The sequence below is a fragment of the Aphis gossypii genome, unplaced genomic scaffold, assembly GCF_020184175.1.
Source record: "Aphis gossypii isolate Hap1 unplaced genomic scaffold, ASM2018417v2 Contig00215, whole genome shotgun sequence".
In the NCBI taxonomy this organism is placed as follows: Eukaryota; Metazoa; Arthropoda; class Insecta; order Hemiptera; family Aphididae; genus Aphis; species Aphis gossypii.
Window position 1 is genome coordinate 45,072 of NW_026083030.1, and position 134,720 is coordinate 179,791.

At 31.8% G+C, this 134,720-nt stretch overlaps 10 protein-coding genes, 1 long non-coding RNA gene and 1 pseudogene across 11 annotated transcripts; 7 read left to right on the plus strand and 5 right to left on the minus strand.

The window, feature by feature from the left end:
* Positions 1 to 18,617: 18,617 nt before the first annotated feature.
* LOC126553350 (uncharacterized) lies at positions 18,618 to 19,702 on the minus strand (annotated as a pseudogene).
* A 14,963-nt stretch (positions 19,703 to 34,665) lies between these two features.
* LOC126553351 (uncharacterized) lies at positions 34,666 to 37,172 on the plus strand. Its single transcript, XM_050208532.1, has 4 exons — positions 34,666 to 35,252; positions 35,334 to 35,806; positions 35,878 to 36,889; positions 36,931 to 37,172. Exons 1-4 carry the CDS (start codon positions 34,784 to 34,786, stop codon positions 37,170 to 37,172), a joined length of 2,196 nt encoding a protein of 731 aa, XP_050064489.1. The 5' UTR covers positions 34,666 to 34,783.
* Positions 37,173 to 44,728: 7,556 nt separating this feature from the next.
* Positions 44,729 to 45,979, plus strand: LOC126553352 (uncharacterized). Its single transcript, XM_050208533.1, has one exon. It carries the CDS (start codon positions 44,729 to 44,731, stop codon positions 45,977 to 45,979), a length of 1,251 nt encoding a protein of 416 aa, XP_050064490.1.
* A 540-nt stretch (positions 45,980 to 46,519) lies between these two features.
* On the plus strand, positions 46,520 to 48,443 carry LOC126553359 (uncharacterized). The gene is made up of 2 exons (XM_050208540.1): positions 46,520 to 46,952; positions 47,202 to 48,443. The coding sequence occupies exons 1-2, from the start codon at positions 46,520 to 46,522 to the stop codon at positions 48,218 to 48,220; spliced, it is 1,452 nt and encodes a 483-aa protein (XP_050064497.1). The 3' UTR covers positions 48,221 to 48,443.
* A 13,933-nt stretch (positions 48,444 to 62,376) lies between these two features.
* LOC126553353 (uncharacterized) lies at positions 62,377 to 63,587 on the plus strand. The gene is made up of 3 exons (XM_050208534.1): positions 62,377 to 62,514; positions 62,836 to 63,404; positions 63,530 to 63,587. Exons 1-3 carry the CDS (start codon positions 62,377 to 62,379, stop codon positions 63,585 to 63,587), a joined length of 765 nt encoding a protein of 254 aa, XP_050064491.1.
* Positions 63,588 to 71,852: 8,265 nt separating this feature from the next.
* Positions 71,853 to 75,508, minus strand: LOC126553354 (uncharacterized). The gene is made up of 5 exons (XM_050208535.1): positions 75,502 to 75,508; positions 73,904 to 73,987; positions 72,632 to 72,904; positions 72,279 to 72,554; positions 71,853 to 72,199 (listed from the first exon to the last, which is right to left on the minus strand). Exons 1-5 carry the CDS (start codon positions 75,506 to 75,508, stop codon positions 71,853 to 71,855), a joined length of 987 nt encoding a protein of 328 aa, XP_050064492.1.
* On the minus strand, positions 75,120 to 78,499 carry LOC126553361 (uncharacterized). Its single transcript, XM_050208541.1, has 7 exons — positions 78,335 to 78,499; positions 77,861 to 78,028; positions 76,943 to 77,083; positions 76,741 to 76,869; positions 76,440 to 76,681; positions 76,187 to 76,345; positions 75,120 to 75,234 (listed from the first exon to the last, which is right to left on the minus strand). Exons 2-6 carry the CDS (start codon positions 77,922 to 77,924, stop codon positions 76,208 to 76,210), a joined length of 714 nt encoding a protein of 237 aa, XP_050064498.1. The 5' UTR covers positions 77,925 to 78,028; positions 78,335 to 78,499; the 3' UTR covers positions 75,120 to 75,234; positions 76,187 to 76,207.
* A 1,420-nt stretch (positions 78,500 to 79,919) lies between these two features.
* LOC126553355 (integumentary mucin C.1-like) lies at positions 79,920 to 80,732 on the minus strand. The gene has a single exon (XM_050208536.1). It carries the CDS (start codon positions 80,730 to 80,732, stop codon positions 79,920 to 79,922), a length of 813 nt encoding a protein of 270 aa, XP_050064493.1.
* A 13,635-nt stretch (positions 80,733 to 94,367) lies between these two features.
* Positions 94,368 to 97,795, plus strand: LOC126553356 (KRAB-A domain-containing protein 2-like). Its single transcript, XM_050208537.1, has 3 exons — positions 94,368 to 95,439; positions 97,446 to 97,664; positions 97,782 to 97,795. The coding sequence occupies exons 1-3, from the start codon at positions 94,368 to 94,370 to the stop codon at positions 97,793 to 97,795; spliced, it is 1,305 nt and encodes a 434-aa protein (XP_050064494.1).
* A 2,853-nt stretch (positions 97,796 to 100,648) lies between these two features.
* Positions 100,649 to 101,750, minus strand: LOC126553357 (uncharacterized). The gene is made up of 2 exons (XM_050208538.1): positions 101,100 to 101,750; positions 100,649 to 101,050 (listed from the first exon to the last, which is right to left on the minus strand). The coding sequence occupies exons 1-2, from the start codon at positions 101,748 to 101,750 to the stop codon at positions 100,649 to 100,651; spliced, it is 1,053 nt and encodes a 350-aa protein (XP_050064495.1).
* Positions 101,751 to 113,592: 11,842 nt separating this feature from the next.
* On the plus strand, positions 113,593 to 114,051 carry LOC126553358 (uncharacterized). Its single transcript, XM_050208539.1, has one exon. It carries the CDS (start codon positions 113,593 to 113,595, stop codon positions 114,049 to 114,051), a length of 459 nt encoding a protein of 152 aa, XP_050064496.1.
* Positions 114,052 to 132,278: 18,227 nt separating this feature from the next.
* LOC126553360 (uncharacterized) lies at positions 132,279 to 133,998 on the plus strand. Its single transcript, XR_007606544.1, has 3 exons — positions 132,279 to 132,454; positions 133,405 to 133,578; positions 133,770 to 133,998. It is a non-coding gene; the product is annotated as an uncharacterized LOC126553360 (long non-coding RNA).
* Positions 133,999 to 134,720: the final 722 nt, after the last annotated feature.

A 134,720-nucleotide genomic window follows, 5' to 3' on the forward strand; every position in this document is an offset into this window, starting at 1 on the left:
TACTAGTATCAATATTATTATTATTATTTACTATTGTTATTATTCTGTGTGGCGCTGCTCCCGTGGAGACGTCCGCGTAAGCGTCATTGTTAGAAGCACTAATATATATTATTATTTTTATTCTATACACTATGTCGTAATTATTATGAACGCATCCCAATTCCGTGAACATCACATTTTATTATTATAGTTGTCCGGCCAAATGCTCGATAATAGCCGGTAACGCACATTGTTATTTGCAGAATTAAATGAAAAGAATAAAATAGATTTTTTATTAACAAGAAGACTAACACAAGACTGTGTAGAAAATGTGTTCTCAGTAGTAAGGTCAAACAAAATAATGTCACACCTGACGCTACAAAATTTCATTCAGCAATCCGTATGTGTATGTGCAATACTTTATTGGAACCGTCACAAAGTGGAAATTGTGAATCTGAATGTGATGCAGTTCAGTTCTTGACCAAATGCAGTGAGCTAAACAAAATTAAAATACAGTTAAAAGTAATAGGTGATCCAAATGATGATGAATATTCTGATAAAGAAGATTGTCTTAATTTACATTTATCTTCATTCTTCAATGAATATTGAAAGTATACTAATGGAAATCGTGAAGCTTGTGCGATAGGCTATGTAGCTGGATGGGTGTGTAGCAAACTGATTCATCAAGAATGTGTAGATAAGTTAGTTGCCAAAAAACAGAATAATCCTCAAGTCAACCTGGAAAATACACACATAGAAATGAAATCGTATCAAAATGCCAATTATTATATCGATTTAAAAACACACTGGAATTTGCAAAAATGTTACGTGTTATTTAATTTAAATATAGAGTCACTTTTGTTTAAAAATAAAAACCGGTGTTCGAACAGAAATTATAAAAATTGTTGATCTTGTTTGTAAACCATTGAATATATGTGATGCATGTAAAACCGAATTCTTAAAAAAATGTTTAAATGTATTAATAAATAGTTTCATAAAAAATAGCAATAACAACATTGATGTCTTCAAAATGCATTCAAAAAATTAAAAATTAAAAAAAATATTCCATTTGTAAATCGATATGTATATTTATGTATATAAATCAAAATGTATAATTTATATTCTTTGATTTTACCTATATTGTATTATATTATACACCCAAATATTCATTTAACATATATCATAATCAAAAGTTATAATAAACTATGTGTATATTTATATATTATAACTAGGGAACGGACTTTATTGTAATAAAAAAATCAAAATATGTAATTAATTTTATTAAAATATTTAAAATAAATAAAAAAAATATATACATCGAAAAAATGTATTAGTAGGTACTAAAAATTACAAAAAAAAATATTTTATAAATAAAAGTATTACAAACGATGTAGGTATATCGAAAAAATGTATTAGTAAGTACTGAAAATTACAAAAAAAAAAAATTTTATAAATAAAAGTATTACAAACGATGTAGGTATATAAAACTATTACTCCGGAACAAAGCAATGAGAAACAACACATTGTTGAAGGTTTGCAAATGAAAAATTTCTACGGTTTGGTCGGAGAATACTCTTGTATTGACTAAAAGACCGTAATTCATGTTCACTATATCAGAAGGAGTGAATTCAATGTCCAGAGATCCTTGTTGATTTTCACCAATTAAAATATCTTTGATGATTTTAATAGTTTGAAATCCAGAATTTTTTTTAATGATATTTGCAAATTTGTTTTTGACTATTTCTCCCATGTGCCCTTGACTTTTTTCTAATTTATCTGCAGATTTTTCTACAATGCTAATGCTTTCTATCAAAGACATGTTTTTAGTTTCCAATTGTTTAATTGTCTGAATCGAAAAACAAAGAATTGCAGAAATGTATGTCAAGTTGTTTTTTAAATTGATATCTTGCATCAGTGAATTGGCTTTTTCAATAGCTGCGGCCGATTCAGTATCGAAATTTGAAATGACATTTTTTATTTTATCAAAATGATCGCAATAGTATTGGATGGCTTCAAGCCACGTACCCCATCTTGCTATAATAGGTTCAGGAGGTAAATTAAGATCGGGATACATTTCTTTAAATTTTGAAACACGACTTGGCGCTTTTAAGAATATTTTTTTAATGGTCGCTATTAATTGATCAACCTCGGAATAATTACATCTTATTGTTTCTGAGACACGATGAAAGCCATGTACTAAACATGTCAAATGAACCAGTTTAGGGAAAAATGTTGTCAAAATACTACCGGCTTTAACCATATAAGGTGCAGCATCGGTCAAAAATAAAAATACGTTTTTATATTTTACACCATTTGGCCATAATAAGTTCATAGAATCATTAAATAATTTAGCAATAGTTTTATTATTGCATTTTTCTAATTGCACACAATTTAAAAAAAATGATTTAGTAGGCTCAGAACATAGTTTACCGATGATTACATTTTCAATATACCTGCCCTCTGCATCTGTTGATTCATCAATTGAAACCATATTGGTCCATCTTGTATACACTGTCTAATTGATTGTAATGTTTCCTCGTAAATTATATTAATATAATTCGTTCGGATGGTGCTTTCATCTGGAATTTGTTGTCCGGTATATTTCTTTAAAAAATCTGTAAATTCTCGATTTTTTAGTTTGAAAATAGGAATATCCGCGCGAATCAACTTACGACACAAATCGGTATTAAAAGCTGACAAATTATTGGAAGACGTAGATGGCTCTGAATTCAAGAAATTTTGTTGAAATTTTTTTTTTACGATCTCTATTTTGTTGGTGCTTAGATGTAGATATATGTTGAGTAACTGAAAAACGCTGATTTATTGATACTGCCTTTTCACAGCATGAACAGAATAAGATTTCTCCATCACTTTTAAATGTCTCGTTAGGAAACTCTTTTAAATAAAAATTCGCTTTTGATTTCGATTTCACAACTTTTGGCATTTTAAAATTATAAACTAGACGTCGACTAGTACACGAAATTACGTTTTAAATGCGTAGAAACTACGAATGCTACTAAAGACGATTGTCGACTTCCTACATACTCGACAGTGTAGGTACCATTTCCTTATTTTATATTTATATCGTCAGGCATTAACAAGAGGTACTGAACAGTTCTAATCTATATAGTGGCATGCCACGTGCCGGAAATAAGTACGTAAATGCCATTTAGATAACGATAATATTTGGTGGTCGTCAAAAATTACTAATCTTGTTAATTTAGACGAAACAGATAATGTTTAAAGTCGTCAAAAACTGAAAATCACTTAAATAAGTACTAAAATATGTACATTCGATGTCCCGCACTCATAATTTGTGCATCTAAATTATTCTATAATTACTATTTTACTAATATTCAAAATAAATACTTAACCGTTTTTATTGTGAAAAGTGTCAAAAAAACAAGAAATTCAAGTGCTTTTTTTTAACAAAAAAATCACGGCCCGTCTGGGGCCCTAAACCCCAAGGCAAGACTTTCTGTAAGTATCTTAATTAATTCAAACCCATATAACGTATAACAGACCGTCTTCTCAGCCACGTTTCACTTACGTAACAACACCTAATTAAAAATGAACTCTAAATCTAAGACTATCTCCCCAATTAAAATTATCAACCAAAACACCGTACAAAAGATAAAGAATAACAGCCAATTAAGCGAGTCCGACGCGAACGATGTTTTCAATTACGAATGGACTGAAGTCGTCTCTCCCAAATCTCACAAACGATTAAATTCTGATAAACAAAGTCATTTATCAAAAGCAATTAAAACCATGACTAACACGCAATTTTCCTCTCATAATAAATTCAGTGTCCTATCTCAAAGTGATTACACGGATATGGAAACTAATGAAACAAACGAAATCATCTCTAAATTACCTCCTCCAATATTTATTAAAACAAAAATCCAAAATTATCAACAATTTTGCGTGAATATAAAAAATATTATAGAACCCACCGACGATTTTACTTGCAAAAGCTCTACTGAATCAATTAAAATAAACACTACATCATCAAATGCATACAGAACCATAATTAAATATCTAAAAGATGCAAAAGCTGAATTTTTTACATATCAATAAAAGAAAACAACCTTACCGTATCGTCATTAGAAATCTACATCCTACTACTCCACCAGATTACATAAAAGAAGAACTTGAAAATGAAGGATATCAAGTGAGAAACGTCACAAACGCTCTGCATAGAGTCTCAAAAATAAAACTGCCCCTATTTTTTGTAGACCTAGAACCAGCGCTTCATAATAAAAATATATTCGAGCTTCAAACTATATGCTACACCAAAGTCAAAATCGAAGCACCTCGTATCAATAAACTAACACCACAATGCTTAAATTGCCAAAACTACGGCCACACCAGAACTTACTGCAACAACCATCCGAGATGTGTCCGTTGTGGTGAAAACCACAGAACTGACACATGTACCAAAAGTCGAGACCTCCCTGCCAAATGTGCGTTATGTAACGGAGATCACCCAGCAAATTATCGCGGATGACTTGTATTCAAAAACCTGCAGCAACTTCGAAAAAAACAATCACCAAGCAAAAGCAACACTGACAAAACTGAAGAAAACACAAATCACAAAAACCCCACCTTGTACAACCAGTCTCTCAACAGTACCCCACACCCAAATAATTCAAATAACAGCCAAACCTACTCCAAGGCCACCCTACAAAATAAAAATCCTATACACACAAATAATGAACGCCAAAACCAACAAAACGTAAACATGACTACCCATTTGACCTCCTTTTTAAACGAATTCAAATCCCTCATTAACCCACTTATCTCACTTTTAACAACAGTCATCGACAAATTAATGAAAAATGTCAACTGATAATAATCAAACTCCTCCTTTATCAATATTACTCTGGAACGCAAATGGATTAATCCACAACAAAAATGAACTACAACACTTGCTCTACGACAAAAAAATAAATATCGCCCTAATTACAGAAACACACCTAACACCAACGAAACATTTCAACATACCAGGCTATATAACACACCGAACAGATCACCCCGATGATACTGCACACGCTGGTACCGCGATCTTAATATCCACTACGCTATTACACTACGCATTACCGATATATCAAAAGACCTATATACAAGCTACAAGTATCCAAATAGTACTTAACCATATTCCCATCTCAATATCATCAGTCTACTGCCCTCCTAGTCAAAAAAAACACCACCTCGACTCCAAACATTCCTAAGAACACTTAAAAATTCATTCATTATTGGCGGCGACTTTAATGCAAAGCATACCGCATTTGGATGTAGATCAACTAACCCTAGAGGCCAAATTTTTTACAATGCAATTTTAAAAATCACTTATCCTTCATCTCACCTAGTGCCCCAACCTACTGGCCATCTCATACAAATCGTCACCCAGACATATTAGATTTTTTCCTAACCTCGCTACCAAACCACTTAAATAATAATATAAAAAACCTTGAAGAACTATCCAGTGACCACTCCCCAGTTCTACTCCTCCTAGGTGGTAAACCAGAAAACGTAAACAACACTCTACACTCTAGTCAAATTAATTTCAATATATTCCAAAAAAAATTAGACGAATACATCTCATTAAATATCCGACTAAAAACTAACGATGACATAGACAGTGCCACACAATCCTTCATTACAACTATCCAAAAAGCAATAACAGATTCAACCTCTTCACCATCAAATACGAATATACCAATAAAACCACACCAATATACTTATTTACCACAGAATTTAAAAGAATTAATTAAAAAAAAACGCGAAGCTAGAAAAATTTGGCATCAAACCCATTACCCGGAGCACAAACATGAATTAAACAAATTAACAAATAAATTTAAAAAAGACCTGCAAACCTTCAAAGCCAATCAATTCCACTCATTTTTATCATCACTTACACCAGTCAATGGTTCCTTATGGAAATCAATAAGAAATAAAACCAAAAGAAAAGACGTTGTCCCCCCCTTAAAAAATCCTAACAACACTCTAGCCATAACCGACAGTGAAAAAGCGAATTTATTCGGCAATCACCTATCAGAAATTTTCCAACCTCACTCGGATACAAATTACAATATAAAAACACACATAGATAATGTCCAAACTTTTCTTAACAGTCCACTACCTATGTCCTTACCAGCCAAACCAATCACACCACAAGAAATAAAATATTATATAACTAAACTACACAACAACAAATCCCCAGGATATGATCTAATTAACAACAAAATACTCAAAAACTAACAAATAAAACCATCCTTCTTTTGACTCACATATACAACACAATGCTCAGGTTATCATACATTCCCCCAATATGGAAATTCTCAACAATCATATTAATTGCTAAGCCAGAGAAACCAAAGCATTTGGTAACCTCATACCGCCCGATAAGTTTACTACCAACGTTAGGGAAACTTTTCGAAAAATTACTTCTTAAAAGAATAACCCCTATTATCAAAGAAAAAAACATCATCCCAAATACTCAATTTGGATTCCGATCATATCACTCGACAATTCACCAAATACATAGAATTACTGACAAAATATCATCATCATTCGAAAAAAAAGAACACTGCCCAGGTATATTCCTAGATATTGCACAAGCATTTGATCGCGTCTGGCATGCCGGGTTACTGTTCAAATTAAAATCGTTTCTACCTGCTCCGTATTTCCTCATTCTAAAATCTTATCTTGAAGACCGATACTTCACTGTCAAATTTAACAATTCCTACTCTGCCTACCACAAATCAAAGCGGGAGTACCCCAGGGAAGCGACCTATCACCAATACTCTATAATATCTACACATCAGATATACCAAAAACAAACCATACTACCCTAGCGACATATGCAGATGATACCGCTATACTAGCATCAAACAACGACCCAAACATAGCCACCCACAATATACAATACCACTTAAATCTAATCTCCAATTGGACTCAAAAATGGAAAATTAAAATAATGAAAACAAATCAGTCCAAATAAATTTTTCTCTGAAAAAAAAACGAATGTCCACAACTTTTTCTCAATAATTCACCAATTACTATCCAAAATGTAACTAAATACCTCGGAGTTCATCTTGATAAAAGACTTACCTGGGCCCAACATACAAACAGAAAAGAAAACAATCAAACACACGTTTACATCTCCTACGTCCATTATTGTCTCCTTCAATGAATTTAAAAAAACAAAATATTAATATAAGACGATTATTACCCCCCTCTGGTCATATGGTATCCAAATCTGGGGCCAAGCCAAACAATCCAATATAAGACCCATTCAAGCTTTCCAATCTATATGTCTCAGACAAATAACTGGAGCCCCATGGTATATGACCAACGACGCATTACATAAAGATCTCCAAATCCCAACAGTCAACGATATAGCAACTCATCATTACAAAAAATTTCACTCCAAACTGCACTCGAACCAAAACTCTCTGATTTCCCGCATGTCCTCTATAACTATCCCTAACAATCCTCCGAGGAGGTTAAAAAGAAAATGGCCAAGAGACGCTCTTGCCTAACGGTCTTATTATGATATAAACCCATCAAATTAAATAGGAGGTACTGTTGATGGACGGTTTTCCCCCCTCAAGATATTCAAGACATTCAATCATACTATTCACTGTTATCAAATTTACTTATTGTACAAAATGTATAGATTGTAAATATGCTTAAATAAATAAAAAAAAAAAAAAAAAAAAAAAAAAAATATGTACTTATTTGCCAAATATGTAAAAATATGTATTTATACCAAAATATGTAAAAATATGTAAAATAAAATTGGGCTTATTCTAATAAGAATGATCTGAATCGTGCATATTTTTATCAGATTAAAAATATCTCATTTCAATAAAAATATGTATTTACAATAAAATCCGTTCACTAATTATAACTAATAACACTATACTATTAAGTACCTATAGGCTAAAAATTTAAATTTAAAAATTAGAAAATAACTTAAGTAGTTGAACTTTTGTTGAAGTAATTAACATACCTGTAATATACAATAAATTACGAAAGAAAAACAAATTGAATTAACTTAAGTTCACTATCTATAGTATTTGTTATCAGTGTCTAGAAAAGAAAAATTAATGGACATATAAGGCAACCTACTATAATTTTTAGCGCTACAGTGTCCCCTAGAAAATCTATAAGTTTCCCGTATTCTAATCTATAGTATTTGCTATAGGTATAGGCTATAGAAATAATTAAGTAATTTATATATAATACCAATGGTATGCTTAAAATATTGTATATTATTATAAATTGAATATTTTAATTTTAAATCAAATTATTAAATTATTTTCCTTATTTTATTATATAACTTATAAAATTGTAGGTTATTTTAACTCAATGAGTTTTTAATTTATAATATATTAATATACTTAGATACCTATAGTTACCTATATTAATGTACGTCTTTATCAGGGCTGGCCCAAAGTATTTTGGGCGCCCGGGAATTGGGCCACAATTCACCTTTTTTCCAAAGGTATACGGTAATTGGGCCACTATTACATTTTAAATTGTAATAAAATAATATTTAATATAATATATCTTTTTATATAAATTGATACGATTCCTAAAACTGAGCGAATACGAAACTTTACTCGAAGCGACTGCGTATGCCTTATCAAAAGGTAAAAAATTATCCAATATCTTATGATACAGAATTATCAATTGCCTTCAAATGAAATGGATAAAAATAGTTATACGCGTAGTGTGCAAAGATTATGAAACCTAACTCGAACTACAAATGCCGTCGAGTCTTTTCATTCACATTTCAAAAATAATTTCTATATGTCACATCCAATAGACGTAATTTTTTAAATGTTTTATTGCAACTTCAATCAGAAGTTTATATTAAGATTAGAAGTATAGGAACAATAAAAACAAGAAAAGGAACTTTAGTTCGACAAAATTTTATTCTTAATGAAATTAAAAAATATGAAAAATGAGAGAAAACATTTTGAATATGTACAATCTGTATCATGTTATTTAAAAAAAATATATATTTTTTAGGTTCTGAACGGAGTGATGAATGTATTGATTTTACAATGATGTATATTTTTTTTTTGTGTGTCTGTATACAGCATAACTAGTCGACATAATGCTTCAATTTCAAACTTCGGGGGTGGTTTCAATGGAAAGTGAATATCCTTGGTGCATTATAGAGGTAAAAAGTAAAACTTTTCCAACAGTTTTCAAAAAAAAAAAATCGAGAAAAACAAAAAAAAAATGACCGAAAACGGGAATTTTTACGCAAAACCAGCGTTTTTTTACTCAACAACTAATCGATGTAAATACTTGAAATTTTTACCAAATGTTTTTATTAGCGTTTTCCATACACAGTTAAATTTTCAAAGAATTTTGACTTTTTTTGAACTATTTATAGACAATTGAAATTTTCAATTTTTCTATGTATTTTTTTTTTAAATAATGATAAAATTTTTTTGGCTGACCAGAAAATCTTGAAAATTTAGTACAAGGTTTCTTATAAGTTGTTCTTAAAGTGATAAAAAAAAAATCCGAAATCGTTAGTCACAATTCTTTTTTATGAGTGCTTAAAGTTCAAATTTATACGAATTTATGTCAAAATTGCGAAAATTTGCAAGTATTTTTTGTGGTTGGAAAATCATAAAAAATTTTCCTTTCATAACTAAGTTTTGAAAATTTGGTACAAGATTCTCCATAAATTTTTCTTCAAATATCTGTAAAAAAAACTACCGGATTCAGACAAAAAATTTTTATGAGTGTTTGAAATTTAAATTTTTACAAAACCGCGTTAAATAATGGTTTAGCCTCAAACGATTTTTAATATTTGTTGTTATTCAAATAGTATAAGTCGTAAATACTTAAAAATTTTACCAGTTATTTAGATTGTCATTTTCTTTACGTGATTTGATTTTCAAAATATTTTGACTTTTTTTGAGCTATTTATAGACAAATGAAATTTTCAATTTTTCTGAAAATTTTTTTTTGAAGTGTCGATAAAATTTTTTTGGCCCTAATACTTGAAAATACTTGAACATTTTAGACAAAGTTCCTCATATGTTATTCTTATAATGATTAAAAAATTATAAGAATACATAAGCACAATTTTTTTTTATTAACATTTGAAGTTTAAATTTTGACGAAAATTCGTCAAAATTATGGTTATTTGCAAATTATTTTGTAGGTATAATTCATAAAAATGTTTGTATAGGTAGCTAAGAGTTGAAAATTTAATACAAGATTTTTCATAAGTTTAGCTTACAATAATTATAAAAGAACTTAAATTTTGGTGTATTCAGGCCATAAACATAAACCACCTTTTTCACTAACAACTGGAAATTATATCCTAGACTGACAAATCATCTTCGTTCAGAATCGTTTTTCGTATAGAATATTAGAATGATACCTATCATTGCATTCAAATTTAACCTACCCTAGTCCGAGGTCCACCCCACCCCCTAATGTACAGCAGAACGGTACCAACTTGTCCGCTTTTTTAATTTTCAATATCTATAAGATTTTCATTATTATTATTAAGTATATTATATACATTTTGATAACGTTAAATTTTATTATTTTGAAAATATTTTTACTCAAAATAAATTTAAATAAGTATTGGTTTATTCATTTTAGTTAATTTTGTGTGAAAAAAATGATTTATTTCAGACGTATTAGTTTTAATTATGGATTTTTTTTTTTTTTTAACAATTATCTTTATTCTCACAGTCAAATTTAGTTATTACTAACCTATCATTAAATATTTAGGTAACTAACACATTTTAAACTAACATATTTTTATTGAATACTCTAAAATTCTAATAATTACTTTTTCGTAATTGTAATTTGTAATAAATATTAAAAAAATTGTCTGCATTAATTATAAATTAAATACATGTTAAATCAATTTGTCATGTGTTAAAAATAACTTGAGTTATAACTTAACCATAAACATACCGTATTATGTTTTTCTCCATCAGATATATGTATTACTTGTTAGTTACCTATAAGATATATTTTAAAGTAATTAATTATCTATTATTCATTGTGTCATCAGATCTTTGATGAGACTGCTTTATAAGATGACGTATACATTTTAGCGAACACTGCTGGTTAAACGCACTACAAGTCAGTGGCTTATTTTATTTAAATGCTCTAAAAATGGAATTATAATATAAAAGGTACAGAAATTAACTCTAATATTATATTACAGTATAGTTTATTTTATTTAAAATTTTAAACTAGAAAAATATTCTAAATATATGGTTAGATTAGGTTAGGACTTTAACAATTACATTGTCATTAAGTCAAACTTTAAGGCTTTAATTTTATTTTCTGATTTACAATTTTTTTGTGAATATTTTCTATACAGTACTGTACAGTATCCAGTGTTTATGTAAATGTAAAATATTTATAAATTAGAAACTTTTAAAGTTGAAAATAAAATGATAATAAATTTGCTTAATTCAAATGTCCAATATTTGTGAATGTAACGTAGGCATTTAAATATATGAAATTAAATACTTAATATTAAACAATGTTGTAAATTAAAAAAATAAATAAATTGAAAATCTTATATTATAATAAATAATATGTATATATTAATATTATGTGTATTAAAGAAGTATGTTAAAATATTCCATCTATTTACCTAAGAACCATCAAAGATTTAGATGAACAACATTAAATTTCTCTTTTAATGTGTTGTGAAATGATTCCACATTGTTGTTGGTTCCGACTGGTAACCCATGTACTGAAAATACTTCAGGACGACAGGACCTTTCAATCTTAACCAAAATCTGTATAATATATTATAAATTGTTTAACAATTTTAACTATTAAGAGGGTGCAACACCAGTCGTTTTGTATTGAAAATAGTGCGTTCGTATTTCAAATGCTACGAAGTCAATAATAGTTGTAGACTCATAAGTAATACATTGTTTGAGAGGTGGTAGTTTTTTCTATGTTTTGTTGGAATCAGATATTTGATATTGTAATTAATTATTTAAAATATAAGCAAATCAGTATTTACAAAATTGTCTTTTTCTATGCCGTAATGCTCGCTTGTTAATACTATTTTCAGAAATCGGTTTCCAACAAAACATAGAAAAAATTATCACCTTTCTAACAGTGTATTACTTATGGGTGTACGACCATTATTGACTTCGTAACATTTGAAATCCGAAAAAGGGTTTTACAAAAAAGTGTATAGTTTGTTCACACCGTCTGCTGGCGCACCTAGCGGCTAGCTGCATTGTTGTGAATTTTATCTACTTTACGTCACAATCGGTCCGTTCTGCGGGCAGCGATAATTATAAAAATAGCACTGCTGACTGCCGCGAATCGCGATAACGTCGAATTCTCGTAATCCTGTATAATTATAATTTATATCTTACTCGCTGTACACAATATTATATTATAACAAAAATGATATTGTTTCTACTAGTTTTGACAAATTTATTATGCGTCTATGCAATTGAAAATGTTCAGTTGACTACTGGGCTTCTAGACTGTAGTGTATTTTTTCCGGGTTTACACATTTGTTTTGTTAAATTTTTTTAAATGGATAACCATAAAGTTAGTAATTCTAATAAAAGGCGGATAGCACCGTCGAGACGTAAAAGTATAAAAAAACTAAACTTTGAAAGAATTAATAATTTTACTAAAATAACACCAAAATGGTAAGTAATATTTGTATTAAATTATTATATAGACAAAAAGTATATAGTTAGACTAAGAGTCATTCCTATTATTTTTATACACAGGGAACCTACCACATCGATCAGTGAATTATTAGCATCTGAAGAAACTGCAGAACCTTCACCATTTTTGTAAATTTAAATGCTTTATAAATTAAATATTAAGATTGTGTGTAGTGTGTAATATTGAAATATTATATTATAATATTATAATATTGAAATATGATAAAACCATGAAAATTTGAAGATATGTTGTAGTTAAAATTTCATAAAATTTTAAATATTTATACCTAAGATTTGAAAATTTAGTACAAGGTTTCTCAAAAGTTATTCTTCAAATTTCTATAAAAAAAAACTCTACCGGAATAATACCAAACATTTTTATGAGCATTGGAAATTTAAATTTTTACGAAATCACGTAAAATAGCGATTTAGTCTCAAACGATTTTTGATATTTGTTTTTATTCAAAAAGTATAAATTGTAGAGACTTGAAATTTCCACCAGTTGTTTAAAGTGACATTTTATCCCATATTTTTGTTTTCATTATATTTCGATAATTTCCAGCCATTTTTAGGCATTTGAAATATTCAATTTTTTTTTTTTATAAATATCAATTCAAAATACTTGTAAATTGAATAGAAGGTTTTACATAAGTTTATCTATGAGTGATTCAATTATTACCAAAATACATAGGCAAAAAATGTTTTTATAATAGTTTGAAGTTCAAATATCGACAAAATCACGAATATTTGAAAATTATTTTGTAGTTTAAAATGTATAAATTTTTTTGTATTTAAAACTAAGAATTGAAAATTTAACACAAAATGAAAGTTTCAAGTTTCCACGACTTATACTTTTTTAATAATAATTAATATCCAAAATCGTTTGAGGATAAATCGTTATTTTACGAGATTGTGTAAATATTTAAATTTCAGACGCTCATAAAAAGTTTTCTTGTAATGATGACGTTTGAGTTTTTTTTATAATTATTATAAGCAAAACATATGGACAATTTTCTATTAAATTTATAAATGTATTGTGTACAGCTTACGTATTTTAATTAAATAACTATCTAAAATATATATTATTATTAGAGAATCCATTGTGACTAGTACACCAAAAAATATTCAGATCAGTTATTCAAATACCAATTTAGTGGATACAGAAAATGAATCTAATTTATTGTTTGGCAACGTTTCCGATGTTGAACACCATAAGCTATGTGCAGAAACATATGTATCATCCTCTTCATCATCATATACTGATACAGTAATCTCTAAGTACGTAATTCGAATGCTATATGTATATATGTATTTAAACATTAAATTAATATTTAAAAATAATCGTAATATAGTTGACATTCTAAGATTCTTATATATTCTCAACATACCTATATGGTATAAAATATGCAATTTAAACCTACTAATAAAATATTATATATTTAAATGTACAAATAACATCGGGAAAACTATAAAACGTATTATTTATATTTTTATATTGTTTACTTTTTTGTATTATTATTATTTAGGAATTGCACTGGTCGTCGAATTGTCGATATAATGTATGTTTTTGAACAAATACAAAAAAGTAAACACGCAGGAAGTTTTGGTTGCTCATTCTTAGACATGCAATTTTTATCCGAAAAACGTTACGGATTCAGATCTTCATATATTTTTCAATGTAAAATGTGTAATTTAAAATCTTCGTTTGAATCTGAGAAAAGTGAACCAGAAGATTTTATTCCTATAAATCAAGCTATAGTTAGTGGGACAATTGCAGCTGGTATAGGCTATACACAACTTGCTGAAGTACTTGTTTCCGCTGATATGCCATGTATATCAAATACAACTTATAATGCAGTTTTATTGGTTATGAGTAAGAATATACATAATGCGGCATTGAAAGAAATGCAAATAGCAGGCGAAGAGGAAAAAAAATTGGCAATAGCGGCAGGCGAAATTGACCATGATGGTACACCAATGTGTACCGTTGTAGCAGATGGCCAATGGTCAAAGCGTAGTTACAAAACGAAGTATGATGCTTTGTCTGGTGTTGTAAGTTGTTTTAATAAGTCTTATAAACATAATTAATAAAAAACATATTTTATTGAATTTTTATAATTTTAGGCTACTATAATTGGGTATAAGACTAAAAAAATATTATTTATTGGTATTCGAAATCGATATTGCGTAATTTGTCAGAGATTTAAAAATAAGAAAACCGAAGGTCTACTAACCATACATGCTTTATGAACTGGTCAAAAGGAGCAACTAGCATAGAAGCAGATGCGGTCGCTGAAGGTTTCAAAAAAAGTGTAGAAATGCATGGGTTAAAATATAATAAATTAATTGGTAAGATAATTATTTATATTATTAATTAATATAATTATAGTATAAGTTATGCAGTAGTTAAGTTGTGAATCCTTTTTTTTAAAAAAAAAATAAGTATCTATAATTTTGTGGGTAATGTAATTTCGTGATATATGTATAATTTCGCTATCGTAGGTACTGTCGTAATAGGCTAAACTGCAATTTTTTTACGTAAAATCCACATCACTAGTTTTTATTTTAAAGGAGATGGAGATTCTAGTGTTACTAAAAGGCTACAAGAGGTAATGCCATACGGTCCAAATTTTTTTATTCAAAAAATTGAGTGCCGTAACCATTTATTACGGAATTATGGCACAAAATTGACAGGAATAGTAAAAAATACGAAATATCCAATTTCAATTAGGAACCATATAAAAAAAAATCCCGTACGATTTCGAAGTGCCATAACTAAGGCCATGGATTACCGCAGCAAATTGCAATATGAGACAAAAGAAGAGAAAATATTTGGTAAGCGAAATACAAAATAATGTAAAATAAAAATGTATAATTAGTACAATAATACCCAGGTTTACGAAAAGATATCACAAATAGTTTTCGACATATTCTTGGTGACCATAGATTATGTGAACCATATTTTTGCAATGGTCCTAAGCTAAACGAAATGAATTATGTTGACGAAGCTCAGACTACTGGTTTGTTAGAAGAATTTATTCAAATAGTAAACCGCTTAGCAAATAATGCTGGAAGTTTATTGATGAACGTTGACAATAATATTTGTGAACAATTTAATAGCATCATAAATAAACACCTTTCCGGCAAACGAATAAATTTTTCACAAAGACATAATTACAATGTCCGTGTAGAAGCAGCTTTACTATCTCACAACACATCTGGAAAATACATACGTACTATTCATAAAGCATTAGTTCAAGATAAAAGTCCTGGTAAGCAAAAAAAATAATTATAATATACACTATAATATGTATTATGTATATCTTGAGAGAATTTTAATTGAATGCCTTGATTTCAATTTTCAATTCTACAGCAAATAGATAATTATAATGCAACTTATAAATTATTTTATATGATAATTTTGACGTTTTATTTCTTTAGGAGATGTTGGTAAAAAGTTCTTAGTTTCAAAAGAAAAGAAAAATGATCAGAGAAGAAGACGTATGTTATTTAATGAAAATGTACCTAGAAACACTAAACATTACGGCCCGGACGCTGATTATGGGTTAGCTGAACCTCTAGAAAACGACGAACCCTTTGACTATGACGAAATTAAACTTAAATTTTTAAACACAATATGTATGGATATATATATCAGCGAAATACTTTAGAAGAAGAAACTCGAAGTCAATCAAATTCTAAGAAGTGGCACATAGAAAGACGAAAGAGATTAACTGCCTCAAATTTTGGTCGCGTATGCAAAAAAAGAGCCACTACATCATGTAAAAATCTGGTATATGATTTAGTATACAGAACTTTTAATTCAAAGGCTACGGAATATGGGAAAGCAATGGAATCTTCGGCAATTGCGGATTTCGAAAAAACTATGTTTTTAAAAGTTAAGCCATGTGGTTTATACTGCGATTTAGAATACCCATTTTTGGGAGCCAGTCCAGGTAATATTAAAAATAGACTTATTTATAATAGTGCATTATTACCAATGTTTTTTATTAAAAAATAATAAATAATAAGAATCATTAGTATAAAAAAAAAGCCGGGAAAGTCGCTCTGCTGTATAGTAGGTATCGAGTGGATAGGTACAAATTTTGTAAATACATAGGCACAGTTTTTTTTTATTAGCGTTTAAAGTTGAAATATTTCCGAAATTCGTCAAAAACGCCAAAATTTGCAAGTCATTTTGAAGAAAAAAATTCATAAAATATTTAATATTCACCTAAGGTTTGAAATTTCAATACAAAGTTTTACATAAGTTTAAATTTAATTAATCTTAAATAAAAGTCGATTGATATTTCGTTAATATTTTTTATGAGCGTTTGTATTTTAAAATCATATAAAACTCATCAAAATTATTATATTAATAATAGAAAATTAATTAATATCAATATAAATGTAAAAATAGAAAATATTGACAAATCATCTCCGTTCAGAATCGTTTTTCGTATACAATGATATCTATCATTGCATTCAAATTTAACCCACTCGACCCCTACTATACAGCAGAGCGCGATTTTCCCGGTTTTTTTTATATTAGTTTGTCTTCAAAATATTGTTATTAGTTTTAAAAATTCAGGTAATTATTTAATATAATTTGAATTCAATATATATTTTGTAAACATTGTACAGATGGAGTGATTGATGATGACACTATTATTGAAGTTAAATGTCCAATATCAGCTAAGGATTATGATAATTTTATTGATGCTTTAAATGACAAAAAGGTATTATGAATAATTTTTAGCTCATACAATAGTTATTTTCTTTGTGGTAATAATTATGATTTATGATTATTTTATTTCTGTATATAGTTGCCACAATGTGAACTTTTTGATAAAAAATTAAAATTAAAAAAAAATAGCAACTATTACTACCAGATCCAAGGGCAAATGCATATTTGTAAAAAAACAAAATGTTATTTTGTAATTTTTACTAGCTATTGGACAAGTATTGAAAGAGTAGATTATGATGATGATTTTTGGCAGACTAAAATGGCACCAAAATTAGAAAAGTCAGTATTTAAATAAATGTAATGACTGTACAAAACTTAGCACATAAACTAATGTACATTTATAATTATATATTTAATTAATATAATATTAAGGTTTTATATCATTATTATAGTTTTTATATGAACTGTCTACTGCCGGAATTGATCAACCCACAATTTGGAAAGAGGTTACTTGTTTCCGATATAAAAGACCCGCGGTGACGACTGTAAAAAATGTTGTTACTACATTTTTTTTTTATTTCATTATATTAAATAATCAATAAATTATTATTAAAAATAAAAATTTCTAGAAGTGTTTAAGAAGTGTTTTTACACATACATAATAAGCATTATATTAAGCAATATTTATTGTAAACTAATTATTTAAATAAAATGTTGTATGTAAATGTAATATTGTAATTTGTTATAACCTAATATTGTATTTTCAAGTACTTTTTATGTAGCAGTGCCGAGGTATTAATTTCGAAATTTATTGCTGAAATAAATGAGCTTTTGAATTTACATACATTTTGTTTTTTAGTAGAAAGTAATATTTTTTTATCCCAAAAGAATGATTAGCAATAACCTATACTAGTTATAGCTTGTTATTAAATTATATTTTACGATAGGTATTATATTTCTCTAAGTAATAATGCAATAAATACAAATCAAGCTATGTTATAATACAGTTTATATGATCTACATATTGGTACATGTATTTGTGTAAGTTGTGACTTAAATTATAATCGTTAGTTTATGGATAGGTACGCGTGGAGATATAAAATATTACGGCAGCATTTACGTGTATGAATTATATAATGACGCGAAAGATCTTAGACGAACGTTCATACAATAATAAACGGAGCTCCCGAACGAAACTCGTCGGCCGGCCAGCGACTGCGAGTAGTGGGCGTGATTTAAACGCCGCGCGCTTGCGGATCGTGAAAACACCTAGCAGCGCGTTCTCTCGGCCGTTGTATACGTTTCGCTTTACGTGTGGCGTCCTCTTAAGATCAATATTTAAATCTTAAAATAATATATACACATAAAATAATTTTTTGATTTATTTTTAAATACTTACCTTGAGAAATAATTGAAAAAGAATCCAAGCGCACATTATTGTCTCTAGCATGTTGTTTAATAGATTGAAATCCTTCATCAATTTTATCAGGCGGTAACAGAGCCAGTGATGCACACATTTTTAGACACAATTTGACCTGAGTGTTGTTTTAATGTAAGAGGTTAATCACATTTTTTTGACATTTTTTACCAAGCTCTATAAGTTAATATATCATATTGTATTATTGTGTATATGATCTATGTTATAAGGATCTAGTATAAATAATAATTAATAGTAAACCATAGCAAAAACCAAATTAAAATTTTAGTTTATACCTAAATAAAAATGTACATACTTGAACATAGTGAAACCAGCATGCATTTTTTTCAGCATCTCCGTAAACTGCCTGAATTTCATTATGCAGTGCCATTTCATAATCGGTCATTATTTTCCTTGGGACCAAATAAGGAAATATTGTCTTACAGCGATTCAATAATGCAGTGTAAGATGCTTCAGTTTTTGATTCCATAATAGCGTACATAATGGGAATAGACTAAAAAAGTAATAAATAATATATATATTACTAAGAACATATTATGTACTGTTACTTACATGATTTTGTACCATCACATGCATAATAAATAATTGTCTACATTCCGGTCTGGATGGTACCACTTTAAAGGTAGCGTCAGCGTGTCCTTGCCCCTTGCTCCTTGCCGAACAATTTGGCGAATGAGGTCCAAACAACCAAACATAACGGAGTATTTTCCTTGCTCATCAATCACACGATCCAGAAAAAATTATAGCTCACAGTATACATATCTTTCTGGGTTCATTTCCAAAAAGTCGGCTAATTCGTAAAGAGTTGATGGTAATGGGGGTACGACCTTATGGCGTGCTTGTCTCATGGAAGCTTCAGCATCAAGCCAAGAATATAATACTGCAGCTTCTTCATTCCTTAAAATTTAACAATTTATTGATCTCTAGTATTTAAGTAATATGTAATAATTATTAAGCAACGGGAACATGACAACACCTACATCTCATTATTATTAACGTATTACTTAAATAAGCTATTATTATGGCTTCGGGTTATAGGAAAACAATTTACATTCTTATTATTTTTTTTAATTATTTGGTACTTATTAGAAGTTAATTTACCTCATACTTTCTTCGTCGTCGTATATTAAACGAAGTTTTTTGGTCTCTTTTTGAGAGCGTTTAACTAAAATAGCTCTAAAACTTTTTTTTAAATCTTCATCCTTATGCGACTGTTAAAATGGTTCATGTGTATGCCTTTCAATTGTTTCTACAGTTTCATTTTGTAAAATTTTTGCTGAACCTTTGCAGTAGCGTGTTTTACAGACTAAATATCTATAAATGTAAAAAATGTACTCAAAAACTGCAATTAACTATTATGGTTTACCAGACAAATAAAATGTATTAGAAATATTTCAAATGCTTATTCCGAATACAAAAAAAGTATTTAAAACGATGTATTAAATATTTTTCTAAATATTTGGAATACTACCCAAGTCTGTTATTTACTTTTATTATAACTCAACTAATTCCTTTCCGCATTCTTCCATTGAATTTATATACAAATCCTTCGTGATTCATTTTGATTTTATAAAAGTCAGTAAATTAATTAATTAATTTAATTATGTCTCAAAAAGACAAAATTTGAATCAGAATAGGACCGAAAAAAAATCAGCTTTACACAAGCTTGACCAGAAGAATAATCGTTCTTTACTTTAGCTTAAATTTGAATTCCAGGTAGCTATTTAAGTATTAAGAATGTTCAACACTACCATCCAATAAATATAATATTTACCAAAATATGGGTGGTAATAGATTTTATAAGCATTTTCAATCATGGCGTGCTTTACGAAATTACGTATTTTAACTTAAATAAATAATATTTTATGGTGAAATTCGGTAATAGCGAATTAATGACAAGTTTCAACTATATTTTATTCATCAAATACATCAAATATAATGATAGAAATCGCGGATCGACCAACGTAATTTGAACTTATTTTACCTTTTTTTTTTTTATTATAATTACAAAAAATAGATTGAATTTATCTAAGAAACAGCATACCTAAAGTACCTTTGCCTAATTAATAGGTAGATACATAATATGGTATACTAAATAATATTTTTAACATGCCACTTCTAACCAATTTAAATATCATACATTTTCCATTTTTATCCCTATTAACTTCTTTAGGGACTAAATGATGATCATACATTTATTATTATTTGCATAGTTACATAACCTAGTAAATATACTAAATTTTAAAAATAAATCGACCTAAAAGGTTTGGTTAAAGGCATAGGCGCCGCCAGCTATTTTATCAGGGGGTGCATTTGTGCATAGTATATGGTAATTTCTAATTCTAATATATATTATATAATATTATAGTAATTATTATACATATGATAAAATAATAATAATTTATATAAATATTATATTATATAATACCATTCAATTTTTTTATTTTTTTGAAAAGCCAGGTGGGTGCAAGTGCACACCCTCACGGCGCCCATGGTTAAGGGTGTACCAAAAAAATATTCCCCATAAAAAAAAAAAAAATGCCACAAGACCCCCGCATTGAATCTAGTTTTTTTTTACTTGCATGAAGATAGGATGTGGTCAAAAGAATTAATTTTTTACAGAAGTTTTAATACATTTTAATTTTTAATCGAACTATTATTATTTTTAAATTGTCATTAAATATTGATAATTAACTTAAAAATTAAAATCATGTAAAAAAACCGAAATACAAGTATAGCAAAATGTTCTTGTTTTTAATTTTGATAATAAGTCCATTCATTAAGAACTTTTAACTATGACTGATGCAATAATAAACAGGTAGGAGAGATTGGTTTAAAATGACATACCTACCACTTTTTAATTTTGATAAATTGAAGGAATTAATGTTAGTTAACACTTGAAACTTGAGCAGGATATATTTGTATTTATATTATCGACACATCTCTGAATTCTAATTGTACATTTAATACAAACAAATAATTTTAGTTAATTTTTTTTAAAAATGTTACGTGTAAAGGTTATGCATTATAAATTTTAATTCAAGGCACAGAAAAAAATAGGAGAGCCAAAGTATACCATGCTTCCCCCCCCCCCAAATGGCGCCCCTGGTGTAATTTCCAGAGGTCAGGTATTTTTTTTTTTTGATTTTTTAAGTCGAAACGCCGCTCTAATTTTATCAAAATACTGGCCGGCCGGTGTAATAAATTAAGTGGCGTTTCGTTATTTAATTTAAAAATCTGGTTCGCCGTAATCTAGAAGATTTTCTCATGATTAATTTGGTGAAAAAATCATGTTTCTACGACTAACGAGAGCTGAGGAAATGGGAAATACGAAAACATGTTTTTACGGTCGAATTTCGAATACCTGAACGGCTTCTTAAGAGGCCGTTCTGGTAAAACTGAAACGTATACAACGGCCGAGAGAACGCGCTGTTAGATGTTTTCGGGATCCACAAGCAAGCGACGTTTTAATCACGCCCACTACTAGTAGTCGGCGGCCGGCCGACGATTTTGTTTGTTCAGGAGCGACGATTATTATTATCTAAACCTTTGTCTATGACGGATCGCGCGGTTTAGAAGGAATTGGTCAACCCCAGTCATTATTAAAAGAAACTCAAGTCGTGAGTGTTGATCCAGGTCAAATAGATGCGGTTCCACCCTGATCCAGCCCTTACCTTCACTGGTTGGGGCTGGCAGATCTGGACCATCTGCAAGCACATGCAAACGGTTTCAGAAGGCAACTGTAAATCCCCCTGCCAGTAGGGAAAAAATGGCAGAAAGTAAACTGTAAAACCTAATATGGAGAGCATAAGCCAAAATATTATTACTTCTCCAAGGGGCTCGGATTCCCCCAAGGAGACTACTCCGCAGGGTGAGCAAGGGAGTCACGCGGGGTCGAGGAACGATCCCAAGACCGCCAACGTTCCTGCACAGGCGTTGGTGGGCACCCACGTGGGTGTCCAGAGATGTGCCCAAACGGAACAGGAACAGGCCCCAGATGGAGATTTGGTAACAGAAAACAGACAGAAGTCAACACTGGTGGAAAAACAAGTGGCTAGCCAGAAGTATCCCAAAAAAGGCACCGCGGACCCATCGGAAAATGCGGCCGAATTACTCAAGAATATGGAGACCTTAGAAAAAACGGAGAGCGGTCACTTCGACCGAGTGGGTAGGAGGCTACAAGCCATGTTATACGCGGTGAAATTGGTAAAAAAACGTGGCCAAACCTGCGCAGCTGGCGCTGGCAGAAGCTATCGATGCCTACAGGCATGCTAGAGCGGCACGTGAAGAACAGCAGGAAGTAAGGACTATGTGGTTGACCAAGATTGATGACGAGCGGCACAAGACAGTCGCATCAGGGACTTCAGCTTGGCAGGCCCAAGGAGCGGTAGTTGAAAACAGTAGCGACACCAACTTTACGCTTAGGGACATCGCCCAAGGGCTAAATGAACTGAGGAAAGAAGTCAAGGAAATAAGGGATGCGCAAGGGCTGAGTAACAGTAAGGAGGACGGTGGCACCTGGACTGAGGTAGTCAGGAGGAAACCACCTACTACGAAATCCATAAACAAGAATGTCGCTGACGTGTTATCAGCAGCAGGACCTAACCTTGAACCAATCCGGGAAGGTACAAGTGCTAAACAAGCAATTAAACAGCGGAGAATCAGGTCTCGCCCGTCGGCATTACTCGTTAATGTAAGTACGGATGAATTCCCTGAACTGGCCGGGAAGATACGTGGTGGAGTCAATGCTGAAATAATTGGCAACAGCGTGGTGGGAATGACGCAAGCCAAATCCGGTGGCCTCCTCATTGAGGTCCGGGGCGACCAAACTCAGGTTGAAGCGGTTCGTGTGGAAGTCGCTAGGTCCGCCGGTCCAGATGTGGAGGTGCGTGCGCTCCAGCAGAGGGCCCTTGTCGAGATATGTGACCTTGATCAGTGGACAAGTCCCGATGAAATCGTGGCCGCGATGTCCACAGTCGCTGTGGTTGATCAGGATGTTATTAAAGTGGTAAGCCTCCGCAAAAGGTACAGTGGCTCTCAGACTGCACTGGTGTCCATCCCACTAGGGGCCTCACTCGGGTTGATCAACTCTGGCCGACTGCTGGTTGGTATGGTGTATTGTAGGGTCAGGATGGCTGACCCAAAGGTCAGATTTTTCCGCTGCTATTCACACGGGCACATGGCCAAAGAGTGCGACGGTCCTGACAGGACTAATTGTTGCAGACGCTGCGGCGGAACTGGGCACAAAGTAATCGGCTGCAGTGCGCCGGCATCTGCTGTTAGTGAATTTGCGAAGTTGCTCAAAGTGGGTACTTGCGGAGATAAGGAGGCTAGGTTAAGCACAAAATGACAGGCTTCTTACAGGTCAACCTCAACAGAGCAAAAGCAGCTCAAGCTCTGTTGTTGCAAACGATGTATGAGCAAAAGGCTGATGTGGTCATTATAAATGAAAACAACAAAATCCCGAACAGCGACGGTTGGTATGGCAGCACTGACCACTCCTGCTGTCTTCTATTGTCAAAGGACGTGGAGGTCACTAATAACGGACGAGGTAAGGGTTACGTGTGGGCTGCCATTCAGTCTTACCGGGTGTACAGTTGCTACTTTTCACCTAGTAAAAAACACTGGAGGAATACAGGGCGTACCTTGGTAGACTAAGCGACAGTATTCGGGAGGGGCCTATCGAAATCATTGTGGCGGGGGACTTCAACGCCCACTCACCGAGCTGGGGCTCCCCTTCGACTTGTGCCAAAGGTGAAGCCCTATCAGATTTTGCTAGTGCTATTGACTTAATAGTCATCAACCAGGGTAAGACACCAACATTCGAGCGGGGCGCCGTTCTTCCCACATCGACGTCACCTTCGCAACAACGGGAGTATCAAGGCTGATATACTTGTGGCAAGTTCTCCAGGTTGATATGACAAGTGACCACCATCCAATCGTTTTTAAGTTGGGTTGTGCAGCAAAGCTGGCCCTTCCAAATACCAAGGGATGGTCATGGAGACGCCTAGATAAGGAGAAGCTAATAGCGTTCCTCAGAGCTGCTTATCCAGTAGGACAGATGACGTTTGGGGACACGGAACTGGCAAATTTTTTGGAAACAGCATGTGATAGTTGTATGCCCAGGAGAACATTCCACGGTCACAGGAAACCGGTGCATTGGTGGACAGAGGAGATCGCTGCCCTCCGCAAAGCGAGTTTTCAAGCTAGGAGAAAATATCAAAAGGCTCGGAAACAAAAAGGTCCGGATGAATGTATAGAGGAACACCGACACGCGAGGGAGTCATCAAAAGCGCTCAGAATAGAAATCAAGAGAAGCCAGGAGAGATGTTGGGCTGAGCTGCGCAAACAGGTCGACACCGACCCTTGGGGTTTGCCTTATAGGCTGGTGGTTAAAAAGCTAGTTGGCAGGCGCCCGATTCCAGGTCTTAAGCTCCCTGATCGATTTGATGCTATAGTCAACCATTTATTTCCAGTCAGTAAACCACCGGAATATCCCGAAGTATCGTTTAGTATGCAGGAATCAAACTTGTTCACAATGGGAGAACTTGCTGAAGCAGGGCGTAGCTTGCCCAGAGGCAAGGCGCCGGGACCAGACGGCGTGCCGGACGAAGTGTTACATGTCATCGTGCAGATAAGTCCAGACTTTCTGTTGAATACTGTAGTAAATCAAAAATGGTTTACCACCCTCTTATGTATATATCTGCACACATATGCAGATACATATATAAGGATTTATATTATGAAGTAAATTGACTTACCCTTGTCTGACTGTAGACTTAACAGCAATTGAATGCACCCAGTGTAGAAAAAGTGGATAGGTGTGATGTTAACTCACTCAAATATAATATCAATTAAAATAAAACACAAATGACATAACACTTACATTGAATTAAGTAATAGGTTTATTGTTTTTAAATTAAGACACGAATAAGCATTTATTTTACATGAATTGGCTCTAAACGTATGTCCATCACCAAAGGCGCACGCAGGGAGAGTGATGTCGCGCCCCAGAGCCCGATGGTTGATGGGTGTCTCCTTTGGCCGATGGTGTAATAAAACTATACAATGGTCAAAGGACATAACAGTGTCTGACCACATATGTTCACTATCGAGTGAACGATTTACTGGACACATGTGCGACTATGTACATGCAAGGGACTATAATGATGCCACCACCATAGCGTTATATGTGGCTATCATTACATCCCCCATACCTGTTTGTGTTATGTCCTCATAACATTGTAAAGTTATTAAAGATTTATTTTAAAACAATCAAAAATAGAATCTTATTACATAATTTTGCAATAAACATTTAAATTTATGAGTATACATTTTTATATGTACTTAAGTAAGTTTATACATTTAATTGATTGTTTTATTTGACAGATTTTAAACTAGACTAATTTAACCTAGATTTGTTTATGTGTATAAGAATAATTATTGGTATATATTGTAATATGTATTATGACTATAGTAACTATATAATAAACTATAGCTAAAATAATAAAAAAAAATAAAAAATAAAAACTACTTACTAAAAACTAAGTTATAACTCTAAATTATTAATCATATTAATTATGATACTATTAATATTATGATAATATTGATAGCGTTTGTTATTATTTTAAGATAAGAATATTATCACTAGATAATGTATGATAATGATAATATTTATTGTTACATAAATTTTAAAATGTATGTTGATTAAATATAATATATAAGTTATTATGTAAAATGATATTGTAACACCTATGAAATATTCTACTTTATAGCTAGGTATTAAATTATTAGGTTACTAAGTACTAATAGTCTAAGTTATGAACAGAATATAATATTCAGTGTTAATTTATTCATTTGTAACCAGCATTGGTGGTTTATGGATGTATTTTTTTTTTTTTTTTTTTTTTTATTTAGACAGACATTTTTCTTCTTGGTGTTGTTTTTGTTTTTTCTGTGTGTTTTCTTGTTTGGAAATAAGGTAATGTTGATTCTTTATGTATATTTTTGATTGTATTATATTTTTTTTTATGTAAATTGTGCATGATGTAGTGTGTTGTACTGGAAAATATTCCTGCTATGAGCTTTATACTCCAGCCAAACGTTTGGTAGAGTATAGTCACATTAATGCTGGTTTTTATTAATATGGATATAGCTCTCCAGATAAAAAATATGCCTAAAAGTCCTGAAATGCAGGATCCAAATGTAGTGAACCATCCCCACATTTTATATAATTTATCTTCAATTATATTTGATATAGTGACGTCATCGATTAGGCTTTTTAAACGTAAGCCTTGGTCTACGTATGAATATCCCATGGATTGCCTGGCTATATTTTTTTGTGCTGTTTGGATTTCTTGTGGTAGTAGTAAATGTCTTTGGAGTGCTGTCATGGTGTCTTGGGAATAAATTCCTGCTGTCATTAAATGTTCTGGACTTTTATAGTTCCAAGTCCATGAAGTAGATGGTTTTAATGTTTGTGGTTTTTTTATTTCCCTGAGAGTTGGTGCAACACCATACCATTCTGAGTCAAGCCGGAATGCAACAGGAAGGTATTCATTGCAATCAACTTGGGTTCCATAATTTTGTAAAATATTTGTTTTTGGTGCCATAAAGTATGTTTTATTGTTAAGTGTAACTGGTAATTCATTATAACACGCATCTTGTTGTGCATATTGTACATCAACTGGTTTACATTTTATTAAGTAAATTATTTCCCCTGATTTTATTGCTATGTTTCCTGGACCTTGTCCCATAGCATATGCAAATTCATCTAGACTGTATGTGGCTAATGATAATTTGAATAATAATTGTGTTCTTTCTATTTCACATTGTTTCCTTATTAATTCATTATATAGGGAGGTTATTGTGTTTTTTAAGAAATTTTCTATATAGACAAATTTTGTGTTTACATATGCCATGAGATCTGTGTTTTGAGGTGAAATATTGTTGATAGAGAAATGATGCATAAATGCATTGTCTTTTAGAATGAATAGTTGTGGGTGTTCTGTTTGTATAACTGGTACTTCGCATGCAAATGTTCTTCTTTTTTGTTTTAAAGCGAAGACTATGTTTTCAGTCTCAACTAGAAAAGTATGTGTTTGTAATACATCTTCTGGTGTTGATTCTGAGGTCATTAGCGTTGCAGGAGCATCATATAATATATCAAAATTATGCGTATCACAATTTTGATGTATAATATTGTTATTCCAGACTGTTTCACCTTTGTATGAATCTATCCCATACATTTCTGATAGTTTCATTCTAGTTCCAGTTGGTAAAATTAGTAGGTCATCTTTACTTATTATATTAGCGATACCTTCACTTAATTTTATTTTTTAATTGCCCTGTACTACAACATTTCTCCACGATCCTTTATCAGATGCATAAGATGTTCCTAGACAGTCTCCGTTTTTGTCAATGTTGCCAGCTACCGTGTGAGTGGCAAATGTGGTATGATTCATCATTAGCCCTGTTATGATGCCACCTGATGGAAAGTGAAATATTGCTGTTCTGTGGAGTTCTGTGCAACCTGAGTTACCCAAGAATAGTATTTCTGAAAAAAAGCCATCTTCAACGACTTGTGCGTCATCAAAGGTTGCACATTTAGTGACCAAATAGTCTACAGAAATTAAACAAGACTTAAATGGTATCGTACGAGTATCAGCTTTTTGTATTAGTTTAATTCTTGGAATTTCCATGCTGCTTGCGGGTGGTGGGGTCTTGCAGTGGTCAACTTCCAAGCTGTTGAAGGATGTTACGTTGATTCTTTTTTCATTGCAATCATATGCTATGAATCCATAAACTGGCACCAATGCTAGTACAATACATATGATAGTTGATTTTGGATTCATCGTAATTGGGTTATCTGTAATGTTTTACAATTTAATATAACTTATTTCTAATATGGTTTTTGTACATTAAAACATATTGTAGTGTAGTATTACACTATTACATTATTACATTATATATATATTGATATTCATGTTTTAAGAAGTATTTACATTATTGACATTTTTGTAATTGGATTTTACATTCATAGTAATATTATATATTTTGTGTTAATGGTGTAACGCCATAATTCTATATTCTCCTTTATTGGGAAAATATAAATATATATTAATTATATATATATAATTTCTTGATAAAATTGTTATTTGGGCATTTCTTTGTGATTTAATTATTATTATTTGTTAATTAATTTATTTATTGTTATTATTATTGAAATGCTTTTTTTTACTTTTATTTTTATATCATTAATAGTGACATGTTTATATAAATTCATTGTGATTTTCAAGTTCATTTAAACTAATGTATTTTGTCATTATTTTTACAATTTATTATCTTTCATTTTTCTATGTTTTATTTATTTATTTTTTTTTTTTGTTATTTCTTTTTACATGTTTATATATTAGAGAACCAGCGATTTTGTTTTTATTTATGTTTGTAATTCTGTAATTTGAATATAAGTATAATATGCTTTTATTAGACCTTATGTATGGATATTTTATATTTGTTTACAATCACCTGTATTGTTTTTTTTTTTTTTTTTTTTTTAGTACCTACCTATTTTATTATTTTTTTTTTTTTTTTTTTTTTGGTTTATTCATTCTGTTTTTTATTCTACGAATATATTATTCACTTTTTTATAATTATTATATCTTTGTTTGTTTTTGTTAATTATTTTGCATCAACATAGACTCTTTTTTTATATTATTATTATATATATATATATTTTTTTTATTTTAGTAACATGCGTTTGTTGAATTTATTTATTTTATAACAAAATTTTTTATTTTATTTTCTCATGTTTTAGATTTTGTTTATTTATCTATTTTATTTATTTATTTATTTCTTCTTTATATTTTTCTTTGTTATATATATATATATTTACTTTTTACCTGTGAATGTATGGTTTCATTCTTCTGACATGAATTATGTCTTCAGTTATTTTATTGTTTAATGATAATTGGACTTTATAATTTAGATCATTTAATTTTTTTATTATTTTAAATGGCCCTTTGTATTTAGAGGAAAGTTTTGGACATTTTCCTACTGTATTTAATGGGAATTTGATTAATACAGAGTCTCCGGGTTTAAATGTTATTAAACGATGCTTTTGATCGTGATATTTCTTTTGTGATTCTTGTGCAGTTTTTATCAAATTTGGAATTTTATCTCTTAGCTTGTTTACTTCTGCTAGAGATTTTTTTATGTCATAAGGAATATTAGTTGGAATTAGTTTGTTATCAATTGGGAAATAAGGTTCAAAGCCATGCATTAAATAAAAAGGACTGTATTTAGTGCTAGTTTGTGGAGTAGCGTTGTAACTCAAGGTAACATATGGTAAATAGTAAGACCATCTTGATTGATTGTTGTCGTCAATATAATTTTTAATGGAGTTGCAAAGTACATCATTTATTTTTTCAACAAATCCTTGTGTTTGTGGGGAATAGCTAGTTGATAATATTTGTTTTATTCCTAAGTTTTCACACACTTCATTTACCATTTGGTTTTTAAAATGTGTACCTCTATCGGATGAGAATTGGCGAAAACATCCCCATTGTGATATTATTTGTATAATGAAATTAATAGTTGATTAGGCAGTTGCTGATTCCACAGCTTTGGTAAATATGAACTTTGTGTTATTACAGGCTGCTACCAAAACATATTTTTTATTATTACTGGGTGTTAATGGCCCTAAATAGTCAAAAGTTAATCTATCTAATGGTCTGTTTGAAAGAGGTATTGGTTGTAATTGACCTATAGGTTTTCCATTTATTTTTTTATTTATTTGGCAACTATGACATGATTTTATATAATGAGTTGTGTCTTTAGTTAAAGTGGGCCAGTAATATTTGTTTTGTATTTTATTAAGGGTTCGTGATATCCCTGTATGGCCGCCAATAGGTGATTCATGATATGATTTTAAAATTTTTTCTGTTAAGGATTGTGGAATTACTAGTGGGTAATTTATAATGTTTGGTGATTTGTATTGTTTATAATGCAATATATCGTTTAAGATTATGAACTGTCTAGATTTTCTTTGAATATTACTTGGTATTTGGTCGATTTGATTATTATTAATTGCTTGTGTGATTTGTGAGCAAAATTGATCATTATTTTGTTGTTTTTTTATATCCGTTAAATCAATGGTTAGGTTGTCATTGTCATTTTTAACGTCAATTTTATTAATAGGATTTCTAGAAAGAGCGTCAGCCACTTTATTTTCTTTTCCTTTTTTATATATGATATTAAAATTAAAATCTAATAATTTTAGAGTTAATCGAGCTATTCTAGCCGATGGTATTTTCAAATTTTCATAGTATTGTAAACTGATATTATCACAGAATACAATAAAGTGCCTTCCCCATAAATACTCCCGGAAGTAAGTAATGCCAAAACATAGTCCTAATAATTCTAGAGTTGTGGACGAATATGTTTTCTCGCTGTTTAATAATTTTCTTGATGCGTAACCGATTGGGTGTAAAATATTGTTGTCATCTGGTTGTTCAAGATATGCTCCTAATCCTGTCAGTGACGCATCGGTTGTTAAGAATACTTTTTTAGTGTCATCAAAATGTTTAAGTAAAGGTTGTGAAGTTAAGCGTTCTTTAAGTGTATTGTAAGAGTTTTGATGAGTTTCTAGCCAATTAATTTTATTTTCACCTTTTGTTAGTTCTGTGAGGGGGTGAGCAATTTTTGCGAAGTCTTTGATATGTTTCCTATAATATGAACACATGCCTAAAAATGATCTGATCTCTTTTGTGTTTTTGGTTGTTTAAATTCAGTTATGGCTTTATATTGTTGTTTAATGGTTTAATACCTCTTGTGAAATTACATGACCTAGTAATTCTATTTTTTTGTTAAAAAAATGACATTTTGATGTTTTTAGAGAAAAATTCATTAAATCAATTATTTTTAAAGCTTTGTTTAAGTTTGTTAATGCTTCATCAAAATTTTTGCCATATGATGCTAGATCATCTATATAAATGATTATGGATTTGTATAGTAATGCAGAAAATGCTTCATTTAATACTCTTTGAAATATAGCGCTACTATTTTTAAACCCTTGGGGTAACCTGGTGAATGTCATTAAACCATGAACTGATGTAAATGCTAATTTATGTTGGTCTGTTTCCTTTATTGGTAATTGAAAAAATCCACTGTTGAGGTCGAGTGAACTGAAGTATTTTGCGCCTTCTAAGGCTCTTAATAAGTCATTTGTCCTAGGTAAGGGATATTGGTCTGTTTCAACTCTTTCATTTAATTCTTTATATGATACAACTAGTCTGTATGAACCTTTTTCCTTTTTTTTTACTAAGAAAGCGGGTGCTGCGAATTTGGATATTATTGGACGAATAATGTTTGCTTTTTTAATTTATCTAATTGTGTTTTGAGTTCATCTCTTTGTTGTGGAGATACTCTGTGCGGGGCATGAAATTTTGGGTCTTTATAATTTTCTTTCATTTTTATTTCACACGGTTTTATATTAGCCGGTTTTATGTTGGACGCATCTGAAGTAAATAAATGTATGTATTCTTTTAACAGTGTTAAAACTTGGCTGTATTGTAACGGGTCTAATTCATGAGATATGTTAATTGGTGTCCCTTCACTGTCGTATATGATTTCTTTATTAGGGTCATTTGTAATCGATTTGGTAGTATGATCTACGGTTTTTATGTGTATTTTGTCGACCTTGTCAGTTTCTTTGAGTTTATCATTGGTAATTGGTTTCTTTGTATTTTTATATTTATTACTTATCTCTGTGATTATTTGTTGTAAGGGTGTAAAATCGTTTATTTCAACATAATTGTGTGGTATCTTTAGTGAAGGGTTTATTGCTTTAGTGCCTGGGATCCAATGTGTATTTTCATTTGTATTATATAGAATAATCGGGGGTCTTTTATTACTTTTGTTACGATATACAACAGCTGTTTTTGTATTTTCGTCAAATATGTAAGTATCATGATTATAATAGCTGGCAATAGATGCCAGTTCGTTGTCAGACCACCAATGACCTGGAAGGTCAGATAATTGTAATAATTCTAACAGTTGACCTATAGAAGTTATTTTTTCTTGTTTATTATCATTTAGTGCGTTACATAATGCATAGAGACCACAATTCCCGTCTCCGAGGACATTCTCACCGGGCTTATAGTTATTGAAGATGGATTTAATTTCATTATTATCGTCGACATTATGATCGTAATATATTGATTCTAATTTATTAATATTATCGGTATCATGATTATTGTTTTTGTTAATGTTGGGATTGTTGGAATATAATTTTGTTTTATTTTGAAATTATCGTTAATGTTGTTAATATTTTTATTATTTTATTATAATGGTAATGGTCATGTATTAAATTAATAATCTTTTCATGTTCTTTTGTTTCCAACTATTTGTTATATTGTTTGTATTTTTGTGACAAATAAGTAATTCTATGTTAGAATTTTGAAATTCATGATAAATAATTGTTTTGTCATGGACCAATTTCGTTTGTTTAGTCCAGCCGCTATAGTGGGAATTGCAATTTTGTAATCATGTAATTTATTCATAGTTTTTTTTAAATTTTGTAATGTGGTTTTTATATTATCATATGTAGGTTTAAGAAAATATTTTTGTTTCGTTATTAGGTAATAAATTGCCTTATCCCCATATTTATTGGGATGGCTTCACCTACCATTGGTTTTAAATTTTTAATTGAGCCGAGGCGTCTCCAAATTTATTTTTATTTGTGCAGACAAACCTTTGCTCATTTTTAAGTCTGCGGAAATGCAGTGGGCAATTGAATATTCAGAGTTCGTTTGAAATATGTTTTTTACGTCTTCTTTAATATTATGCACGTTGTTGCTGTTATAAACGTTATAGGTTTGTATGATTATATCATTATTAATTTTGTTACCATTATTATTTTTACGCAATGTTAACGTACTGTTTTTGAAATTTATATTAGCATTATCTATTATATAAAAATAAGTCCGGTTTTCCTCCCTGACGCTATAACTCCAGAACGCACGAACCGATTTCCACGGTTTTGCATTCGTTGGAAAGGTCTTGGGCTCCGTGAGGTTTATAGCAAAGAAAATTCTGGAAAATTCAGGAAAAATTCAACAGAAAAGTGGGGAAATCGTTTTTCACATACAGCGCCATCTATTATACATAGCATGTACTTCAAACCAATAGCAACGGTGCGTGATAAAGTGTGTGACAGATAGTCATTATTCTCTGCTCAGTTAATTTCATTTAAGCTCAGTGTAAATTATGTGGATCGTGCATTTGAAGTTAAATTCAACACTCTGTCCATAGTCCAAAATGCCTAGAGAACGACGTGCGAACATCGGCCGCCGCACACAGACATGCAAGCCAGCAACAAGTCTATTCAAGGAACTTAAGAGAAGAAAGACAAAATATAATAAGAGAAAATGACCGATTGAGACATCGCGTGAGCACACGAAGATCATTGGCATCATACAATCGCTTGGCATTCCAATATGATCCCACTGCGAACTACAGTGATGATGAAAATTTGGATATTGGACGAATGACGACTATATGCCGATATTGCAATGCGGTAAAGTTCAAAAGAGAAACGGTTGGATTGTGCTGCGCAAGTGGAAAAGTCAAACTGGATCCATTACTTACACCACCACAGCCACTGAAAACATTGTTTGATGGAAGTGATCCCGATTCCAGCCATTTTCTTCAACACATCCTTGAATACAATAACTGCTTTCGCATGACTTCCTTTGGAGCTAATATCATTCGAGAAGGCAGCTTCATGCCGACTTGCAAGGTAAAAGATACAACACACATAACTAACACATAATTGCAACACATAACAACTTCATATACACCACACACTACACCATCACACGATTTACAATGTATTCATGAACAAATTTTAATGATTATTTGCAATTACAGATACAAGGTCAAATATATCATTTGCATGGTTCAATGGTGCCAACACCAGATGAACCGCATCAATTTCTGCCAATATATTTCATTTCGTCGATGGTGGATCAGCTGAACGTGCGGTGCAATATACAGGGAGCACAACAGTTAAAGAGACGAATTATTGAACAGTTGCAAGCATTTTTTCACGCTAATAATGCTGTGGTTAATATGTTCAAAACAGCATTGGAACGAATGCCATCGGATACGCACAAATTTGTCATAAGAGCGGATTGTACTCCAACAGGTGAACATGTGCGAAGATTCAATGCACCCACCGTTAATGATGTTGCTGCAATTATTGTTGGCGATCCAACTAAATCACGAGACATTGTCGTTCAGCGAAGAAGCAATATCATGCATCGTGTAAACGAGACACATCGTTTGTACGATGCGTTACAATATCCAATCATTTATTGGCAAGGGCAAGACGGATACGACATCACGTTGAAGATGGTCGATCCAATTACAGGTACAATATTCACACACTAATTATTTCCATTATTACTTTTATTGGTTTCCATTAACAATTCATTTAATTTTGCATTTTCAGGAGTATCAACGAATAATAAAAATCTAAGCGCAATGAATTACTATGCGTATCGTATGATGATTCGTACACATGAGGAGAATGTCATTCTGAAGTGCGGTCGGCTATTCCAGCAATTCGCTGTCGACATGTATGTCAAAGTCGAGACCGAACGTTTAGCGTTCATCAGATTCAATCAGCCAAAGCTACGATCTGAGGACTATATACACTTGCGTGATGCTATTCATTCAGATGGTGATGTTCAGAATATTGGACGACTGACGATTCTCCCATCAACTTATATCGGAAGCCCACGCCACATGCACGAATACGCTCAAGACGCTATGACGTACGTGCGAAATTATGGAACTCCGGATTTATTTATTACGGTCACATGCAATCCGAAGTGGACGGAAATTGAACGCGAGTTGGAACCGGGTCAAAAACCGCAAGATCGCCATGACATAATCGCCAGAGTATTTCAGCAAAAACTCAAGGTTATGATGGATGTGCTTACTAAGTATCGAGTTTTTGGTGACACACGTTGTATATGTACGGTGGATGGCAGAAGCGTGGACTACCGCATGCTCATATCCTAATTTGGTTGCTGAACAAATTACATTCAAATGAAGTGGATGACATCATATCAGCTGAAATTCCTGATCCAGTCACTGATCCCCGTCTACACGACATTGTGACGACACAGATGGTGCATGGACCGTGCGGTGCATTAAATCCATTATCGCCTTGCATGGCTGATGGAAAGTGCACAAAACGATATCCGCGACCGTTAGTTGCTGAAACAGTCACAGGGAACGATGGATATCCAGTTTATCGTCGGCGTTCAAAAGAAGATAACGGTCGAACTATCAAAGTTAAAGTTCAAAATCAAGAGATTGAGATCGGAAATGAATTCATTGTACCATATTGCCCGCTGCTATCACGAATTTTCGAAACACATGCAAACGTTGAGAGTTGTCATTCGGCCAAATCAATCAAATATTTGTGCAAGTACGTCACAAAAGGCAGCGACATGGCTGTGTTTGGTATTGCGTCGGAAAATGTGAATGACGAAATCAGCAACTTCCAAATGGGCAGATACGTCAGTACTAATGAAGCACTGTGGCGATTATTGTCATTTCAAATTCATGAAAGATATCCCTCAGTTGTACATTTAGCAGTGCATTTGGAAAATGGCCAAAGAGTTTACTTCACTGAGGCTAATGCGGCACAACGAGCTGAGAGACCACCATCGACAACATTGACTAGCTTCTTTGCAATGTGTGAAGCAGATCCATTCGCAGCGACGCTGATGTACGTTGAAATGCCCAAGTATTACACTTGGAATCAATCAACAAAGAAATTCCAACGTCGCAAACAAGGAACCCCAGTTCCAGACTGGCCACAGGTGTTTTCAACTGATGCACTAGGTCGTATGTACACTGTTCATCCTAGAAACGATGAATGTTTTTATTTGCGACTGCTGTTAGTAAATGTACGTGGACCGAAATCATTTGCGCATTTGAAAACTGTGAATGGCCACCAATGCCAAACATATCGAGAAGCATGTCAACTATTGGGTTTGCTGGAGAACGATTCTCATGGGATTTAACACTTGCAGATTCAGTTGTTTCATCAAATGCGTACCAAATACGAACGCTGTTCGCAATTATCATCACCACATGTTTTCCTTCACAACCAATTCAGTTATGGAACAAATACAAAGACGCCATATGTGAAGATATCTTGCATCGCTTGCGTATTCAAACGAATAATCCTGACATCCAAATAACCGATGAAATCTACAATGAAGGATTGATTCTGATTGAGGATCAATGCTTGACTATGCAAACAAGCTACTGATTGAAGTAGGAATGATTGCGCCAAATCGATCGATGCACGATGCATTCAACCAAGAATTAAATCGAGAGCTGCAATACAATGTTGATACATTGCAGGAATTCGTTAGAAAAATGTTCCGTTGCTGAATGAACAGCAAAAACAAGTATACAAAACATTAATGCAAGCGGTGGACAATAATACTGGTGGTCTATTCTTCCTGGATGCACCTGGAGGAACAGGGAAAACATTTGTCATTTCATTGATTTTGGCCACTAATCGATCAAGATGTGACATAGCTTTGGCGTTAGCATCATCTGGAATTGCGGCGACTCTTCTAGATGGCGGTCGTACTGCACATTCTGCGCTTAAGTTGCCACTCAATTTAAACACAATTGATACTCCAACGTGCAATATTTCCCGATCCAGTGCAATGGGAAAATTGTTAATGCAATGCAAGCTCATTGTTTGGGATGAGTGCACAATGGCACATAAGAAATCACTTGAAGCACTTAACTTCACACTGAAGGATCTTCGGAGAAATAACAACATCTTTGGCGGCTTGATGATATTGTGGCAGGCGATTTCAGGCAGACGTTGCCAGTAGTTCCCCGTGGAACGCCTGCAGATGAATTGAATGCTTGCCTAAAGGCATCACCTTTATGGAATAACGTAAAAACATTATCGCTAACCACTAAATGAGAGTTCAACTTCAAAATGATCAAAGTGCTGCACAATTTTCCAAACAATTGTTAGATCTTGGAAATGGAAAAGTCCCAGTTGATGCGACATCTGGATTAATTACTCTTACCAACGACTTTTGCCGATTTGTAGACACTCAATTAGTTCTTATTGAAAATGTTTTCCCAAACATTAGTGAGAATTATAAGAATTATGCTTGGTTAAGTCAACGAGCAATTCTTGCAGCAAAGAATAATGATGTCCACGCACTGAATTTCACCATTCAATCAAAAATTGCTGGCGATTTGGTGACATACAAATCCGTTGATTCAATAACAAATCCCGATGATGTAGTAAATTATCCAACGGAGTTTTTGAACTCTCTGGAGATACCAGGATTTCCACCACATAACTTGCAACTGAAGTTGGTACAGTTATTTTGATACTGCGTAATTTGAATCCACCGCGACTTTGCAACGGTACTCGACTTTCGGTAAAGAGACTTATGCCGAATTTAATTGAGGCAACCATTATTAACGGAAAGTACGCAGGTGAAAATGTATGTATTCCTCGAATACCAATGATTCCGACTGATCTTCCGTTTGACTTCAAACGATTGCAATTCCCAGTTCGCCTTGCGTTCGCAATGACAATTAATAAGTCGCAAGGCCAATCGCTTAGTGTTTGCGGGATAAATTTGGAAAATCATTGTTTTTCACATGGACAGTTATACGTTGCGTGTTCACGAGTTGGGAAACCATCCGCTTTGTTTGTGTTAACGTCAGACCAAAAAACAAAAAATGTGGTTACCAAAGAGCACTACAATGAAACAATTAAATAACACTTCATTTTAGTAGGTAATTGAAATGAATTTATTACTGTTGTGAAATGAAATAAATATTTTCCTTTTCAAATATATAACAAAAAAAATTTTTTTTCTTTATCTTTTAATCACCAAACGAAATGTTACATAAAACGAATCTGGTGGCGAAACGGAGTTCGCCGGGTCTGCTAGTATTGATATAAAAATTTGTTTCCAATTATTATGTGACAAGATAAATTTTCTATGACATATGCTTTAATTTCAAATTCATGGGAATTTATTTTAAGTTTAATTAAAATTGATCCGAAAAGAGTTAGAGGTTTATTGTTTGCTCCTGTTAAAATAATTGGTTCTTTTTTTAAATTACTATTAGGGGGCATTAACGTATGTCTAATGCAACATATATTTGCTCCTGTATCTATTGTTACTGGAATTGTAATATTATTTTATGTAGCTTTAATATATAGTGGTTCGGTTATATTGTTTTTTTTATATTTGTATTTTGGGGATTCTGGAGATAAAGGTGAACATCTATCAGTAATGTTTGACCTAGAAATTAGTTTTTGAATTCTGATTAATAGATCGACACGTTTTTGCCGAGTGTCCTGCTTTATCGCAAATTTGGCATGTTATAGTAGGTTTGTTATTGAAATAACAGTTTTCTGTTCTGTGATTGTTTTTTAAGCATACTTTACATTGTTGTGGTTGAATATTATTTTTGTTTCGAAAGCATGTAGCTGTGGTGTATGATTGTTGAGTGAACAGATTTCACAATTTTGAATTTTATTATTTGTATAATTCTGATTAAGAAAATGGTTTTGTTTCACGAGGTTGGGATTTCTAAAAAATGTGTTTTTGTTTGTGTTTGAATTTTTATTCTCTAACAGATTTTCAATTTTTTTGTTTAGTTTTTCATTATTTTCATTGAAAATTTTTAATTGTTCATTGAATTTTTCCGTTATTTTATTTATTTGGTCATAAACAATTGAATTTTTTATTTCTGTCTGCGATTGATCTAACTCTCCTGTCACCATAAATTCGATTAAATCAATTTTCTTAAATTGTCTTTTAATTGTTTAAGAGTATTATTTTCCATAATACCTTTTTGTCTAATAATATTTGGTTTAAGACCCTTTATAACTGTATGTATTATTTCTGATTCGAGCATAGTGGGATTTATTCTTTTGCATAAAGATTCTATTTCATTGACATAATTATAGTTTGTTCGTCATCTAGTTGTTTTCGTTTTTGTAACAGTAATTTTAACATATCTATTTGTGCAGTGGGTTTGAATTCGCTTAATAGTATATTTTCTAAATCAGCCCATTTTATGTCGTTAATTAAATTTGATTCATTATTATCATAGAATGTTAAGGCAGGACCTTCTAAATATAGAGGTAAAAATTTTATTTTCTCTTCATCAGACCACCCGTTTATGCTAGCTGCTCTGTTATATTTTTGAATGAACGTGTCAATATTTTCAGAAATTAGACCAGAAAATGTATTAGGTTTATAATATGGTTTTTTTGTGTTGTCCATTTTGTTTGCGTTAAAGGTATTGATAAAATCGTTTGGTGTCGTTTCTCCGTTAAGGTATTGTGTTAGTCTATTTTTTAATTCGGGAACCGTACCTGTAGTAATTAGGTTTCGTTTGGTGAGTTCAGCTATTAATTGAGGTTTTAATAATTTACTGATATCTTGTGAAGAGAATGTTGATGGGTTTAAATTATTTTCAGATTTTTCCGAGTTTTTATTTTCGTTGTTCATTTGTTGTTTTTTAAAGAAATTAGATTTTTACTCATTAATTTTTTTTTTAAATTTTATTTTAAATTTATTAGGTATTTGTTAATATTATTTTTTATTTATTTATTTATTATTGTTTTTATTTATTTATTTATTTTTTTTTTTTAAACTTTAATTTATAAATTAATTAATATTTTATATTTATTTCGTGTTACGAGCCACGAGTTGGGCGCCACTTGTAGTAAATCAAAAATGGTTTACCACCCTCTTATGTATATATCTGCACACATATGCAGATACATATATAAGGATTTATATTATGAAGTAAATTGACTTACCCTTGTCTGACTGTAGACTTAACAGCAATTGAATGCACCCAGTGTAGAAAAAGTGGATAGGTGTGATGTTAACTCACTCAAATATAATATCAATTAAAATAAAACACAAATGACATAACACTTACATTGAATTAAGTAATAGGTTTATTGTTTTTAAATTAAGACACGAATAAGCATTTATTTTACATGAATTGGCTCTAAACGTATGTCCATCACCAAAGGCGCACGCAGGGAGAGTGATGTCGCGCCCCAGAGCCCGATGGTTGATGGGTGTCTCCTTTGGCCGATGGTGTAATAAAACTATACAATGGTCAAAGGACATAACAGTGTCTGACCACATATGTTCACTATCGAGTGAACGTATTACTGGACACATGTGCGACTATGTACATGCAAGGGACTATAATGATGCCACCACCATAGCGTTATATGTGGCTATCATTACAATACATTCGATGAGTGTATTAAGACAGGAGTATTCTTCGAAAGTTGGAAAATAGCAACTTTGGTTCTGCTCCGAAAAGGCGATAAACCACTTGACCAACCATCGTCATATAGGCCGTTGTGCCTCATTAACTCCATTGGGAAGCTGTTTGAGAGGTTACTAAAAGCGAGGATATCACGGTACCTGCTGGAACAACCGGATGGCATTTCGGAGCACCAGTTCGGATTTATGAGAAGTAGATCCACCACACAGGCGATTGAGGCAGTCATGAATATAGTTAACAGAGTTGGTAGTGGTCAATTGTACAATCGCAAACTTTGTGCACTTGCTTCGCTTGATGTCGCTAATGCATTCAACTCCGCACCGTGGGAGAAGATTGATGCTGCTCTCATACATAAAAGGTTCCCAGCCTATCTCATAGCCATGATCAGGTCGTATTTCGATGGACGGAGCATCATTACGGATAGCGGACGGCGTTTGGTGACTACCGGTGTACCTCAGGGCTCGGTCATCGGACCATTACTCTGGAATATATTCTACGATGGCTTGATGCAACTTAAACTACCGGACGGTGTACATATTGTGTGCTTTGCAGATGATGCGGCGGTGGTTGCAACGGGGCATACTACCTGGTTGTTGGAGAAAGCCATGAACGACTCCTTACAACTGGTTTCAGCCTGGATGGAAGAACAAGGTTTGTTGCTATCAAGCAGCAAGTCCGTTGCAATAATGCTGACTACGAAGCGAGGTTACGATAAGCCGTCGTTCAAAATTGGCGACACGGTTATATCACTTTCTGACGACGTGAGATATCTCGGGGTGCAGCTCAGCTCTGTGCTGGGCTTCAGGAAGCATATAGAGGTGGCCAGTGATAAGGGCATGAGAACAGCTACGGCACTTTCTCGACTTATGTCTAACGTCGGAGGACCCTCTGCTGCAAAGAGGAAATTGTTTACAACGGTTGTTCATTCGCAATTACTGTATGCGGCACCGATCTGGTGTGATGCACTTCAGCACCAGGTTAACCGGAACAAACTTATCTTCTCCGCAGAGAAAGATGGCTTTGAAGGTCGCGAGTGCGTACTGCACAGTGTCGAACGTGGCCATAATGGTGATAACAGGCATAATACCCATCCATTTACTCGCAGTGGAAAGATCAGAGGTCGAACAGGCAAGGAGAGACGGTAAAGATCTAGCAGAGGCAAAAATAGAAGAGAGAGGTAGAGCAATTAATATTTGGCAAGCGGAATGGGACCGGAACAGTACAGGGAGTTGGACACGCAGGCTAATACCCCGAATCGATGTTTGGAAGAACAGGAGATGGGGTCAACTTAGCTACCATGTCACTCAGTTTTTGACGGGGCATGGATGCTTCAACGAGTATCTACTGCGGTTCAAGAAGAGGGATAACGCGGTGTGTATGTACTGCGATCACCCAAACGATGACGCCGAACATACGTTCATCGGATGTGACAGGTGGTGGTAGGAAAGGCGCATCTTGGAAGTGGCCTAACCCCGGAAAGGATGATGGAGTGCATGCTACAGTCGAAGAAAAAATGGGACAGAGTCGTCAAGTTCATTACAAGAGTCATGACCAGGAAGGAGGTTGACGAGAGGGCAGTGCAGTCAGCAGCGGCAGCAGCTTTAGATTAGATAATGTAATTGTATTGTGGCTCGAAGAGCGCAGTTACAGGGGTAGAGCCCTATTGTATGTAATTAATGTGATACTATTTTGTAAGGGACTGTGAGTGGGAGATTTGCTCACCACATCCCAATATGCGATGTATGTTTTTGATCAAAAAATGATGGTCGACAGGGGTAAGGAGTGTGACGCGAAAGCAAACAGTGCACCCTTGTCGATCGGTGCCGACACAAAAAAAAAAAAAAAGGTCAAATAGATGATGATGAAACTTATCCAAATAAACTAGGAAGTTAAGAAACTTAAAGTGATAAAGGTAAAAATTATATTTTTAACAATTCCGTACATAAACATTCTTAATTATCTTATAACATTTTAATCCTATACAATTATTCTTTCTTTCTTTCTTTCTTTATTTATTTAATAAAATAGTTATTTGTTTTTGGCTATATTTATAGAATGTTATAAAAGTTGCAGTATATAAAAGTTCACCCAGCATTTATAACAACAAAGATGGTCAAAATAAAAAAGGAAACATAACATTTAACAAATTCCGTACATAAACAATCTCCTCATATACATCGCTCGAACATATACGTAATACCATTGAGTATAGATAGTATACTATCTATACTCAATGGTAATACGTATGATACGGGTGCGTGTATGGGAATATAATTGGCCTAATAATATTATAAGTATATTTTTATTTATAATAAGTTATTTTGGTTTTTCCATATCACGATGCTTGCTCGGAACTCAGTGGCGGTCCTTGACCAATTTCACGATGGGGGGGAGGAATATTTTTCACATTAAATAATACAATAAGTACTCAAAAATAGAAGTCATAAAAAAAATTATTTCATGTAATAATTTTATATATACAAATAAAAGTCCTTTTTCGATTTTTTTGTTTTGTAATTCGGGAAATAACATTTTCATGATTTACCGTAATATCTCTGTGAATATGGAGTAATGCTAAACCACTAAGTCTGGTGGGTAATCGGAAAAAAAAGTCCCGGTAAAAAAAGTCCCACACTAGGAAAAAAAAGTCCCGAAAAAAAAAGTCAGTTGTGCTTCGTATTTTAGTGTGTAAGTGTAATGAATAAAATGCTTGTACATATTATATATTTGTCATATACCATAATAAGTAATAAATAATAGAAAAAAAAGTTTATTGGAAAATTTACCAAAATACTTATTCTTATACTGCAGTTGTACAGTTGTACTTTGTACTTGTTGTAGTGTGTGTTGTATAGGAAGGTATAAAATAAAATAAATTTGTTATCTACCTATATTAATTTGTACACTAGAAAATTCCCCATTTCCGAACATCAGACACAGTCATGATATAGGACATAGGTAATAATGAGACTGTTGTCAGTCTTTTAGATTATATCATATATAGTCCGTTTGAAATAAGAAACGTAGACGGCGGCGACCAGTTTTCGACGGCGGCGGACAGATGTTTCCCCCACCGTGCTTCTATTTTACCGACGGCGACCGCTGACATACGACCGTTGTCGTTCGTTGTAGTCTGTAGAATTAGGTCAAATTCGGAATTCGGTGTCATTGTGTTCCGACTGTTCTTAGCGTAACGTGTGTTCACAATTTTATTTCTACATTTTTTTGTCATCATGAACGATTTGGGTGATATTTCTGATCCAGATAAATTGTCTACTATTTCTCCAAAAAAAAAAAATCCAAAAGGAAAAGTAAGTAAAACATTTTTCATATTTTATATTCTTCGTCGATGTATATTACATAAATAATAATAATTGTCTTATGTGTTATTTTGCTTATTAAATAATTATTATACACCAGTTGTTCATATAGGTTAATAATTTTTTTTTACAGTATATATACAGCCGTCAAAAAATAATGGTCATAAATTTGTACAAAGATATTTTGATGAAATCGCCGGACATCAAGTACGAAGATCTTGTTACTGATTTGTCAAAGGCCTTGGGTTTAGGTCGTGAAACAATTAGTAAGACTATCGCTGAGTACAGACGTACAAATACGGTTTCATCTCCCAACAAAAAGCGTGTTAAGCAGTCTCTTTTCGACAAAATTGATGATCTGGATCGCAATGGATTACGGCAAAAAATTCATTCATTTTGGTTGCGTCGTGAATTACCTACGATCGACAAAATATTAATTGCAGTAAACGAAGATCCATCGCTGCCTAATTTCAAACGATCTACTTTGTACAGTACCATCAAGAAATTGGATTTCGTGTTCGAAAAAAGAAAAAGGTGCAGTGTGCTAACGGAGAGGAAAGATTTGATTGTTTGGCGCCGCAACTATTTGTACAATATTCGTAAGTATCGTCAGGAAGGTCGACAAATTTATTATTTGGACGAGACGTGGTTGAATGCTGGTGATTGTGTGGACCGCGTGTGGAAGGACAATACTGTTCTTTCCAAACACGATGAGTTCAACAAAAGACTAACGACCGGGTCGACCAACCCAACTGGCAAGGGCAAGCAGCTCATAATACTCCATATTGGTTCGGACAAAGGTTTTTTGCCAGGTGGATTATTATGCTTCGAATCAAAAAAAAATAGCGCCGATTATCATGATGAGATGAATGGTGATAATTTCAAGGAATGGTTTGAGGCTATTCTACCTCGACTTGAACCTAATGCCATTATTGTAATGGACAACGCACCATACCATTCCGTCAAATTGGAAAAATATCCAAGTACGCGTTGGAATAAAGCCCAATTATCGGAGTGGCTTCAATCAAAAGGTGTTATTCTTGACAGACCATTTTTGAAGCATGAACTGATGGCCAAAGTACGTGAAATACCACAAAATAAATCTTACGTAATCGATAAAATTGCAGAAGACGCAGGTCACACCGTACTCCGATTACCACCCTATTATTGCGAATTTAATCCAATTGAATTGGCATGGGCTATGGTAAAAGGTTACGCGAAACGCGAAAACACATCGTTTAAGATCGACGATGTTCGCCAACTTCTTCATACGGCAATTGAAAGGGTGACATCAGAAAATTGGCAAAATTTCATCAAACATGTTATCGAAGAAGAAGAGAAAATTTGGAAAGTCGACGATATCATGGACGAATTGATTGATCAAATGGAACCTTGTGTTTTAACAATAACGGGAGACACTGATTCTGATTATGATTAATTAATTTTTTATGTTTTATATTTTTTTTATGATTGACTATTTTTTTTAATTTCTGTTTATCTTTTTATGTCTTGTAATAAATAATTATAATGTTTAAATTTGTGTTTTTATTTTACGTTTTTACGTAATATACCTGGTAATAACACGAAAAAAAAAAAAAAATTTAAAAAAATTTAGTTTAAAAAAATGGTTTCATAATAATAATAAAAAGGTTGTATGCTGCGCTGACGTACGGTAAATACGGCCCAACGCAGCGCCGCCGTACCGGTTCCGCACCGAATGCGACAAAATAGGAAACAATGCATTTTAAGTTATTTGTTCGCGTCACTGGTCAACAATAGAATGAGGAGACGCTTTCGTTGGCGACAGTGTCAAAGCTCGACATTTGTAGTGAGGCCACGCCCATGCGCAGTAGTCGGCCGCCGTCTACGTTTCTTATTTTAAACGGACTATAATATCGACATATCGTATCGTATCGTTTATACGTTTGTTTTTAAATTTTATATATTTCGCAGTTTATAACAAGTTTAAAATTAAAAAATGGAGTTGAAGTTAATTAATTCTAATAAAAAATACCCTCAAATTGCGCATAAGGGATTTTTGTACAATTTCCACAAAGAATGCTCTGATTTTCTTCGTTGGAGGTGTTCAAAAAACAGCTCTATGAAGTGTCCATGTTTTTTAAAAACTGATTTAAACATAACTAAGCCAACTTTGATTTCTGTAAATAACGATCATGTGCATGAATCAAATGAAAATTTTATTTCTGTGACTAAAATAAAAAATCTAATGGTGGAAAAAGCTAAATTAACTAACGATTTACCTGCTCAAATTTTCGCGGAAGTGGTATCAAACGTACCCCGAAGTATACTCGCTGAACTGCCAAAAGAAGAGTATCTAAAAAGAACAATCAGAAACCACAGATGTAATGATCCACCTAAACCTACTTGTAGAAACGAAATAATTATTGAAGGTAAATAATATTGTAAATTTTTAAAAGTAATTTTTAATTTATTTTTATTTAAATTAAGTACCTACCTACCTACGTTGAATGAATTATTATACTAAAAATTATACTAAACGTATCTTAATGTCTTAACCTAGATACTCTCCAGTTGATTATTTTATAAAATTGTATTTAATTTAATATTTTTCACATAATTTTAAGTCATTAAAAATATATTTTATTTTTTACACATATATTTTTTTTTTAATTTTCTAGGAGAGTATCGGGAATATGGAAATCAAAGATTTTTGCTGTATGACAATGGCCCAAATTCTGATGATAGAATTTTAATGTTCGCCACTGATAATTATTTGTCTTTATTGGCCAAATCTGATACCTGGTTCGTCGACGGTAATTTTGGCCTCGCCCCGGAATTTTTCAAACAATTATACGTCATTCGTGTACAAATAAATTCCGTATTTGTGACATCAGTATACTGCATTCTGCAGAAAAAAAGTCAATCTACATATGAAAAAATATTTAGTATTTTATTAAAAGAATGTCAAGATCATGACTTGTACCCAGATCCGAAATTTTTACATTTAGATTTTGAATTAGCAGTCATAAATGCTGCAAAAAATATTTTTGGAACTCATATTACGATTAACGGATGTTTTTATCATTTGTGTCAATCGACACATAGAAAAATTCAGAAACTTGGTTTGTCTGGTATTTATAAAGAAGATAATAATTTTCTAAAATATTGCGGCATGATAGATGGTTTAGCTTTCCTACCACAGGATAAAGTACTGGACGGAATGACATGTCTAAAAGAAATAATGCCTCCAGATGCAGAAGATCTTTTAACTTATTTTGATTCTTATTATGTAAATGGTACCTATAGGCGTGTAGGTTCAGCTTCTACCTTGCATTTTCGAAAAATTCCACCTATATTTTCACCTTCCTCGTGGAATGTACATAATGCCACTTTAGTAGGGGGGCATCGAACTAATAATATGACAGAAGGATGGAATAACCGATTTTCAAAACTTTGTGGACATAAGCATCCAACTATTTGGAAATTAATTAAAAAAATAAAAATGGAAATTTCCGCAGATGAAGCAAAATTAGCTTTAGATGCTGTAGGAGATTCGAAAACTGTTAAAAAACTAGGGCAAACTCGGACAGTAGAAAAACGTCTGCAAAATTTATGTATACAAATACAAGCAGGCAATATCGGTGTATTAGATTTCTTAACAGCTGTAAGCCATAATATAAGGAAGAGGTGTACCTAATTATAATATTACATTTTATAGCATTATTATTATAATTATATAGGTACCTTAAATGTATTTATTATTGACTATTTGACTTATTTATTATTGACTATTTATTACTGTATTACATTTTATTATTTTATTATATGACTTTTTATGTGACTTTAATGTATTTTTCAATACAATTTTACCATATTTATTATTTATACTTAAATTTTGATATATTTTCATTCATTTTTACCGGGACTTTGTATTAAATTAAATTAAACTATATTTTAATATGTGATTTAAGTAAGTAATTAACATTTTTTATGATATTATATGACTTTTATGTATTTATATATTTATCGGGACTTTTTTTTCCTAGTGTGGGACTTTTTTTACCGGGACTTTTTTTTCCGCGATTCGTCTGGTGTGCCCCATTCTTGATCGTAACCATGTTTTTACTCTATAAAAGCATAGCAAGCAAAGCAATAGACAAAAATATTCAGTTAAATATTCTGTTCAATGTTAAAAACCATGGAACAGAACTCAAGAAAACTTAAAATTTGGCTTTTAAGATGTAATTTTTATGCATCATAATGATTGATCATCAAAAGATTTTTATCAACTTATATAAGCTTTGAAATTTTCTTATATAAAATGAAGGCTGGGCAAGTTAATAATATTTTTTAACTCAGATAACTAAATCAATTTTTTTTTTTAAATTAATTTAACAACTAAATTAATATATTAAGCTTTGAATACATCAATTAAGTTAACATACAATTTTAATTGGGAAGTTAAATTAAAAAGTTAAAATTAACTTAACTTAAACTTATTATCTGATTAATACCCAGTGTTCGATCCTTTCGTACAGTTTAACCTGTCCCGGGTACTGTACAGTCTGCTCGATGACCACGTTCGGTCAGACACGAAGTTGGCGACACTGATGCGCCCGTCACCCTGATCCGGTAAAATGACGCCGACGCCATCGCCAACGTGTTTTTTTGCCTGTTGTTCGTTACCGTCGCCTTTTACGTGCGGCTCCGCTCTGATCTATGTAATTACGCGTTCTTCTTGCTCTCGATCTTACACCGTTGTTGTGCGGTTATAATAGTTGCCATTATTGATTGCTGCTAATGTGCAATTTGCGCCGTAACGTTCACGTTATAGTCTGTTCAGCCGTGCTCCTGGTCTTCGCATGGTCGTTGCGTACGTACTGGTGTACGCACTTTGGTGATCTCCATTACACACGTAGTTTGTGTGAGTCAGCTCAGACAAATTGTTCGTCCAGTTCCGGTCAATATTCAGTTCTACTCAAGAATCCTGTTGCTCACGGAGAATTTAGTGTGAACGGTGTTCCCCGTTTCCTTCCCTCCCTTATATATATATACTTAGTTGTTATTGTTATAATATATATTCTATAACGTTATAACATTATTATTATATTTATTACTAGCCGACCCGTCACAGCTTCGCCCGTGATTGGGTGATTAGTGATTTGGTGGTTATACTCATCAGGTTCCTGAGGACTGTGTATCATACGACAACCTTGTCAAAAGGCTCGTTGGTACAAACATTCAGCTTTGAAGAAAATAGTGTTTACTGTTTTGAAAGAATATAACCACACCATAATTAAATAAATTATTATCTAAATTTCTAATGTTTAATACCTCTTTAGAGTAGAAAAACTGCGCTCAGCCGAATTAACACTAATAGGCAAATCACATATTATTATAAATATAGTCCTAATAATAGGAAAAACTATTTCATGACACTCATCTAAGACTCCCAAAGAATTTTCAGGAACATTTTTTGCTGAAAAAAAAAATAACAAATACATGCCTTAGAAATAATTAAAAAATCATTACCTTCTAATTTATGTCTTTGCCATTTTGTACACCAAATATCAAGTTCAGAATTAATAGCTTCTTTTGTCACGTCTCTAAAAATAGGATTCTTCATAGTTATTTCTAGTACTTCTTTGCAATATAGTCCTAAGTACTGTGTCATTATTTTCTTTCACTAAATTACTTGGTATCAGTTGCATTAATGTAAACAAATTTTTGTTTTCTTTTTTCGTAAATCGAGAACTCATGTCTTGCAAAATGCAGTCTAATAAAGGAATATATAAATTGATCCGGTAGTAAACTTCAGGACTTTGAGGATTTGTTGGGTAGCTTCTATCCTTTTGTTTTCCAACCAGTCTGGGTAATTTTATTTTTATGTTAAGATCATTTAAAATAATTTCACACACTTTAAAAATGCCTTTAAAACTTTCTTCACAGCCTTTTCTATATTTTTTCAAAGTATAAATTTTGTCATTAATATACTTAGATGCTGTAGAAACATCTTCATTAGTAGTAGTTTACTAATGGGAGATGTTATGCTTAATGCACTAGATAATGCAACTATTGAAAAAATGAAATCACAATTACAAATTGCAGATACAAGTATATTTGATTTAGTAGAAGAAATACTGTCAATTAAAGCATCTATTATTTCTCTTATTGAAGTCTTGAATTACAAGACACTATCGTGTTTTTCATTCCATCTTGTTTCACACAATCCAATCAGAGTTGTTCGATGTTGTAAATGTTTTTTAAGCACATAATTGCGTTTAGCAGATATGTGAAAAAATGAGATAACTTCTTTCATAACACCAATATAATTGCGAATAAGTTGAACAATAGATGATTTTGATATACTAAGATTTAAAGCATGGTTTGTGCACGGACAGTGAATAGCATATTTTGCGTACTTTTGTATTTGTTGGACCGCCCCTCGAGCTGTAGACACCATCACTGAAGAACATCCGTCTGTTCCTATATCAATACATTTGTCAAAATCAAACTCATAATCTTTTAATATATTTACTACTGTGTCTCCTAAAAGTTCTCCAGTAATTTTTGTCTCAAATTTCTGATCATTATTAACAATGTCATCTTCATCTTCATCTGTATTAAACAGATCATCGTCATACTGTTGTTCTTTTTTCTTGTCAAATATTTATTTGTTACAATCTATAAATCCAATAAACTTTTCATTAACTTAGTTATTTAAAATGTATCGAATATTTGAAGTAATTTGTGAGGCATTTGATACATCAGTGGTTTCATCAAAAACTATACCATAATATTTGGCTTCCTTAACTTCTAACATAATACTATTTACAATTTCTTGTCTGCAACATTCAATCAATTAATTTTGTACGCATTTACTTGTATATGTTGAGCCGCCATTAGATGTTTTTAAATAATTTTCAAGTGTACGATCACCAAAGTCAATTTTAAATTTTAATAGTTCTTTAAAATTACCATTATTTATGACTGATGCTTCCTGTTCTTGAAACATTTCTTTACCATCATCTCGATGTCCCCGTAATGGTATATTTTGCCGACCCAAAAATATTAATCTTTCAATTATTGGTCGCAAACAAGATCTGTTTTCAAGTATGTAATTTGAAAATCAATTACTAGTTGTACAACATTCTTGTGATAGAGTGATATATTATGTGAATTCAACAACCCATCTTTACCCAACAGTTTTGCATATTTTTGTAAGGGTTCAGTTACCAAAGCCTTCAACAGTTGTGTTCCATGCATACCACCTTGGGACGAAGTCAGGAACAATACAAAGAATTTGCAAAACAATCCATTTTTAATTATCGAGTACTCTAACTATGGGTATTTCTCTAAATCAGTGGTTCTTAACCTTTTTAGAACCACGGAAAATTTATAATTTTTTAAGTTTTTTTGCGGAGCACTAAGTCGTAAAGATGTAAAATAAAACATTCTTAACATTTTTTTTTTTTTTTTAATAAAATTACATTTATAATTATACGAGCATTAAGTCAATGTTACAATCGCCAATTATTACATATTATTATAATAAAAATAGGTAAATGATATAAAATAAATATAATTTTTAAAGACATTTTTAGATTATTTAATGTGATATTTGGGCCTGGTGACTGTTGCATATATTTTCAATGTTTGGTCTTATATGTGAAAGTGCTACTCTCATTTCTTCTTCTATATTAGTTAGCCGTTCACGTTTCTTGGTCTTAATGTTTGTTAAAGTTGAAAATCCATGTTCGCATAAGTATGATGTTGAAAATTGTAATAAAATTATAATTGCTTTTTCAGAAATATTTTTAAACTCTGTTTGAATAAAAATCCAAAATTCTTCAATTGTTATTTCGGAAAATTTAATTTTGAGAGTACGATCTGTTGATAACGTAATAAATTCCTCCTCTTCTTGTAATGTGAACTCATAAATTAATGCATTGGTCGAAGAAAATGGATTTCGTATCCAGTCATATTTTTCAATATTAAATGCGGGAAAATATTTCGTAATTTTTTCTTCTAATAATTCTAAATGTTGTGTTATAATTGGAATAATTTCATTGATATTATTTTGGACCGAAGGAAACATGTCTACCGTCTTTTTTTGAACTATACGCGTTCTCCAAAAGGATATTTTTTTTTAAAATGCGGATAGTTTATCCGTGGATGTTAAAATATTTTCATTTTTACCTTGCATACTAGTATTTACAGTATTTAAATAATTGAAAATATCGGCTAAATATACCAATTTAGTACACCAATTATCATTTGTCAGAAAATTATTAAAAATATCGTTCTTTTGGTTTTGAAAAACCATTAAAAGTTCATCTTTTAGTTCCAAAACTCGATTTAGCACTTTACCTCGCGATAACCCATCTTACTTCACTATGAAAAAGTAAACTTTCATATTGAGCGTCCATAGATGCACACATCTTTTTAAAAAGCCGCGTTTTTAAGGGTCGTGATTTTATATAGTTTACCATATTTACAACTTGGTCTAATATTGGTTTTAATGTTATTGGTAATGTTTTCGAAATAAGTGATTCTCGGTGTAAAAAACAGTGTGTCAATATGATATAAGGATTTTTATTCTTCGCAAAAGTGATAAACCCTTTAATAGAACCAACCATAGAAAGATCACCGTCGGTACAGATTCCTACACATTGGTCCCATGTTAGATTAAATTTATATAAATATGATGAAATAGAGTCAAAAACATTCTGTCCTGTTGTGCGTTCTGTAAGTTGTCTGCAACATAAAAATTGATTTACTATTTTGTTTTCATTAATGAAACGAACAAATCCTAGTACGTGAACTATACCACTGATATCAGTTAACTCGTCAATTTGTAAAGCAAAATATGATTTGGAAAGTTTATTAAAAACTGTTTTTTCAATATCATCTGATATATGTATAATTCTATTTTTTATAGTGTCGTCTGAATGCGAAATTTTCATAATTTCATTTTTTGCGTCATCGCCAAAAATTTTTTTAACTATTTCTGAACATGCTGGTAAAATTAAACTCTCTGCTATGGTGTGTGGTTTTAAATTTTTAACAATTATTTCGGCAACTTTATATGACGCAATGTGTCGTCGTTGACAGGAACAAATCTCCTATGTGCAAAATGTACGTTTTTGAGATATTGATTCTCCTGGATTCAAAAAAAAATATGCTACAATATGATAAAAACTCTGATAAGCTACGTTCATGGCAAAATAAATGAAAAATGATTAACTTAATCTCCTACGTGTTGGTTATTTTGAAATGATTTAAAAAAACCTCCTATGTGCCAAGAATATTTTTGACAACACATAGGAGGTTTTATCATTCATATATATTAAACATTTTGTTTGGGAAATATGCATTTGAGAGTATTATCAGTTATCACATAATAGTTATAACTTTTTTTAATTTGTTAAATTATAAGTTTTTATACTTGAACACGTGTTTGGTCTTAAAAGAACACCAACAATCTAAAGGTACTTGTATTTTATATTATTTTAATTCATTTTTATGTATTAAATGTTGATGTAATATTTTTTTAGATCATGAAACGTAGTCATAAATTGTTAGCTTTAGCTAACAAAAGTTATACACCATTAACCAAATCCACAAAAAAACCTACTGTAAGTAATGAAGTATTAAAATGTTATTATACTAATGATAGCTATTTAGAAAACTGGAATCTAAATGATGATAACGTTGAAGTTGATTTAAATGCTATTAATCAAATTAGACCAGATGTAAATTTAAACAAAGATAATCTAAATGGTGTTGACATTAACGATTTCGATATTGTATTTGAAGAAACCATTACCAATGATTGTAATAGTTTTTTAAAAGAAGTTAATTTAAATGAAGAGAATAGAGGTATTGAGCAAAATGCTTTTCCTGACACTTTTGATGAGATTGTCATAAATAATGATAGTAGTGTATTTGAACCAACTAATATTTCTGATATTATTTTGAATAATACATAATTGGAAGGTAATAATGACAATTTAATACAATTTTTTCGTAATTCTAAAAAACTACAAACAAAGAATAGAGTCACTGGGACATCTTATATTAGTTATAAATTAGTTGATGGAAAGCTAACTAAAAAGTGTGTAATTGATGGTCGAGAAATAAAACCGATACTCCGCGCCACGAGAGAAGGAACCCGTGTCCCGACAAATAGCAACCGACTCCGCGCATATATGCACGCCACAGCTCGAACTGTAGAGGACAAAGTGGGGGAAACGGAGCCTAGTAACGCTAGCTGCCGTTAACGGGTTCCTTATCTCGTGGCGCGGAGTATAGGTGCAAACATTTTGAAAAAGTTCAAAAAACAAAAAACACTTTTATGTGTGGACTTTTTTCTGAAGAGGACAGAAAGCGTTTATTTAAACAGTTCTGGTCATTTAAGACTTGGGACGAAAAAAAAGGTTATGTCAGAGGTCTAGTGCAGACAAGAAAAATTGTAAGAAGAAGAAAATTAAAAAAGAATAAGATACTAAAAAAAAGGAGAGTAAAAATATTTCATTACCTTTGGGTATAGAAAAAAGAAAAGTCTGCAGACATTTTTTTTTTTAAGTACACTTTGTCTGGGTGAAGACAGCTTTAAACGTTGTACAAAATCATATGAACTAGTAACTGATTCGGAAACAGAAGCTGATGAGTTACCTGATAGTAAAAAAAGTAATTCTCAAAGTACTAAAAATTCTGAATTATTAACAGCACCAAGAAAAATGAAAAAAATTGAGAGTGTAATAAAAATTAAGGAATGTCTTGAATTATTGCCTAAGGTTCCTAGCCACTATTGTAGGAAATCAACCTCCAAAATATATATAGAGTAAACTTTTTTTTCATTATCAGATATGTTTAGAGTATACAGTGCTTGGATTATAGAACAAGGGTTATTATCAGCTTCAAAAACTTTATTTCTAAACACATTAAAATCAGAAAAAATATCAATTCATAAACCAAGGAAAGATCAGTGTGATGTTTACTGTGGTCATAAAAATGGTACTATTGAGGAAAATGAGTATAATGCTCATTTAGAAAGGAAAACTTTAGCTCGAGAAGAAAAAAACCGTCAAAAAAGTTTGGCTAGTAATACCAAAATTGTTGTTACAATGGACTTGGAAAGTGTACTTTTATGTCCACTTACTAATGCATCAGCAATGTACTATAAACAAAAATTGCAAGTTCACAATTTCACTATTTATAGATTACATGATCATGATGTTACTCTTTATGTATGGCATGAAAGCAATGGACATGTAACAGCAAATGAATTTACATCGTGTATTATATATTATATATCAAATTTATCTACTGATGTCAAAGAAGTAACCTTAATATCTGATGGCTGCAATTATCAAAATCGAAATAAAACATTGTCTTCAGCTCTTAGTATGGTTGCTAAAAAAAAAAATTAACGATAGAGCAATTATATTTAACTAAAGGCCATACAATGATGGATAGTGTTCACTCAACATTAGAGAAGATTTTTAAACCTCCAATTTATTCTCCTTCCGATTATATTGCTAGAATGAGACTTGCCAGACCAAAACAACCATATAATATTAAAGTACTAAATTTTGATTTTTTTTTAACTATGATAAAATATGCACACTGAATTCCTTACGTCCTGGTAAAAAAGTAGGTGACAGGGTTGTTACAGATTTATGTAGAATTTTGTATTGTACAAAAGGGAATATATTTTTCAAGACTGACTTTACAGATAACTGTGGAAATGCTAATGATTGGGAATGTTTAACTGAAATATCAAACTGTAATCGTCCATCTAGATCAAACTCAAACTCAAGTGAGCTTATACCTTTATATAATAGTCCATTACCTATAACTAAAGGAAAATATGATGATTTACAATCATTAAAACCAATTATAGAAAAAGATCACTATCCATTTTATGACAAATTACCATATACAAATGATCAGAAGAAGAAAAAAGCAATTTAGTTTAACAATAACCACAGATATATTAAATGTTTATAATTTAGAAAACTATAATACTATAAATTGCTATACTTTTACCAATTTGTTTTATGATTTATATTTTTATAATCTAATACTAAATTTGAATTTTTAAATATTTAACTACTTATTTACTACAATGCATACATATTAAATTAAAGAAACACAAAGACTGTAATTTGTAATATAATGTGATGATATTAAAGTTTATTTGGTGCTGGTTCGGTATGCGCTCTACAACCAAGTTTCTGATTCGGTATGCGCTCTACAGGTCGATTTTAATTAGTTATTATTTTATTTTCATAATTTTCAAAAACGTCATAATAAAAGTATTATAGAATATAAATATATAAAAATTAGTTAAATAATTATAAAAGTAATATAAAATATAAATAAGTGTATACAAATTAGTTATTTTCCGCTCTACATACGTCGTCATTATTATTTTTTTTATTATTGGCTTTCATTCACGTTATGGATATCTTCTAGCATGGCGAGGAAAAGATCCGGCCTGTCTTGACGGTAAAGTCGCCAGCAATATTGATCAAGATGGGACTGCAAATGATGTAAAGGAACACCTCTCATTTTCTTTAATAATTTAATTTTTGCGTCCAACCATGACCTCTCAATGTTTTGAGTGTGAGCTCCTGTATTTGCATCGACATAAGACGTTTGGTGATTTACCGTCTTGTGTACAAATCCACGGCTTGTGAGACACCTATAAGTAGCCCATTCATCAGAATGAATTTCTGATCCTGCTTCGCATTCACGTTCTATTATTGGTAAAAGTGTTTCTCGATCGCGTCGATGAACATAAAAATAACGGCAATCGTTTCCATTTTTTAAACCAAATACCCAGGGGCCATCTACTCGTGCACCATAATTTCGGTTATTAATAACCTCAGAATTTATATCTGTCAATGTGGGAGGACCATCTCCAGCTAATAATCTACCCCTATTGTACTTCCTTCGGCCAGCGAAACGAGCTTCGTCAATTTGAATTGGATTTTGTGCATTTCCAACCAATTTGTTTTTAGTTTTCAAAACAGCTGTGCATACTTCTCGGCACATATTAAACCAATCGGTAACACACTCCTTACTTCTCCCTGTCCAATCCATTACCATTTGTGTGGGTAATTCCAATACAAACATAAATACAAGTTCAATAATTTGACAAAGTGTTAACCCACTATTGCAACGTTGGTTTAAGTCAGTGAAATGAAAAAATCTGCTGCCAGCTCTTGCCGATCTTGTTGTCTGACAGCCTCGTTTTGGACACCGAAAAATAGCCATCCACTCCCCATTTCGGCATTTCCGTCGTTTGATTTGCATTTCTGTGCCGCATTTATGACAAGGGTCGTTGTCTTCGGCAGCACTTTTCAACAATCCTTTCTCTACTAGAAACCGATGACACTCGATCTCATTTGACACTACTGTAGTATAAAACTCACGAAACGTCATCACAGCCATCACAATTAACAATTAATACAAAATTATAAATTATAAAATATTTTATTATATAAAAATAAAATATTATACTTATAACGATACTAGTGAACACTAGAAAACAACTGTAATAAAATGTACAGTAAGTATAATATAATTTAAGGTAAAGATGATCAAAGATAAGATAAGTCGAAAGAAAAACCCAACATATAATATATAAAACCGAGGCAGATATTTCCGTACCAAACGTAAATCGAGTGTAGAACGGCAAAATCTGTAGAGCGCATACCGAACCGTTTATTTTTATTATATATTTTGTTAAAATGTTTAAATTAAACTCTTCTTACTATTTAAGTATTACTAAATACAATCATCCAAACACTTTTATGTAATGTACTATGATTATTTTTTATTCTATAATGAAAATTATTTATTTGTTCAATGTATAAAACCAAAAAGTATTTAATCATATTATTTTGTAATACTATATCGTTTTGTTTATATTTTATTTTTTTTTTATGAATAATAAAGTTCAATGGAAAATAATCCTATGTGTGCTATTTAAAAAAAAAATTTAATTCTGAAATCTCCTATGTGCAAAAGTTATGCTTAATATTAAATTATTAAATAATACAGTAGATTCAGTTAAAAAACAAAATCAAATAAATATTCACGATATAAATTACTAGTTAAAAAAAATTATTCCTATATTCTATTTTATAAAGTTATTTTTAAAAATAGTTTTTTGTGTTTCCTGAAAATTAAACTTTTTTTACATGGGAGGTTTGTTCCTGTCAACGACGGTGTGCTTTATTTCATATTGTTATTTTTTTGAACAATTTGATTTTTTAACAATCTTTCAAAATAATTCTTATCCTTGGACAAGAGATTAGTATGTTTAGATGTAAAATGGCGTTATAATTTTGCTGGTCCCATCGCACTATTACAGAGTTTTTCTCCACAAACCACACAAAAAGGTATTTGACATTCATTTTCAATAATATAAGTGAACCCGAAATCTAAATAATTATTGCAATACTGTCTATTGATAATTTTTATTTTTTTCTCCCTCTTATAATTATTTGTATCATTATTAATATTACTTGTACTTACGCTGGTTTCATCAGCGCTTGAGTCATATATTCGTTTTATATATTTATCCATCTTGCAGTTTTAAATAATTATTTTTATAATAATATTATAGTATTAAAAAATATTATTTTTGCACAAATTAATTAATGTACTCTAAAGATAAAATAAAATAAAATATGTCTAAAAAGTTCAACTCTGTACTTGAAAAAAAAATCAAATTATTTAAAAAGAATCTCGTTTACTGTGGTCAATAAAGTAAATAAAAATATCACGTGGAAATATTCTATTTTATCAAATATATTGCATCGCATACGAACGGAATCATACTAATTGTGTATTAAATATCTTCTACATTCTGCAATCGATCAAAGTCTATAATATCTAATCTATCTCTGTTATCGTCGTATAGATGCAACATTATACGAACAAGTAGCGATAAAGATTAAAGCAAATTCATTGTGTTGTAATGAGTACAATTATTAAAAACGATGAAACCGAAATTAAATTATCCCAATAATTTTATAATCTTTTTCGCCAATTTTGAAATTTTGGCGGAACACTTTAGCCAAGTTCTAAATGTCTACCCAAGTCTAAATGATTATTACGCAAGTAACGTTTTTCAACTTTCCCTTTTTTAATATGGTTTGAATATGGCCAACAAAAATTAGATTCTGGTAAATTACTTCTTTTGATGATTAAATATTTAATATAATCATCAGCATTTCTACTACCGTTTACAAAATACCCTATGTTCAAACTACTTGGTAAATTTGTATCAAATTCTGTAAGATTTTCATTTGGAATTTGAAGTGATTGGTCTAAAATTTGTGGCTGCACTATCGGCACAACAGAGGTATTTTTTTCAACTTCAACATTAGTTTCGTGTTCCTGTTTACATTTTTTTGTTGCATTTGTATCAAAATAACAAGTTATTTTATTTTTTGACATATTGATTGTAAATATTAAAATAATACAGCACTAAAAAAAGTAAAAACATTAACGTCAATAACTACGAACGAAAGAGCACGAATAAGTCAAACATAACCGAATAACTCATAAACAATATAACGTTTTATGTTATCAATGTTTTTAAGCTAGCTTATCTATGATAACAGGCTCGTCGTGCACACCGTATCAATCTAGCGGTATGTGGTACAGTTGGTAATAACTGCCGTGTCGACCGCCACATTATCATGTGCATATCACAGAAAACCTAAAACCTACTATCGCCAAAAAAAAAAATTAAAATCATTGATTTTTTCATGCTTTAATCACCACAATTATTTATCATAAAATAATGTAAAACATAAATATTAAATATATTATAAGGTTTTTGTTGTAATATAATATAAGCTAAGGGGGGGGGGGGTGATCCACCCAACCCCCACCGTAGGACCACCAATGTCGGAACTCTATGGATGACAGAGTGATACGTGTGATACGAAGATACAATGTATAATGTATACTAATTAGTTATATTACATTATTATACTATTTAGGTATTACTGTTGAATATTATATATTAAATATTTTATTTCATTACCGAATACCGACCGTTAAGCGCGTTTTGTACTCATAACTTTTTTAGTACCTAATAATTTGTCTTGTGAGTTGTGATGCTGTACGACGTTTACGCATTTATACTTTATGTTTATATTTGGATAATTTAATCTATATGACGTATAGGTAATTAAATTATTATATATCTAACCAAACAATAAATTTATACTAGATATATTTACCTACTTCTTTATTTTACGCAGTTTCGCTGCCACGAATAGTCACATGATATTATACCTACTATTCGAGATGGATAATCAAAAACAGGTAAAACAATTTAATATTTAAATATTATATTATACAGTTTAATTAAAATTATTTAAATCATAACATGTTTTATATAGACCAAATTCCAATCATTATTTATTTTGTTTTTATTTATTTGTTTGTACTTCATCAAATAGTTTTTTTTAGTGGTCAGTAGATTATTTTGAAAGTAAGAAAACTTATTCAGTTGTACCAAGCAATTGGCTTGTTATACAACTTGATAAATATTATTGTAAGTGGCCAAAAAGACAAAAAGTCACTTCCAAAATGATTATGAATGCTGAAAATCCATCTAATAAATGGCTTCTTTACCCAATAAATATAATTGAGAATTCAACTTTCAGTAAGTGAAAATGTTAATAGATAATATTATTATCTTACATATTTTAAAATATAATCATATGTACTTAATAAGTTATTTTCTATTTTATTTATAGATACTTATGAAGAAGCTGTAAAAAAGAAAAGACAGGTTTTTATATCAGCTACCGAGTCTGAGAGTGGAGACCCTAATATAGAAAAAATAAAACTATGTAATCTAAATTATGAAAGCGAAGCAATGACACAAATTGGAACAATTTTCATAGCTCAATCAGTTAATCCCTTAAAGTATTATTGTTATGAATATAACATATTCTTAATATATTTATGTATGTTTGTGTTGATTTTCAGGTTGTAGTACATTAGATTATCCACTTTTTAAGCTGTACAAAAATAGTACTTCTGTATCAAACAGTTATTCTGATCAAATTAATGTTAATCATAATTATAAAGGTTAAACAATACAGCAAAATTATGATAGCCAAATTTTCCCTGTATCTTGTAAGTAAAGTAAGAAGTAGGAACCTATTAAACAACGTACAATTTAATCAAAATTTAATTAAAAATATATTAGGTATGTAGGTATTACAATTTTATATATTTTCTATAGATATGAGTAGGATTTATTTTACTAAACCATTCATAATACAAATCATTTATAATTTATTATTTAGACTTATTTAAAAATATTTACATATATCACTACTTAATAGTTGTTAATAATAGCTTATATGTTTTTTATCAGTTAATTCTAGGTATTAGTTAATAAAAAATAATTTATATTTTATATAAACTGATTTATTTTATTAACAGCTTCTTTGACAGAATTGTATGACACCGACACTAGTATTACGAGAAGTTTAAATAATGTAATGAGCTCTTCAGTCAATCAGAAAACACCAAAAAGTCAAACAGCAAACCTTAATGAAGATTCAAATCACGAAATTAGCTCTATGAATATTAGATCATGATTTACATATTAGTCTTTGGTTTTATTGTAGTAGGCAATCGATGTTAATTTATAATAATACATTTACTATAGTAATAAATTTATTTTTTTCGGGTTGGTATCTTTACTAAGTATTAAATTATCAAGTTAGATTTAAATTTTGTTTTTAATTGTATAATTATTTAAATATTTTATAGATCAAAAAAAGGAAACTTTTTCACTGCATGTCCAAGAGGAACTTTCAACGTTATTTAGAAGCTGAAAATAAATCAGCCAATACAACTTGTATAAAGAATCCAGTATTACCAAATGAAGTGAGCATCAATAAGTGTTTCGACAATTTACCTGCTCCGTCATCATTAGTAAATTCCTGTATTGCCGTAACCAACGAAAAGACCTTATATCCAAAGCAAATCGATTCATATTTTTCAGACAATATAAATAATGTTAATTATGATACTATAACTCCTAAAATTATATGAAATAAAAATAACTCTACTCTTAAGCATAAATTATGTAAGCTAATATCAGATTAATAAATTCTACAAATTTTAAGATCAGAAGGCCTTGACTTTCTAAAAGATGTTAGAACATTACTGAAAACTCCAAAGAATCATGAAATTATTAATGTATATCCAGGATCTTATATTAATATTGGTGTAGAGTATTCATTTATTTTTCAGATTCGTGAATCACAAAAGCATTGGTACAATTTGTTTGAAAAATTAATTGATTTAATAAATTTCTTAGCCTCACATAATCTGTCATTTAGAGGTCATCGAGAATCAATTAAGTTAGATGATAGCAATAACTCTGGAAACTTCATTGATTTATTAAAATTATTGTCCAAACATGATCATTCATTACAGCACCATTTTCAACTAATTAATGAAAAACAACTGGCACAACATTATTTGAGTCATGATATCCAAAATGAATTAATTAAACTTATGTCTAAAAAAGTAATTGAAGAGATTATTAGTAAAGTAAAATTAGTGAAATATTATGCCTTCATGCTCGACTGCACTAGAGACATAAGTCGCGTTGAACAGATGTCCATTATTTTAAGATTTTGTAATACGTCAACCGATGATATAGAAGAACATTTTATTGGGTTTATTGCTGTTGATTCCACAACAGGGGAATATTTAACAAACATTATTCTACATGAGCTAAAAAGTAATGGTTTAGATCAGAGGTTCCCAACCCGTGGTACGCGTACCACTAGTGGTACGTGGAAAGCTCGTAGGTGGTACGCAAAGAAATTTCAACTTAAATTTTTTTTTACTTTCATAAATATCAAACAATAAAAAAAAATGTTAAGAAATTAATGAATCATAAAAATATACGTTAAAAAAAATTTGACTCCTAATTTAGTTTTAGAATTGAAGTGGTACGCGTATTGATTGAAAAAGTGTCTGGTGGTACTCGATGATAAAAAGGTTGGGAATCCCTGGTTTAGATATTCAAGACTGTCGTGGACAAGGTTTTGATAATGGCGCGAATATGGTAGGAATAAACAAGGGTGTTAAAACATGAATATTAAATATTAATCCAAAAGCATTCTTTGCACCTTGTGGTTGTCACAGCTGGAATTTGATTTTAGTAGATGCTGCTAAGTCTTCCATTACAGCTAAAACATTTTTTGGCTTTATTCAAAAAAATTATTTGCTCTTTTAAAAATCTAGTAAACGATGGGATCTTATAAAAGATAAATTAAAACTAACATTAAAGTCTTTATCTGAAACAAGGTGGGAAAGTAGAATTGCTACAGTCAAAGCAATGTTATTTCAATTTCACGATATCATTGATTGTATAAATACACTTAAAATGAAAATAGTAGACGCAGAAACTCTATGTGTTTGTGAAGCCATTTTAAAAGAAATGTTAACATTTGAATTTATTGTTGCAATACATGTGTGGTATGAAATTTTACTTCGTGTAAATAATATAAGTAAAATCTGGCAATCAGTTCAAGTGAATTAAAAAAATGGCTGTTGATTCTTTAAATAATTTTTGCAATTGGATTCAAGAATATCGTGATATAGGATTCAATAAAAGTATTATAGAATCTCGCCAGTTCATAGAAAAAAGTAGTTATGAAATAGAATTAAATTTTAAAAACAAGAGAATAGCAAAGAAGAAAAAAATATTTAGTTATGAACACACTGATGAACCTATAGAGAATGGTGAAGAAAAGTTTAGAGTTGACTTTTTTAACAGCATGATTGATGGAATTCTACATGACATTAAATGGAGATTTAAATCATTGAATGAATACTTTGAATATTTTGGTTTTATTTATGATATGAATATTTTAAGATCCATTTCCAAAGAAGACCTTTATAAGCATTGTTGTGATTTAGGTACAGTTCTTCAAGCGGGTGAAAAGAGCGACATTCAATTATTTGAATTATACGAAGAATTACAACTCATAATTTCTAGTCTACCAGACTTTATTAAGGATGCAAAACAACTCATCAAATACATAATAGAAAATAATTTACAAGAAATATATCCAAATGTTTATATAACATTCAGAATTATGCTCACTATTCCTGTCAGTACAGCTTCAGCAGAGAGAAGTTTTTCGAAGCTTAAAACAATTAAAAATTACCTACGAAATACGATGACACAGGAAAGACTCTCAGCATTAGCAGTTTTGTCCATTGAAACGAAAATTGCAAATAATTTAAATTACGAGGATATACTTAAAACATTTAGTGAAGCAAAAAGCCGAAAAGTCCATTTCTTGTAAATAAAAAAAAATGAAACTTCTAACAGTATTATTAATTTAAAAAAATATGTATTTAATTTTATTATTATGTATAAATAAAATTATATTGACTACTTTGCAAATAAAAGGTTAATAATTAGAGTTTATTGTTTTGAAAAATTGTAAATCTTAATATTTATTAAATAACTATTGTTACTTAAATGTTTATTAAAAAAATTTAAAAAAAGGGCCTCTTTAAGTCTACTTCGCCCACATATAAATTTTACCTCACGCCGCCACTGACTATATATTCATTATTCATGTTCAGTCTATTTAGTATTTACTTATGGATTATTATTAAGATTTTAGTCAATATTATAGTACCTGGGTATTATTATAATATGATAAATATTGATGGTAGGTACTTATTATTTATAATTTTTAGTTTAATGATCAATGTTTGATATCTTCACAAATTAATTTTTATTGAATTAGGTAAACATTTATTGCATTCATTTTATTAATCATTATTAATTTCGGTACCAACAGTTTATACAATGAATTAGTTAGATAACTTATTATTAAATGTACATATTTATTCTCTTTGCTTAGAAACAAAAATTAGATAATTATATTTTTTATGAGATATAACTTGAATATAATTAAAATGAAAATAATATTGTTTAATAGTGAAATAAATATCAACTACAAAAATCTTTGATTTTATATTGAATTTTACTTAGATAAATTATTTAAATATAATATGTAGGCACCTATTATAGACCATTAGGTAATTGTATAATAATGAATAAAAACAAAATTAAAAACACTCAAAACAAATTATATACTTTTTGTCAACAAAAAACTAATTAACATATATACTTAACTTTTTATATCTTTATACAACATTATAATATAAGAATAAAAAAAATAATACTATCCTAAGTATTGCTGTAAATCAACTGTTTATACAAATATCTTATAAAAAACAAATATATATTAATTATAATAATTATTATTTTTCAATAACTGTGACATAACCTGGAAATTGATAGATCAGTTTTCTTGTTTTATCAACAATCTCAGGATTAGGAAGTATAGCACAAATCATGTCATAATCTATTGTTGATTTATCATTTTCTTTTAATTAAAACTGTGTACCTAGTATATCAGATTTTTTAAAACCTTATACTATGATTTCAACATAATCCTCGTTAACATCACACACACAACACACATACTTGAAAACAGTTTGTTTACGTCCTCCAGCAAATTTTACCAATAAGAATACTCCTGGTTTAATATCTGACCAAACTGGATCATAATATTCTACTTCATGTACAGGAGGCACACATGTAGACACTTTAATGGACTCTTCGTTTATAAATAGTTGATCGTCAGCAGATTCTTCAGACGAATTTGTATTTAAATTAGATTTTTTGTAAATTTTTATGTAGTTTTAAATTTGTTATTTTTTTTTAGTTTTACTGATGTTTTGTGTACTTTTATTATTGATTTTTTTGATATTTAATTTTTTAGGTCTATCAGTATTAATGAAGCGACGAAGTCTGTCATTACTTACACGTTCAGTTTTATTATCCAGAAGCCAACAAAAACTTGATTTTTTAATCACCATTTGTTTATTATTATGTAGCAAAATATTTATAAATGGTCCATTTTCTACTCTTTCTGCGTTGGCATTAGAGTTTGTACTTATAGATGAAACTTTCATAGAATTCAAAAACGTTGAACTATCAGTGAAGTCCTTTAGCTGTAAATCTTCACCAATATTTATAAGTGAAGAAATATCACTCAAGTCTGAACAAATGTCATCAGGTATTTCTGGTGAACTTTGTGTTTCATACATTTAATTTTTTTAAAAACTGAGGCTGGTTAATTGAATCGTCGAATATTGACATAAAAGTAATGCTTCTTCTTTAGCATCGGCCAAGCTTTTACATAAAATATCTTCTATGTCAATATCTGATAATTTTTCAAATATTTTAGGAGATATTTTTTCATTTATACTAACATAATTCCTACTAGGGTTTCTTTCCCTTGGAAAAAGTAAATTTTTTTCTGGATTACTTTCTGCTGTTATTTTAAGGTCATTTTGAATAACATTTAAAATTTCTACCCTTGTAAATTTCCTAATGAAATCTTTTAAACTAAAATTAACTACAGTGGAATAGGTTGAAGTCATTGACCTTGTATTTCTAAAAAGTTTCTCACACGTTTGGCTCCTATAAAGCCAAGGAAGGAACATTTGTGAGTCATTACCATTTTATAGTTTACTGAAATATTTTACTACATTTATTAAAGCAAGAGCATTTAGCTCAATGCATAAATATGCATTACTAGTGATAAAATTTGTTTTTTAATGTTAAATCATTATTTTTCATTATTAAAAATCTCCATATTCTTAACAAATATACACTATGCCATAAACAATATAATCTTTCTTTTACAACTATCGTTTTATTTAAATATGATTTTAGCACATTGTTCATTATTTTTAAAAATGATATAGTACCCTGACTATCTGGAATATTTTTCAAAAGCTCTATCACTTGATCAGAACACATTTTTTCAGCAGCGTTAAAATTCATTTTATCATCAGGATTTAAATCGGTATTAGTTAAAAGATGTTTATCTTTAGAATATAATTCTGTAAACTGAAACAAATGAGTAATAGATGCAGTATAAGAGCCAATTAGTAACTCAATTCCTGGTTTTAAAATCCTGGTCCTAAGTTTTGTGCCTATGTGTACAGTATCTTCTACAAAGAATTGTGAGAATTGTGATAAATTAATTTTATTGTCATAAGTCTTAGATTGCATTGACTTCAGTAACCGTGTATCACCATCTGATGAATATCCCAAAACTGTAATCCCTTTATCGGCAGCCAAATCATTTATAACTTTCCACCTTGCCATGACATCTAAATGTGTAAATTTATTGTCCGTTCTAAAAATAGCAATGCAGAATGGTGGAGAATTATCAGAAAGCGGTTGATCCATAATTACATAGGCATAATGACTTTTCATGCCAATTTCAAAATATTTCATAATTTATTTTGCAGAACTTGCAATATAAGAATCTGTTTGTGCGTACCTATCAACAAATGGTAGTTCAAATCCAATAATTTTATTACTTAGGGCATCATATTCAACTTTTCCTGTAATACGGGTAGCATCTTCGCTTACCCAGATGCATAATGGTAAATTTCTTTCAATTAGAAATTGTTTAAGTTTTTTCAAACGATATTCTCTTTCCACAACATTATCTTTGTTGAAAGATATGTATCTGAAAAGTGAGGTAATTGAAGACAAAGAGTTATTTAGATTAGCTTGCAAAGTCTCGTAAAGTAATCTACCACCCACAAAAAATAAATATGCCTACTGAAAACTTTTTTATTGGATCACTGTATCTGTTACTATGTCTGTTTTTACTTCTTGAGTTTTTAATTGAGGCATCACATAACAATTTTAAAAATGAGCTAGAATCATTAGTTTGCTAGTTTACAGAACTGATAACATTTTTGAATTAAATATTTTTTCAACCGAGTTTTACAATCTGTAGATTTTTCATCTTAAAAATATGGTATTAGATTGGTTTTATTTGTGTTTATTTTTTGCTTAACATTTTCAACAACTCTATAGAAATTTGTAATCAGTTGCTGGCTTTCCTTCTTTAAACAAACTACTTTCCTAAACACGTTTTTCCCGTTCTCTTCTACTATATTTTAAGTCTTTCCATTTAGATATAATTGTTTTGTTTGGGTGTCCTGTAAAAGTTGGTGGTTCATTATAAGGCAAAACTGAGGGCAAAACTAAATCCAAGCAAGGCTTATTGGCCTCTTCAATAACCTTGCTATTATTAAAATCCTGACTATTATAATTAAGTGAACCGCGTGGAGAACCATACATATAATAATCATCATTATTTATCATTTCAAAATTATTAGTATTATTAATTATTGTTTCAGTAGAATATTCATTACTGTCTGCTCTTAAATTTATTTCTCGATTAGTCGAGGGATTAATTGATTTTACAAAATAATTATGAAGGGTCCATCTCTTGTTTTTTTCTGTAGATGACTAGAAAGGTGACGGTAATAGTTACTGAAAACCCATCTTTTTTTATGGCTTTGGCTAGATAATTAATAAACAGTTGTATATATACCACAATAGCATTTTATTTTGCAAACTAAATCATTATTTGATTTATTTTCAGATACTAAATTACCATCCTCATCTGTACTACAATTACTATTGGAAATTGATACAGTAACTTCTAGTTGGGAAATAAGATGATAAAATTGTTCTTTTTTGGATATTTTTGTTTGATAAATTCACTTAGGTATTTGTTTTAAATTTTTTTTTTCTTCAGTTAAATCTATGTTTACAATTTCTTTTTCAATAATTGAACTGTTTTTAGTCGCTAAACGTTTCTTTGTCGCCCCAGAAGTGACTGTTACGGGTTTCCTTTTCTCACTTTGTGTGTTTAGTTGAGATGTATTAAATTTATTTTTGTAAAAATTAACTACCATAAATAGTTTTTTTTGAACCCTTCGAGGATTTTAAATGTTGATATATTATTTTTAAATACACCGAAATAATCTATTTTTTCATGTTCCTCTATCAAGTCTGGTAAGATGTTAATAGCAAAATTTTCAATTGATATGATACCACTTTCTTGGATTTCACTTATTACTATTTGATCATCATATTCATTTAACTTCGTCTAAGGGTCGCGTTGTCTCGGACGCGGACGGTCAATGCGTTGACCTTCATCGGGATAACGTACATCCAGATGCCTTCATCGGGATAACGCACATCCAGATGCCTTCATCGGGATAACGCATATCCAGATGACGATTATGAATACAATTATTTGTGGGAAAAAAAGCTTTTTACGGTAAACCGGTATTCAGAGATCGTAATATCGTTTATAGAAAAGAAATTATATTATTCCATGTATTATTTAAAAAGGATAGGTCTCAGAATGTGCGTGTGAACCTAACCAGCAGACACAAGTCGAGTATATTATGTATACAGTTATTTGTGTGTGTGTGTGCGTGTGTATGCGCGCACGTAATAAAAATCAATATACTCAAGCATGATAATATATAAATATATGTTTATTTTGAAAACATAATATATAAAGCACTTAAATTACATAATATATTCTTTTTTACATATTATTTTTAAACCACGTTAGCAATACAAAAACTCTATTATATGTACACTGTGTATAATCTAAATCCTTATGATATATACAGCACGGCAATCTCAGTTCGCGATGTATATTTCCGGCTGTACGCTTTGTACGGCTGTAGGTTGTAGTTGATTGAGTCTCGGACACTCTAAATCCGTCCCCATCTCGATGATTTTGACTTGCGAAATGGAATCTTGAATGATCGCACGTTTTTCCTCACCTTTCACGTAAATGCATTCGAAATTTAGCGATTTTAAAATCCTGCCGATTTCCGAGTACTCTACGTCCCCGCAATCCAAAGACAGTTGGTGATAGTTTCGAAAAAGCCACATGTTCACGGCTTTGCTTTTGGCTGAATACGGTGATTGAGTGGGTTTGAAAATCCAATGCTGGCTAGCCCGGCTGTTTATATCTACTATAGACATTTCTTTTATCAAATATTTTGAATTAGCGCCTAGTATGCATTTAATATCGAGAATAGCTGTTGCCATCGTTCAAGTCCCCGTGCACGTTTATATATTATACAGTATTAACGTCTAACTGCCTCTCGTGCCCAATGCTAACTGATCGACTGACAATACACTCTTTTTTTATGGTAATTATATCAGCGTTTGCGAGTGATAAGGCGGCTTTCAAATCTGCGATATTTTTATTTATAATCCCTATAGATTCTATAGCGGCAGAAATTTTAATATTATTTTCCAAAAAATATTTTTCGATTTTCGCATCATTTAGCTTGATTAAATTAACATTCAAATCAAGTTCTTCGTTAAATTTTTCACTCATGTCCGCGATTCTCTTATCTACACGGCTAGCCGGCCAGCTACCGAATACGTCCATAGCATAGGCGTGCGCAGACTTTATTCGCAGGGTATGCAGCTGATAAAATGTGCCCCCCCCCCAGATATAAATGCCCCTAAAATTAATTTGCATGACATTGTATTATAAACTTATGATTACTGCTATATATTAGAAAAAAAAAATAGGTTTTTAATAAATTTTTTTTTTTTTACCAACATGTTTATTTAAATGAAAATTTACATTATACATAATTGTTATAATTCAAGCCTTCTCTTTCCTGGTATAAGGATTTAAATTCTTCAATCACATCCTCTATGTTAATTTCAATAGAAATATGTTGTTCTATGAATATCAACATTAATGTATCCAGGCGCTTTTGGGTCATCACTGACCTTAATTTTGACTTAACAATAGTCAATTTAGAAAATGCTCTTCACAAGAGCAACTTGTAACGGGAATGGTAACAAACAATTTTAAGGATTTATAAAAATTTGATAAAATTTCTGAACGTCCATTATCTACTAACCAATCTAACCATTTTGAAATGTTTATGTTGGATGAATCCCAAATAGATTCTATATCTGGTATATTTATAAGTAGTTTAATTTCTGTATGAATATTTTTTAAATTAAATGCATCTAACAATATTTTAATGTCTGCATCATCTGTTTGAAGTTTTAACATTTTCCCCATAGATACAATTCAATGTTTCTTGGGAAAAACGTTCATCAATTCCTCGAATCATTTCATCTAATATTGGATAAAAAAGTAAAATATCTCATTTCTTCAATTTTACTATCAACAGTATAGTGTGTAGAATTTTCATCAATTTTCCCGGAAATTTTTCTATTTTTAACTTCAGGTATAGAAATAAGATTTCTTTGACAAACACTAACAATTTCATTGTAAATAACAATAAAGTTATTCATCAGATCTCAGTTTACTGAGGTGTTCTCTAAGAGACTACACTAGAGATACTGCAGATAACAAATCTAAGTTTGGTGATTGTAAACTGGCACTCACTTTTTGGATCATAATTAAAACTGGGCTTATTGTATGCATAGCAAAAATAAAATCAAAAGTTTTCATTTGAAAAATGAGACCTTTAGCTTTGGCTCTAACTTCAGATAAATTTGTTTTATTTGAAATTTCCTTTAAACAAAGTAGTAATGCTGAATAATTGTTTTTTACAGCTTCGATGGCTTCCGATCTACAAGCCCATCTGGTAGTAGATAGTGTTTTAAGACTTTTAAGTTTTAAGTTAATTTCTTTTGAAATGCGTTCTAAAATAGCAAGACGCACTGGACTAGCTTCAATAAAAATATGAATAATTTGTAGAACACCAAAAAAATCAAAAATTACATTATTTTTTCTTCCCAAAGAACTTACCAAGATTAGATTGAGGCAATGGCCATAACGATGGACATAATATATGCTGGTGTTTATTTTCTATGATTTTAGCTTGTACTCCATTACAACTACCAGCCATGGTAGCTGCCCCATCAAAGCATACAGCAATCACATTTTTCCAATCAATCCCAATTTCATCTATTGCTTCGGTTAGTGAGTCATATACTGACTGTGCATTAACTGACAATAATCTTTTGACACCAACAAAGAGTTCTACTGGACGGTTTTCTTTTTTATTAAAGTAACGTACACATACTAAGATAGTTGTTCAAAATGGCTACAATCACTGATTTCATCAGCTATAATGGAAACCACTGTATTATTTACTTTACTTGAAATGTTTCGTTTCATAACATTTTGTATACGATTACTGATATAACTTGCATATTTAGGTCCATTTTCTAAATGTTCACTCAACAATGAATCATACTTTTTTAACAAATCAACCATTTCCAAAAATAGTCCCTTTGAAACACTGTCTGTATTTTCATTATGGCCACGTAATGATTTCCCATTCTTTGCTAGACACAGTGCAATATCTATTTGGCGGTGCATTATACTTCTATTAATCATTCGCTGTGCTTCCCGTTTTGAAAGTTCTACTTCTTTTGATTTATTTAATACAATATCAATTGAATTAGAATTTAAAAAAGTTGCCATAGATGATACACTTATCATATGTGACTTAGAATTTTGGTTTTTTATGAAGCGTGAAGTTGCTATATGCCAGTTATTAAATCCGGTTTTGGAAAAAGTTGGATCTTGATGACCAGCATTTAAATTAGAATGCATAAATAACCGACATGAGAAACAAAATACTCTGTCCAAGTCAATACTATATTCTAACCATTTAAAACTGTCATACCATTTTTCTTGAAAACTTCTGTAATAATTACCAATTTTAGTTCTTGAAAATAATTTGAGATGGGGTTGAAATGGTCCTTTTAAAACTCTTTGTTTAATTTCAAGTCTTTATGTTGGTAGAGTATTAGAAGGGTCTTCCGGGTATTTTAATAAAGCCGTGTCTATTACTGTGCTTTCTATTATAGGGAAAATGAAACAGATTTTAATAAATATTTCTATGAAAATTATTGAAAAAAAAATACGAACCCATTTAAATAAAATATACTAAATACAAATACCTAAAACACTCAACAAATAATTAATTATTTTCATTCACAAAATATTTATAAGAAAAATTTAGCGTTAATATTACTTAAATAAAATAATAAATATTAAATTAATTAAAATTTAAAATATAATATTTATATTAGTAGTTTATAATATTTATGCAAATCTAATATATTTTTATATCACATATAACATGAAACACAAATAAAATACATATTACAATACAAAATACAAAATACCAATTAGTAGGTACTAATCTATAATTAAACAAAAATTTGGAAAACATAATATAGTAGTCAACACGTCAATAGTATGTTTAATAAAATAAAAATACCTACACAAAGTATCTACAATCTACTAGGTATCTGCATTATACAAATAACAAATATATATTAGAAAAAAAACACTCAATTAAATAGACTATGTTTTAATATTCTTGACAATATACTATTACCTATGTACGATATACATACCTTCAAAAACATTAACTGATTCTTTAGATTCATCATCAATTATTTTGAATGTTGATTTTTCAATACTCAATACATCATCTTCACCTACGTAAAATATAAATTGTCTTAATACTAGAATTATTTAAGTTTTTGCCATATATTTTTTTTTTACTTTGGCTTAAATTATTAAAATCTTCTCCTACAAGTGTCCCACACAGCAAATTAATATTTTTAAGACATCTTCAAAATATATACAATTGCATATTTATATACTCAAAATATGTTTAGAACATTTGAGGAAAATTTTAAGATATTCCAAAAATATTTTCAAAATATATTTTGGCAGAAGTACCAATGTTTTCAAAACGTTTGACCCATTTATTTTCAAAATATTGTAGTAAATATTTTTGAAATATTCAATGTAATATATCTTAAGCACATCACAATTATATATTTTCAAAATGTTTAACTCAAGATAATTTTAAAATATTTTCTTGTATATTTAGATAATATTGTAAAAGATAATAATAACATTGAGCATTAACACAAATTATTGCTGATATGGTATAATATATAATGTAATATTTATAATATAGTTTACATGAAATACTATATTAGGTAGTATATACTATAAATAAAATATAATCTCAATTAAAATTATTTAATTATTATATACATACGCATATAGTACCCATTTAAATAAGAAAAACAATAAATACCTGAATAATATAGTCACATTTAAAAAAAATTAGGTTGTAAATTGTGTTACAAACTATATAAGACGTCTTGTATCAAAAGCAAAATAAATAATAATAATGTCTTTATTATTTCAATATTAAATTGTGTGTTTATAAAAAAACAAACTAAAAGTTATACAAGCTTTTTTTATTACCTGTGGGGAAGTTTTGTAGTTATATAATATATTGTATAAAATACATGAATAAAAAAATGTAATGTATAATGATGACAATAAAATAAAAATTATGCCAGTACAAATATTAAAAAAAAAAAAATTCAAATAAAAGTTATAAATAATTGAACCTTATCTTTTTCAGTACTTTGTAAAGTATTATACTTTGTATTATGTACAAACTTATAAATTATATAATTTTTATATCTGTTTATAATATCAGTAAACATTTTAATTGTAAATATTAAAAATTAACAGTAACTACTTTTTAATTATAGATTTTCTTCTGCGGCTGTATTATGAGAGTAGGTAGTTGGAATAACTTTTGTTTTTATTGATTTTAATTTTAATCTAGCAGATGCTTGTGCCATAAATGATTTCAAAGGCTTCTCGATTTCATTGTCGGAAGCATTCTGAAATAAGGGAACTTTTCTCACTGCCACTGAAATATATATAAAATAATTATAATATAATACCCTAAACTAAGATTACAATACATAATATTAACTTAAAGATAATAAGTTCATTAATGAATAAAAATGCATTATATTTAATTCTGTAATAATATTTTTTTTATGCAAATATATTATTTATATTGGTTAGTAGAAATGTGTGAATTCATTTATAATTTATAAAGTTAGGCTGGTTCTTATGCAATGTCCGGTAATAAAATTGGTTATCAGTTGATTAGCGTTAACTGAAACTTTACCGGACATTGGAAGAACGGCCCCTATAGTGTCACTGGAAGTTAAATTTAATAAGTATATTTTTCAGAATATATTGAAAATAAAATAGTGAAGTAATAATATTTTAATAAACTATAGATTAGTATTATATATAATATACAAAAAAAATAAAAATATTTATGTATCAATTTCTACATCAAAGAATTGAAATAATAATAAATAAATAATAAGCATAACTCAATTTTGAATTTGTTTTAATAACATTAACACATTTACTTCTTTGATAAATTGGTTTTTGAAGAAAATGGTGGTTAAAAAAAAACATGGCACTATATATAACTAGTGAGGTTGTACACAAATATTATGCATGTAAAAATTATACTATTTTAATCTAATGTCAGTATATAATTGCTAATTTATTTATTCAGATAAATCCTCTTATTATTATTAATTTAAATTATGTTGATGATGACAGTGGCGTACTCAAGGGGGGGAGGAGGGTTCATGGGGTTTGAACCCCCCCATGACCTCACTAACCGATGCACTTTTTTGCGTTGTTGCTTATACATAATATACAAATATATATACAAAATGTTCAACCCCCCCCCCCCCATTGAAAATTTCTGAGTACGCCCCTGGATGATGACATCATATCAATATCAAACAATAAAGTCTATAAATAATATTATCAAATTCTCTATAACTTACACTTAATAAGATCGCAGCTCCTTAGATTAGAAAAGGTTTTTTTCCTTTAAAACCAATGAAGGAGTAGTCAACTAAAAATGTATCAGAAAACAATCTTTGCATTAACTTTCTTACGGTTTCTGAAACACTATGGCCACCCATAAGTGAAAGTTGTTGAGCCTAAAAAAAAACAACATTAATTTTATATATACTAAATACATATTAAATAATATAAATACATTTATACAATGTTTCAATTAATTTTATTTCTTGCAATTGTTGACAAATATGACGAGTCTTTTATAGTATCTTCCCAATCATTTAAATCATTCTCATTTGTTATATGTGGTACATCATAATGATGTAAGGAATGACTGTCACTACTTGAATTAGTTTGATTATTTAGTTGACTAAATATTTTATCTACCATCATTTTCAGATAGTCTTGACCATCATGAAGACGTTTAATATCATACTTGAGATTGGTACATATTCTTAATGATTGTTTAGCATAATCTTAAATCAAATTTAAATAATTAAACATATAGCCATTTCTAATATTTTGAAATACTCACTGTAGCAGTTAGAATCATCACGTTCAATTGTATTATTATTTATGTTTGATGTTGATGAAGTTGCACTAATATAATTAGTACTATTTTTATAACTTGATGCTGATTTGTTCTCTACTTTACTTTCATTACCTTAAATGACCCAAAGTTTATTATACAAATAATTGTACCCCATATTATAATATATAAAAATAATATGTATTACTTTGAGAAAAAAAAGCCAACTTTCGTGATGGTTCAGAATGTGATGAAATACAGCTTGGGCCATAATCATGTAGTTGATTCTCAAACGTGTTTTTGTTTGTATAATCAATATCAGTAATATCTGCAGAGTCATCATCACTATCTATATTAGTTATATTTAAAAAAAAACATAGTATAAATTTGATTTTTAATATAAAATATAAACATTAAAATATTAAGCATATGTATAATTTAATCTAATATGCGTGCTTTTATAACTGCATAATTATAATAGATAAAATATTTAGTTTTGGAGATTTTCAAGAATTGTCAATTGTTGTACAAATTACATTCTGTATAGTATTTTGTTATATATACACATTATTTATACTTTCCATCACAAATAATAATTAAACTAATTAAAATACTTCTAAAATATGTCAATATATAATAGAACTAAAACACTACATTAAAATAAAATACAGATGTATTGTTGATACATTTATTTATATCAAAATCATTAGTATTTATATCAACAATTCAAAGCACCGACTTTTGTTCAACACGTTATACAATATTATAATATTGGTCCTTTGGTGTTATACTAATGTTTCTTAAGATATTGCTATACGTATTATTATTAGACATAGGTCTATATTTATTAACTTTTAATAAATAGTAAAACAAAAAAATCAAATTTAAAACCACACAATAATGGTATGGAAAATGTATTTAGTTGCATTTTAAAAAAATACTTATGTATTAATATTATACAAGGTGATTTGTTTATCATGAACCACTATCATTATTTCAAAAAGTATTAATGTCATTGAAACTATATAAAAGAATATTTTCAAAAACATAAATACTTTTTGAAATAATGAGTGGTTTATTATGATATAAAAGAATCACCGTGTGTAAAAGGTAAAAATATATTTACTTAATGCGATCTTCTTTTTTGTGTTGGGTTCAGAGAAGTAATCAAACAAATTTCGTTTTATCATTGGTTTTTTAGTTATTGGTGTAGTAATATTAGCTGAGTTACTTTTTGTTTGGCCTTTATTTTCATCTATAATAAGCTGACTATATACTATTTCACCATTAGAATCTAAAAATTAAGAATAATAATATTATCACACTATATAATAATATATATCTATATAAAATAATACAGTAGAGATTTATTATTATGTACTGTATTATACAGTTAATAATTATATTTATAGAACATCATAATAACTACTGAATAACTGATAGTCATAACAACCAATAATATTTAGCATATACAACACACATATAGGGGGTTTGCCAAGACCTTTACTTTTTTAAGTTATATATAAAACCAGATAGGTATGTCATCAATACAATGTCATTATAAATGATTTCTACTGTATACATAGATTTATTAATTTACCAGATGAATCCCATAATGGTGGACTTGTGATGGTGTGTGATGGTTTTTTTTTGGTAGGTCAGGTGACAAACTTGGTGACTATTTTCTTTTACGCTCCTTTCTGGTTTGAATATCATCATCAGCTGACGAAAGGTCTGAGGATATTTGAGCTTTAGAACCTTTTTGTCTTGCTGCAGTTAAACTATCTAAAAATAATAAATAAAAATATAATTATTGATACCGATGAGTTATATTTCCACCAATATAAGTACACTGTAATAATGTAAAATGTTATTTAAGTAATTATAATAATACTATTATATACATTATGAATACAAGAAAATGAATTGGTGTGTACTGCTATTATATCAGTAGGTATACTCCATACTATTATATAATATGTTATATTATAAATACTATAAATTACTAATAAAATAAACTATCTGAAATAAGATGGAAGTAAATAAAATGTGTTACTTTATAATGATAAGAGCAAATATATCAAACAATAAAATTAGTAATTACCCTAGCAATTACCTACTTTAAGTTTTAGAATGAATTTATACAGATTATAATTAAGTAGTGTAAACTCTGTAATCAATCAAACTCTTGAAAAACTAAATAATATTCTATTTTTATGAGCCAAAACTAAATTCAAGAGTGAATATAGAAGTAATACAGCTAGTAAATAAACTTACTTACCTATATTTAGAGATAATCGGAGAGCTGTAAATAGGTCATATTCAATGGTGTTTGGTATAGATTTTCTCTCTAATATTTTTTTACAGTGCTTCGAATTTTTTGGCCAAAAGCATATCTACCATTTATATACCAACATGATGGAACTGCCTCGACCGAATTGTCCTTTTCAAATACCACCACCGACCACATTATTGTAATAGAACTATATTTAAAAAACTAACTTAAACTTAACTTAATTAACACCAAAACAGAAATTATAATATATTATAATTACCTATATAATAACTATATATATTATATATATAACATAAATCATCTAGTTTGAATATTTAATATTACTATGACGCGGGTCCTGGTGTGGGCACGGCGTCACGAGTGTAAGAGTTGAGTGTTGAGGAAGGGAAAATAAATAAAAAACACTAAAACCGCGGGTTGTTGGTAAGTGGGAGATATTTATTTGAAAAAAAACAGTAAGAGCAAGCTCAGGCGAATAACAAAAAAAAACCTGTAAGAAAAGAAATTTGTGATGAAAAAAAGAAAAGGGGGATACAGTCGACTAGCTGTGTGCTGGTAAGCGCGGGTCTCAAGACTGGCTCGTCTCGGTCCGGTTCGCGGTGTCGGCGGCTCGGTTGGTCCGCGTGCGGTTATCGCACGTCGGTGTCGTCCGCCGTCATCTGGCGGTTGGTAAGAAAAGTAATTAGCGGCATTCCGCGTAAATGCCGTTTGAATTCAAATGGCTATTACGCGGGGCCGCGTCATACTCCCCCCCCAAACCGCCTGGGACGGCGGGTTTCCAGCCGACAGCGATCGGGTGATGGGTGGGATGGTGGGTGTCCGGTGTAGGCACTATTCCGGGTTAGTACCACGTGTTCCAGCCGGTTATGGCGGACGTGGTCCCGGGTGTCTACTCCGGTTGTGGTGGTGCGGATTCGTCGAGGTATCCTAGGATGGCTATGTCGTAGACGGCCTCCATGTCCACGTCCTCGGGATCGGCGACGTCACCGTCTGCCAACAGCTCCGCCTCCTCCTCCGGCGATATTTCCATATCATCCGGTGTGGTGGGGGCGGGTGTTGGCTGTTCCGGGGCTCCGACGGTTCCGGTAGGTATGCTTACCTGGCCTCGGCGACTGGTGAGATCGCTTCCTCCGTGGGCTGTGGACCTGGTGCCGTTGGGATGGTGGTTGGTGGTTGATGGCGTAGGGGTGGTGGTTGATGACGTAGGGGTGGTGGTTGATGACGTAGGGGTGGTTGTTGGTGTCGCCTTTTTCAGTCGAAACTGCTGTGATGGCCCGTCCCCGGCGGTCCTCCTCTTCGCCGACCGGAATTCAGCCATCCTGGTCGCGTTTCGGCGTAGGCGGTAGTTCCTCGCTGGCGGTGGTGTCGCTACTGTCGTCGTCGTTGCCACCGCTGTCACCGCTGTTGTCGTCGGTGTCGTCGCCGTTGTCATTGCTGTTGGTGCTGTTAAAAGTAACGGCGGCCGTGGGACGGGCGTGGCCATCAAGGGTAGGGGGGGTGGGAGAAAGAGGTGCGCAGACGGGGGAATCGCGGGCGGTCGCGGCATACCCGCTGGTGGTGCGTGCCGTCTCGGGCTCCGGGACCGGTGCGTTTCCACTGGTGGTACGTCCATCACACTGCGGAATACCGCCGTGCGGTCGTCCCACCCGCGGTTGTAGGCGGCCCACAGCACCGGGTCCCGGCGCAACTGCTCCAGGGGCATCCGGCGCACCCGTGCTGCCGTTGTCGCGGGGGGGTTTTCGGCGCTCGCCGTGCGTAGCAGTTGTTGGCTACGTGCCAACAGGTCCGCGGCCTGTTGGAGGGGGGTTTGTCTTCAGTCTATGACGCGATTGACTGTCCGACTGTTTGTGGTGGATACAAGAATACATGATTAATACGGTAATAATAGAATAAGCATATTTATATATATATATATATCAAAGTGTATACCAATATCTGATATATTACTATTTGTTAGCGGTGGTGTCGGGTGAGGGTTGCTCTGTGGGTGTTGCGCGTTTTAAGCATGATACGTGAAGTTTGCGTGGTGGCTGTTGATCTGTAAGGAACACGCCTTTGCCGACGCGCGTTTGTAATGTTACCGGTCCCCACCACTTGGGTGCAAAGCCGGCGTGGAACTTCGCGTGCGCTTTCGATAGGTGGTGCGCTTTGTAGTACACCGTGTCACCTGTTTTATAGGCCGTGCACGTCTGGTCACCTGTCACAGGTGGTATTTCCAGTACGTGTCTCTCGCGGCTTTCCCGACCCACATTGATTTATTCGATCGGGCCGTCCGTTGTCCGAGTCAGTGCCCATTCGCCCGGCCGCTTCATCTCTCTGCCGAAGACGAGTACCGAGGGGGGAAATCCTGTCTGGTCGTTACGTCGGTTCCTTATCGAAAATAATATGGGGGGGCATTTTGGCTTCCCACGTGTTGTGGTTGCCGCCGGCGAGTAGTGCGCGCAACCCTTTTTTATGTCCTGGTTGCGCCGTTCGACGGGGTTGGCCCTAGGATGGTATATCGGGGTTGTCCAGCCTTCGGCTCCCCACCGTTCGATCGCGCTGCGCATATCGTTCGCTACAAATTGGGGCCCGTTGTCGCTTAGGCACACACGGGGGTATCCGAACCGGGAAAAGAATTCTCTTTCGAGTGTCTCGGTTATCGTCTTTGTAGTGGCTGTTCCGAGTGGGTATGCCTCGGTCCATCTACTAAACATATCCGTGGCGACCAGTAAAAATAGTTTTCCCCTGCTCGTGGGGGTGGTATGCTAATTACCTCCCAGGGGTGGCGGGGTGTTCTGGCGGTCATTAGGTCGTCTGCGCGTCTGTTTAGTGGTTTGGTGCACGCGCAAATGTGACACGCCTTGACGTATAGTCGTACGTCGTTTTTTTGACCTTTCCAGTAAAACCGTTGTTTTATTGCCCTATACGTGTCCTTCCAGCCTGGGTGGTTTGCGAAGACGTGATCGTGGTATGTCCATATCACGTTCTGTGTTTTGGTGCTCGGGACGACTATGGGCGTGTGTCCGCGCATATTTATTCGTAGGAGACCGTCGGTGACAACATATTTGTTGTTTTTATTCACGGTGCGTCCGGTATCGCGCGTCGTGACGTCCGGCGTCTCGTTCTCCGCTAAATCACGCGTGTCGGGGTCGTCGGCCTGCCAGGCTGCGAGCGTCGCGTGTGTGATGGTGGTCCCGCCGGTGGTGTCTCCCGGGTCCGCGGTGGCAAACAAATTGTTTCTACCGCGGCGTACCTAGTCTGCGTGTCGCTAAACTTTTTGCTAGCGTAGGCGATTATCCGTCTTTCCTCCGGTCTGTCACCCCGTTGGAAAAGTACGGCACCTGCTCCTATTTCGCTAGCATCGGTTTGTAGGCAGAACGGTTTTCCGTAATCGGGTGTCGATAGTTTCGGCGAATCGTACAACGCGTGTTTTATTTTCATAAAAGCTGCCTGTTCGATTTCGGTCCACGCCCATTTAATCCCTTGTTTGAGCCTATTCGTTAGGGGTGCTATGGTGTCCGCGTAGTTGTCTACAAATTGGCTGTACCAGTTGCAGACGCCGCCGTCTGAAAAAGAACCTCCGTAGGTCCCGTATTTTCGTGGGTGGGGGAAATTGCATGATGCACTCTAGCTTCTCCGGTTGTTTGTCTATCCCGTCGGTGTTCACTAGGTGTCCGAGAAATGCGATTTCGGTCGATCCGAAAGTGCATTTTTCGGTGTTGCAAGTTAGCCCGTATCGCTGTAGACGCTCTAGAACTTTGTCTAGGTGACACTGGTGTTCGTCCGTGGTGTTTGAAAACACCACTATGTCGTCTAGGTAGACGCTGACGAACTCGTCCAGATGTCCCCTCAGAACTTCGTTCATAAGTCGTACAAAGGTCATGGGGCTGTTTTTGAGGCCGAAAGGGAGGACTCGGAACTGGTATAGACCCCGACGTGTCCGGAATGCCGTGTATTTTCGCGCGTTTGGGTTAAGAGGTACTTGCCAGTATCCCGACTTAAGGTCCAAAATGCTAAAAATTTTTGCGCCTCGCATTTGCCGTATTAACGTATTGAGGTCGGGCATCGGGTACGCGTCGGACTCAGTGACGTCATTGAGCCGTCTATAGTCGATGCACAGTCGGTGCGTTCCGTCTTTCTTTTTCGCTAAGACGACGGGTGCCACCCACGGGGAGGTGCTTTGCTCCACGAGTCCCTGTTGCTCCATATCCCGTACCATGGTGTCTATTTCTACCTGTTTCGCGTGTGGATAGGGATATGGTTTTAGCGCTATTGGTGTTTGGTTCTTAAGGAGGATGTCGTGTTCGATTAATCTGGTGCGACCTACCTACCGCTGAAAACGTCCGGATAGCCGCGAACTACTTCGGTTATTTTCGCACGTGTGTGTGGGTCACCGTGTATTGTTAATTTATCGATATCTGCGGTCGGGCGGGGGGTGGTTGTCCGGCCTTTCCAGCACGCCGATGTCCTCCTATGGGTACCTAAATGTATGGTGCTCGTCGTGTAGTCCCAGGTGACTTCGTTGTCTACGAGGAAGTCGTGTCCTAGGAGCACGTCGCAGTATAATGTGTCCATTATTGCTGCGTTGAAAGTGACCGTTAAGTCGCCTAATCTAGCTTCGAATGTGGCGGTACCACTTGTTACTGTGGTGTGTCCGTCCACCATTCGTACGCGTGTGGGTTGTCCGTGGTGGGGTGTGCCATGTGTGTGTGCAATGTTCGGGCTTACGTATGATTTCTGTGCCTGTGAGTCGAGTAGAGCTGTTACGAAGCCTGACCTAAATTCGAGTTCGACCGCGGGGGTCGGAATTTTGTCGGGGCGTGTTCGTTTAGCATCATTCGACGACGGGTGTGTGCTGTAGCTGGGTAACTGGTTCTCAACCTCGAAATCGGTGTCCCTGGTGGCGGTGTGTACCGCCATTACCAGGGCGTCCGTTCCGGTTACCTCTGAACTACGCACGCATTCCGACGGCGCACGTGAAAATTCCGCAGTAGGGGTCGTTGTGTGTGGTGATGATGACCTACTACCTACCAAATTTTTATGTGTGTGGGAGGGCGATATGTTCGATGACGCCGAGCGTGTTGATGTGCGTCTGAAGGTTATATCCCCGTCAGCGTTGCCGAGCATTGTTTGTGTGGGTGTGATAGTTTGTGTGTGATCGTGTGTGTGTGTGTGTGTGTGTGAGGCGGCGGTGCGGACAAATGTCCGCCGACTCATCTGGCGTTTCCCGAAGCCGGTGCGTTTTCGGGACAGTCGCTATTCCAGTGCAGTCCGCCACAGTCACAGTGCACGGGTCGCGCGGTAGTGGTCTGCCGGGCGTGTTGTCCCGCGTTCGCGGCTGCCGTGGTGGTTGTGGTGTACGCGACCGTCCGGGTTTTGTGTACAATGCTGCTGTTGTCGGAGGTGAGGGCGGATTATCCGGTTGATCCATGATTTCCGCTATTAAGTTTAAGTCCGCGAATGTGTTGGGACGTTGCAGTAAAATGTGCGTACGGTATTCCTTTCGCGTTAGTCCAATTATCGTATGTACTAGCTGCGGTTCAGCTAGCACCGGTACTTGTCCGTTGTTGATACGACGTGTTAATTGGTGTTTGCGCGAAATGAAGTCCGTTAGCGACTGCGTTGGGGATTGCCGAAATCCACGAATCACAACGACGGTGCTAAACACTACAATGATAAATTAAAATGAATACTTAGTTATCCAGATCACAAGTAACAATATTATTATATATTAATATATTGTGTCACGAACGCCGCCGGAACACGCACCTGATGGGCCAACGAAATGGCGTCGGAACTTGGGAAGTTTCGAAGACGGACGTATGTAACGTGCCACGTTCAATCAGTTGAATGATGTCGAGTCGGAAAGGTTTTGTGAAATAAATGTAACTCTCGAAATTATTCTAAGTGTTTTTATTTAAAAATTATTCTAAGTCCAATTAATTAATTTAATTAAACTTGTGAAAAATATTCTAAGTCCAGGAGACATAAAATATTAAACTGGGTGACGTGAAGGTGCTTGCTCTAACTCTGGTGGATCACGTCTGAATTGTGCCTAATCTGGGCCCCCTTATATATCGTCCAGGGACTCCCGCGGTACCTTCAGGTCCCTGTTGGTCATCTGCACCTGCATCCGCTTCTACCCACGCTTTGCGTTATCTGAACGATGTCGTGCGTCAATAATATAAATTATGTGCTTGTAATATTCTACCGGGTGAGTGATTACGCACCTAGTATATTCTACCGGGTGGCACCTGGATTATTTGTCATTATTTTCCTGTGGGTAGAAAGCATACGGGCGATGATACTTTCGATTGGTTGTTACCATTTGTTTTTAGATATTAATTTATTATACTCCATCATTACTTGTTTGACTGCTACCCCCTAGCATAACTATATGGGTGTAGTTTGTTATGCCCCTAGTGTTGTGGTTATTATCGGCTACAGTATGTAGTAATTTATGTATTATATTTAATATAAGTATCAGAGCACGTTGCACGTACAACAGATATAATATTATTATAATATTATAATAGCTAGGTACCATGCCCGCCCCATGTGGTTTACTGGTTTCAGTGACGGAAGAGACGACTGCAGCTGACGACGGACGGACACGAGAATACGCGCGACAAATAAATAACTACACAGACAGGCGACAGCGGTGCAGCGATTGATAGCGGTAAGGAACGCGCGTAAACGATAATAAGTCGTCAACATAACACGGAATTACCCATCATTATTATATTATTATGTTTTAATACAGTATAAAATTAAATATAGTCGATAATACAACATTTACTGTACAACAACAACGCATCATATATTATTATAATACATTAACATTATTACTATTTACTAATTTACTACATGTGAACGCCGTCACACATGCAGCACACAAATATTACGAAAAAATAATTTTGTTATAATAATAATATACAATAAATAGACAGGTAAATAGGTAATACATATCACATAATATAACAATATTATATGGGACATATACGCATTTATGGATCATCTTAATATAATAGCAGCCGGAATCGATTTGGTACCTACCGTAAAAGGGGGTGAATTATATATAGGGTTCAAAGCTTTTTGAGAATATCCTAAGGTACCTATACCTATATATTTTATAATCAGTTGTATAATGTTGAATGTATATTTATACATGCAGTGTCGGCCTGGGGGTATGAAAGGCCTAGGCAGGGTTTTTTTTAGGGCCTCAATTTTTAGTCAAAATTTATCTAAGATTGAGTTTAAATTTTGAAAGTCATGTTTTGTAATAGGTATCTTAAATACATATATAAAATATATACATTATATACATGAATACTTTTATTGTAGCATATTAATTAATGTATTATTTTTAAGTACATAACAATTTGACTTCATACACAATATATAGAAAATAAATAATTAAAATTAAACTATTATTTTGTTATTACTTATTATAATAAATGTGTACATAAAATTTCTTTTAACTAAAAATTTAAAAAAGGTGAGGGCCTCGGTAGCGATCGCTGACACGCTGCCCTGGCCAGGCCGACACTGTATACATGTATAGTCTTGTATAGATGACAATATATTATATTAATTATTATAATATATTAAAGACTGAATTTAATTGCATATATTATTGAAACACGCAAAAATTGCAATTATACTGCAGGTATATGTATAAATATATAAATTGCATAGTTGCACCAAAAATACTAGCTATACCCTATATAATTACCATCATACCTAATAGATAATATATATTGCACTACAAAAACGCAAAAGTTATATATATAAATAAAACTTTGAATAAGTATATATACTTGCGCCTATATATACTCGATTATAATAATTAAATAAATTAAAAAATAAAAAAATAATGTACTTACTTTTTTTCATTTTTGAACTATTTATTTACTAAAATTGATAATAAATAAATATGCTTCTAAATTTTGTTCATTAAAATTAAACCTGCTTTTCTATCACTTAAAAATATTATGTCTGTACAAATAAGAAATAAAACACGTTCTGTACTGAGTATACATTATTGTACATACTGCTACCTATAGTATTATACTAAAATTGGTGAATTTTGAATAATTATATTTATTAAATAACAATTCTGCAATAATTGGTACTTGGTAGGCGATTATATAAATTAAAATCTGCCTTTAAAAATGTTTATAATATACTTCTGTACAAGCTACAATAATTATAGTATACTCGACTCTTTATTTTTTACCATAGTCATACTTTTAAGTAGTCTACTATTATATTCGACTCCCCCAAGTTAATCTTAGATATCATCTTTAAATGGATAACTTATCAAATAAGTGTAATTTTATAAATTTTTGCTAAACCGGATTTACTGCATATTATATATTATTTTGTACGATGATATACTTGTCAGCTTTTTTTCCAGCAGGTAGCGTATATTAGCATCTGTAAACTTATTACTTTCTCCCTGCTGCTGTTATTAACATATTGACAAGATTCACTTTCCTACAAGAATATAGATGCCAACATAGAAAATTCATGAGTTTTTACTGCCTCAAAAGGTGAAGATGGACACAATATAACCATATCAATATAATATAATAGCAGAAAAAATATTTTATTGTAATATAAGAGCTATATAGATGTTTAATGACTAATAAATTAGGATTAAGTCCTCAAATATTTTGAATATCTAAGATGTATAATAATAACTATATATTATTGATACTCGACACTATGAAAATATTGCGAATATATTTTATTTAATATGTATAGAACCAAATATTTTGAAGTTACTTCAATAATATTTTCAACGAAATATTTGACAAAATACTTTCTTAAGATATTTTCAAAATATCAATATTTTCAATTTGCCGTGTGGGGTAGTGTGATGCAAACCTTCACCATCTATAATAGTAAAATATAAATCACCAATTATTCTTAAATGAACTTGTTTTAATATCGTAAAATATCTTTAAAACCATCAATAATATGTTTTAATAAGCATGCATACTTGATAATTTGTTATCTAAGAATATTCCAAATATTATGATTCTAAACTTAACATATATTAGTAAGTTAATCACTGGACTTACCATTAATTGTACTACGCTTCAGTACACATTTTTCCATTGCACCTCTCATTTTATTTTTCTTGTCATTCATGATAGCAGATTTTTTGCGTTCCGCACTACCACTTAATTGCTTAATTTTTGAACTTGGCATTTTAATATTAGCATAGGCCACAGAAGACAGAAAAAGAATCGTATTAATATTAATTAATACAAAATAACTAAAAAGAATATTGTTCAATATTGTATGTTCAATGTTGTAAATTGTAAAAACAATACACAGAACAATAATTAAACTACACAAACGCACGATACTCGATAGTGCGATTACTAGCCAATAGGTTAAAAGTTGGTGGTAATCGGTAGGATACACAATTTGATTAGAAACTCGTGGTTAAGATATTTTTATCAGTTTATCGGTGTTCACGTCTTGGTCAGCAAGCTATGCACCACGGATATATAAAATTATTATTATTCAACTATAATAAACATGTGCTATAATCATGGACTAAAATATACATCGTAAAGATAAAGATGTACTTGTCGTCATTTCTAGGAAAATATAAATACCCACACTAAAAATAAAACCCATATTTCCTTGAAATATTATCGAGATTCGTTCAAAATGAATTTCGTATTACCATTTTATAACTTTAACCAGTCTAAATTATGAACAGAATTTGTGCATGTCTCATCAGTCATCTGACATCTCTCATGTGCCCCCAGTGTCTAGCCGGTAACCGCAGTTATGCAAGCGCATACTCTGCATACCCCGTGCGCACGCCTATGGTCCATGGTATCGTGATAACTACATTTATATTTTAAGATCCGACTTATTTATCCAACTATTATGTTCGTCCATGAAACCAAGCCAACGGACTAAAACACGACGGCCTTAGTGCGAATCACTTTTCCACCAGATAATCTTCGGGGAGTTTTGTTTTGCGCAGTTTCGGTGTAAAAACCGCCAGCTATCGGTCTACCCGTATAGTCTCTATTCCGTAAATGTACTCGGTGTAGTCTTGTTCACTTTAATAATTGTAAATATTTCCGTAGACCAATTTGGTAAATATCCTTTGGTGAAGACACCCTTGTACACACTAATGCGAACCTTATCTCCCACTTTAAATTTTATTTTCTCCGTCTTCACCACGGGATACTCAAATTTTACACGGGACGGATTCGCGTCAGCTTGTATCGGGGTCATCCTGATGGTTCGATGCATCCAATTATTATAGTCATGGATTAACGTGGGTAAAATCGATGTCCAAACGCGCGAGCCACTAGCAGTAAAATGTTTAAACATCCGCTCTTTTAACGTGCGATTCAAACGTTCTACAACACACGCCTTGAGTACGCTGAACGTACTATACATTTTTATATTGTGTTTCTTCACTAAAGCTTCGAAATGCTTGTTGTAAAACTCACGCTCACGGTCGACGTGTAATAGATTAGGTCTATTCCGCGCGAAAATTTTACCAGCAGCCGCCGTGACTTCTTCGCCTTTTTTAGATTTCAGTGCAACGGCCCAAAGGTAATTTAGTGAAACAATCGATAACACATAGTATATATTTATATTCTTTATTCACGGAGGAATAATGTTGCATGTCTACGAGTTCTGCTTAAAATAAATCGTTTTTACCGTGAACAATAACGCGACGGCGGGGATATTTTCTTCTCGCCGCTCCGTGGAGTTCTTCCGCTAATGCGAGTTTAGACATTGGGAATTTTTTTCAATATTCTCGCTTCGACCAACTCTTCGCAAATCGCAATTATCTCGTTACGAACCGACGTATTACCTGCTACGAGAGACGCGTACAATAGACGAAGTCTATCTACCAATTCATTAGGATCCTGCCAATATATAATGTTATTTTTCTGGAGACGCATATTAATACCAGTACCAAGAGTGATGTTACACTCCCCAGTAAACAGTTTTGAAATTATATCATTATATTTTGAACCCGTAAAGCTATGAATACGTGATCCGTCTATCGTTTTATGTGCCGCAGTTTGTGTTAAAATCGATTGATACGTATTTAAATCTGTTTGCGTGTATTTTCTCGATGTAGGGGATTTAACAAATATTAAATCAATTACCCCCGGTGACTGTGGGTATGTAGTGCATTATCGAAAAATTGTATTTTTTTATTTCCCATTATTAATATACCGTTAGATAATATTTTAGGAAAATATTATTTTGTCTAAGTCATTCTTTTTCCAAGGCCCAAACCTTTCATTCAAATCACGGTATGTTGTCGGCGACGATGATGATGATGCGTGCGGTGGTGGTGGTGGTGGTGGTGACGATATGGTTCGATCATCAATAGAATGCACATCTGGTTGCGATTGCGTTGGCGGCGGGAAGGAGGGTATCCGTTTGGTGTTTGCTTGTATTCTACTGAGTGGTTCAATAATAGAGCTAAAAGTGTTATTTATTAACAACTCAGTTTCAAATCGTCCGGTTTTCAATGCATTATATTTTTGTTTTATATTCGCCCTTGCTCGAATAATATCCTCCAATAACACGGGAGACGAGGAGTTGTTTACCTTATCCATGATCTCAAGTAAATGTACGTAATTTCAAAGTAGCATCTTATTATATAATAACATACGTGTCAAATCCGTGCCTATAGCGGCCATTATCACGCTCGTTTTCACTACTGATAACGACAAATTCAAATCGTCCACCCCTCCAACACGTCATGCAAAAATCTTTAAACTCCGAGTATTTTATATCGCCAGAACAATGCTCGTCGGAGACGTGTTTTAAATTCATTTCGTCTTGTTTGAATAACACTATAAGATTAGCGTTGTCGAGGATCAACTGTTTAGGTACACGTGAATAGGATTGTGCTAAATAACACACGTCTATCTGACGGTGCCTAGAGAACGCGAAAAAAATCGTATATTATGATTCTGAGTAATGACATCATCAAATACAATAACTGAGTTAGGTAGAGCTTTTTCGGGCGATATCACCATATCGTTGTCCTAGAATTTAAATAAATTAACGTCAGGAATGGCGCTTAAAATCTTCTCGAGCATAACGTATTTAGGCTGTTCAAGTGTTTTTGAATAAATATATACATTTTCAAATTTAATACCGTTCTCGTGAACCAATAGTGTGAAAACAAGATTTGTTTTTCCACACCCAGACGGGCCGACGATTAACGCGCGTATCGTGTTCGGAAACAGCGGCCCGTGTCTCGGTGGATGGGTGGCGGCGTTACCATCACATAACGACAACGGGTCGATATTATCAACTTTAAGTTTTATTTCCTGCTTCGCAAATCGCATTGTATAAATACACGTGACGATCGAGTGTCACGCTCATATAATGTTGTCACGTGCAAAGGTCAAGACCAATAGCGGTACAGCTATTACGGTATTAAACACCGTAATAAATAGTGTACCGTTCGAATTACATCTACCCGGTTATCAGTACTGTGGGTCGGGAACTGATTTAAAAAAAAAGTCTTGCTCTCGGTCAGTCCGGAATAAACGGTTTAGATTCAGCGTGCAGAAACCACGATATAGCTTACGATAAAAATAATTCTTTATCGGAACGAAACGCGGCGACGGTGTATTGGAAGAGCGTTCTTGGAGCAGAGTGCTTGCGAAAGACGCTAATTGTAAAGAAAAAGCCGCCGCGTGGCTTGTAACGATGGCTATGAAAGCTAAACGCAAAATCGGCGCTGGTTGTGGTTTCGTCAATATTGTCAAAGCGTGTAAAAAAGCGCTAAGAAAATCGGTGAAAGCGGGATCGAGAACAGAACATATAGGTAAATTAATTAAATCAGCTGTATACGTGGCGCGAAAGCATGTGAAAAAAACGCGAGGGCGATCAAATAATAATAATAAAAATAAACCACCCCGTGTGATCAGAGTACCTAAAACAGGAGGTTCTCTTTCGCTAATTCCGATATTGGCTGGTCTTACGGCTTTGGGTACGCTGAGTGGGGGAGTAGCCAACATCGTGAGAACAATACATGGTATTAGATCTGGCAGCCAATCGCCTATACATTTAGGTAAAGGAATGTATTTGACACCGCATAAAGGTGCTGGCTCGTATGCCATTGTAAAGAAATCTAATGGCCGTGGTAAATCGAAAATGGCATCTAGGAAAAAGTCGGGCACGTCTACGAAAAAGAGAAAAATAACGATGAATAATAAAAAAAAATCTAGGAAGATGAAGGCGGCGAGTAAATCATCATCAAAGACAAAAAAACAAACTCTACCTAATCGTGCTCTTTTTGATTTCGAAATTGTTAAATACGCAAAATACAAGAAAATACCACATTTCAGAGGCGTATATAGCATAGACAGGTTGCCCGCAGCTCCTAAATACAAGGAGACAGTCGTCGTTAACCTGGACTTTGAAAAAAATAACGGTACTCATTGGGTGTGTTATAGAAAAATCGGTAAAACTAGTTCATTACTACGACAGTTTCGGGAACACACGGCCACCTCTACAGCTTGAAAAATATTTTAAAGGATTCGATATCGTATATAATTACGAGCGCGAGCAAGCATACAATACATTTAACTGCGGACATTAATTGTGTCTGAAATTTTTAACTACAATACAAAAATAATTATATATATATATATATTATAATTGTCGACATTGCAATGTCATCGCAAACACTATCGCTTAGCGGAAGCAGTGCCGAATTGGAATGCTATTTTTTCCACCAATAGAAGTAGGGAATAAATCGGAAATCGGGCTTCTAAGTATACAGACATATAATTCAATACTTTAACGTCGGTGCCGGTTGCGACACTTTACATATTATCCACAGCGAGCGGGAGGAAGCGGCCTAGATTAAAATACCAAGCGGATGTTATGAAATAATTTCTTTGGAAGCTAAAATACGCGAACTTTTGAAGGACTTCGGAGTACTTTTTTTCAGTTTATCGGCAGATAATAGTACATTAAAATGTACGTTGCTTTGTAATTGTGATATCGATCTGAACGTTAAAGATAGCATCGCACCGTTATTGGGCTTCGACAAACGTACTTTGGTGCGCAATCGCAGGCATGAATCCGATCGAGTAGTGAAAATTATGAATGTCAACACGATAAAAGTCGAATGTAATTTAGCTTTAGGCTCATTCGACAACGGGCAACAATCACATACGATACGCTAGTTTTATCCCGCCGTGCCACCCGGTTATAAAATAGTTGAAATACCGAAATATTGTGTGCTATATAAACTGAAGACAAATACAATTGATTTCGTACGTGTTTCGTTAACCGATCAAAACGGAAGATTAATTGATTTTCGCGGCGAAACTGTGAACGTTAGACTTCTTATAAAAAATGGGTCTGAAATTTAACGACGATAAATATACGTACGTTTGTGGTAATAACCGCATTAAAGCCACGGCGACGGCGGTCAACAGACAAGCATCACATCGCACCGGTGGTGTCGTTCGTAGAAAAGCCAATATTAATATCGGAAAAAATAAAAAGTTGACAAAAGAAAACTGTGAATTTTTACGCTTTATCGCCAGCAAGTAAATATCTATTTTATATTATATATGTTACAGTTGAAACCCGAAATCCGTCGAAACTAGTTTTAACTAGTCAAAACTAGTTCCCACAAATCCCTTTAGCCACTTCTGGTTTTAACTAGTTAAAACTAGAATTAACCACACCTTCAAATAAGTCAGTATAAACTAGATTTAACTAAAAATTTGCATGTATTCGAACTCAAATAGTATAAAAAGCACACGACCACAGACGATATATTTCATAAATATGTGGGTGTTGGGGTTCGGATAACAAACGAATACGTTGCATTGTTTAAGAACGGACGGCACTTTATTTCAGTAATTACAATAAATGCAATAATAATTATAATATAACAGTTAATTACAGTATACGTCCGGCGACTGTTGTTTAGGCTAGACAGCCGTCAACGGCCGCCACGCAACTGCTGGACCGCTGTGCGACCGTTGTCGCGATAACGACCGCGACAAATATTACTCGATAATTCGACTGGCCGATCATCAAATCAATTAAGATAACTTAAACTAGTCGCCCATCACTCAGTTACTGTAATTTTGACAAATTATTTTTACCTACAATATTATTAACAATAATACGTTATTGATATGGATAATAGATATCAACCTATATCGTCGGAGATGCCGTGTTTCGCCAGTGCGATTGTGTTCGTTGTAGTCGTTGTACCTACGTGTTTTTGTCGCGAATTGCCCAATTTTTATTCTAAGTTCCATTTTTCGCATATTATTATATTTTTTTCGTATATTTTCGTATCATGTCGGAAACTGAGACAGAAATGAGTACCCAAGAACGATTTTTTAAGAAACTTATTGAATTGGCGAAAGAAAAAAAAGACAATCATTATAATATAATAACAAGAGATGCTTATGATTTACTTCTAAAAGAGGTCGAGGATGCAATAGCAGCAACTAAAAAAACATCGACTCAGTATAGAAGGATGAAGCGGTTTAATGTTTTAGAAATTGGCGGTACAAAAAAGCTGGTGACCCGCGGAGATCCGGTTAAATATTATTTGCCAATGGAAGACATTTTTGATGTCATTGATTTGTCACACATCGCTGTAGGGCATGGAGGAAGAGATCGTCTGAAGGTTGAAACTTCAAGAAAGTACGCCAACATCACCACTGATATGATAAATATTTTTTTGTCCCTCTGTGAAACGTGCCAAAAAAAGAAAAAAATAGGAAAAAAAGGACTCGTTTCAAAACCGATTTTGCATACTGAATTTAATAGTAGATGTCAAATAGATTTGATAGACATGCAGTCGCAGCCCGATGCACAGTTTAAATTTATACTTAATTATCAAGATCATCTGACAAAATTTGTTCTGCTCCGCCCCTTGCAAACCAAGCGTGCAGAAGAAGTTGCAAGCCATTTATTAGATATTTTTTTAACTTTTGGTGCTCCGGTTCTTCTGCATTCGGACAATGGTAGAGAATTTGTTAACAATGTAATTACAGAGCTGACAGCGCTATGGCCAGAGTTAAAAATCGTGCACGGAAAACCTAGGCATTCACAAAGCCAAGGCTCCGTAGAGCGTGCTAACCAAGACGTGGAGCGAATGCTCGCTTCTTGGATGACAGACAATAAATCTAGTAATTGGTCTATCGGATTAAAGTTCGTTCAATTTATGAAAAATAGAGCACACCACGCCGGGATAAATATGACGCCCTATAAAGCAATGTTTGGGGTTGATACAAGAGTGGGGCTTGTAACCTCTAACCTGCCCGATGAATTGATTGCTACTATAAACGTCGAGGATGAACTTGAAAATCTTAGAAGTACTGAAACTGCAAGTGAAAATATGATTGAACAGGAAGCTGCAGGTAAATTTTTTTTTTAATTATAGGAATTAAGTTTAGATAGTATTCATATTTATTTTGCAGTAATTTTTTTTTTTATAGTGGTTAAAATAAATTTTTTATTTACGTATTTTATAATTTAAAAACTACTCATATTTTCAAAAACTTTCAAATTATTTTTAGTTAAACAATTATAAAAATTTCAACTATTATAGTTAAGGATTAAAAACTTAAAACAAAAATTCTTATAAATATTTCATACCAAAGGTGGGCATTAACTAAGTTAATTTTTTTTTAACTATTTAACATAACTATTATATACTATTATATACTTTATTTTCTAATAAACTTATGAACTTAACTCGTTTAATTTACAATTTAAATTTTGAAAATAAATCGACTTTTTTTAAACTGATTTAAGTTAATATATATTTTTAGATTCTGAACGAAGTGATGAATGTATTGATTTTACAATGGTGTGTGTTTTTTTTTTTTTTTGTTTTTTTGTTTTTGTGTCTGTGTACAGCATAACTAGTCGAAATAATGCTCCAATTTCAAACTATGGGGGTGGTTTCCGATGTAAAAGTGAATATCCTTGGTGCATTATAGAGGTAAAAAGTTAACATTTTCCAACAGTTTTCAAAAAAATCGAGAAAAACCAAAAAAAAATGACGGAAAAACGGGAAATTTTACGCAAATCCAGTTTTCGACCAAATCGATTTTTTTTTATGGTTGTAATTCAAAAACTAATTGCTGAAAATACTTGAATTTTTCACCAAATGTTAATGTCAGTGGTATCCGTATATAGATAAATTTTCAAAAAATTTTGACTTTTTTTGAGTTATTTATAGACCACTGAAATTTTCGATTTTTTTGAGAAATTTTTTTTAAGTATTGATAAAAAATTTTTGGATGACCAAAAAGTTTTGAAAATTTAATACAAGGTTCCTTATAAGTTGTTTTTATTGTAGCTAAAAAAAATTAAAAATCGTTAGTCACAATTTTTTTTTATAAGAGTTTATAGTTCAAATTTTTACGAAATCTGTCGAAAACGCGAAAATTTGCAAGTAATTTTGAAGTTGAAAAATCATAAAATTTTTTTCTTTTATAACTAAGTTTTGAAAATTTGGTACAAGGTTCTCCATACATTTTTCTTCAAATATCTGTAAAAAAAACTCTACCGGATTCAGACAAAAAATTTTTATGAGTGTTTGAAATTTAAATTTTTACAAAACCGCGCTAAATAACGGTTTAGCCTCAAACATTTTTGATATTTGTTATAATTCAAAAAGTATAAGTCGTAGATACTTGAAAATTTTACCAGTTATTTAGATTGGAATTTTATTTACTTGATTTAATTTTCAAAATATTTTGAGTTTTTTTGAGCTATTTATAGACAACTGAAATTTTCAATTTTTCTGAAAAATTTTTTTTGAAGGGTCGATAAAATTTTTTTGGCCCTATCAAAATACTTGAAAATTTAATGCAAAGTTCCTCATAAGTTATTCTTATAGTGATTAAAAAATTATAAGAATACATAGTCACAATTTTTTTTTATTAGCATTTGAAGTTCAAATTTTGACGAAAATTCGTTAAAATTATGAATATTTGCAAATTATTTTGTAGGTATAATTCATAAAAATGTTTGTATAAGTAGCTAAGAGTTGAAAATTTAATACAAGGTTTTTCATAAGTTTAACTTACAATTATTATAGAAGAACTTAAATTTTGTTGTATTCAGGTCATTAAAACATAAACCACCTTTTTCACCAACCACTAGAAATTATATCCTAGGCTGACAAATCATCTTCGTTCAGAATCGTTTTTCGTATACAATGATAACTATCATTGGATTCAAATTTAACACTCCTATAATATATAATAATGATCCATACGGCACCTAATGTACAGCAGAGCGGTACTCACTTGCCCGCTTTTTTTTCTGTATTAAATTTAATCTTATCGAGTTAAATATCAAAGTAATCAACAAATCTAATAATTACATAAACGCGGTATATTTTTTTGATAAGTTTCAGATACCATAGATTCAATTAGAAAAGAAGCTCATGCAAATTTGGAAAAACAGGCAACTCGAATGATGACTCGATCAGAAAACAAATTTTCTGCGGTTGATGTTGGGGTCAACGTAGTAATCCGCATTCCAGATGTTGACAAAGGCAAAACAGATCATCCTAATCTCATCGGAGTAGTGTTAGAAAAAACAGAGTACGATCTATATAGAATTGGATGTAAGGATGGAATTCTAGAAAAACTTTACTGTAGGTGCGTTCATTATCACCTTTTTATTTACCAAATAAAATAAAATTTGTAATTTGTAAGTACCTAATCAGTAAAAATTGTTTCAGGTCTGAATTTATAACATGTGAAGAAAAATTCATCACGGAAAATCAAGTTCCAAAGAATCATATTTCCCTCCGTGCAGCTGCAACAAAAGCATCAACGGGGTCAGGGCAAGGCTTTGTAAAATGCACATGCAAAAAATCTTGTGGAACAAATCGCTGTTTATGTAAAAAAAATAAAATTCTATGTAACTCTAAATGCCACGATAGTTTATCCTGTCAAAATAAATAATATAATAAATGTTTATATCTAATAATTATCATAATATGTACTTACTACTTATATTTCTACTTTTCCCTAGTTAACACTAGTTTCACTTATCTGTATAAACAATACGAATTTTCACTAGATAATTCTAGTTTTCACTGATATATTTTAGACACAACTAGTTCTAACTAAATAAAAATAAGTTAAAACCAGAAGTGACTAAAGGGATTTGCGGGAACTAGTTTTGACTAGTTAAAACTAGTTTCGACGGATTTCGGGTTTTAACTGTGACATATACACTATGGATAAATCGTTTTTGGACGTTGGTGGGCCGTATATTAGCGAGTCCCCAATACGCGAAATGTTTATGTATTCTATTTTACCGTTTTCGTCATCGGCATTGAACAACGGTGACGAGATACGGATCGCCATACAAAATCGAGATGAACATACTCTACCGAGTGAGAGTTTTATCTATATCGAAGGAAAAATAATAAAGCCCGACGAAATGAAGACGATCATAAATATCGCACATAACGGTCTGACAAATTTGTTTAACGAAATGAAATACGAAATAAATTCTACCTAAGTCGGTAATAAATAGTGCGATGAAGGGATACTGTTCGTACACTCCTGCAGATGCAAATATTTTGCAAAACGCGGCCTGGGATATTGAGTGCAAAAATGTAGATTTTGTTAAAGACGGTACGTTCAGCAGGTGTATACCGTTAAAGTATGTTTTTGGATTTTGTGAAGACTATAAACGCATAATTGTGAACTGCAGCCAGCAACTCATATTAAACAGATTGATGTCGGATTTGAGTTCGTTACATCTAAGTAGTGTTGCGGGCGGTGAGGACCTAACGAGCGAAGCGGGAAAAACTATGGCTCGGAAAGTCAAAGTTCAGCTTATGCGTGTGTTGTGGAAAGTGCCTGTGATCAAAGTCGATGATCGGGAGAGGTTGAAGCTGATGAAAATCGTGGATAACAAAAAAATGATAAATTGCACTTTTAGAAATTGGGAGCTTCCGAATCTGCCACAGACAAGCTAACACTCGTGGATGGTTAAAATGTGATCGCAGGTGGAAAAACCTAGGAGCTTGATAATTGCTTTTCTCACCTATTCCCCCGGTACTGTAGCAGACGGCTATAATGTCGATTATGATACATGCTCACTGACAAACGTTAAAACCAGTGGCGGCGCCAGGATTTTTTGCTGGGTAGGGCCACCAAAAATGAGATTTAAACTAAAATTGAATAGGTAAATAATAATTAAAAAAACAATTAATATTAGCTAATTGCTATATTTAAAAACTTTAAATGATTACAACACTATAACAAAATTACTTTAAAATAATTCTACGATTGCTATGTGCATTTACAAACTTATTATTTCATCAATGTCTAGTGACTTAACTTCGCGTTTTTCAATAGTTATATTATGATGCTTAAATTTGTATGGTTATTATCTAATACGCTATTTCTTAAATAACTCTACCTACGCCTTTATTTAAAAATATAACTGAGACACTAAGAGATACAGTAATACGAAATGGGAAATTCACAACCATTTTATAACACTGTTTTCCCAACTCGTAGCTTTATCTCCTTTGCTCAATATTGGCTGACGGTTTCTCTCTCTACGCGCAGTCCATTAGTTTATACTGTTTATAGGTCTTTGGTAATAGCTAATAGGTAACTAATATCGAATACGATACTATCTCAATATGTTCTAATAAAAACCAATAAATTATAAATCCAAGTAGGGGTATTATTTATTCTAGGAATATTATCAATAATTATCATTATATTTAATTATCTATATTATAATATAATATAGAAGTATTTATATTATATTATTATATTATATTTATTTATATTTATGTGTTAAATTACATTTAGTGAACAAAATACAAATACAATAGTTTATAATTTTCTGCTTATGAAAAATGAGGTTCCGGGACATTTGCGGTCGGCAACTTTTTCGTGCCGTTTGCGGTCAGCTTATTTATATCTAAATTTAAAGTATATAATATATAAATTTATTCTATATACTATAATATATAAGTAGGTACATGTTATATTTGAACTTTCCTTCACACTTTTTCAGGCTTAGGACTGACAGTATTTTTTACTGGCGTGTTTAAAAGATTATAATTGTTATTATTATTTTTTTTATTATTACTATTATTATTATTGTTATTATCATTTTTATTAATATTATATTATAATTATAATATTATATTACTTATTCTAATTTTTGAATATTAGCAATGATATTCAAACATTTTGTCAAATTTTTGTCAACTTCATACTGGGCTAGAGTCTTTTTGATTCGTTGGTCTAATTGTATATAAGTTAGGATTATAAATTATAATATTATATTACTTATTCTAATTTTTGAATATTAGCAATGATATTCAAACATTTTGTCAAATTTTTGTCAACTTCATACTGAGCTAGAGTCTTTTTGATTCGTTGGTCTAATTGTATATAAGTTTTTTTTCTTCTTTTGCCTTCCATATTTAAGTAACTGCGTTCATATAATAAATCAGAATTTTCAGCCTCTTTTTTTAGACAGTGATACAAATCATTAAAAGTTGGCTGTGGCTTATTTAATATTTTATTTAATTTACTGTTCCATCCCTCAACAATATTATTTGTTCTATGTCTTCTTTGATAACAATTCCATACACTTCTTGAAATAATCGGGTTTTTCCAGCCACTGTTCAATAAAATAATCATAAAATATTTGAAGCTTGTCATTATCAGGTGTATTGGTCATAATAATAATCCAACCTTCGTCAATGTCATCAATTGGAATATGAGCTAAGGCAGAACACATTCTAACGTGTAATCTAATATCTGCATCATCTTTATAATTACTCGCTAAACCTATATTTTGAACTTTTCTCCAAAGCGATTGATTAAAATGGAAGTTGCAACCATATATTTCGGCATTTGGGAATATTTGTTTTATTGATTGAATAGTTGAAATTTCAAAATCCAATGTAAATGATTCAGGATTAAAATTTGGAATGTGTGCTTTTATCAACGAAAATAAACTCTCATAAACAATTTTTGTTTTATTAGGAAGTAAAATATATAGGTATTACAGGAATTATATTTATTTCGTCATTTGTAGACCCAATATCAATATGAACAGTATAAACTTGATAAAATTGTTTGCTAGAGCTTTTAAAAGTGCCATCCACAAAACAAGTTTTTCCTTCAGAAGCAATTTGTCTACCTTTACTTGAACATAAGCCTATAATTCTATCTTCTTTTCCGTCATCAAATAATACAAACTCAGAATCACTAGGTATGATAATATCTTCCCTTAATTTAGGATCCAACGAATTTCCAAGCGATTTCCTACGTATACGATTTAATGTTGTTTTTACAGACGAGTAAACTGGAATTTCGGTCACTAAATCTAATCCCTGATCTATTAATGGTGTAAACTCTTCACGAAAAATTTGAGCGGCAGAATTTGATGAATCACGTACGCGTTTTTTTGCAATATTGTATTTTTTTTTAACTTCAATTTTTGCCGAGTCATATTTACATTGATGAATAGTAACATTTAAAATAGTATTACCTGTTGTTTTTAATCTTCCTGTGCATTTTTCTCTCTTTTTTTCATTCAAACATACCCAGGTTGTAACATTTACATTATTGGTTCGATACCTCCTATATTGGTAACCATTGTGTACTGCTAAAGCTTTTCCTTTAGTAGTTTCCAAAATTTCTAAAGAATCGTTCATTTTAATAACACTATAATATACCGACTATACGAACTCTACAAAGGTGTATACTATACTAAAGACTGAGTAAATGTTATCGATGGATATCGATTACATGTAACAATATAATTGACATAATACAATTTTAATTTAATACTTCCAAAGTTCTAACACTTTATCTATAATAATACCCATAAACAACCATTGAACCAAACAGCAAAAAATCGGTAAATCCAATAATAATACGATTTTAAACATATATTTACAATAAATATAGAATCAATTTAATATATAATTATTTAGTACATAATATAATATATATATACCTTAGATTAGATAATCAGGTGGATAGAAATAATCTGACCGCAAACGGCACAAAAAAGGTGCCGACCGCAAATGTCCCGACCGCATCGGTGCCGACACCGAAAAATGACTATATGATTATGTCTAAGGTCAGATCAGTGGTATGGCCAGGCATTTTCAGGTAGGGCCATGGCCCTACCTGGCCCGTCCCTGGCGCCGTCACTGGTTAAAACATATATTAATTCAATCGAATATCTGTATGAAGATTTCAACGAAAACTTTGACAAAAATCTCTTTACCATGTTCTATCAAAATTACACCGATTTCCAAAAACATTATTACGAGAGACTTACTGCCCAGCCGTGCCTGACGAGGGAAAAATATAAAGAGTTGGACCAATTATCTGGATAGATTGTTCACGACAAAATTATGACGCTAAGATTTCCAGCGTAGATCTTCGAGTTGAAATCGAGGCAGCTAATAATTTCCCACCAAACACGGCAGCCTATTGTCTAGTTATACATGATCGAGTCATTCAGTACAACCCGTTTAGCGGAGAAGTTAGAAAAATTTAGTATTATAGTTTAAAATGTATATACAATTACATATATTATATATATATAATATTATCCTTGTATATATAAAATAATCTGTGTTTTTTTTTCACTTTACTCAATATGTACAACTAGAGTATGTATACTATTATACATTATGCATAATTATGTTTTTGTAATAAATAAAGTAAAAACAACAAATATAATGCATTTTTTTCCCCAAAGTATAATATAATATGAAGAAATTCAACAATAAATAATTACATGCATGTACAAGACTTTACAATAATAATAATATAAGTAATACAAAATGTACAAAATATGTTATATTACGTATATTATTATATAATGCGTGAGCGGATGACCTAAATACAGATAGTACATAAAAGTATAATAATGCACATGTGTTTCATCTTATAACGGGACCGGCATTCTTTCTAACCCCTTGTATCCTTGACGGTCGATTGATTGAATGTAGTGGACAGATTACAGCATCTGGACACCATTATCGGTACACTGCATAAATGACAACAATGTAGGGTCGATATTCTCATGGAAACCGATAAACTGTAAATAACATACGTGATACGTATAAATATTATATATGAGGCGCCTAGAACACAAGGGGTATAAGCGACATTTTTAAAAAATCTGAGGTAAGTACACAGCTGAACTAAGAATTTTTCATTTTATTTGGTGGTAAAAAGATATAGGTGAATTATTTGATATGTGCTGCGATCTGGTAGCAAATCACTTAACCTCCAAACAAAAATTATATCTAGATTAGAAGGAAATGGGTACAAGCGCACCTATATCTTTTTTCCACTGAACCATAACAGCTGTTAACGCACTTGAATTACTTTACAGCCAAAACGTGTTTTTACTATTATCATACAATAATCTACGGTTGTTATCATTAACATTTAGGTTGATAGTTATTATTATAATAATATTAATATTATAATATAATTACTAATTAGCAGTACAAAAAAAATTAATAACACCGATTTTAATATTTTCAACTTTGCAAGTTAACATGGAGTTTGAAGATCTTGACATTATGAGTGATGGTAAGTGATTGGAACTATTAATTTCAATAATAAATTAAGTATAGACTACAATGCTCTGGAGTCAAATAAAATGTTTAATCATTTTAATTGTAGATGATGCACATAATATGCTTAGTACAGAATATGATAGTGATGCAGACAAGGACTATTTGCCAGAGAATAATAATAATAATGACACAGATAGTCATTCAGGTAGTATTGAATCATAAAATAATATTGTATTATAATTTGCCATTGTAAATCATATTATTTTACTGTTCCTTCCACATGAAATAATTGTGAGACTTTCTCATAATGTTAATGATAATAATAGAAACAATAATGATATAGAATTAATGTATTTACTAAAATATTGTTATTGTTTGATTTTTACAGATAACTATGAAGATGGTATTGATAATCTACCAAGCAATGCCCTACCACCTGTACCACAAACTTCTAGGAAACGAATCAGAAGAATAAATGAATGGAAACAGGTGAAAGCTAAAAAACTAAGAAATGAAGGTAAAACCTATGTAGATCGAAAAGGCAAGACACACAAAAATAAAAAAATAGTTGAGTACAATCATGAATGTAGGTATAAATGCAATACTAATATACCTGAAGATATTCGACAAGAAATTTTTAATAAATACTGGGAATCAGGTGATTGGGAGTTACAATCTGCATTTTTAAATGGAGCAATTACTTTGAATCCTGTTAGCAGAAAAAGTGCTAATGCAACTAAAAATAAATCAGTCTCGTGTGTTTACATTCTTGGAGAATTCAGAGTTTGTCAGGAGTTCTTTAAAAAAACACTTTGCTTATCCAATAAAAGGATTCAAAATATTGTAAACAAAAAGAAGTTGTCAGTTTCTGGTGTTTCTCCACGTGACAATAGAGGTAAAAAGATACCAGCGAATAAAATATCTGAAGAAAGGGTCAATATCATAAAGGAACATATCAACAAATATCCAAAATATACAAGCCATTATACTAGAGAGAAAAATCCCAATCGCAAGTTCTTACCTACAGGATTAACAATTAAAGAAATGTATAAAGGTTATCAAGAATTTTGTAACACTGAGAAAAATGTTGAACCGGAAAAAGAAAGTTTTTATAGACATATTTTTAACACACAATTCAACTTAAGCTTTCATAGACCTAACACTGATACATGTGACATTTGTGACAAGCTGACCAAAAAAATAGAATTTGGTACACCTGAACAAAAACTAGAGTGTAAAAACCAAAAAGAACTCCATCTCCGTAGAGCAGAAGCTGCCCGCTTGGCCAAAGATAACACCAAACATATTGAGGATGATACTCACATATCAATCTGTTTTGATTTGCAAAAAACCCTGCCAACGCCAAATTTGTCAAACCAAAAGGCTTACTATTTCCGTCAATTGTGGACTTACAATTTAGCAATACACGAATTGAAAACTGGTATGGCTAACATGTACATGTGGCATGAAGCCCAGGCATCCCGTGGATGCAAAGAAATTGCATCATGTTTATTGAAATTTATAAAGAGCATACCTTCAACAGTAAAGCACATCACATGCTTTACAGACAACTGTGGAGGTCAAAATAAAAGCCAAATCATTGTAAAATTTTGGTTGTATATTGTTAGAACAACAAATATTGAAACTGTTGATCATAGATTTTTTTGTTGTGGACATTCATACAATGAATGTGACCAAGACTTTGGTCAAATTGAACTGAAGAAAAGGCGTATTAAGGAAAGCATCTATATTCCAGAACATTGGTATGACTTGGTGAGTTCCACAAGTAAAAAATTTATTGTAGTAAAAATGGAAGATAAGGATTTTATTGATCTAGAATCTCTTCAACCTCACTTTAAGAAGTCAGTTCCAGGTATACGTCAGATTTTGAAAAAAGTAGTCCAGATACTCTGTATTTTAAACATAGTGCTGCTGACGGGCTAGAGATGTTCAGTGAGATGTCTATGAAGGGAAAAAATTGTCGTGGGAGACAGAAACAATTTCCAAAACACTTACCTTCAGTTAAAGAAAAACCGGTACTAAAACCAGCAAAGGTAAAGGACCTCCTAGATCAAATTCAATACATACCCCCAATTCATCATCAATTTTTTAAAAGCTTGACTAATAATCCTTTATATACTAAAAATAATGCTGCTTCTAGAGAAGATAATCAAATAGAAGATGATGTGGCTTCTGAGATGGACTTATGTACTTTGTATGACACTGATGAAGATTAAAAAATATTTAACGATAACATTTTTTTTTTATTTTACAAAGACTGTCACGGACTGACAGCAAAAATTATTATAACTTTATTATGTTTCTATTGTTTTTAGTTTGCTATTAAAAAGGGTCAAAGACTGACATCAAAATATTGTGATTATTAATTTTATAATTTTTTTATTTTTTTATTGTTTTTATTTTGTTATAAAACATTACCTATTATTATTAATATAAAATTTAAAAGAAAGTTTTAATGTTTAACTATGGTCAAAGACTGACATCAAAATATTGTGATTATTAATTTTATAATTTTGTTATTTTGTTATTGTTTTTATTTTGTTATAAAACATTACCTATTATTATTAATATAAAATTTAAAAGAAAGTTTTAATGTTTAACTATGGTCAAAGACTGACATCAAAATATTGTGATTATTTTAACATTAATAAATTTTACATTTTTATACATTTTATTACCTGAAGTCTTAAGTTTTTATTTTTGTCTCACTTATATCTCTTTACTTCAAAGAAATAATAAAATATTGTGCATTTGTAGTAAAGGGGTATAAGTGAAATCAAAGGTCAAACAATTGTCCATAGATCAAACAATTCTTGTTCAACCTTTACAATATCATATAAAATAAACTTTTATATGTGTACAGATAACAATTTAATAATTAAATTAAACAATATCCTTTATTGTGATTTGAGAGAATGTGTTAACTTTGACCTTAATTATTACGAAATACAAATAATGTCGCTTATACCCCTTGTGTTCTAGGCGCCTCATATAACATACAATATATTCATAATATAATATAATATAATATTACCTCTCTAGCTCCAACGTCGCCGCCGCCACGGTTAACAACGGTGCCGCAACCACCATCGCTATTGGCTAAACAATGCAAGGTGGTATCTCCAACGTTCGCTGACCAAGCGGTATCACGGTTAACACCGCTGCCGCCGCCGCTGTCACTATTGGGTAAACAATGCGCGCTGCTAGCGTGAACGTTCGCCGACCAACACTGTTGCCACGGCTCATCGTTATCGTTATTATGCGATATGCATAACAACACGGCGGCGACTAGTCTGTATCTCTCTCCCTTTTCTTCGTCCCCAACCATTACTCGTTAGGTATTTATATTATATTATTACGTGAATTAAGTTATCATTAGTGTTATCGTTGTCACTTGTCGTAATAATTGTTTTGTTTTAATGTCATGTGTTCAATATTTTTGTTGTGATTATGCGGCCAACGCCCTTTTGTTATCAATTTTGTTTTGTATAGATATATGTCCGATATACAATACGTTATAGTCTTTTTCTTTTGAATAAGTATCGTTAATTTTTTTTATTATAATATGTATGTTTATGCTTAATTGTGCTATTGAAGCAATACGAATTGTCGTCGTTAATCTCGTTGCCACTGCGGCATATATATATCATTATTTTGTATCGACCAAGTCATTGCGACAAGAAACGGTCAGTTGTTATTATAATAAATTATACACCGTGCCACTATTCACGTGAGTTGTTTTATTTGTCTGGTTGTATTAATACCGTGTATTGGTCTACACTAACTCGTCATTGAGACTTGAGACAACGTTGGCCGATACGAGTCAATTGCCCGAGATTGGGATTGGTGCTACATTGAGTGCGTAAGACCGCCAGCACCCACCGGGGTGTGTGAGAGGCCGCCAAGGTCTTCAAGTCTGTCCGCCGTCGGTGGTCTCGTGAAGTCATCATCCACATCATCCACATCGTCCACATCATCCACATCATCATCATCGTAATTTTAAGTTTAGAGATTAAGTATTGCCCAAGCTGTGTGAGCTCGGTGGTCATTGCACCAAACCGATTCCGACCACCGAGACATCCCACCCATTATAAATAAACTCATCTTCCTCATTCCCGTGTATAAATTCAACTTCCTTAGTCCCTTAATTGTAAGTTATTTTGGTCTCCTCGTATCTACGTCGTCGTTCTTGTGTCTTGTGTTGCCTACTTCATCAGTCTCAGGAGTCGAACATTTAATTGGCCTATGTCGAACATACCAGGCGTTATCGCCGCAGCGTAGCAAACCCATAGGGCAACAAACACAATGTTAATTGTTTGTTGGCAAACAATTTAAATTGGTTAATAAAACTGCATTGACCCTCCGGTATTATATTCATTGTGTTAGATAAGTAGTTTTGGACAGCGTGTTAATTTCGTCTTTGAGGAAAATTCTCTCGCGACTTTTAACCGGTGGGTCGGATATAATTGAGAGAATATATCCCATCAATGAGTAAATACGCCGCAAAAAGTCACTTGTTATGCTTACATAACGCGATGGTGTTATTATCTGTACGTTGAATACGCCCGATGGATCAAGTCTTATGTTGATGGACTTCCGTGCAGCGAAGTCTATGACGAAGTTCGTGGCGTCAAATTAAATCGTTGCTGGTGGTGGCAGTGTCGGCGATGACTGTATAGTAGACGAGCGTTGTATATTTTTGCTCGCACGTCCACCGTAAACCTGAACAGGAATAGCTTGTCCTGCCATTTTTTGTTCCTTCACACTGTTATAATTAAACGCACTTGTCAAACGTTGGGCGGGCAGAGCGTCACTATCGCGTGAAATATATTATATAACGATATTATCTTATAGTTAACAATAAATCTGCGTAATTAGTTATCGAGACTAGATCCATTTACGGCGCTCAAAACGTCAAGCGGCGAGCACAATATTAATTTAGCGCGAAAATTCGTGCGTATATGATAAAATGGCTGGCGGACCGGATAGAGGGTTAACGAGCTACCCACGCGCACTAATGCGTTATGTATATAGATATGTACGTATGTATGTATATAGTATGTATGTATGTATGTATGTATGTATGTATGTATGTATGTATGTATGTATGTATGTATGTATGTATGTATGTATGTATGTATGTATGTATGTATGTCTGTATGTATGTATGTATGTATGTATGTATGTATGTATGTATGTATGTATGTATGTATGTATGTATGTAGTATGTATGTATGTATGTATGTATGTATGTATGTATGTATGTATGTATGTATGTATGTATGTATGTATGTATGTATGTATGTATGTATGTATGTATGTATGTATGATGTATGTATGTATGTATGTATGTATGTATGTATGTATGTATGTATGTATGTATGTATGTATGTATGTATGTATGTATAAAGGTATGTATATAGTGAGGAAAGCCACCATCGCAAAGTGGCACAGTTTATGGTTGCACTCCAGGAAGGCGCTATGGACTCATAGACTCATTCCGGATCTAGCCAGATGGATCAACCCAAAGGTGGCCTGGTCATACCATATGACTCAGGCCCTCACGGGTCATGGGTGTTTCCAGCACTACCTCCACCGCATGGGCAGGGCGGCAAGCCCAAGGTGCATGCACTGCGAGTGTTGGTCGGACACTGCAGAACACACACTGTTCAGGTGCCCGAACTGGGACGGCTTGCGTGAAGGACTCCGGGACAGGCTAGGACATCCTCCTGCAGTAGAAGACGTGCCAGACATACTGTGTGGTCCTGTCTTCGAGGACCTCCCGGTCGATCACCAGGAGAGACATCTTGCTCTCAGCGAGACGGAGGAGACCTTCAGGATCTTCTATAAGATGGTCATAGAGATCCTGACCCTCAAAGAGCAAGAGGAGAGAGTGCGCCAGGCGGCTGAAGCTGCCGGGTAGTCATCAAGCACGGGCGTCAAGGGCGGCGGGCTGAAGCCGGTCCGTGAAAAGGAGGATTGGGTACGAGATGATGTCTAGGATGGCGGATTTAGATCGGTCCGAGAAGACAACATCGGGTTGAAGCTTCACAACTATCGATTGTAAAGGGGGCCTGTCCCGTGCCTCTCCTCACTATTCTGTATATTTTTGTCCGTTCTCTTGGGTCCGGGAACTATGCATACATACCAGCTTACGGCGTACGGGGGGGGGGGGATATGGGGGATATATCCCCCCATGAGCTGTATTTATATATTGTTTTATACCTACAAATATTTCAAATACAAACTTATAAATTATTACGAAACTAAAAAAAAAAAAAAAAAATGTTTAATTGTGTATACTTAAATATTACCCGGTTATTTTAAATATTTACCTTTTAACGTCTTAACGATAAGCAACAAGCATGATTTCAAAATATAAGGTCTGATTCCTTTTAATTATTATCTATTAATTAGATTAAACTAAAACAGATTATATGGTAAGTAATCAGGTAATCTGATAATGGAAAAAACCACCATTCCATAAACATAATATAATAATAAAAATGTAACTTCAAGATTTATTTTCATAGAACGAATAGCCATAATATAAAATATTATGTAGTAGGTTCTATGAACGCGCGCCGACACAAAGTATCTACATTGATTATTGCGATTACATATAAGCACTACACGTCTAGGACTTTAGGTTAATAGGTACACACCGTTACACAGTGTCATTTTCTAATAGTCACAGTGTCAGTTATATTTTTATACACTAAAAGCAAAATGAACAAAATAAAAGAAAATTAACTAAAAGTACTCTATTGAATTTTTTTAAAAAGAAGGCTGGACCTGACGTAAGTATATAATTTTAAATTATTTAAAATACTAAACGTTATTAGGCCCGGAATTAAATGTTTTAAAATCGTACAAAATATTTAAATATGTATGACGTATTTTGTACACTTATTATAATTAGCATTACAACTCGCGCTAAAATTATGCAAAAATAAATAAACACCAGTTAAAAAATGTATTAAAAATTTAATTGCAGTCACTGCAGTTTATTCAATAACTAGTATGTCAAATTAATTATTATAAATAATTGTTATAATTATTATTATAGTTTATATTAGTGTATAAAACATTTGAATGAGTTTATTAAAAAAAAAAATATAGAATTTAATAATTCATGATAATAATAATTAATAATACCAACTTAACATTTAATAATAATTTAATTCGATTTTACCTACACATTATCTTATTTATTATTTAAGGAAAACATAGAAAAATCTGATGATGTATCACGTGAAAAATATCATGTTGAAAATGAAAAATTGACTCAAGCAGTCCAAGAAACAAATAAGGTACAGTACCTATTGTTCTATGGTATTATACCTGTAGCTTGACTGTTAACACTATGCATTAAAATTAATAAATTTGGTTGTGTTTCGTAATTTTTTAGAGGGAACATTTTTATGCTCGTAAAAATGACATTGGTTTGTTTATTAGACGTGATTTGTTATCAGACGAAGAAAAAAATACAGTGAGCTTTTCAAATGCAAAATTTTAAAATTTCAAAATTTCAAAATTATTAATACCTTATGTCGGATTTAGTCTGAACTAAGTAGTTCATACCTACCAACATATCATAATATAATATAAATTAAATTGTAATTGTTTTTATTATTTATTGTTTAAAATCTGTCGGTACTTACCAATTCATGGTTACCAAATCATAATTACATATTTCCATTAAATGAAAAAAACAAAAAAAGAGGTTTAAAATTTCAGCATAAATGGCTGAACGAATACAATTGGCTTGTTTATTCGGAAGTTGAAGGTGGAGCTTTTTGTAAGCATTGTGTTGTTTTTGATAAAACCGGTGGTATAGGAAATCAGCCTTTAAAACATTTGGTTAGAGAAGTATTTGACAGTTGGAAAAAAGCTAAAGAGGTATTATTGAATATATTAATATTTTAATCTCTTACATTTTAATTTAATTTCCTTGTGAATACAATATACACGTTATTATATTGTTATAATTTTAATTAAATGATAGGTATTTCGACTTCATTCTACATTAGCGTACCACACATTTTCTGTTTTAAAATCGGATGCATTTTCAAAAACGTATTCAAAAAAAGAGCCAACAATAGAAGAACGACTGGATACAGATACAGAACTCGGTTACGGGTATTCGTTCTACTCAACTCACAAATCAATTGACTGCCAGTCAATCTTCGTCTGTAAAATCAAAATTCATTGTTGGTTCTGTAAAGTTGTAAAGTGTTACAACTGCCCTGCTAGAATCTGAATTGTTCAATGGTTACCTAGACGTGACTATCAACAAAATGGTTACAAGGCATCCATCATACTCTTCGTTCCATATTCGTCTGCCTGCGGATAAGCTGGATATTGTCCTCGATCCTGAATTCTGGCCCGATGGTGTAATGGTCAAACGTTTTTGGGGTCGTATAGCTCCTGAGATGATTCAAGACGCCACTCAAAAAAACTGATATCTTCATGTTCGTCTACCTGTCCTCCTCTTAGTGTGGCGTACGCTCCACCCACTTCCAGATCTGGTGTTGTGAAACACCGCGAAAAACTATCAGCCAAGGAGTGAAGCTACCCATAAGCTACTATCAAAACTGTAGAGGTCTTAGAACCAAACTTTGTCTTTTTAAATGTAATGTTGCTGTGTTTAATTATATTTTCATTTGTTTAACTGAAACGTGGCTTACTAATAGCTTCCAAGACACGGAATTAGGTTTTCACAACTATGTTGTATTTAGGTGCGATAGAAGTAGTCAATCCAGTAATTTTAGTAGAGGAGGAGGAGTTCTCGTTGCCATTCGTAACGATGTGGTCCATAACTTGTTACCTGCACTCATTAACAATGTTGAATATTTATTCATTAAATTTTATGTAAATAATAATGCTTAAATTGTTTGTTCCGTATACATTCCTCCTAGTAGCCCTATCCCGGTATATGAGTCCTTTATATTTGCTGCTCAATATATTATCGACGCCAATCCTGGTTCCGTATTTATTTTCTCTGGTGATTTTAACCTTCCTGACCTATCCTGGTCTAATGACGATTTTGGTTTAATTTATTCTTCCTCTGGCCCTATAATCCACTGTGTTCCTGACGTTTTCGCATATAATAACTTTTTCCAGCTAAATCACATACCCAACTCCAATGGCAATTTCTTTGATCTAGTTTTTTCAAATGATTCTCGGATCATTATAGAGAAATCCGTTACTGGGGTGGTTCCTTGTGATCCTTACCACCCAGCCTTAGTTTTTATGATTAATTTTGTAGATGACTTACCATCTATTGATAGATGTCATAAATATTATAATTTTCGTAAGGCCTGTTATCCTCGTATTAGTGCCTTCTTATCATCTTAGAAACCTTAGCAACAACCGATATTAATTCTGCTACGTGTGCATTGTACGATGCATTGCATTGCTGTGTTACAAGTTTTGTACCTTTAGTTGTTTTCAAACCTTCTAAATTTCCATCCTGGTTCTCTAAAAATCTAAAAAACATTGTTTTTGCCAAGAAAGAAATGCACGCTAAATACAAAGCATCACGTAACCCTGCTGACTATAACAAATTCTCTAACCTGCGCGCTCAGTATAAGTATTATTATAAAAAGTGCTTTAAAACATTTCTGGATAACACTGAAAACAAGCTTAAAGTTAATCCTCGTTTATTCTGGGACTTTGTACGTAAGCGTAGATCTAGCAATGGTATTCCCAACTCTGTTCACCCCAATGATGTAACTGCCACTGGTCCTGAATCCATCTCCAGTCTTTTCTCATCCTACTTTAACTCAGTCTATGTGCCTTCCCCAGCAAGTAGCCTACCTGTTTTTCCATTTACTTTACCATCTGACTGCATCTTTAGTGTCGATGATGTCGAGAACTGGTTAGCTGATCTAAAAGAAAATCGCTTGGCTTCGTAATGCGAACCATGAATGAGTTCAAGCTGGCTGGATCTCTCAAGACTGTCTACTGCTCTTTAGTCCGAAGCATGCTAGAGTATGCGTCTGTGCTCTGGGACCCATTTGTGGTAATTGATTCTTGCCACTTGGAGCGAGTACAAAGGCGCTTTCTGTCGTCTGCAGCTTACATGCTAAAAATTGTCCATCCTCCCCATGACTATACTCCAGTATTGCGAGCACTTGGCCTTACATCTTTAGCAGATAGGCGCGTTAAAGCTAATCTGGCCTTTTTAAAAAAGTTAATCGATGGTTCCCTAAACGCCCCTTCACTGCTCGTTCAAGTAAACTTTAAAGTTTCTCATCGGGCCACAAGGTCTCGAGTTCCTTTTGCTGTACCTCTCCACTGTACCAATTACGGTAAAAATAAACCAATTGACCGCATGATGCGGTTGGCTAACGAGGACCCCTCCCTTCTCAGTTTACTTTAATATTGTGTTATTTTTGTACATTTATTGTATGTAATTTTGCTTGTGTCCTAATTATTTTAGTTTATATTTACTGTGCCTGTAATTCCGCTGTATTTTCTGTTTAGGCCGTCACCCCTTGTATATGTTAGCTATCTTATTTTACTGAATTATTGTTATGAACTGTACTAAATAAGGATTTTTTTATTCCTTGAATTAATTAATAAATAAAATAAATAAATACACTGTGTACGATTAATTAACGATATTATAATCTATCATACTGCTTTTTTATATACAGTTTGTAGCAATATTTTTTAAAATGGAAGAGGTAAATGCTGCTGTTTTTTCACCAGTAAAAAAAAATCCATGTGGAAAGGTAAGCAGAATTTAATACAATTAATTATAACAATATATTATTATGAATTTGTATTATATAACACATTATTTATTATCATAATTTACTTACTAATATCAAACATTTTTTGTAGTTTGTTGGTAGCCAAAAAAAAGAAATTATCATAAATATGTACAAAATGAAAATGATAGAGGGAGCTAATCTGCCAGTTGATCAAAAGCCGAAATATTATGACATCATAAAATTCATTTCACATTATACCGGTATTTGACAACGTACCATCACAACAACGTTATCGGATTATAAAAAAAAGGTATAATTTCTTCTCCTAATAAAAATAAAATAAGGCCAACAATTACCGAAAAGATTGACGAGTTTGACAAAAATGCTTTTCGGCAAAAAATTCATGGGTTCTGGTTTCGAAGAAAAATACCAACTTTGCAAAAAATTCTTACTGCCGTCAATGATGATCCTAGTTTACCAAATTTGAAATGCACATCATTACGTACAATTTTAAAACATTTAAGTTTCGTATATACCAAAAAAACTCGTAACAGTGCACTGACTGAACGAAGCGAATTAGTCTGCTGGCGACAAAGGTATTTGGAAAAAATTAAATTTTATCGCAGCCAAGGTTTTCCAATTTACTACCTTGACGAGACTTGGGTAAACGCTGGGGAAACGACTTCAAAATCGTGGGTCGATAAAACAATAAAATCACATCGAGACGCATTTTTACAAGGGCTAACTACTGGACAAAAAAATCCGTCTGGTAAAGGCAAACGTTTAATTGTTGTCCATATAGGATTGTCTGATGGTTTCGTCGTTGGTGGTCTCTTGGTTTTTGAATCTAAAAAAAATACAAGTGATTACCACGACGAAATTAATGGCAACACATTTTATGAATAGTTTAGTAGCATTTTACCACTACTAAAAGAAAATGCAGTAGCTGTTATGGATAATGCGCCGTACCATTCGGTTAAAAAAGAAACGTTTCCCCAATCTTCGTGGAAAAAGGAAAACATTATTCAATGGTTGACGATAAGAGGGAAAATAATTGACCAACGTATGGTCAAACATCGACTCTTGGAAGAGGCACAAGAATTTCGAACGGATTGTAATAAGTACGTTATTGATGAATTGGCAAAAGAAAACAATAAAATTGTACTTGGGCTACCACCGTATCATTGTGAACTCAATCCTATTGAGTTGGCGTGGTCTTCTGTTAAACAGTACGTTAAAATGAACAATACAACCTATAAATTACCAGATGTAAAACAATTGTTGATTGAAGGCGTGGAACGAGTTTCACCCGACATGTGGAAAAATTTTATAAGCCACGTTATTAAAAAGGAGGAGAATAGAAAACTGATAAATATAGACAATGTATTTGTTTTAAATGTAATTTTGAAATAACCAACCCATCATTTGTTCCAATTTTTTTTCATACCTTATCATACGATAGTCACTTTATAATTCGAGAACTTGGTTTTGATGATAAGAATATACATGTTATTAGAAATTCTGTAGAAAATATATATATCTTTTATTAAAGAGGTTGCTCTGAGATTTAGTATAAAATTCGTTGACACATTCCGTTTTATGGCCTCCTCATTAAGCGAGCTTGCAGAAAATTTACTCGAAGATAAATCAAGGTTTAAAGAAACTTTAAAATTATTTTCTAATAAAACATTTGATTTAGTCACACGAAAAGGGGTTTTCCCTTATGAATATATTGATAGTTGGAGTAAATTAAACGAAACTCGATTACCTTCAAAATCTGCAGTTTATAACTCTTTAAAAGATGAAGAAATTAATAATAATGATTATTCTCATGCTAAAAAAATTTGGAAAGTATTTAATATTAAAACATTGGGTGAGTATAGTGATCTTTCTTTGAAAACTGATGTCACCATACTAACGGATGTGTTCGAACATATTAGAGATTTATGTTTATCTACTCTTAGTCTAGATCTTGCTCATTATATGACTGCTCCAGGATTTGCTTTCGATTGTATGCTTAAATATACTAAGGTTAAATTAGAAAAATTAACTGATTATAACATGCTTTTATATTTTGAATCCTCCATCAGAGGGGGTATCTGTCAATCAGTTAAAAGATATGCTAAAGCAAACATACCAAACATTAAAGGTTTGAACTATAATCCTGATAAATCAATTTCATGGATTACATATCTTGATTGTGTAAATTTATATGGAAAGTCGATGTTAACTGAGCTACCTTTCAAAGATTTCGAATGGGTTGATGACTTGAACATAGATATTACTAAAATTCCTGATGATTTAGAAGTCGGATATATAATAGAAGTTGATATTGATTATCCTGAATATTTACATAAAAAACATAATGATTTACCGTTTTTACCTTTAAACGAATGTCCTCCAAATTCAAAAGTTAAAAAATTATTAAATACTTTATCATCAAAAAACAATATATATTACACTATAAAAATTTAAAACAAGCAATTGCTAATGGTCTTAAATTAGTAAAAATTCATCATCGAGCAATCAAATTTTCACAGAGTAAATGGATGGCCTCATATATCGAACTATGTACGAGAATGAGGAGAGAAGCTAAAAACAGATTTGAAAAAGATTTTTGGAAGTTATTAATTAATAGCGTTTTTGGTAAATGTATGGAGAATGTTCGAACTAGAGTTTCTTTAAAACTGGTTTCATCAGATAAACAAGCAAATAAATTGATGATGAAAAATACTTCTAAAGATAGAACTATATATTCTGAAAATCTTATGGCTATTCACCAACTTAAGGAAACTATCAAATTCGATAAAGCAATTTATGTAGGGTCTGCAATTTTAGATGTCTCGAAAACATTTATGTATGATTTTCATTATAATGTAATGAAAAATAAATATAATAATAAAATACGATTATTGTACTCGGATACAGATTCTCTGATATATAATATTCGAACATTTAATTTTTTTGATGATATTAGATATGATTTATTTCCGTATTTTGATACATCAAACTATCCAAAAGATCATTATTGTTTTAGCGAAAATCATAAAAATCAACCTGGTTATTTTAAAGATGAAATGGGAAGAAAAATGTTAAAAGAATTTGTTTCATTAAGACCGAAATTATACGCTTACAAGACTGAAAACAACGATGAGGTTAAAAAAGCTAAAGGTGTGAAAAAATATGTAATTAATCAACATATGTATTTTAAAAATTATATAGAAGTATTAAATGCGTGCATAAACCATATCTCTCTTGATAATAAGCAAACTTGTAGAAACATGAATTTTATTCAATCGAATAAACATGTTGTTCATTCTAAAACAATGAATAAGCTTGTACTAGGTGGTAACGATGATAAACGTTTTATAACAAATGATGGGATTAATTCAGTAGTATACGAACATTATAAATTAAAAAATAATTATTCTAATATTCATTAAGTTTGAGAGAATCGATATTAAATATTTTTTCCACACTATCTAGTGATAATAATTATTATCATCAGTAGATGCCGTTCAAAGTGAAAAAAAAACATTATATGAATAACTTATATAATTTAATTTAATACTGTTATTTTTTATTTTTTTTTTTTATAAAAAAGAAGGTAAAATATATAAAAAATTTTAGTTAATAATATCTCTTGATGATATCCATGAACTATGACTGGAATCAAAACCCATCCATTTATCATGCATTTTATCTTTAACTTTTTTTATAATACGTTTAATTACAAATGTGTTCGGAAAATCGGTCAATTTAATTTCTGGCTCATAAAAACCACCTAGAATTTTATTGTTTGATCCATCCTTTAGTTGATAAATAGAGTTAGAATGTTGATAATCTAAAAAACACACTGTTATGGTCTATGAGATATCTGTAAGATATCTACAAGATATCAAGGCTAAGTTAGCATAACCATGCCTCGTGTCGAGGGCAATGCGGTTGCTACTATGACCACATTGTGTCGGAATAGTAAGCGCACCAATAATTATAGTACTTTAATGATACATTTGAGATGTTATTGCACATTTTCAAATTCGTGTCCGAATTTGCAACAACAACCACAAGGACACCTGGTTTCACCCAAAAGGCGACAGCACGACGTAAACAAGAGACGCACCACGATATATAAGGGAGCCCGAAGACCAGCAACGACAGATGTACCAAAGCTATCAACAACTGAGCACTTTCACGTCACTCAGCCACTTATTTTATTTGTTACATGTATTTTGTTTATATGCAATAAAGACATATTTCGTTATTAAGTTTAACTTTAATTCAAATTAACCATCTGGATTCAAATCTGATACTGGCACGCAACAATTTGGCGCAGTCGGTAGGATTCACTTTTCAAGGAGGCAAACCGTCAAAGGCTACCATCAACAAGGAAGACTTGTACACCCTTCCTCGTTGATAACTCCAGAAGAGAAGACCATTCAATTCAACGTTGCAGAAAGTATCAGACAGGATGACAACATCAACAAACGTCGCATTATTGTGAGTGAATAGTTAATTAAATTATTACACGGATATATGTTACAAAAATATAAAACCTTAGAAATATCATTTAAGTAACTAAATATATTTAAGTAGGTCGTAAAAAAACTATTTAGAATTTTTTTTTGATTATTAAAGGGCAATTGATTTATTTGAATTATTATTGAGAAATATTGAGAATTATTATTGAGGGCATATTGTGAATTTTTGAGATTATTATTAAGAATTATTTTTGAGGGCATATTGTTGAATTATTGAGATTATTATTGAGAATTATTAAAGGGCATATATTATTGAGATTTATTATTGAGTTATATTATTATAGTTGATTGTAAAACGTATCAAATGAGTGTGAAAGCAATTTATGGAGAACACGGGTACATCTCCTTTGGAAGTAGCTAATCCATCGAATAAGACGTCTTTAGAAACTCCAGATTTGAGTTTAGAAGTATTAAATAAAACCCAACAGTTGATTAATTTGGGAAGCCCTAGTAGAAGCCCTAGCCCTAGTAAAAGCCCTAGCCCTATTGAAAGCCCGAAAGAACACCCTAGTCTATTTAGAAACCCAAGTGAACGCCAGAGCGCGAAAATAAAACACAGTTTGGAGAGAAGTTTAAGTTTAGACAATAAAAAGGTTACACGTAGCAAGGTTACGGACGATTTTGAACATACTGAGTTAACGTTCGGGAGAAAACCGCGTGTAAAGAAAATGGTTACCATAAAATTAGAGGAAGCATTTAAGCTTATACCTATGTGTACGGGGGAAGACAATATTTATCCGTTCATAAATGCATGTGATATGGCAGTAAATTTGGTTGAAGAAAAATGCGCACCGACTTTAGTTAAATATATAACAACTAGGTTATCCGGTAGAGCATTAGAAATGATAAAATATAAAAACGTTACTAAATGGGTATACATTAAGAGTTATTTATCGGATGCTTTTGAAGAAATGATAACTGCTTCAAGTTTGCAGATACAATTAAATTCCATTAAAATGCGTCATGGGGAGGACGTCAATGATTATTGCCATAGAGTAGAAAAATTGTATTATAATTATGTAATGCGTGTACACTTAATAAAGAGGAATCAGAAGCAAAAGTAATTCACGAAACTTTTAAAGAACAAACACTGAATATTTTTATAAAAGGATTAATAAGTCCTATAAGAACAATTGTAAAGGCACGAAATCCTAAAACATTAGAGGTAGCTCAGCAATTGGCAAAGGCAGAAGAAGTAGAATATAATTCAGAAAGAGAAAATAACGGATACAGGAACGATTTTAATAAAGGCAATTATAATGCTTCACGACAAAATAATAGTAATTTCCAACGTGTGAATAATACAAGAAATAATAATACGAATAGTCGTAATAGGAATTTCCAACCAAATAACTTCAGTAAACCAAGTTATCAAGGACGGACAAAGAATTACACTTAGCAAAATAATTTTAATAGACCACCTATTAAATGCTATAACTGTAGTGGTAATCACTATGCAGCTCAATGTAGAAATAAACCTGCAAGTAATAATAATCGTCCATCTAATCGAAATAGTTTTACTCAACCACCAACAAATTATAACGCACGCGCAACCACATGTGCATATTGCAAACGAAGTGGTCATGATATAAGTACATGTTATAAAAAACGTAATAATGAAAGTAGAAACCACAATTCGGGAAACGTGAACGTGTCGGGCGAGGACCGTGGTACTCGTTCGATAAACCAATTAATCGCGGAGGAAATGCACAATGTTACCACATCGTCGCTGGTTTAGAAAACAATCACATAACATGTATATCACCTGCGAGCAAAACAAACGAGTTAAATTTATTAATAGATACAGGTAGTCAGGTGAATATACTTAAGATAAATTGCTTACAAGGACAATTAAATATAGATGAAACACAAAAAATTAATTTAAGAGGCATTCATAAGGAGTTAATACAAACAATAGGCAAGATAAAAATACCAGTTATAATAAATAACAAAAATATAGACATAGAATTTTATGTAGTGGGAATGTTATTTCCTATACCCAAGGACGGTATATTAGGACATGAATTTTTGCTAAAAAACAAAGTAATGGTGGACGTAGCCAAAAATAGGTTAATTATTCAAGATGATGAAGAAACCTCGTACAAAGAACATTGCGGTTCTGTGGTTTTTAAATTGCAACCACGTACGGAAACCGTCGTAGAAATAGCAATAGCTGACCCAGTCGTGGAAAGTAAAAGTATATACATACACAAACAACAAATTACAAAGGACGTATATTGCAGTAGTACGGTGTCTACTGTGAATAAAGGGAAAGCAATAGTTAGTATGTTGAATATATCTGAGGAGATAAAAGACATAGATGTAACCGATATAAATAAGATAAATTATGATAGTGAATATGAGATATATACGGTAGAAACAAAAAATAATTATAATGAACGTATAACGCGTTTGAGACAAATAATAAGAACCGATCATATAGATGAGAATGAGAAAAAATCTATTTATAAAATATGCGAGAAGTATAATAACATATTTCATATGGAAGGGGACATGCTAACCTTCACTAACGCGGGAACTCATATAATAAGATTAAAAAACGACCAACCGCCTATGTATCGAAGACCTTATAGACTTCCTCATGCACAACAAGATGAGATAAATACGCAAATTAAGAAACTTGAGGATAACGATATTATTGAAAGTTCAAGGAGTCCTTGGAACTCTCCTCTTTTACTAGTGCGAAAGAAAATTGACAATTCAGGTAAACAAAAGTTTAGAATAGTGGTAGACTTAAATGCCTTAAAAACTTCAAAAAATGTATACTTAAAAATGATCTAATAAGTCTAATAAAATAAGTAAAAAAAATGTATTTATAAATAATAATTTTTTATTATTGATATAGGTGTAATTATAGTAATTTAAAATAATATGAATTATAATATTAATAAAATAATATAAATAAACAATAGACAATAGTATGTACATTTAGATTTTAAGCATAAAACTATTAAAAATAAATTAAAAAGTAAAATAATGTAATATAATAATAAATAAAAAAAATTGTATTAAAAATATCTCAATATTCGATAAGCGTATCGTTCGATAAGCATCTTTAATCGGCGTGTGTCTTATTTTATTTTATCAATGTATAACACCAAAAACCCCACAATAATAAAATTAAAATTATTTTTATTGATGTTATACATATTTTCTTTAAAATTTAAAATTTGAGAAAAATGACTCCACATTGTACAAAAACTACAAAAAAGACCAAAATTATGAAAAAATGACTTAAAAATGTTGAAAAATGACGTTAAAAAACACCATACATGCATTTATGGCTAAAAATGCCCAAATATGCAAAATAATGCAAAATAAAATTAGAATATTGTGCATCAGGGGAACATGAAACAAATTTTTAGCTAAGATAGCATTGTATAGAATTAAAGGAAAAAAATGCAAAAGTCATTAACATCCTAACTCTACTGATAAGTTATTGGTTCTGTATGTATAACTTATAAAACTGTGAAAATTTCTGTTGTTCAATTCGGTGTATATCCTTTACTAAATATATGCTTATATTTTGCTATTCTTACTTTATCATTAATTTTAAATTTTGGTTTATATTATGTTTTATTTGCTTGTATATTTTATTTTATTTTACTTGTATTTATTCTAGCTTCATAAGGTGTACATTTAATTGATCTATGATTTGTATGTTTATAATTATAAATAATTTTTGATGTTCTGTTATACCAATTCCATGTAGGTACCTGTTGCAGTAAAATGTTTGTATAAATTATTTTTTAGAGTTTGTATAACACATTCTCCAATTGAACACTTGATAACTCTATACGTACTATAGTCTGTACCAAATAAGACCCCACCGGGCGGCGCACAAAAACCGGTCATATTACGCGCATGTCAGAGAGCGCTACCGTCGTGCGTTCCAGCGCCACCAGGGTCAACCGCTTCTACAGAGCAGTGTTGCCAGGTATACGATAACTGATGGGGGCTTACGATAAATTATCCACTAGCACATAGCCCATTACCTCTATACCATATCATTAAATTTTACGATAATATCAATTGTTTACTAATCATTTACAAAACCTTATATAATGATGTAACCTTGACTATAATTCAAGTATTAAAAATAATATAAAATATGGTGTACTTGGTCCTACACTGTACAGAATAATTAGTAAAAGATTTGTTGTTTAGGTAAATCACCCATATTTCATAATAACGTTCCAATATAATCTAAAAATAGTAACTGATTAATGTTGAACCTAACCAACCAAAATAATGAAATAAATATTGTTTTCTTGAAATTCAACGTCAATCGTAAAATAGTTAAGCATGTTGTCTATTGATTGATGATTTTCTGTTATAAGTCACCGACATGAAAAGTTGCATTATATATAAGTGATTTATATAGCTAATAGCTATATTCAGTTTTTTTTTTATTGTTCGACAGTAATATGTTACGCGATAGTGATTCAGACTCTGATGACCCACAAATGATTAAAAGATTAAAAAAAGAAAGTACACCAGTAAAAAAACTACCCATCAGACATGAACTACCAAAAGAAAAGCGTTCACATCACGCAAAACAAAATTTTCGCAACGAGTAGTGTGAGAAATCTGAGTATAAAAATTGGTTAACTTCAGTTAAAGATAAGCCACTGAAAGCAGAATGTAAAGTTTGCAATACAGAATTTCTCTCTTAGTTAACTGTCATTAAAAATCACGGCAAAGGAATTAAGCATTTGCAAAATTTAAAATCTTTAACAAAGGTTTGCATCGATCAAATGTTTGCTAAAAAGAAAAATGATCTAATTGACCAATTAGTCAAATCAGCTGAAATTAAATTATGTGGAATGATTGCAAAACACAATATATCGTTTAACTTTGTTGATCATCTTGTAGGCGTACTTAAATCTGCTATTCCTGACTCAAAAATTGTGAACGGTATACAAATGGGAAGAACTAAAGCTACATCGATTACAAAAAACGTTATTGGTTCTTGTCATTTTGAAAATCTTATACTTAAAATGAAAACACAATATTTCAGCATACTCATCGATGAATCTACTGACATTGGTGCTATGAAATCCATGTGTATTTGTGTAAGGTAATTTGATACAGAATTAAATCAAATTCAAACAAATTTTTGGAGTATGGTGCAAGTATTTACTAATGCAGATGAGGCAGTTTCTGGTACTACAGGAGAAAGGTATATTACCAAAAATTATTACTAAATAAATTTCACTAAGTTTAAATGCTATTTTTATTTTCAGGTTGTATGAAAAAACCATAGTCATTTGTTCAAAATGGTGTACGTATGGAAAATATTGTAGGATTTGCGTCAGACGGATGTAACACTATGTTTGGTCAAAATAATTCTGTGACTAGTCGCCTAAGAGAAAATTTACCTGGAATTATTTTGCAAAAATGTATATGTCACTCCTTGCATCTTTGTGCTAGCGAAGCATGCAAAGTGTTACCTCGGATTTTGGAAGACCTCACCCGTAACATTTACAGTTATTTTAAAGGCAGCTGTAAGAGAAGAGTTGAATTACGTGAATTTCAAGAATTTTGTGATTTACAACCTCATTAAATGTTAAGACCGTCCCAAACAAGGTTTAAATAAAACAATATTTATTTATGTTTTATACTTTTTATAACAGTAAATTTTCTTATAGATGGCTGTCACTTTTGAGTGCTGTTGACAGGTTAGTCGAACAATGGGAACCATTACGACTCTTTTTCACATCTCGTGTTTATGAACTAAGACTAACATCTGTTGAAAAAATCCATCAACTTCTCAACGACAAGGTTACCAAATTCTATTTCTATTTTTTGCAGTTTATTTTACCCAAATTTGTGTGTTTAAATCAGCTGTTCCAAGGAGAAAAGGTCTTAATAATAACTCTTCATGAGAAAATGAGTAATACATTTAAGGATTTTTTATCAATTGTCATTAATCTGAGAGTTATATCTTTAAACTCATCTAAATTATATGAAATTGATTTAGATAATTCAGCTAATTTTATTCCTATTGATCAGATGTATTTGGGTATAAGTGTTAACAATGCTATTCAAAATGACAAAATTAAAGATAAAAAACATGTATTAGAATTTGGTAAAAAATGTCAGGAATTTGTAATAACTGCATGTAAACAAATTAAAATGAGTTATGATTTTAAAGACCAAACTATGATTCATATTTCATGCTTGTCAATTAATGTTGCATTAGGAAATGTAAATGATAGTCCACAATCTTTGTTGGCTCTTATGAATTATTTTCAAAGAATGACTCCAAAAGACACTAAAACACAACAAATCATTGATGACCAATGGAGAAGCCTTCCTTTAATTAATTTACCTGATCAAATTAAAACTGAGACATCAGTAGACACATTTTGGTATAAAATTAAAACAAAATTTGATATAGGAGATGGGGTCCTTGAATATGAACAATTGAGAAACTTTGCTTTAAATACATTAGTTATACCACATTCCAATGCTAGTTGTGAAAGGATTTTTTCCAAAGTAAACTTAATTAAAACAAAGTCGAGAAATAAATTATTAGTTGATAGTTTAAATGGTATAATTAGGGCCTCAGAATGTACTCGTATTACTCACAATAAAAGTAGTTGTTGCATTAATTTTGTTCCTGATAAAAAAATGTTGAGTTCCATGACAGCTGACAATTTATACAAAAAGTGTTCAGATAATGATGTCGAAGTATTGTTTTCTAAAAAATTGTTATAATAGGTATATAATATTTTGCTTGAATGTTTTTATTTATTTTAAATTTTAAATGATAATATGTTTTCTAACCAATTTAATTAAAACCATGTTAATCAATGTTAAAATGAATCCATACAATCCATACATAATAGTATGTTATAATTATAAAAATAATAAATTTAAATAAATAAATTGAATACATTTCAGAAAAAAAAATCAAATGTTGTTTTTGTTTATAAAATTAAACGATAACAACGATAGGCTAATCAACTGATCACAGCACGATTAAAGATATAGCCACAGAATAGAATAATAATATCAGCTATATAGTTCATAGAGTATAGATATACCCATTACCCAATAGCCTCTCTCTATTACTCTATGATATAGGTATATATTTAATCATGGATCGCAGTCAGCAGCTGCAGCCACGGATTAATAAATTATATATTAACTAAATTTTGGGCGGCAGCGAGCTCAGGGCAGTCATGTATGATATTTTTGATGATATGATAATTTCATGGGAAATGCGATAGATTTTGAAGACCTATCCCATAATCATAGATAGAGAGTCTGGCAACACTGATACAGAGTGTGTTATATTGTCACACCATTTTAACGGTCTTTAGCGGTAACACGTATTTTTGTTTTTTGTGCGCATTCGCTGTTTATTGAATTTATTTTGTTGTTTAATTTTCACGTGACACTATGGCAAATGTTTCACCTTCAACGAAAAATCCTATGGGAAAGGTTAGTAAAAAAATATAAACACATAATGTATTATGCATTATTATATACGTATTATAGTTTTGTCTGTATATTATACATTACTTTACATAGTTTTTTTTGTTTTTTATTCCTGCCAATTTCATCAGGTCAACGCATCATGATTGTAAATTTATATAAAATGGAATTAAGAAAAAATCCTAACCTAACTGTTCGAGAAGCTCGGATTTATATATCGAAATAACTTGGCATCGGACAACGAACAGTTTCAAATGTCATCAGCGAATATTATACTAATAAAACTGTCATCTTTCCGTGCAAAACTCACATAAGAACATCATTCAAAAACAAGTTTGACGATTTACAGATGAACACAGTACGTTTTCATGTTCATTCATTCTGGTTTAATAAAACTATACCCACATTGGACAAAATACTGCAAGTTATTAAGACGACGACACTTTGCCAGATATTTTCAGAATGAATTTGCATTGTCTGTTGAAATCCATGGACTTTGTTTCCACAAAACGCAATCGCAATAGTGCCCTAATAGAAAAAGATGAAATTGTTTTGTGGCGTAGATGGTATTTACAAAATATTCGTAAATATCGTGAAGAAGGGCGGCATTTATACTATCTTGACGAAACTTGGGTCAACGCAGGCGACTGTACCAGCAAAACGTGAGTAGACAAAACAATTAAATCGCCTCGTGATGCATTTCTTCAAGGTCTCACAACGGGGTCTCAGAACCCATCTGGCAAAGGTAAGAGGTTAATTGTTCTCCACATTGGGTCTGAAGATGACTTTGTGCCAGGTGGCCTATTATGTTTTGAGTCAAAAAAAAACGACCGACTACCACGAAGAAATGGATGGTGATACATTTTATGACTGGATGAAAAACATAATACCACGGCTCAAAGAAAATTGTGTCATTATAATGGACAACACCCCGTATCACTCTGTAAAAAAAGAAAAAATTCCAAACACGACAACAACAAAAGCAGACATCATAAAATGGCTACAGGAAAAAGGTGAAGTAATTGATCGACCTATGGTGATCCCTGAATTACTCAATATAGTAAAAACACTATGACCACAATACGACAAGTATTTAATTGACGATCTGGCTGAAACACACAACAGGAAAATTTTAAGACTCCCTCCATATCATTGCGAGTTAAATCCAATACAATTGGCGTGGGCTAACGTGAAAGATCACGTTAAAAAGAACAACACCAGCTACAAGTTGAGTGACGTCAAAACACTTTTATTGGAAGGTATAGAAAGAGTGGATGAGAACATGTGGAAAAATTTTATAAGACACACTATGACGGAGGAAGAAAAATTCTACAAAATCGATTTTATAGTAGACGATTTGTTGTCTGCAGAAACAGAAAGTCTGACAATGACGGTTGGCGATACGTCTTCGGAGTCTGAATTCTATAGCGATGATGAGTAATATTAAATATATTTTATGTTTTTTTATTTTTTTATTTTTAAATGTATTTTTATTTTTTGTAAATAACTTTGACAATGTGTAAAAACTGACTGTGTAATATTTTGATAAAGTGTAAGAATATAAAACAAAATGTGTCCTATTAAATATTATTCTTTATAATCTACCCTATCCTATTGATATGAAAAATTAAAATATTATATATTATCAAGGGTGCATATGAAAAATAAATAATAAAACGTACACAAATAAAAAAAAAATTGCAGTAGTATCGGTAGTAAAAACGTTTGTGTGTTCAATATTTTTAAAAAAAAATGAATTAAAAAAAAAAAAAAAAAAAGGTCTATTATTTTACTATGTAATACGCGGTAGCGCATTGTAATACGCGGTAGTGCAATATAATACGCGGTAGTGCAATATAATACGCGGTAGCGCATTGTTACTACAATTCCCTGTATGTACGGCGGCATCGCCGACAGCGGTAACATCATCGACGACGCCGATCATAGCCGAATACGGCAACCAATCACAGAGCTAATAGACTCCGCGATTCATTTGTATGCGCCAAGCGGTGCGCTCTTATTTGGTATAGACTATATAAAGTCTAATTTTATTTTTTTTCATTAACTGTTAAAATTGATTATTATAAAATTCTGTACCATTCTCTGTTTGTAATATTTTGGATTAGCTTGTTTTAATATATTAAACACACCTTTTGTACATTCTTTTCTATTTATTTTTCAATGATTCTACCCATACATATTCGTGTATGTATCTAAAACAACTAAAATATACTTAAAACCAAATTTTGTTTAGAGTGAGATTGCATATCCATTAAATCAGCTTGCCAAAGGTCATCTTTAAATCGCGTTATTATACTACGGGCGGGTTGCATAAAGATCAGTCTGTAAATTCGTTATCGGCCCTGTAATTTACCGGTCCAGTAAGGTTTAATGATTGTGTAAGACTATAGGTGGGTTGCATAAAGAAATATTAAATTATTGATAACTGTGGTTACCAAATAAATTAAACCACATTTTATTTGATTAATTTGAATAATGATAAACACATGAAATAAATATTGATAAATTTGAATAATGATAACAAAAATGTTATACATTAATTAATTATTAATTTATTATAATATGATGACAATTGTTATGACTAATGACTTATAAGTACTCTATCTCCACAGCTCCACTGTCCACTACTGGAGTATCTACAACAGTAGTATAGAACTATTAATTGATATATAGATATATTACTAATTAAGTTGTACAATGACTACGAAACAAAAGCGTACACGAACAAAAAACTTTTCAGAACAGGAGAAAGAATTGTTAATAACATTAATAACGCCTTATAAACATATTATTGAAAATATTAAAGTATGTATTTCACCAATGTTCCTTAATTAATATAACATAGGTACTCAATATTGAATTTGTGTATTAAATATTCCTTTTAGACTGATGGTTTTAATGTAAAACAAAAAAACCAATCCTGGGCAGTTGTCACATCACAATTTAATGATCGAGTAGAAAGTGGGAGTAGAACTGTACAACAGCTAAAAACAGTTTATGACATGATAAAAAGACAAACCAAAAAGCAACTCAGTAATGAAAAGGTAAATCTTTATTTGTTACTAACTTAATGTCAAAATTAAAATGATTAATGTTTTGTAATAGGTGATAATGTACAAAATAACACAACAAATGACTCATGAAGAGCAATGTTTAATTGTGGACCTAGTACAATCTCATCATTCAGAACTTGTAAGTTTTTTTTAAATAAAATAAAGAATGATAAGTACATAAAACAATTTTGTATATTTTATAAAAATATTTATGACATAGTTTACTGGTAGACCATATGAACAAGAAGAAGCATGGATAAATATTTGTGAAACATTTAATTTACATCAAACCACAGGTCCTAGAGTAATGGAGGAATTAAAGTTTATTTTTGATCATTTGACTAAAGCCGCTAAGATTGAAAATAGTACTGATAAGGTAAGATTCATTATAACTAGAACTGTTATTTTAAGGTATTTTATTTATTGTATATTTGATATCATTGAATTCAAATTTAATACATTCATCACCGTGACCCACTAGATTTCTATTTCCTACTGTTTAGCAGATCAGTACTTAGTTGCTCACATTTTTTTAGCATTGCATCCATAGTATCTTAATATGTGGGTAGTACATTTAGATTATAATTTGGAATAATAGTTTTCAAGGAACTCTGTAAATATTTCTTAAAATGAATAAATTATGTTCTATGAATACAGATTGGAAGATATAAAACTGGTGGAGGAACATATACTAAAAGTATGACAAGTATAAGCGAACAAATTTTGGGAGTTATTGCTGAAAGAACTGAACCTCTAGTAAATGAATATGATGACGACGCTAGTTATATAACTACAGATATTAGCAGTATATGTAAGTTAGGTTAGGTTTACATCATTAATATTACATTAAATGTATTCATTACATTTTATCAAACAATATCATCTATAATATAAGATTAATTATTTTAGTAGATATACAATATAATTATATACATTTATGTAAATAAATATGTAATAAATTTATGCTAAATTTTGTTCAATGAACATTGTTTGTAGTCCATGTAGTCTGTCTTGTACCTATTTGTTGCATTTTACTAAGGACCTAATTTTATTTTGATTGAATACAATTTTGAAAATGTTCAACTAGTAACTGGGATAGTTACAAATATTTAATAAACTTTCCTTTTCTTTACAGGGTGCCATGAACTCACTATATATCACTATTCTCACTTTTTTTTAGTGTATTCACTTTTTTGCACTTACTTCATTGATACCTCACTTTTCAGTTTTCTCTCTTTTTAAAGATCTTTAAATGTAATTATGTGTTAAAATTAAATACAAGGCTCCTGATATATTGTTACTTTAGCAGTTGAAAAATATAAAAATACATACGACACATTTTTTATAAAAATTAAAAGTTTGAATTTTGATAAAATGTATAAAATTTAATAATTATTTTGTAGTTCAAAATAAAATCTTCAATTTTTATACCTAAGAATTGATAATTTAAAACAAGATTACACATAAAAAGGTTATATATAAATTACTTTATTCACAATACTATCAGCAAATATACTTATTAATTTCATAAGCTGACTGACCATCTTCACTCAGAATTTGTTTTTCTTATACAATATTAAAATATTATATCACTGAATTCAAATTCAACACCATCCATTACAGTAACCATAATTAAGTATGAGGTCGTATAGAGCAGGTAAAAATGTTTAGCTTGAATTCCATTGTTCTCTGTTGAATGCTTTGGACATCTCTAGAAAAGCACCTGGGTAGTGTTTTTTTTTTATCTCTTATGCGGTTGTATAGTCTGTTATTCCATGCATATAGTGGAATCAGAAATCAAATTAGGTGCGAGGTTACATTCACAAACTTAAATAATAAATATACTTTTGCTTATAAAAAAATGATCAACCTAATAAATTATGTGCAATTTTTAATTATGAAAGGCCAAAAGGGAGCTGAATATACACTCAAGGATCATCACACCTTAGAAAATGTGGATGTGGAAGTTATACATTTTGATGAAAACGTTGAGGAACTTGATGTTACTGTTGATAATTTGGGTTATACTGGCAGTACTAGAATTAATTAGGGTAAGAAATAATATTTTTAACCATGTTATTCGTATTAAACTAAAATTATTTGTACAATATTTTGTTGTTTACAGCAAATCTCAGTCCTGAAACAATAACTCATGACACAGTTAATATCTCACCACAATTAATAACAAATAATGCAACTACAAATACAGCTAAAACCAAGTCATATAATTCTCATTCATCAATCACCCCATTAAAAGATACCATCACTAAAAATCGATCATCTCAAAAAAAAATTTGTGACGGTTTACAAGAGTTGATCCAAAATAAAATTAAAAAAGTGCAAGAAAGGGACTTATTTCATCAGAGTTAGATGACATTAAACTAAAAAAGTCTAAATTAGAGCTACAATCAGCAGAGGTAACCTTAGAAATACTACAAACAGAACTTTTAACCAAAAAAATAGAAATGGAATCTAAAAAAAAAACAAATGCTACTCCAAGAGGAAATATTAAACTTACAAAAACATAAAATGTTGAATAATTGAATATTTCATACTACTTATATATATATTAGTTTATTATTAGTATGTGATATTATAATATTTATAATTATTCAATTTCCAAAACAATGAAAAGCGTTAAGAATTGATGTTTATTTCTTGTTATAAAACTGTTAATTTCTTTTTACAATTTCTTTTTATTTTTTTATAATTATAAAACAAAAGTCATGTTTATTTCTTATTATAAAATTATAAATGTTGTTTCTGTTATTATACAAATGTTTTTTTTTTTTATTTTATTATGATTATTAATTTTGTTTCTGTTCTGGTTATAAAAATAAAGTCGTTTTTATTATCAAATTATTAATTTTACTCAAAATATTTGTTAATACAATCAATTAAACAAAGTTTCAATTAAATGTCTTTGTACTGCATTACCAGCTTGTCGAACAGGCAATACTGGAACTTGATCCAACATATCAGCAGTAAGTAGGGTTTCGTCTATAACCAGTGGTTCATTTGCTGCAATTAACATATTGTGCAACACTGCGGTAGCAATAATTGTGGTAAGAGTAGTCTGTATTTGGGTTCGTATTCCTAGAGATAAAACTGGGAACCGCCTCTTCCATACCCCAAATGTCCTTTCTATGACATTTCTAGTACCAATTTGAGCTTTCCAAAACAAAATTAAGCAAATGTTTTATTTAAATACCAGCCCCTTTACAATTTTTTTAATTTGTATAACTTATCATTAATTGTATATATTTTTTGCTAACCTGATATCTTAGTTCTGATTCACTTGTAGGATTTCCAAGTGGTGTCATCATATAATTTCTACAAGCATAACCCCCATCACCTACAAGCACGGAATTTCCAAATTCATTGTTTTCGAACTTTGCTCGTAATAATGAGTTGTCAAAAATTGTAGAGTCGTGTACTGAACCAGGCCACCTATTAAAATGTGCATACAAAAATTAAAAGGTATGAAGGGTATTCATACTATTCAATAGCTTTTCAGGTACCAACTCATTTCATAAATCAACTTAGCTACTACTCACCTAGCTACAATATTTATAAATTGCATATGGCTATTACACACTGCTTGTACATTAATAGAAAAGAATCCCTTTCTGTTCCGGAATTTCTCTCCAATGTTACTATTGGGTGATTGAATTTTTATGTGCGTACAATCAATTGCACCAATAACTTTCGGAAAATTACGTATTAAAAAGAAATCATCTTGAACTAAGTCGATTTCAGTTTGTGATCTTGGCATTTTTATATATTTTGGTTTTAGAAATGCAATAGCTTCAGAAACTTTTTTAATGACACGGCAAACTGTCGATTTGTGAACATGTATATGATCACCTAAAACTGTCTAAAATATAAAATGTATCATTACACTGAATTAATTTTATATAATTATTAAATACAGAATCATGACAAACCTGAAAAGCACCTGTAGCATAATATCTCAGGGCTATCAAAAGCTGTAATATTGGTGACAATGACACATTTCGTAATGTATTTTGAGTAATATTGTTGCTTATCATGTCAAGTAGATCCATGAACATAAGTTTAGACAATCTAATAAACACAGGAATATAATGTAGGTATATTTAAGTTCTATATTTTAATACGAGAGAAACAGTAACATATTATTAATAAAAGAAAAATTGTCGTTATGATAGTTAAACTATGTTAATATATTTGTAGCTACAGTACCTAATTATATATGAAACGTTTTACTATAGGTACATAGGTATTTATTTAATAAATAATAAAATATTTTGATATTAGGTACCTGAATCTTTGTTTAAAATCTACATCATCATAATCTGTCAGTGGATTAGACCTGTCACGAAAAAATCGTGGTCTTGGTAGCAATTGTAAAACATCAATAATAAATAATTCATCATCACTAGATGAAGACGAAGCCGACAAATCCATTTTTAAATGAATTTCTTTTTAAAAAGAAACAACGAAAATATTTAATTATTGAGTCTAAACAAATAATTAAGCAATTAAACAATTAAACAATTCACTATCAAAATTGTTTCTTCATTTTTCGGACAAGTGCTTATCACTCACTAATAACATTGATAACATTCGTATAATAATTAATCGATCTGTAAGTTACAGAACCAAAATCCGATCTGTAGTTTACAGGTCCAGTAGTCGATAGTTTACAGAGCCGTTACCACTATCGGGCGTTCAAGCAACACCCACTTTTATTTACAGAGCCGTTAGCAGTTAACGGTGCGATAACGGTTCGGTAAGTCACTACAGGACGTTTATGCAACCCAGCCTACGTCTTGGAAATACTTTTCTTTCAGGTCGATGTAGCTCATTAGCTAAACCCTCTAATGTAGACATTAAACTATAATATTCCTCTCACGTAATTCTTTTATAATAGATATGATTTCATTATTTACACCAGTATTACCAGCATTTTGGGACGATGTTAAAAGATTTAATCATAATACACTAATTGTGTATGAGGTATTACATCTTTATATAAACCAGATCCTTTCATAACTGACGGTAATAAACTAAATTTAAATAGCTGATCAGTTGGGGGTTCTTCAAATTTAGAACTCATCACTGAAGAAGAAAAATCAAATGGTTCATTTGATATGGTTGTATCATTAATAATGTTTTTCGTTTTGCACCTGAGCTAAATAAAAAGTTATCAAATTCTTTTAACTTTAATTGAGAAGGAGTTTTAACTTTGTGTTATTTATTTTCAAT

Coding starts and splice junctions, on each gene's coding strand:
- LOC126553351 (XM_050208532.1), top strand. CDS start 34,784: ATGGTGCCAACACCAGATGAACCGCATCAATTTCTGCCAATATATTTC. Junction 35,807..35,877: donor TATTTCAGCAAAAACTCAAG/GTTATGATGGAT, acceptor GGTGGATGGCAG/AAGCGTGGACTACCGCATGC. Junction 36,890..36,930: donor AGAAGCATGTCAACTATTGG/GTTTGCTGGAGA, acceptor TAACACTTGCAG/ATTCAGTTGTTTCATCAAAT.
- LOC126553352 (XM_050208533.1), top strand. CDS start 44,729: ATGAAATCGCCGGACATCAAGTACGAAGATCTTGTTACTGATTTGTCA.
- LOC126553359 (XM_050208540.1), top strand. CDS start 46,520: ATGGAGTTGAAGTTAATTAATTCTAATAAAAAATACCCTCAAATTGCG. Junction 46,953..47,201: donor AAACGAAATAATTATTGAAG/GTAAATAATATT, acceptor TTAATTTTCTAG/GAGAGTATCGGGAATATGGA.
- LOC126553353 (XM_050208534.1), top strand. CDS start 62,377: ATGTCCAAGAGGAACTTTCAACGTTATTTAGAAGCTGAAAATAAATCA. Junction 62,515..62,835: donor TACCTGCTCCGTCATCATTA/GTAAATTCCTGT, acceptor TTTATTTTTCAG/ATTCGTGAATCACAAAAGCA. Junction 63,405..63,529: donor ACGTGGAAAGCTCGTAGGTG/GTACGCAAAGAA, acceptor CTCCTAATTTAG/TTTTAGAATTGAAGTGGTAC.
- LOC126553354 (XM_050208535.1), bottom strand. Junction 72,555..72,631: donor TATGAAACGAAACATTTCAA/GTAAAGTAAATA, acceptor CAACTATCTTAG/TATGTGTACGTTACTTTAAT. Junction 72,200..72,278: donor ATTGCCTCAATCTAATCTTG/GTAAGTTCTTTG, acceptor TTTTTATTGAAG/CTAGTCCAGTGCGTCTTGCT.
- LOC126553361 (XM_050208541.1), bottom strand. CDS start 77,924: ATGATAAAACGAAATTTGTTTGATTACTTCTCTGAACCCAACACAAAA. Junction 76,870..76,942: donor GTTGGCTTTTTTTTCTCAAA/GTAATACATATT, acceptor GGGTCATTTAAG/GTAATGAAAGTAAAGTAGAG. Junction 76,346..76,439: donor CGTCATATTTGTCAACAATT/GCAAGAAATAAA, acceptor GTTTTTTTTTAG/GCTCAACAACTTTCACTTAT.
- LOC126553355 (XM_050208536.1), bottom strand. CDS start 80,732: ATGCCCCTGGAGCAGTTGCGCCGGGACCCGGTGCTGTGGGCCGCCTAC.
- LOC126553356 (XM_050208537.1), top strand. CDS start 94,368: ATGTCGGAAACTGAGACAGAAATGAGTACCCAAGAACGATTTTTTAAG. Junction 95,440..97,445: donor GATTGAACAGGAAGCTGCAG/GTAAATTTTTTT, acceptor TTTTTTGATAAG/TTTCAGATACCATAGATTCA.
- LOC126553357 (XM_050208538.1), bottom strand. CDS start 101,750: ATGAACGATTCTTTAGAAATTTTGGAAACTACTAAAGGAAAAGCTTTA. Junction 101,051..101,099: donor ACGAAATAAATATAATTCCT/GTAATACCTATA, acceptor ATTGTTTATGAG/AGTTTATTTTCGTTGATAAA.
- LOC126553358 (XM_050208539.1), top strand. CDS start 113,593: ATGAATGAGTTCAAGCTGGCTGGATCTCTCAAGACTGTCTACTGCTCT.